The sequence below is a fragment of the Melospiza georgiana genome, chromosome 23 (assembly GCF_028018845.1).
Source record: "Melospiza georgiana isolate bMelGeo1 chromosome 23, bMelGeo1.pri, whole genome shotgun sequence".
In the NCBI taxonomy this organism is placed as follows: Eukaryota; Metazoa; Chordata; class Aves; order Passeriformes; family Passerellidae; genus Melospiza; species Melospiza georgiana.
This window is the reverse complement of record NC_080452.1, coordinates 8194896-8333144: the sequence shown is the minus strand read 5'-3', so window position 1 is coordinate 8333144 and position 138249 is coordinate 8194896. Positions and strand designations below refer to the sequence as shown.

Sequence of the window (138249 nt, the reverse complement as noted above, 5' to 3'; positions counted from 1 at the left end):
AGGAGATTTTTGCGAGGGGTTTGTCCCCAGCCCCTGTACCAGCTCTGCTGAGCTCCTGCACCAGCAGCTGAGGGAGGGTTCAAAAAGCGGCTTCAAAATCCGCGAAATGCTTTGGTGGAAATGGTTTTGGAGCTTTTCAGCCTTTCCTGTGGCCACACCAAAGCTGTGGGTGGGTAGAGAGTGGTTCAGCTCCCAGGGGTGCTGGTGGCATCAGCAGGAGCACTGGGACCTCACTGGGGACATCAGGGAGTGCCCAGTTTGGTGTTCCCAAATTTAAGGGGCATCCATGAGTGCACAGTTCTGTTTTCCCAAATTTCAGGGGCATCCATCTGTGCCCAATTTAGTTTCCCCATCTTGGAGGGCCATCCCCGAGTGCCCAGTTTGGTGTTTCCGTGTTAGAGGAGCATCCATTAGTGGCCAGTTCAGTTTTCCCATATTTCAGGGGCATCCCTGTGTGCCCAGTTTGTTGTTCCCAAACTTAAGGGGCATCCATCAGTGCCCAGTTCAGTGTTCCCATCTTGGAAGGGCAGCAATCAGTGCCCAGTTTGGTCTTCCAGATTTTAAGAGGCATCTGTGAGTGCCCAGTTTGATGTGTCCCTGTTGGGGACTTCTTGTCCCTGTTGGAAGGGGCAGCCATCAGTGCCCAGTTTGGTCTTCCAGATTTTAAGAGGCATCTGTGAGTGCCCAGTTTGTTGTTCCCAAATTTAAGGGGCATCCATCAGCGCCCAGTTCAGTGTTCCCATATTTCGGGGGCATCCCTGAGTGCCCAGTTTGGTGTGTCCCTGTTGGGGACTTCTTGTCCCTGTTGGAAGGGGCAGCCATCAGTGCCCAGTTTGGTCTTCCAGATTTTAAGAGGCATCTGTGAGTGCCCAGTTTGTTGTTCCCAAATTTAAGGGGCATCCATCAGCGCCCAGTTCAGTGTTCCCATATTTCAGGGGCATCCCTGAGTGCCCAGTTTGGTGTTCCCTGTTTAAGGCGCATCCATCAGTGCCCAGTTCCATTTTCCCACGTTGAAGTGGCCTCACCTCCCTCCCAAACCATCCCAAACCCCCTCCTCCTCTTCCTCATCTGCCCCAGAGCTGAGTGTGAACTGAGCAGAGCCGGCCCAAGCTTCCCTTCATCCCACCCTGCTCCTCCTCCAGAGCCTTCATCCCACCCTGCTCTTCCTCAGGATCAGCTCTGTGCTCCCCATCCCAAACCCTGACTCTCCCTCCTCCCTCCGCGTGTGGTTTTGGGGACGAGCGTGTCCCGGGCTGTCTGTCTGTCTGTCTGTCTGTCCCTGTGACACTCAGGAGCAGAGCCCTGGTGGCTTTGGACCAGAGCCAGCAGCTCTGTCACGCAGCTCAGAGCCTGGGAATTCTCCCTGCATTCCCTTTCCCAAGTTTTAGAAACCAGCCCGGCTCACTGGGACCCTCCCTCTAGGATGGGGAAACTGAGGCACGATGGGGGGGGTGTGTGGGGGTGTGGCCCCGCTCAGGTCCCCAGCTGGACGTGGAGATTTTATCCCCCAAAATTTCATTCCCTGGCATCTCCAGAGATGGGCTGGGTGCCACCACAGCTCCTCCCACCCAGCAGGGACGGGGGCACAGCCTGAAATAGCCACAGGTAGTTTGGGAGAGAAGAGTCTGTCTGTTCGTCCTGGTGATTATTTTTTTAGAGGAATCAGCAGAAAACAGGAGAAAAAACAAGAGTTTTTTGCTTGGTGAGATGATTCTTCCTTCAGGGAGGAGGAGTAGGGAAAGTGGGAAGCAAGAGAGGTTCTGTCCTCTTCTTCCTCCTCCTCTTCTTCCTTCTGCTCCTCTTCCTTTCTCCTCCTTCTCCTCCTTCTTTTCCATCTCCTCCTCCATCTCCTTCTTCCTCCTCCTCCTTCTCCTCTTTCTCCTTTTTTCTCCTTCTCCTCCTCCTTGTTCTGCATGTGAAGATGGACATAAATCCACCTCCAGAAGCAAAACCTGGGTTTGAAATGAGCAAAATTTGCTCATTCCCACCTCCCTTTTCCCATTCCCAGAGAGGACATTTGCCACCCTCGTGTCCCCATCCATGTCCCCAATCCCTGCCTGTGTCCCAGCTGTCCCAGCTCAGGCTTTGGCACACACACTTTTCCTTTAATTTCCTTAATTTTTTCTGTCTGTTCCCAAGGATTTTGCCCTGAGGTATAAGAGGAGGAGTGCCCAGCCCCAAACACGAAATATTCGGCCCCAAACATGAAAAATTTGGCCCCAAACATGAAAAATTCGGCCCCAAACATGCAAAATTTGGCCCCAAACCTGAAATATTCAGCCCCAAACACCAAATATTCAGCCCCAAACACGAAACTTTCAGCCCCAAATACGAAACATTCAGCCCCAAACATGAAAAATTCAGCCCCAAACAGGAAATATTCAGTCCCAAACACAAAACATTCGGCCCCAAACACAAAACATTCGGCCCCAAACACGAAATATTCAGCCCAAACCTGAAATATTCAGCCCCAAACACGAAACTTTCAGCCCCAAAACAGCCCTGGGCTGCCCCAAGCAGGGAATTCTCAGCAGAAATCGAGGCCACCTCACTCAGGAACCAAGAAAAAAACCCATCCAAAATCAAAATAAATGGGTTTTTTTCCTTGTCTCAGCACTGATTTAAATGCAGGGTTGCAGAGTTGCACACAGAGTGCAAAGAGCCCCTCCCGAAAAAAAGCCCTGAAAGCAACAAAAATGTATTTTTTTTACCCCACAGAAAGAAGTTTTTGCAACATTTCTGGTTTCTCTTTCCAAGTTTTTTTTCTTGTCAGCTCCCGAAAACGCTTCGCTGGTGTTTGTTCTTTGAGCAATGCAAAACTTACCAAGAAAAAGAAAAGAAACATGAGGAGAAAAAAAAAAAAAGAAGAAAAAGCAGATTTCTGGCTTATTTCAAAGTTTCTGGGTTTGAGCAAAACAAAGCTGGGCCTTGGGGCTGTGCTGCCCCTGCTGCTGCTCCAAATCCTGATTGAATTTCCTTGGAAAGCTCCAGCCTGGGAGCTGCAGAAACCCAAACCCTCCTCGGGCTGTTTGCTGCAGTTCTGGTGATTTTTCCCAGATTTTTCCATGCCTGGAGTTCCCCCCTCTGTGGGATGGGCACCAGGAAAGTCCCAAAATCCCTTCCCGTGCCCCAAAAATTGGAGAATTTTTGGGCATCTGTGCATGGGAGAAACCCCAATCTACAGAGAGTTCTGTGCTCCATCTCCACAGGTTTTTTTGGGGGGGGAAATCCCATTTTCCTGCCTCAGTTTCCCCATAATTAAAGCAGTTTTTTAAGGAAAATCCCTGGAGCTCAGGGAAGGTGTGCTGGGCCCTGGTTTTTCAATCTGTGCTGGGATGAAAGGAGCTGGAGAAATTCAGATTATTGAGCAGCTCCCCTTCATCCCCTCGTCAATCAACTTTTATTTTTTAAAGGACTTAAATTGGGCAAGACACAATTTTTATTCCCCTGGCAGGACCTGTGCTGGCTTAACCCCCAATTTCCAGCCTGGCCTGGGCATTAATTACTCCCTCCATCATTTCTCCCTGCTCTGTAATTCCCAGAATCTCCCTGGATCTGATAAGGCCTCACCTCAGCTGCTTTCCAGGCATAATTGCTTTTCCTTAGGGACACCCAGGATTTCCTTCCTTGATTTCACAGATTTTCCATTTTTTGGGGGGAGTTTTCCTGCCCCAGTTGCTGCTTAAACTTGAGTTCAATCCCAGTCGTTGTTTTCCCATTGTTTTCCCCCATTCCCTGTGTGTTTGGGATGGTTTCTGTTGGTTTTGGGATGGTTTCTGTTGGTTTTGGGGTGGTTTCTGTTGGTTTTGGGGTGAGGATTGGTGCTGGGACATGAGGAAAGGAACCTGCTCCTTCCCAGCTTTGGGAAGTTTCGTTCTCCCTGTTTTCCAGTCCAGGCTTAAAGATTCCTCCTTCCCTTGCAGCCCCACACTGGAATGGTGCCTCAACACCTATAAAATATAAATATATTTACATTAAATTGATTTTTGCTGCATAAGGAATAATTCCTCCCAAATTGCTGCCCAAGATCCAGCCCAGCTTTGCTTCCCACCTGGAAACCCTCTGGCCTCACCTGGGCAAAGCTTTGGATAAACAGCAAAAATGAGGAATGCAGTCAAAAAACAAAGTGGTTTCTGTGAGAAGTGACTTCCTAAATGCACAAAAAGCAAAACAAAGCACAAAAAAAAAATACCCACAAAAACCCCAAATAGCTCAGCAAGGCTGGGAGTTGTTGTTATTTGTTATTTATAGGATTTGGGTGGGAAGGGAGGGAGGGATTTTGGGGCCAGACAGGCCAGGACCAGCCAGGTCCATCCAGTCCATCCCTGCTGGAGTTTGACCTGGGTGACAAAACCCCCGTTCCAGGTTGGTGTCCCCACAAACCCCATCCCCGCAAGGTCCTCGTGGCTCCAACCAGCTCCTGCCAAACCAAATTAATGCGAGAAATGTTCCTACAAGGGGTTTCAGGAAAGACAAAACATCAATTCCCTGCAAGAAGCACCTCTGGCACTGCAGCAATTTGGGAGGAATTATTCCTTATGCAGCAAAAATCAATTTAATGTAAATATATTTACATTTTACAGGTATTAAAGCACCATTCCAATGTGGAGCTGCAAGGGAAGGAGGAATCTTTAAGCCTGGACTGGAAAACGGGGAGAACAAAAATTCCCAAAGCTGGGAAGGAGCAGGTTCCTTTCCTCATGTCCCAGCACCAATCCTCACCCCAAATCCAACAGAAACCATCCCAAAACCAACAGAAACCATCCCAAACACGCTGTGGGGACAGAGGATGGGGGGAAACAATGGGAAAACAACAGGAAAAAGACCCAGACTGGGACTGAATTTGAGTTTGGACCCCAAAGCACAGCTCCAGCTTTGCCTCTTCCCCCACTGCGGCAATTTGGGAGGAAATATTCCTTATGCACAAAAATCAATTTAATGTAAATATATTTACATTTTGTTGGTATTAAGGCACCATTCCAGTGTGGAGCTGCAAGGGAAAGAGGAATTTTTAAGAGACAGCAAAACTTGCCAGGACACAAAGCTGGGAAGGAGCAGGTTCCTTTCCTCATCCTCAGCATGAATCCCCATCCCAAAACCTACAGAAACCATCCCAAACCAACAGAAACCATCCCAAACACACTGTGGGGACAGAGAGTGGGGGAAAACAAAGGGAAAACAGCAGGGAAAAGACCCAGACTGGGACTGAATTTGAGTTTGGACCCCAAAGCCCAGCTCCAGCTTTGCCTCTGGGGGTCTGGGCAGCGCAGGGAGGGAGAAGGGAGCCCACAGATTTTTGGGAGCTGTGGCTCCCGTTTGTGGCTCCTGCCTTTTGTTTGTCCAGCTCTTTGGGAATGCTGAGCTCAGCCCATCAGGAATTCCCACTGGGAGCACAAGGATCTTTTCCACAGAAGCTCCTGCGTCCCCCAGAGGGATGTTGGAACTTGGGAATTTGCAGGAATTTTGCAGCTCCAGCCATGAACTTCCATTTTTTTGCATCTCTCCTCTCTCCTGTCCTGTTTTCCCACCCCCCCTGATGGATTTTGGGGCTCCCTGATGTCTCAGGACTCCCATGACCGATGGATTTGGACTTTGGGATCGGGGAGAATAATCAGAAAATCGGCTCCATGTGCATGTCCCGGGCTTGGCAGGAGAAATCAGCCCCACATTTATCACTTTGCTGATCTCTGGTACCTTGGGGCAGTGCTGTGATTTATTGAAGTTATTGTTTTTGGAATGCCTCGTTACCTCTGCTCCCAAGATCCAGAGCTCTGAGCTGCTGTCCCACATCTCCCTTGTGCTGCTCACCCCAGGCTCTGAGGAGGATTTGCCCTGCCCAGGAAGGGTTTGAGGTGCAGGAATTTTGGGGGAAAGTGAGATGTCCCATCCCAAGGGCTGGCTGGCCTCAGGGTTTGGCCCAGGCTCACAATTGGGTTTAAATCTGATGGATTTGGGTCAAAGCTGGTCCTGTTCTGGGGGCAGCGGGGAGGAGGGGTCCAGGGGGGATCAGCAGGGCAGGGATTGGGGAATTTAAAGGAGAGGGAGCTGTGGGATGAGCTGTGCCAGTGATGGAAGGGTCTGCTCAGCTCCTCCTGTGCCTGCAGAGCTGCTGCCCCTGCTTGGGGGCATTGGGGAGCTGCTGCTGCAGCATTTCCCAGGGCATTGCCTCTGCATTTCCCAGGGAATTGCTTCTGCATTTCCCTGGGCATTCTCTGTATTTCCCTGGGCATTCTCTGCATTTCCCAGGGCATTGCTTCTGCATTTCCCTGGGCATTCTCTGCATTTCCCTGGGCATTCTCTGCATTTCCCAGGGCATTGCCTCGGCATTTCCCTGGGCATTCTCTGCATTTCCCTGGGCATTCTCTGCATTTCCCTGGGCATTGCCTCTGCATTTCCCAGGACATTCCTTGTGCCCTTCCCAGGGCATCCTCTCTGCATTTCCCTGGGCATTCTCTGCATTTCCCAGGGCATTGCCTCGGCATTTCCCTGGGCATTCTCTGCATTTCCCTGGGCATTCTCTGCATTTCCCTGGGCATTCTCTGCATTTCCCTGGGCATTCTCTGCATTTCCCTGGGCATTGCCTCTGCATTTTCCTGGGCATTCTCTGCATTTCCCAGAGCATTCCCAAGGCATTTCCCTGGGCATTCTCTGCACTTCCCAGGACATTCCTTGTGCCCTTCCCAGGGCATTCTCTCTGCATTTCCCTGGGCATTGCCTCTGCATTTCCCTGGGCATTGCCTCTGCATTTCCCAGAACATTCCCAGGGCATTTCCCAAGGCATTCCCTGTGCCCTTCCCAGGGCATTCACTCTTCATTTCCCTGAACATTCCCTCTGCCCTTCCCACAGCATTCCCTCTGCCTTTCCCTGATCATTCCCTCTGCCTTTCCCTGAACATTCCCCCTGCATTTCCCATTCCCTCTGCCTTTCCCTGATCATTCCCCCTGCATTTCCCACTCCCTCTGCCTTTCCCTGATCATTCCCTCTGCCTTTCCCTGAACATTCCTCCTGCATTTCCCATTCCCTCTCCTTTTCCCTGAACATTCCCCCTGCATTCCCCCGTGGATCCCAGTGGACAGGGAGCTGTGGGCTCCGTTCTGACCCCACACATTCCCACCTTCTCCCACCCCTCCCTGGGTCCTTCCCCAACCCTATTCCAGGGGCGGCTGGGGCTCAGCCCCATCCCCACATCCAGCCTGTGGGATGTGAGGCTGTGTGAAGGATCAGCTCACCCAAACTTCATTCCTGGCTATTTCTGTCCCTCTCCTGGCCAGCTTGTTCCCGGGGGAGTTAATTTAATTGCCACCTTCCTCCCTGCCTGCCTGTGGTTGTGTGTGAGGCTTGTGCAGGGTAATTACAAGTGTGAAGTGGGCACAGCAGGGACGAGCCTGGGCTGCATCCCAGCTGGAGCACAGCCTGGATATCGCTGTGGATCCACCCGGCCTGTCCTTGTCCCCAGGGATGGGCACAGAGGGGTGGCAGTGCCCACAGGGGTTTTCGGGTTGAGGGAAGAGACGAGGATCTGACTCCGTGTTTCAGAAGGCTTGAGTTATTATTTTATGATATATATTACATTAAAACTGTACTAAAAGAATAGAAGAAAGGATTTCATCAGAAGGTTAGCTAAGAATAGAATGGCAAAGAACGATAACAAAGGTTTGTGGCTCGGACTCTCTGTCCGAGCCATTAATTGATTTGCCATTAATTAGAAACAGCCACATGAGACCAATCACAGATGCACCTGTTGCATTCCACAGCAGTAGATAATCAGTGTTTACATTTTGTTCCTGAGGCCTCTCAGCTTCTCAGGAGGAAAAATCCTAAGGAAAGGATTTTCCATAGAAGATGTCTGTGACACAGAGGGTGCAGGGGATGCTCTGGAGGCAGCACAGATGGGCAGGGACAGGGATCTGCTGAGCTCTCCCTGTGCCAGCCCCTTCTGCTGCTGCTGCTCCTGATTTTCCAGCCCTTTTTCCCTCAGGAAAGGGGATCTGGGGGTGATAGGGCTGTTTCCTGAGGGGTTTTAAGCCCTGAACACACTCAGGACATCCCACAGCAGGAACCAGAGCTCGGGGAGCTCTGTGGGAGCTTCAGCTGTGGCTCCACTCAGAGCTCCTCATCTCTGGCATCCTTGGAATGAGACACCTCTTGCTTTTCCCCAAAACTCCTGCACCCCCAGCCCCTTCCTGGCCAGGGCAATGATCCACTTCCCACACTCCATTGATCCATTTCCCACATGATCCATTTCCCTCATGATCCATTTCCCACATGATCCATTTCCCACACTCCATTGATCCATTTCCCACATGATCCATTTCCCACACTCCATTGATCCATTTCCCTCATGATCCATTTCCCTCATGATCAATTTCCCTCTTGATCCATTTCCCTCATGATCCATTTCCCTCATGATCCATTTCCTTCATGATCCATTTCCCACATGATCCATTTCCCTCATGATCCATTTCCCTCATGATCCATTTCCCTCATGATCCATTTCCCTCACGATCCATTTCCCTCATGATCCATTTCCCACACTCCATTGATCCATTTCCTTCATGATCCATTTCCCACACTCCATTGATCCATTTCCCACATGATCCATTTCCCTCATGATCCATTTCCCACATGATCTGTTTCCCTCATGATCCATTTCCTGCATGATCCATTTCCCACATGATCCATTTCCCACATGATCCATTTCCCACATGATCCATTTCCCACACGATCCATTTCCCACATGATCCATTTCCCTCACGATCCATGTCCCTCACGATCCAGTTCCCACATGATCCATTTCCCTCATGATCCATTTCCCTCTTGATCCATTTCCCTCACGATCCATTTCCCTCATGATCTATTTCCCACACTCCATTGATCCATTTCCTTCATGATCCATTTCCCACATGATCCATTTCCCACATGATCCATTTCCCTCTTGATCCATTTCCCACATGATCCATTTCCTTCATGATCCATTTCCCTCATGATCCATTTCCCACATGATCCATTTCCCTCATGATCCATTTCCCACATGATCCATTTCCCACATGATCCATTTCCCACATGATCCATTTCCCACATGATCCATTTCTCACATGATCCATTTCCCACACTCCATTGATCCATTTCCCTCATGATCCGTTTCCCACATGATCCATTTCCCACCCTCATCCATCAGGATTCCACCTCTGCCTTTGGATCAGGGCTGGGCCGTGCCAGAGGCTGTGGATGTCACTCACTCACCCCCACAGCCCTGGGGAGGTGACGGCCTGCCCTCCTCACCTCTCCGTTCTGCTCTGGGCTTTGCAGAGCCATGGCAATGCCTTTTCTCCCATCTGGGGCTCGCGCTCCGTCGGGATTTGGAGCCAATGCTGTCGTGCAAGATTCAGCAGGAGCTGCTGGGTTTCCCTTGGTTGAGCCCCAAAATCTCCTCACCGGTGAGAGCTCTGTGTGAGCAGGGCTCTGTGCTGGCATGAGTTTTAATTCCCCCCCAAAAAAACCCAACCCTGTCTCAGGAGCTCCAGGCTGGATCTGCACCCTGGGGAGGGCAGAGAGGGGAAACTGAGGCACGTGGATGATTTTGGAGGGTGTTGTGGAGCAGAGCAGCACCACCCCAGACTGGCTGCAGCATTTCCAGGCTCCTGCTGATGCCGGGGTGCAGCTGGAACCCCCCAGTTTCCCTCGTTTTCTCCTTTTAATAACACTAATATTTAATTATCCCTAATTGCCCTCCTTTCCCCCTCAGCTCTGGTGTGTGGGACCCTGGTTTTAGGGAGGATCATGAACCATCCCAGGCCTCTTTCCCCCCTCCCCTGCCCTCCCTGGCTGCTTGCAGGGCTCCTGTTCCAGCCAGGGCAATTATGGCTCTGTGCTCTGCCTCCCTCTGCCCAGCCTATAATTTAGTTTTATATAAAGTGTGTTCCAGCCCCTGTTGTGCAAGACTTTGCTATTCTGAGGGATGGGCAGAGGGCTGGGGGGGCAGGGGGGGGCTGGGGCAGTGTGGCACAGCCCCGGGCACCCCTGGCACCCCAAATTCCCCGTGGGAATTCAGCAGCACTGAAGGTGGTCCTGCCCCCTCCTGCCTTTCTGCCAGGGGGTGTTTGGCACAGGGATTTCTCCCATGGGGATGACTCAGCTCCTGGCAGGGTTTTCGTGCCCCACGGAGGGCTCCTGCAGGGCTTGGTGCTGCCCCAGAGTGCAGAGGATGAGGGAGGTGGCGGCCAGCCCCGGCAGGGCAGACAGTGGCTCTTTCATGGGAAGGGGGATGAAAAACCCAGCGCTGGCTGCCGAGTGTAACCAGATCCCTTGGCTTTCTGGAGCAGGAATGTGAGAGCTCGGGGAGGCGTTTTGGGATGGTGCTGCAGCGGGGGGAGCAGCTGGGGGGTGGTGCAGCCCCGGTGCCCGTCCTGGGCTGCCCAAGCCCTGGGTGGCATCCCTCAGGTGGCATCCTGGCATCCCTTGGGTGCATCCTTGGGTTCATCCCTTGGTGGCATCCCTCGGGTGGCATCCCTTGGTGGTATTCCTGGGGTTCATCCCTTGGGTTCATCCTTGGGTTCATCCCTTGGGTTTATCCTTGTGTTCATCCCTTGGTGGCATCCCTTGGGTCCATCCCTTGGGTTCATCCCTCGGGTTCATCCCTCGTTTTCATCCCTCTGGTTCATCCCTTGGGTTCATCCTCTGGGTTCCTCTCTTGGGTTCATCCTTGGGTGCATCCCTTGGGTTTATTCTTGTGTTCATCCCTCAGGTGGCATTCCCTGGGTTCATCCCATGGGTTCATCCTCTGGGTTCCTCTCTTGGGTTCATCCCCTGGGTTCATCCCTTGGCTGGCATCCCTTTGGTTCATCCCTCAGGTTCATCCCTTGGGTTCATCCTTGGATGCATCCCTCGGGTTCATCCCTCGGGTTCATCCCTTGGGTTCATCCCTTGGGTTTATCCTTGTGTTCATCCCTTGGGTGGCATCCGTTGGCTTCCTCCCTTGGGTTCATCCCTTGGGTTCATCCCTGGATTCATCCTTGGATGCATTCTTTGGTGGCATCCCTTGGCTGGCATCCCTTGGTGACATCCTTGTGTGCTGTGTGACACAGGGGAGCCCAAACCTCCTGTCCCAGTCTGTGGGCAGTGTTTGGGAGTTTGTCTGACCCAGGGGCTCGGCTCTAACCCCATTTTCACCTCTAACCCCGTTTCCAGCTCTAACCCCGTTTTCAGCTCTAACCCCATTTTCAGCTCTAACCCCGTTTCTTTTGCAGAGGTGCCTGAGCCCTCCCTCCCTGCCCTGAGGGGTCCCCGGTCCCCTGCCCGCCCCGCGGTTCCAAAGAAGGAGAAAACCCTGGAAGGAGACAAATCCCTGAAGAAGGAGAAAGCCCTGGAAGGTGACAAACCCCCAAAGGAGAAGACCCAGGAAGGTGACAAACCCCCAAAAGCCTTGGAAGGTGACAAACCCCCAAAGGAGAAAACCCAGGAAGGTGACAAACCCCCGAAAGCCTTGGAAGGTGACAAACCCCCAAAGGAGAAAGCCCTGGAAGGTGACAAACCCTCAAAAGCCCTGGAAGGTGACAAACCCTCGAAGGAGAAAGCCCTGGAAGGTGACAAACCCCCGAAAGCCCTGGAAGGTGACAAACCCCCGGCAGTGCTGACAAAAAGCCCCCGGGCCGAGCTCTGCGGCGCTCCCGAAGCTGTGACATGTGAGTGTTGCCCTCGGGACTCATCACAGAGCAGGGCTGAGGTGGGAACCCGGCTCCTCCCCGCTTTGTTCCTCCCCACATCAAAGCCTGAAGCGAGGCTGAGTCACCTGGAGAGGTGGAAGGGAAGGGCGGCACCTGGAGCTGCTTGGGAAGGGTTGGGGTTCTCTGGGGTGCTGTGGTGGGAAGGGGGATCAGCCTGCCTGGGAAAGGAGCATCCCCCCAAAACCCCAAATGGATGGAAGCTCCCCAGTCCCTTTGCAAGGGGCAGGAATTGGATGGAAGCTCAATTTCCAAAGGGTGTAAACTGGATGGAAGCTCCCCAGTCCCTTTCCAAGGGGTGTAAAGTGATGGAAGCTCCCCAGTCCCTTTGCAAGAGGCAGAAAGTGGATGGAAGCTCCCCAGGTCCCTTCCAAGGGGTGTAAACTGGATGGAGGGTCCCTAGGGGGGGATGAGGGAGGCTGGGAATGGGGCTGCCCCTCCAGGGAGCAGGCAGGGAAGGGGAGAGGATGGGAAATGCAGGCACTGCAGGAGGAGAGCAGAGCTCAGTGAGGAGAGCAGAGCTCAGGAAAGGAGAGCAGAGCTCAGTGAGGAGAGCAGAGCTCACAAGGAGAGCAGAGCTCAGGAAAGGAGAGCAGAGCTCAGCGAGGAGAGCAGAGCTCACAGGGAGAGCAGAGCTCACAGTGAGGGGAGAGCAGAGCTCACAAGGAGAGCAGAGCTCAGTGAGGAGAGCAGAGCTCACAGGGAGAGCAGAGCTCAGTGAGGAGAGCAGAGCTCACAAGGAGAGCAGAGCTCAGTGAGGAGAGCAGAGCTCAGGAAAGGAGAGCAGAGCTCACAAGGAGAGCACAGCAGAGCTCCCGGTTCCCGCGGCCGAGCCCTCGCGCAGCATCTGCGAGCTGGGCCGGCTGCCCACAGACATTCTGCACGCCTGAGTCACAGCTCAGCCCTGCACGGCCCCCTCCCCAGCCCAGCCCCCCAAGGCTGGGGGGGATTGGGGCACCCTCCTCCTCCTCATGTCACCCTCCTCCTGGTGAGCAGCGTCACCTCTGCTGTCCCCACTGCTCTTGGGGGATCACCATTGGTTTTTGGGGTTGTTCCCATTTTGGCACGCCCTGAGGGGCACATTTAGGCTCTCCCATGGGATGGGGCATTCCTGTGCCAGCCTGGCTCGTGCAGGCTCAGGAGGAACCAGGCAGAAAAGGCTGGAGGGTGCAGGGTGATGTCCTTGCCCACCAGTGCCAGGATTGGCCCCTCTGAGGCTCAGCTCTCTGCTCAAATCCAGTTTTGCAGCATTTTGGGACACAGGGATTGCAGGTTTGGCATGCTGTGTGTTCAGCTTCAGGCAGGAGCAGCAGACCCAGGTGGCCACAATGATCCAGGCCCTGGCCGTGGCTCAGGGACCCTGGTGATGCTGCCCTGGGACAGCCTGAGGGCATCCAGAGCATCACCTCCATGGGAAACCCAAAGTTTTGGGTTTCAGGTTACAAACATCCCGGAGGTTTTTGTTATTGAAGAGCTGTAGACAGGCAGTTTCCCCCCAAAATCCTGTTTTCCAGGCTGCTCCCCCACTCCTGCATTACAGGGGAGCTGAAGGTGCCTCTTTTAGCAGAGTTTTGTCCTCGTTTCTTAAAGGCTGGCCTTAAAAAATTGGGAGCTGTTTTCCCTAACTTTGAGGGGGGATTCCTGGCTGCCTTTGGCTGCCCCTGGCCGGAGCCAGAGCGTGATTTTGATTTACAAACAGTTTAATCTGAGGAATGCAGCGAAATGGGGAGCGCCAAGTGCACGCCGCTGCAGTCGCAGACAATCCAGCTGCTGTCCCAGCCTGCTGAGCTGCTGCTGCTGCTGCTGCTGCTGCTGCTGGGTCCCTGCAGGCTCAGCCCCTTCCTGGCACAGCCCTGGGCACCTCGGTGCCACACATGGGGCAGGAGAGGGCACTGGGTGAGGGCACATAATGAGCGAACCCTCCGTGAATGTCGCAGACATCTTTTATGGAAAATCCTTCCCTTAGGATTTTTCCTCCTGAGAAGCTGAGAGGCCTCAGGAACAAAATGCAAACAATGGTTATCTGCTGCTGTGGAATGCAACAGGTGCATCTGGGATTGGTCTCATGGGGTTGTTTCTAATTAATGGCCAATCACAAATCACAGCCAGCTGGCTCAGACACAGAGCCCAAGCCACAAACCTTTGTGATCATTCCTTTCTATTCTTAGCCAGCCTTCTGATGAAACCTTTCCTTCTATTCTTTTAGTATAGTTTTAATGTGATGTATATCATAAAATAATAAATCAGCCTTCTGAAACATGGCATCAGATCCTCGTCTCTTCCCTCAACATAAGGCACCTGTGAACACGGTCACACGTGAGGTTTTTAGCAAGGGGAGACAATCCCAGTTTTATCCAGGACCTGGTTTGTGTCTCCCCACTCTCTGCTCTCAGCCCACTCTTCCCGCTCACCTCTGGCTATTTTAAATTCCTTTCCCAGCGTGTTTCAAAGACCAAATTCCCACTTTAACCTCCCTGTGCAGCCCAAGCCCAGCTCAGCCTGGTCAAACCAAGCACTGGGACCATCCCCTCGTGTCTTTCACCTTCCATCTATTTTATTTTCACCTTCCGCCCACTTTATTTTCACCTTCCGCCCACTTTATTTTCACCTTCCATCTGTTTTATTTTGGCGGCTGCAGGACAGGGGCCGCCTGTGCCCTGCACAGAAAGCAGCTCCTGTTCCCTGGTGCCAGGAGGTGCCTTTGCCCTCGAGCCTCTGCCCTGAATCATCCCTTGTTTACTGCCCTGGGAGAGGAAAAGCAAAGTTTGGCTGGAGCACCACCAGACAGGGTTTTATTTTATTTATGTATATTTTATATTTTATATTTTATGTTTTATTTTTTTTTTATTTTTTATTTTTATTTTAAAATTTTATTATTTTATATTTTATATTTTATTTTATTTTATTTTATTTTATTTTATTTTATTTTATTTTATTTTATTTTATTTTATTTTATTTTATTTTATTTTATTTGTGGCCTTACTGAGGAGGATGATGGCTGCTGGAACCTTGTGCTGGTTCCCAGTGCTCCCCCAGGTGAGGATGAGGAGGCAGCGCGGGCAGGAGCAAGGGCCGAGCCACCCCTCTGGCTCTGGCAGGACACAGGGCTGCAGCAGGAGAGGCTGGAGGGAGGCACGGCCACAGAAATGAGTTATTTTCCTCCTCCTGCAGAGAAGTTCAGCCAGAGGTTGCAGAGACCTCAAGGAAGTGGCCGGTTCCTTCAGGGCTGGGGAGAGGAGCAGGCTGGCTCTGCAGTGGTTCCACACCTCCTGTGGCTCTGCAGTGGTGCCTCAGCTCCTGTGGCTCTGCAGTGGTGCCTCATCTCCTGTGGCTCTGCAGTGGTTCCACATCTCCTCTGGCTCTGCAGTGGTTCCTCAGCTCCTGTGGCTCTGCAGTGGTTCCACATCTCCTCTGGCTCTGCAGTGGTTCCTCATCTCCTGTGGCTCTGCAGTGGTGCCTCATCTCCTGTGGCTCTGCAGTGGTGCCTCATCTCCTGTGGCTCTGCAGTGGTTCCACATCTCCTGTGGCTCTGCAGTGGTTCCACATCTCCTGTGGCTCTGCAGTGGTTCCACATCTCCTGTGGCTCTGCAGTGGTTCCTCATCTCCTGTGGCTCTGCAGTGGTTCCACATCTCCTCTGGCTCTGCAGTGGTGCCTCATCTCCTGTGGCTCTCCTGTGGCTCTGCAGTGGTTCCTCAGCTCCTCTGGCTCTGCAGTTCCTCATCTCCTGGGGCTCTGCAGTGGTGCCTCATCTCCTGGGGCTCTGCAGTGGTTCCACATCTCCTGGGGCTCTGCAGTGGTTCCTCATCTCCTGGGGCTCTGGGGACACTCAGGAGCTCTTGGTGGTTTCATCCCTCCTGGCCCTGCAGGGACATCTCCTCCTTCAGGTCCTCTGAAGAGTTTCAGCCCATCTTTCATGACAAATCTGCATTTTTTGGTGTCTTTCCATCCCTTCCTCTCTCAGCAGCCTTTGTCTCCTTCCCTCCAGCCGCCTTTTCCACATCTCCTGTTCCATCTCCCTCGCGGAATCACAGAATAATGAGGTTGGAAGAGATCTCTCAGATCATTGAGTCCAACCTATGCCCCAACACCTCAACCAGACACAGCACCAAGTGCCATGTCCAGTCTTTTTTTAAGCACACCCAGAGATGGTGATTCCACCACCTCCCTGGGAAGAGCATTCCAATATTTTATTATTCTTTTGATGAAAATCTTTTTCCTAATATCCAACCTGTACCTTCCCTGACGTAGCTTGAGACCGTCTGTGGTGGTGTTCACAGGGGTCCCAGGACAAGGGAAGTGATGAGAATCTTGACTCCATGTTTCAGATGTATTATTTTATTATATATATTAAAAATAGTTTTATTTTATTTATTATTTTATGATATATATTATATTAAAAGAATTTATTATTTTATTATATATATTATATTAAAAATTATATACTAAAACTATACTAAAAGAATAGAAGAAAGGATTCCATCAGAAGGCTTGCAAGGAATAAAAAGGAAGGAATGATAATAAAATCTTGTGATCGACCAGAGTCTGAGACAACTGGGCTGTGATTGGCCATTAATTAAAAACAACCACATGAGATTAATCAAAGATGGACCTGTTGCATTCCACAGCAGCAGATAACCATTGTTTACATTTTGTTCCTGAGGCCTCTCAGCTTCTCAGGAGAAAAAATCCTAATGAAAGTATTCTTCATAAAATATGTCTGTGCCACCCATCCCCCTGGACCACCCACCCTCCAGCTCACCCTGTGTCCAGCTGGGGACCAGATTCCCGTTTTTCCCCAGGGTCTGGGCGCACACTTCTCCCTGTGGAGAGGGCAGGGCTGGTAACATTCTGCTTTTCCCTTCCAGGCCAGCCCCAGGTGGGGCCACCCCTGCAGTCCCCTGGTCCCTGCACGCAGCTGCTGCCCAACGGGGACGCGGGGAACGGGATCTGCCGAGCTGTGCCCGGCACACAGAAACCTCCCCGAAAGCTGCAGCCCCACCACTCCATCAACAGCCAGGGCAGCAAGAAGAGCAAGGGCAGCTCCAAGTCACCCTCCTCCCACATCCCCATTGAGGCGCAGGAAGGTACTGCTGAACCCTGAGGGCGCTTTCCAGATCTTCTCCTTGGGTTCCTCATCCCTTGGGATCTCTTGGTGGCACCCTCTGAGTCCTGGGCCCCTCATCCCTGTGGATCTCTTGGGTGGCATCGTCCAAGCCCTGGGTTCCTCATCCCTTGGGATCTCTTGGTGGCACCCTCTGAGTCCTGGGCCCCTCATCCCTGTGGATCTCTCGGGTGGGATCTTCCAACTCTTCAGGCCTCTCATCCCTTGGGATCTCTTGGGTGGCATCGTCCTAGCCCTGGGCTCATCATCCTTTGGGATCTCTTGGTGGCACCTTCCAACTCCTTGGGCCCTCATCCCTTGAGATCTCTGGGTGGAATCCTCCAAGCCCCTCATCCCTTGGGATCTCTTGGTGGCACCCTCCAAGTCCTCAAGCTCCTCATCCCTTGGGATCTCTTGGTGGCACCCTCCAAGCCCTGGACTCATCATCTCTATGGATCTCTTGGGTGGCATCTTCCAATTCCTCAGGCCCCTCATCCCTTGGGATCTCTTGGTGGCATCCTCTGAGCTCAGCAGGACCCCTGGACCCTCCTGGCCATCTCCTGTCCTCCAGAATTGGTCTCTGATGAGGGCTGGGTGTTGAGGGAGACTCACTCCTGACCCCTTTTTCCCTCCCTTCCATGAATTCCTGAGGGAGCATTTCCACCCTCAGGTGCTCCCCCAGCCCGGCCTTGTCTCACCCCGCGTTCCTCCCCAGATTGCTGCGTGCACTGCATCCTCTCCTGCCTCTTCTGCGAGTTCCTGACCCTGTGCAACATCGTGCTGGACTGTGCCACGTGCGGCTCCTGCACCTCGGAGGACTCCTGCATCTGCTGCTGCTGCTGCAACTCGGGCGAGTGCGCGGACTGCGACCTGCCCTGCGACATGGACTGCGGCATCATCGACGCCTGCTGCGAGTCTGCCGACTGCCTGGAGATCTGCATGGAGTGCTGCGGGCTCTGCTTCTCCTCCTGAGGGCCCCTCTGGGCGGGGGGAGCTGCGCCAGGACCCCCCCAGATCTCCCATGGTGGGTCAGGCTCCGGCGGGGCCCTCAGGAGGCCTTGCTGAGGAAGAGGAGGAAGAGGAGGAGGAGGAGAGTGGATCCCCCGCTGGAATCCTCGTCCTTGGAGCGTGTCCTGCCCAGGGAAGGCTGAGCCGAAGGGGCCACGGGAACTCTGGGGGTGTCTGGGCCTGCTCTACCTCTGCCAGCACCGGGGGACTGTGGGAGCCTCCTGCCACCTGAGCCGAGAGCAGGAGTGACTGTCACACAGAGCCAGCCCAGCACTGGGGACAGCCACCCTGCAGAGCCATCCCAGGATTGGGGACAGTCACCCTGCAGAGCCATCCCAGCACTGGGGACAGCCACCCTGCAGAGCCATCCCAGGATTGGGGACAGTCACCCTGCAGAGCCATCCCAGCACTGGGGACAGTCACCCTGCAGAGCCACCCCAGCACTGGGGACAGTCACCCTGCAGAGCCATCCCAGGATTGGGGACAGTCACCCTGCAGAGCCACCCTGGGGCCCCGCACTGGGGACAGCCGTCCTGTAGAGCCACCCCAGGTTCTGGCCTTGGGGACAGCCTGTCCTGCAGAGTCACCTCAGCATTGGGGACAGACCATCCCGCAGAGTCACCCCAGCACTGGGGACAGTCCATCCTGCAGAGCCACCCTGGGGACAGCCCGTCCTGCAGAACCACCCCGGCCTTGGGGACAGCCCATCCCAGTCATCCCAGGGCCCAGCCTTGGGGACACACAGTCCTGCAGAGCCACCCTGGGGCCCGGCCTTGGGGACACCCATCCTGCAGAGCCTGACACTGGGGACAGCCCATCCCACTGCCACCACGCCAGGACAGTGCTCCAGGGGGGTTACAGGGGGTGGCACAGAGCAGGGACACCACCAGGGCTGGGTGACCTCTGGGCACCGGGGACATGCTGGAGCCTCCAGCCCACTGTGGTGTCCCAAACTGGGGGACACGTCCTGCCAGCCCCCTGCCCTCCGTGCCCAGCCTGGCTGCCAAGTGCAATACCCACAGCCTGAGCCCTCCTGGAAGAAGCTTTTCCTCTCATTGAGCTCCGTGTGTCCCCCTTGTGTCCCCCATGTGTCCCCAGTGTGTCCCAGGCATGGTGGCTCAATTGGTGCCAAATGACCCCAGCATTGCTGTCCCCATGGCACCATCCCAGGGACAGGTGGTGGCTGGGTGAGGGTGGCAGACACCCCCTGACAGGCTGGGGAGACGGGAAGGGAAGTGTCACGGTATTTTATAGATTTTTTTTGGTTCCTTTTTACTGTAAATAAAAATCTTTCTTCATTTCTGGCTGGCAGCTGGCCCAGCACGTGCTCTGCAGGGCACTCCCTGGAGACAGAGGCTCCGTGTCCCCTGTCCCTGCAGCCCATCCTGCTCCCAGCTGGCTTTGGGGACATGGGACAGGTCAGTGAAAGCCCCCAAGGGTGCTCCTGTTGGCTCCTTGTGCTGGGAAGGAAAATGCAAGAGGACTTTGTGTCCTTGGCTCCAGAGAACAGCAGGTTGAGGTCCTGGAGTGCCTTGGGCTCCACTGGGACAATCCCAGGGGTCCCCTGGGACAAACCCTGGCTCTTGTCCCACCATCCCTGGGATGTCACCTGCTTCACCAGCCCCAGAGCACGAATTACTCGAAGGAGAAAATAAATTGTGCAAATTCCTATGGAAGGGCTGGGGCTGGTGAGATTGCTGCCCTTGGAATTGGGGTGGTTTTGGCCACCCCCACCCATGCCAGGCCATGCCACCAGGGCCAGGGACCACGACCCCACTCTGGGGTCTGGCTGCCCTTGGAAAGGCTCAGCTGGCCCAGCTCGGCTGCTGCCTGGGCTGAAGCTGAGTGAGGAGGGAAAATCACTTAAAAACCGGGGCCAAATGGGTCAGTTGGTCACAGTGACAGTGGCTGCCTGGGGATCTGGGCTCGCTGCCCTCCAGCACTGTAGCTCAGCCGGGAATCCTATTTTTAGTGGTGAGCAAGAGCCCGGCGTGGTGCAAGTGCACAGAGGAGGCACAGAGGATGGTGTGGGCAGCCTTCCTCCACCCCACACCCCGCAGGGAGGGCTGGGGGTGCTGGCTTTGGGGTGAAGCAGTGAGGGGTGGGATGCACATCCCTGCCCAGCCTGGCACAAACGGCATCAGGGCCCCATGTGGCACTGGCAGAGCTGTTCCACGGGCTCTGCTCCAAACCCTTTGCATCCTTGGCACGGAGGTTCTGGCCTTCCCCAGCCTGGCCTCGTGTCTGCTGCTAATTAGGGAGCGTGGAGCTGCCAGGGCTGCTCCCACCAGCCGCAGCCGCTTAATGGGGAACAGATTCCCCCAGTGTAGGGGGGCCCTGAGGGCTGGCTGGGTGGGGTGGGGGTCACACACACACCCTGAGCCCCCCTTCTGCTCCTCCTCAGCCCTTTAGAGCTGCTCCCAAAGGAGCAGGTCCCCATCCAGAGCGGGGATGGGATCCTGGTGTGTTTTCCTCCATGGGTGTGATGTTCATGCTTCCGCGACGGCTGCCTTGGAGAAAACGCAAATAAAAGAGCAATAATCAGCACAGGGCTGCCCAGATCTCTGCCCTCTGCAAACCCCACCTCAGAGAGTTGTTCCCACCTTGCTCCTCAGGGCTGGAGGTTGGAAGGGGCAAAGACAAATTTATTTCAGCCCCCACCCCAAAGCTGAGGTGCGTTCCCTGCCCTGGGCAGTGCTGGCTGCTCTGCTCACACCCCAGGAGCTCCTGGAATTCCCAGGGGTGGTTCTGGCATGTGAGAATGATGGATCAGAGCAGGGATTGGTGACCCAGAGCAGGGAATGACGAACCAGAGCAAACTTGAAAAATTTAAACCCTGATTTAAACCCTTCCCCTGGACGCAAGTTGGCACTGGCCGTGCAGGTTGCAAAACGCTGGGCAGGGCAAGAGTTAAACCCTCCTGCCTGGGAATTAATTAACAACAGATGTGCTTGGTTTTAACTAATTATTCTCCTGCCAGCACTTGGTTTTTATGGTTTTCTCAGAGTTGGAGCACCGTGCCCACACTGTGTTGATCCTGCTGGGCTTTCCTGGGCACCCTGGGTTTCCCTGCCCACCTTCCCCAGCCTGGCTGGCCCTGAGTTTGATGTTTTAAGTGAAACGATTCAATAAAATTGGCTAAAATCCATTAAAATTCATGATTTTTAAGTCACCTAAACCAGTATTTTGGCTAGGGGTGCCCCCAGTGCTCCCTGGGGTGGGCAGTGCCTGATGCCAGCTGGGCACAGGGGTTTCCTTTTCCTGCAATCCCTGCTGGGGACTGATCATTCCTGGGACATTGGAGGGGATGGGAATGGGAATATTAATGATGGGAGCTCGTTGTTTAATTGCTGATGGGTTCCAGGGGCTGCTCAGCCCCTGGAAAAGGGACAAGGGGAGGTTTGGAAATTCTGCAGGAGCCCCTGGGATCCAAACCTGCCCTGAGCTCCCCAGACTCCTCCTGGTTTTTCCATGGATGAGCCCCACGTTTGGCTGCTGCCTCGGTGGGGAGGGCTGTCAGCAGCCTGGGCTATTTCTGTCCTCAATCACGATCAATAAAGCAGGAGAGCGTTTTTATTTTCCACTCCAAATACTTTCTCCATCCTGTTTCCTCCCCGTTCACACGGCGGGGCTGGGGAGCGCTCCAGCAAGGAGGCCCAGGGAGCCTTTTCCTCCTCATCCTCCTCTTCACCCTCCTCCTCCTCCTCCTCATTCCAACCCCCACTCCTGCTCCGTGCCACCCCAAAATCCCCCCAAAATCCCTGCAATCCAAGGGGCAGCTCCAGCTGGGAGGCAGCACACGTGCGTGCGCGCACACTCACACAGAAAAGAAAACACTCCCAGAGCCAAAGTGGGGGGGGGGGGGGAAATAATAAAAATAAAATAAAATAAACCTGGGTTTTTTTGGAAGGCAGAGCAGCTCATGTAATCCCAGATTCTGGCAGGATGGGGGGACGGGGCCGAGGGGAGACGACTGCAGTCTATTAAACTTCCTTTGAGAACCTGCCAGCCTGACAGCAGCTGGAAGGAATTAACGTTTCGGGGCCACCGGCTCCTCTGCTGCTCTCAGCCCTCCCCAGCCCCAGCAGCGTCACTTTTCCCACTGCCCGTGTCCCACAGCCCCTCCTGGAGCTGCCAGAAACGTGAGCATCCTCTGCATGAAAAACCCGGCGCTTCTCCAGAGCCTTTTCCAGCTTTATCAAACCATTCTCCAGCTTTTCCTGAGCCTTTTCTACCTTTTCCAGAGCCTTTCCTGAGCCTTTCCAGAACCTGCCAGAAATGTGAGCATCCTCTGGATGCAAAACCCAGGGCTTTTCCAGACATTCCAGCTTCCCCAGAGCCTTTCCAGCTTCTCCAAAGCCTTTTCCACCTTCTCCAAAGCCTTTTCCACCTTCTCCAGAACCTTTTCCAGCTTTTCCAGAGCCCTTCTGGCTTCTCCAGAGCCTTTTCCAGCTTTTCCAAAGCCTTTCCATCTTTTCCAGAACCTTTTCTGCCTTTTCCTGAGCCTTTCCCAGCATTTCCAGAACCTGCCAGAAATGTGAGCATCCTCTGGATGGAAAACCCAGTGCTTTTCCAGACATTCCAGCTTCTCCAGAGCCTTTTCCAGCTTTTCCAGAACCTTCCCAGCTTCTCCAAAGCCTCTCCATCTTTTCCAGAGGCTTTCCACCTTTTCCAAAGCCTTTTCCAGAGACTTTCCAGCTTTTCCTGAGCCTTTCCAGAACCTGCCAGAAACGTGAGCATCCTCTGGACGAGAAATCCGGTGCTTTTCCAGAGCCTTCCCAGCTTTTCCAGAGCCTTTCCCACCTATTTCAGAGCCATTTCCACCTTCTCCAGAGCCTTTCCACCTTTTCCAAAGTATTTTCCAACTTTTCCAGAGGTTTCCCACCTTCTCCAGAGCTTTGTCCAGTTTTTTCCAGAGGTTTTCCCACCTATTCCAAATGTTTTCCACCTTTTCCAGAGGCTTCCCCACCTTTTCCACAGGTTTCCCACCTTTTCCAGCATTTCCAAACCCTTTCCCACATTTTCCAGAGCCTTTCCACCTTTTCCAAAGCCTTTTCCACATTTTCCATCTTTTCCAGAGGCTTTTCCATCTTTTCCAGCTTTTCCAGTGATTTTTCCAGGCAGCCCCTCAGGAAGAGGAGCCTCCCAAACCCAAATAATGATTTCCTGCCCGGTTGTTTTCTTTTGGAAACCAGAGAGGGGCTGGAATTCAGGAATATCTGAGAGCTGGAGGTGCCAATGTTTGAAAGGAATTCAGGGGAATTTTTTGAGGAGAGGAAAATTCGGTGCTGGATTTAGCCCTGCGTGGGTTAAACTGATTTATGGGGTGAAAAAAGATATGGTAAAAAATATATATTCTATTTTTTAAAAATATTATATTTAAATATCATGTTTAAATAAAATATTAAAACATTACACCAGAATATGATATTGAAATATCACAAATTTCAAAGCAAAATATATTTTAATGTATTTATATTTAATATTTTAATAATTTATATCTAGAATGTATTTTAATTAAAATAAAAATGGTAAGGTAAAGTAGATTCTATAAAACATTATATTGAAATATATTCTCTAAAATATATTATATAAAAAGATATAAAAATAAATATATCAAAATATATTATAGAATTATATTAAAATATAATATGATCTATAAATATATTATCATTATTAAATATGTACATGTATAATAGATTAAAAATTAAATATGTATTTACATTTATATATAGATAGGCTCATATATATATATTGCACAAATATAGATTTTTCTATATTCACCCAGTGGCATTATATATACACACATTATACACATATATATATATTTTATATATATTTTATATATATGTTAAATATATTTTAGATATACACATACCAATATATACACATATTTTTATATATTATATATGTATATTTATAGATTTGTGTATATATTATACATATATATTATATGTATGATACATATATGTATATATTAGATGGACATTTCGTATTTATATTTATATTTATATTTGTATTTGTATTTATATTTATATATTTTTATATTTATATTTATATTTATATTTATATTTATATTTATATTTATATTTATATTTATATTTATATTTATATTTATATTTATATTTATATTTATATTTATATTTATATTTATAACAAGCGGCTCCTGCAGGACCCCAAATTCCTGCAGGAACCCAAATTTCTGCAGGAACCCAAATTCTCCAAATCTCTCCCAAAACCCACCCAGATTTTGGGAACCCAAATTCCTGCAGGAACCCAAATTTCCCAAATCCCACCCCGATTTTGGGATCAAGTGTCTCTGCAGGAACCCAAATCTCCCCAAATCCCAAACCCGATGCTCTCGGTGGATCCGCGGGTCTCAGCCCTGGGGGTGCGGAGTGCTGGGGATGCTCCCGGGGCGGATCCCGAATAATTCCCGAATAATTCCCGAATAGTTCCCGAATTTCCCCGTTCATTCCCGGTCCATTCCAGGCTGGATGCTGCCCTCTAGTGAGGCCGGGACCAGTCCCACCAGTGCCACCCAGAGCCCGCGGACTGGGAGCAGGTGATGGAAGGGTCCTCGGGAAAATCAGGGGAAAATCAAGAAAAAAAAAAATCGAAGGAAAATCAAGGAAAAAAAAAAACGAGGGAAAATGAAGGGGAAAATGGAGGGAAAATCGAGGGGAAATCAAGGGGAAAATCAAGGGGAATATCAAAGGGAAATCGAGGGGAAATCAAGGAAAAATTGAGGGGAAATCGAGGGAAAATCGAGGGAAAAGTCAAGGGGAACATCAAGGGCAAATCAAGGGGAAATCAAGAGAATATCAAGGGGGAAATCAAGAGGAAATTGAGGGGAAATCCGAGGGGAAATCCAGAAAAAAAATCAAGGGGAAAATCAAAGGGAAATCGAGGAAAAATCGAGGAAAATTTGAGGGGAAATCGAAGGGAAATCGAGGGGAAAATCGAGGAAAAAGTCAAGGGGAAATCGAGGGGAAAATCAAGGGGAAATCGAGGGGGAAATCAAGGGGAAAAAATAAAGGGAACATCAAGGGGAAATCCAAGGGGAAAATCAAGGGAATATCAAGGGGAGATTGAGGGGAAAATTGAGGGGAAATCAAGGAAAAAATCAAGGGAAACGTCAAGGGGAAAATCAAGGAAAAATCGAGGAAAAATTGAGGGGAAATCGAGGGGAAATCAAGGGACAATCTGGGGGGAAATCAAGGGGAAATGAAGGGGAAATTGAGGAAAAATCGGGGGGAAATCTAGGCAAAAGTTGAGAGAAAATTCGAGGGGAAAACTGAGGGGAAATCAGGGGAAAATCAAAGGGAAAAATCAAGGGAAAATCGAGGGGAAATCAAGAAAAAACATCAAGGAAAATGAAGACACGAGGGTCACATTTTCATTCCAGAAGAGCCAAATGGCTGCACCTCGTCTGGAGACACCCCTGGCACCAGCAAGGATTTCACCCAGCTTGATTTAAAGCATTTTTTAGCTTATAATAAAATAAATGATTTTAAGAGAGTTTAAAGAGGCTGAAATTGGGGCAGAGAGACCCCCCAAACTGAGGTTCCCTGGGGTTTGAAGTGGGTTGAGCAGCCTTGCAGCTCTAAAACAGTTTAAAAGTTATTTTTAAGTGCTTCATTTTTAATTAAATGAGTTAAATTTTAATTATCTGAACACTCCGTGCCAGCTGGGGAGGATGAAGGATATGGGGGGCTGAGTTTGTGGTGCCCACATTGTCCAGGTGGGTAAGGGACAGAAAAACTCCTCAGAAACCCTCAAAATTCCTAATCCAGGGTGGGAAAATAATCCCTGCACTTGAATTTTGGCTGATTCCTTCTGTTTTTAACCCAAACGAGGTGCTGGGGGTGGCAGGTTCACAGAGCTGAGCTGGCACCTCAAATATTCCAAAAAACCCTGAGGTTTTTAGGGGAAAGAATCAATAAAAGTTGCCTGTTAATTGGTACCAGCCTGGAGAACTCCCTGCAGTGGAATGTGGAGGAATGAATAAAAGTAGTGAGAAATGGAGGGGAGAAAAAAATAAAATTAAAAAAAGAAAAACCTATCAGGTTCTTCTTTTGCCATCATAAAAAGTATAAAAGAAAAAAATTCCCATCCCTTTGTCCCCTCCCTTGCCCTCTACAGATGCAAAAAAAAAAAAAAAAAAAAAAATCTAATTAAAATTTAGCAGAAGAGACGGGGGGAAAATAAAAAAAGACACGGGGTTTTTAGCTTTAAAAAAAAGCAAGAAGATCCTTAACAAAGGCCATAATATTACCAGGGCTGATTCGTCAGCTGCTACCTGATAATCTCGACTTGAGCGAGCTTTATTAACGCTGGAAGCCTCGGCTCTTTGTTAATTACGGGCTTTGCTAATGATTTGGAATATTGGCCAGTTCTGGGGGATGTTGATGAATAGAGACCTCGCCAAGATTTATTCCTAATTATCTCATTTGTCTCCCTCCATTACTTTTTATGGCTGAAATTTATGGAGCTATTACCGGGGACCTCGCCGCGGCTCCGAGATGATCTGGGAGAAGAGAGATGTTTAATAATAATAACAATAATAATAATAATAAAAAGCTGGATTAATAGGAGAGAGATTACAGAGAGGCAGGAGGTGGGGGCTGCTCCTGGGGCGACCCCAGGGATGGGCCCTGGGAGGGAGAAATGTCCTTGCCCAGCAGCCAAGGGGTGTCTGGGGTGCTGGGAAAGTTGGGAAATTCCTCCTGGCACCTGTAAGAGTTGGGGAATTCCTTCAGGAGGAGAAATCCAGCAGGGTTTTCCCAGTGGTTTTCCCCATCCTGGTCTCTTTGCTCCCCTCTAAACGATGCTCTTGAGCCTCTGGGATGCTCTGGCTCCTGATCCGCCCCAAAGCTGGAATTTGTGACCCCAAAAGCATCCCAGGATCATTCCTTTATCCCCAGTGCTGCCATTTCCACTCTCATCCCAATAAAATGATCCAGTGGTTGCATATCTGACACCTCTGGATCAGAGAATTTCCTGTGTGGACGTGGCAGTGGCCAGTCCCATCCATCCCCAAAAATCCAAGGGGCTCCCAGCGGTTTTCCGCATCCAGATCTTCTCCCTCCCCTCCAAATGATGCTCCTGAGCCTCCGGGATGCTCTGGCTTCTGATCCACCCCAAAGCTGAAATTTGTGACATCCCAAGAGCTGAAATTTGTGACACTCCATGAACTGAAATTTGTGACAAAAGCACCCCAGGGTCACTCCTTTAACCCCAGTGCTGCCATTTCCACTCTCATCCCAATAAAACGATCCAGTGGTTGAATATCTGACACATCTGGATCAGGGAATTTCCCCACGAGGGGTCCTGGCAGTCCCATCCAACCCCAGAAATCCAAGAGGTTTCCCAGCAAACCAACCCTTTGCTCCCACCCCATCACGGGGCTGAGCCCCCACTCTTTAATTACCCTGCGAAAAGCAATTATTATTATTAATATTAAATATATATATATATTAATAATAAATATTAATTTAATATTAAATTTAAATTTATTATTTTCCTCTCAGCTGAGCTGGGGACTCCTTCTCTGCCAGGCTCTCCCAGTAAACATTTTTCCAGTCCTATCGAATTTGCCACACAAAGGAGAGCTGGGGCTGCAGCTTATCTCTGTATTATCCCTGTATCTTCCAGTGTAAACCTACTCTGCTCCTGATAAGAGGCTTCACACAAAAGATCAAAGGCAGCCAGACTCTCATGGAGAGAAGGGTTTTGCTCCTTTTTTTTATATATTTTTTTAATTCTTTCCCTTTTTTTTTTTGAATTCTAAATTTGCGGATCCAGAAGGGGAAGCTGCATTCCCGCCCAGGAATGCAGATTAAAATAATTACCCACAGCTGGTTTCATTAGCCAAGAGTTGGGGAACAAAAATGAAAATGAGGTTTAGGGATTTGGGGAACCCCGAATTGTAGATATGCTCGTGGGGGGAATGGGGACAGGAGTGTCCCAACCCATCCAGGGATGGCACAAGCACAGGTGACAAGGCAAACCTGAGGAAGATGAGGGAGCTGTTTCTTCCCTCCTTTTAAATTCACTGTTGGATATTCCCGGCTGGAAACACCACAGGACTGGGGTTGGAGTTGGGATTGATGGGGCAGGGATGGACCTGGGGGTGTCCAACCCTGCAGGATCCTGGGAATCTCCACCTGGATCCAGGGTCCCAGCACGCTGGGGACACAACAGATCTGGGACCAGGCTCAGGTCCCCCGTCCCCGTTTTCCCCTCTGCCCGTGGTGATGCCAACGGCACTGGCTGAGGAGTGGGATCAGGATCAGGATCAGGATTGGGATCAGGATTGGGATGAGGATCAGGATGGAATGAGGATGAGGAGCAGGAAGGGATGAAGATCAGGATGGGATGAGGATCAGGATCAGGATGGGATGAGGATCAGGATGGGATGAGGATCAGGATTGGGATGAAGATCAGGATGGGATGAGGATGAGGATGAGGATCAGGGTGGGATGAGGATCAGGATGGGATGAGGATGAGGATCAGGATGAAATGAGGATGAGGATCAGGATTGGGATGAGGATCAGGATCAGGATGGGATGATGATCAGGATGGGATGAGGATCAGGATCAGGATCAGGATGGGATGAGGATCAGGATCAGGATCAGGATCAGGATCAGGATCAGGATCAGGATCAGGATCAGGATCAGGATCAGGATCAGGGTGGGATGAGGATCAGGATGGGATGAGGATGAGGATCAGGATTGGGATGAGGATGAGGATCAGGATCAGGATGGGATGATGATCAGGATGGGATGAGGATCAGGATCAGGATGGGATGAGGATCAGGATGGGATGAGGATCAGGATCAGGATCAGGATCAGGGTGGGATGAGGATCAGGATGGAACGAGGATGAGGATCAGGATTGGGATCAGGATCAGGATCAGGATGGGATGAGGATCAGGATGAAATGAGGATGAGGATCAGCATTGGGATGAGGATCAGGATCAGGATTAAATGAGGATGAGGCTTGGAATTGGAATGAGGATCAGGATGAGGATCAGGACAAGGATCTGGATGAGAATCAGGACCAGGATGAGGATTAGGATCAGGATGAGGATGAAGATCACTATGAGGATCAGGATGAAGATTGGGATGAGGACTGGGACCAGGTTGAGGATTGGGATGAGGATCAGAATGAGGACCAGGATCAGAATGAAGATCATGTTGAGGATGAGGACAAGGATCGGCACAAGGATGAGGATGAGGATCAAGACCAGGATGAGGATCAGGACAAGGATCTTGATGAGGATCATGACATGGATCAGGACCAGGACAAGGATCAGGATCAGGATGAAGATCATGATGAGGATCAGGACATGGATCAGGACCAGGAGCAGGATCAGGATCAGGCTCACCCTGGCAGTGAAGCAGCCCCTTCCCACCCGAGCTGCAGCCCCGTCAACACAGATGGCAAAATCTAAATGTTATGATAAGGTATTTCTCCCAAATTTCCATCTTAATAGAATTACGAGCCTGTAATTACCCTACAAGCCTGAAAACCTGCCGGAATCCCAATTAGGAATCTGAGGACATAATTGGCCCCTAATTAGAAAGATTTGTCAAATGAGCACAATTTTCTCACCTCTTCTTTTTTTTTTTTTTTCCCTCTCCCCTTTCCTTTCCCTCCCCTTTTCCCCCCGATGAAAATACAGATATTTTCTTTATTTTCTTTCCCCCTCCACCTCCTTCCCCATAAACACGGGGCTGCAATCCCAGCTGCGCATCCCATTCCTCCAGGCTCTCGGGAGAGTCAGGCTCTGCAGCAGGTGTTGGGCCACTTTTATTTTTTTTAATTCCTGGAAAAACTGCACAATTTAAAAAATGATAAAAAAAAATACATTAAAAAGAAACATAGAGGGAGAGAGCTGGAAAAGTCCAGGCTTGTTCCCCTGTGAGGATGGGCACGGTGGGGTGGGGAGGGAGATGCTGGAGCAGATTTTGGGGTTTTTCATCACCGAGGAGAGCTCCCATCCCTCTCACAGGTGTGCCTGCGCCCCATCCCCACCCCAAACCCCACCTGGAGCCCAAAACCACCCCCGTGCCACGTGCTGGCAGCACAAACCCCTCCTCATCCTCCTCCTCCTCCTCCCACCAGAGCCTCTTTAGTTAAAAACGACAACAGGAGGGGAGGGATGGGGGGGGGGGAAAGCCTGGTTTTCCTAATTAACAATTAGCGCAGAGTGTGCTGCTAATTATGTGGTTCCATGTAATTAAGAAGCTAATTAGTGCAGTGTCAATTAAGATTTAATTAGTACCCTTGTCAAAAATACTTGAAAGCGCCGTTTATATGCGAGTACTTCAATATTTCAATGGTCACGATCCCGGCGGGCCTGGGAACAGAAATCCCGAACTTTGTTGATTTTGTCCCTTCAAAGGTGCCACGTGTGTCCTGTCACACACCTGGGCTGGCTCTGCGAGCACCTGGGATGGAGGTGTTGGTGTCCCCAGGTGATGGAAGGGTCCTCGGGAAAAAACAAGGGGGGAAAATCGAGGGGAAAATCGAGGGAAAATTGAGGGAAAACTGAAGGGATATCGAGGGGAAAATCAAGGAAAAAAATCAAGGGGAAATCGTGGGAAAATTGAGGGAAAACTGAAGGGATGTCGAGGGGAAAATCAAGGGAATATCAAGGGGAAATCAAGAGGAAATCGAGGGGAAAATCAAGGGAATATCAAGGGGAAAATCAAGGGGAAATTCAAGTGGAAATCGAGGGGAAAATTGAGGGGAGAATTGAGGGAAATTTGAAGGGATATAGAGGGGGAAATCGAGGAAAAAATCAAAGGAAAATCAAGGAAAAATCAAGGGGAAATCAAGGGGAAAATCAAGGGAATATCAAGGGGAAATCGTGGGAAAATTGAGGGAAAACTGAAGGGATGTCGAGGGAAAAATCAAGCGAAAATCAAGGGAATATCAAGGGGAAATCAAGAGGAAATCGAGGGGAAAATCAAGGGGAAATTCAAGTGGAAATCGAGGGGAAAATTGAGGGGAGAATTGAGGGGAATTTGAAGGGATATAGAGGGGGAAATCAAGGAAAAAATCAAGGGGAAATCAGGGGAATATCAAGGGGAAATCGTGGGAAAATTGAGGGAAAACTGAAGGGATGTCGAGGGGGAAATCAAGCGAAAATCAAGGGAATATCAAGGGGAAATCAAGAGGAAATCGAGGGGAAAATCAAGGGAATATCAAGGGGAAAATCAAGGGGAAATTCAAGTGGAAATCGAGGGGGAAATTGAGGGGAGAATTGAGGGAAATTTGAAGGGATATAGAGGGGGAAATCAAGGAAAAAATCAAGGGGAAATCAAGGAAAAAAATCAAGGGGAAATCAACGGGAAAATCAAGGAAAAAATCAAGGCGAAATCGTGGGAAAATTGAGGGGAAATCGAGGGGGAAATTGAGGGAAATTAGAAGGGATATAGAGGGGAAAATCAAGGAAAAAATCAAGGGGAAATAGAGGGGAAAATCAAGGGGAAATAGAGGGAAAAATTGAGGGAAAACTAAGCAAAAATCAAGGGAATATCAAGGGGAAATCGAAGGGAAGAAATCAAGGGAATATCAAGGGGAAAATCAAGGGTACAATCAAGGGAAATTCCATGGGAAATCGAGGGGAAAATTGAGGGAAAATCAAGGGGAAAATTGAGGGAAATTTGAAGGGATATAGAGGGGAAAATCAAAGAAAAAAATCAAGGGAAAATAAAGGAAAAATCAAGGGGAAATCAAGGGAAAATCGAGGGGAAAATCAAGGGGAAAATTGAGGGAAAATTCAAGGGGAAAACCAAGGGGGAAATTGAGGGGAAATCAAGGGGAAAATTGAGGGAAAATTCAAGGGGAAATCAAGGGATGTGCCAGGGGTTGTGGAGCATCCTGTGGGAATGGAGAGGCAGAAATCTTCACAGGCTCGGGAGGGTTTGATTTGCAAGAAGCTGGAAGAAGTTTGCATTGGCGTGAAAGCAAGGTACACAGACATTGAAACCACACAGACATGACAGAGAAATCATTGAAATTATTTCATTGAAACCACACGGACATGACAGAGAAATCATAAACTTATCTTTCTATAGTTGTAAGTAAGAATATGCCTGAAGTGAGTAAGAAACTGCAGTGGATAAGACGATAAAGGGATTTATGGTGCAGTAATGTGATTGTAGAGAATAAACTGAGAGTTTAGATGTTGTAATAGAGACAGACGTGTGTCCATGTGATCAGACATTACTGGGCAAAAGGATCCATGCTGCAGTAGAAGGAAGTGAAGGTGACAGGTCAGAAAAGCAAAATAAACTCCGTGTTTGCATCAGCCTGTTGGGTCAGAAAGTAAATTTATATATTTCCTTGTAATGAAGGCAATATATCCAGTGTCCTACTGGAGCAAACCTGGCAAAGCCACTGCTCCAAAGTCCCGCAGGAGGGGATGAGGAGTCTGGGGAGCACAGAGGACACCCATGAGGAACCAGGATTTCTTTTCCTCATTTCCCCTTTTCCCTCCTGCCCTGGATGGAGCAGCTCACCCTCAGCCATCACCCATCCTGCAGGAGCCAAACCTGGCCAGGCCAGGAGGGGCTTTGGAGGGGATGATGAGCCTGGGTGGCGCAGAGAGCGCCCGTGAGGAACCAGGATTTTCTCTCCCCGTTTTCCCTTTCTCCCTCCCCCCTGCCTCGGCCGCGGCTGAGGCGCTGCTCTCCCACCACGGCTGCCAAAATAGAGCGAGACAGGGTGTAATTACAGCCACTTACCGCGGCCATTACACCACCAGCACGAGTGACACACGACCCGTCAACTCCTTATTCACGCCATTAAGGGGACTCATTAGCATCTTCGCTCAGAAGCAAAATTACCCTCACTGCTCATTTCAAGATGTCATAAATTTTAATTTAGGACCCAAAGATAGCACAATGGGAGCGGGGCTGGCGCTCTGCCGGCAGTCTGAGCGAGGTGGAGGGGCTGCAGGGGGAGGGAAGGGGGATGGAAGGGTTGGTTTGGTGGAAAACGGGGGGGGGTTTGAGGAGAAATTCAGAGGGAAGTTCTCAAATCCTCCTGGAGGAGGAGGAGGGATGAAGGCTGAGGGATGAAGGGTGGAGAGTGAGGGATGAAGGGTGAGGGTTGGAGGGGGAGGGAAGGGGGATGGAAGGGTTGGTTCGGTGGAAAATGGAGGGGGGGGGTTTGAGGAGAAATGGGGAAGGAGGGGAGAGGAGATGCGGCCAAAGGGCTGGGAAGTTCTCTGTGCTCTTGGAGGAGGAGGAGGAGGAGGGATGAAGGCTCAGGGATGAAGGCTCAGGGATGAAGAGTGAGGAATGAAGAGTGAGGGATGAAGGCTCAGGGATGAAGAGTGAGGGATGAAGGCTGAGGGATGAAGGCTGAGGGATGAAGGTTGAGGGATGAAGGCTCAGGGATGAAGGTTCAGGGATGAAGAGTGAGGGATGAAGGCTTAGGGATGAAGGCTGAGGATGAAGGCTCAGGGATGAAGGCTCAGGGATGAAGAGTGAGGGATGAAGGCTCAGGGATGAAGGCTGAGGGATGAAGGCTCAGGGGTGAAGAGTGAGGGATACAGACTGAGTGATGAAGGCTCAGGGATGAACATCCCCAGGGATGAAGGCTCAGGGACGAAGACTGAGGGATGAAGGCTCAGGGATGAAGGCTCAGGGATGAAGGCTCAGGGATGAAGTCTGAGGGATGAAGGCTCAGGGATGAAGGCTCAGGGATGAAAACTGAGTGATGAAGGCTCAGGGATGAAGACTGAGTGATGAAGACTGAGTGATGAAGGCTCAGCAATGAACACCCCCTGGCAGCCCAGAACCCTGTTTTGAGCCCCCAGCCCAGCACCCCAACCTGGCCCTTCTAAACCCCGTCCTGGAGCGGCTCCATCCCTGGGAGTGTCCAAACCCACTCTGGGGTTGTGGAACGAGGGTGGGACACGATGGAATCCCTTAAAATCCAAATAATCCAATCATTCCACCGCCCAGCAGCGTCAGCCAGGCCGGGCACGGGATGGATTTTTTTGGGAAAATGCCCAAAATTGCTCGGAGGGAGCTGAGGAAGGGTCCCAGAGGGCCAGGGCAGGGTGTGGAGATGCTGCACCCCAAAGCCTCCAGCCCCCTTTCTGCACTGGGGTCCCTGCAGCTCAGCAAGAGGGTGGCAATGGGCTGGAATTCCCACATTGAAATAAAATAAAATAAAATAAAATAAAATAAAATAAAATAAAATAAAATAAAATAAAATAAAATAAAATAAAATAAAATAAAAATAAAGTAAAACAAAATAAAATAAAATATAGTAAAATAAAATAAAATAAAATAAAATAAAATAAAATAAAATAAAATAAAATAAAGTAAAATAAAGCAAAATAAAATAAAATAAAATTAAAATAAAATAAAATAAAATAAAGCAAAATAAAATAAAATAAAAATAAAGTAAAATAAAGTAAAATAAAATAGAATATTCTTTTAATAAATTATTTTAATATTTAATTTAATAAAGTATTTTGATGCATATTAAAAGTATAAAAAGCATACATTTCATAAAAGTATACTGTATAAAAGTATATGGTATAAAAGTATATATTTTCTATAATTTAGCATATATTAAAGTAATTTAATAATTAATTTAAGAAAGCATTTAAATAAAATTTTATTTAAATAAAATAAAATAAAATAAAATAAAATAAAAATAAAATAAAAGAAAGGAAAAGAAAAGAAAGGAAAAGAAAAGAAAAGAAAAGAAAAGAAAAGAAAAGAAAAGAAAAGAAAAGAAAAGTAAAATAAAGTAAAATAAAATAGAATAGAATAGAATAAAAAATAAAATAAAAATAAAGCAAAATAAAAAAATAAAATTAAAAAAATAAAATAAAATAAAGTAAAATAAAAATAAAGCAAAATAAAATAAAATAAAGCAAAATAAAATAAAATAAAATAAAACAAAACAAAATAAAATAAAATAAAATAAAATAAAACAAAATTAAATGAAATAAAATAAAATCGCTTTTATTTTAGTGTAAATGTAGCTCCTGGAACAGCAGAACAACTCCTGCAAGAGCTTTTTCCCCAGCCCATCTCTCCTCCAGCCAAAGCTCCCGGGTGAGTTTGGGGGTCCCAGCCCAGCCCAGCCCGTGGGTGCTGCTTTAACCCCCCAAGGGCGGCCAGAGGGGACCCCCCCAACCTCCCCCTTCCCTGCGAGCTCTGCCAGCAGCAGAGACACCCCCAAACCCTGGAAGCAGAGACACCCCAAACCCCGGAAGCAGAGACACCCCCGAACCCTGGAAGCAGAGACACCCCCGAACCCCCAAAAGCAGAGACACCCCCGAACCCCCAAACCCCCGAACTCTCCCAGCTCCCAGGCTGGCGATGAACGAGTTCAACCCTGCACATCCTAAAAAACAGGGCAGGGGAAGGGTGAGCGGCAAAGCAGCTCCGATTGCGGCAGCTCTGGGGGGACTCCGGCCCTCTCCCGTGCCACGGGAACAGGGATCCAGAAAGGTTATGTTCATTTTTAATGCACAGGGCTGTAATTAATTTCTGAGGCTGGCTGGATTAGCAGGGAGTGTAAATTCCAGCCTCAGCCTGGGCTGCAGATGAACCAACAGCGCTGAGGGCTGGGGGCTGCCCAGGCTGGAGCAAAGCCAAGCCGCGGATTCTGGCGGCTCTTGGGGACTCTGTGCCCTCCCAGATGGCCACAACCCCTCTGGGCACCGTGCTGGTGGCACCAGGGCTGGGATTGCCTCGGAGCTTGGCACCACATCCAGCCTTGGAGGTGCTGAAGCATCCAGAGGAGCTTTGGGAAGGTGAAAACTCAGAATAATCCCTCCAGAAAAGAGGAGAGGAAAACTCAGAATAATCCCTCCAGAAGGGAGGTGAAAACTCAGAATAATCCCTCCAGGAGGGAGGTGAAAATTCAGAATTATCTCTCCAAAAGGAAGAGAAAAACTCAGAATAATCGCTCCAGAAGGGAGGTGAAAACCCTGAATGATCCCTCCAGAAAGGAGGAAAGGAAAACTCAGAATAATCCCTCCAGAAAAGAGGAGAGGAAAACTCAGAATAATCTCTCCAGGGGGGAGGTGAAAACTCACAATAATCACTCCAGAAGGGAGGTGAAAATTCAGAATTATCTCTCCAAAAGGGAGGTAAAAATTCAGAATAATCCGTCCAGAATCTCTGTGCCCTCCCAGCTGGCCACAACCCTGTGCTGATGGCACCAGGGATGGAGATGCTTTGGAGGTTGGCACCATGTCCAGCCTTGGAGGTGCTGAAGCATCCAGAGGAGCTTTGGGAAGGTGAAAACTCAGAATAATCCCTCCAGAAAAGAGGAGAGGAAAACTCAGAATAATCCCTCCAGAAGGGAGGTGAAAACTCAGAATAATCCCTCCAGGAGGGAGGTAAAAATTCAGAATTATCTCTCCAAAAGGAAGATAAAAACTCAGAATAATCGCTCCAGAAGGGAGGTGAAAACTCTGAATGATCCCTCCAGAAGGGAGTTGAAAACTCAGAAGAATTCCTCCAGAAAGGAGGAGAGGAAAACTCAGAATAATCCGTCCAGAAGGGAGGTGAAAACTCTGAATTTTCCCTCCAGAAAGGAGGAGAGGAAAACTCAGAATAATCCATCCAGAAGGGAGGTGAAAACTCAGAATTTTCCCTCCAGAAAGGAGGTGAAAACTCAGAAGAATTCCTCCAGAAGGGAGAGGAAAACTCAGAATAATCCCTGCAGGAGCCCTTGGAGAGGCTGGAAAGGAGGGATATGCACCCAGCAGGCCGGGATCGTGCGTCCTGCAAACCCAGGAAGTTTGGAAAGGGAAGAAAAGGCTCCATTATTCTCCCATCAAAGCCTCCCCCCTCTCCCTGCCAGTCTCTCCTTCTCTCCCTGACTTCCCCCCAGCCTCTCCTAAGACAGATCGTTCCCTTAATCATTCTGGAAAAGAACCCCAAGCTGATATAATATTATAATTAATTAATTCACTAAAAAGGTATTAAATTTCTTTTCCCCCCTGTGGATATTATCTGAATTCATTGACCTTTAGAAAAATCACCCTCTAATTGTAACCAGGTTCAAGTGCATTTCCAGCCTGTCCCTTTTACATTAATAATATCTTCCAGGACTCCACTATGCTGCTTAAATATTGTATAAATTTCACTGCCCCCTCACAAAAAAAAAAAAAAAAAGAAAAAAGAAAAAAAGAAAAAAAAGGAGAGAGAGAGAGAAAGGCACAAAATGAAAACTGGGAGCTGATTAAAGCAGCTCCAGAGCATTGGGGGGGAAAAGAGCTCCGGGGTGGTGTGGGAGGTGGACAAACAGAGCAGGGCCCTGGAGGGGCTGGGGTGGGAATTCCACATTCCCAGATGGCAGGAAAATGCCAGAACTGGGATTCAGGCAGAGGGAGCTGATGGCCAGGATTTGGGGTGCAGTGGGATGAGGAATTCCATGTTCCAAAATGGCAGGAAAATCCCAGAACTGGGATTCTGGCAGAGGGAGCTGATAGCCAGGATTTGGGGTGCAGCCTGAAGAGTTTAGGGTGAGGAATTCCAGATTTCCAGACGGGAGGAAAATCCTGGATTGGGATTCAGAGTGGCTCCGAGGCAGCAGGAGCTGATGGCCAGGATTTGGGGTGCAGTGGGACGAGGAATCCCAGATTTTCAGGTGGAGGAAAATCCCAAGATGGGGATGCAGGGTGGCTCATGGATCAGCAGGAGCAGATTGCCAGGATTTGGGGTGCAACCTAAAGGGGGTTAGGGTGAGGAATTCCACATTTCCAGGTGGGAGAAAAATCCCAGGACTGGGATTCAGGCAGAGGGAGCTGATGGCCAGGATTTGGGGTGCGGCCTGAAGAGTTTAGGGTGAGGAATTCCACATTCCCAAATGGCAGGAAAATCCCAGGACTGGGATTCAGGCAGAGGGAGCTGATGGCCAGGATTTGGGGCGCAGCCTGAAGGGGTCTAGGGTGAGGAATTCCACATTTCCAAGTGGCAAGAAAACCCCAGGATGGGGATTCAGACAGATGAAGCTGATAGCCAGACTTTGGGGTGCAGCCTGAAGGGGTTTAGGGTGAGGAATCCCACGTTCTGAACTGGGAGGAAAATCCCGGGATGGGGATTCAGGCAGAGGGAGTTGAGGTCACAGATTTGCGGTGCAGTGAGATGAGGAATTCCCTGTTCTGAACTGGCAGGAAAATCCCAGGGTTGGGATTCAGGCAGAGGGAGCCAATTGCCAGGATTTGGGGTGCAGTGTGATGAGGAATCCCCCATTTCCAGGGTCACCCAGCCGGGAGGAAAATCCCAGAACTGGGATTCAGGGCTGCCCAAAAAAATCCCAAGGGCTCCCCAGTCCCTCAAAAGCTGCCGATGGGAAAGCAGCAAGGCCAAACAGATCCTCCCTAGCCAGACTCACCCACAGAGCTCTTTGGAATCAGTTTCTGGACAGGCATCAGAGGTTTTGCAGCCTCTCCCTCTTTATTGCAAAAATAAGTAAATAAATTTTTATTGCAGAGATTTCCTTGCTCTGCTTTCTGGGAGCCAAGGCAGCTGTGGGGCTGCTCCCCACCTGCAAAATCCATCCCCTTCTCCCGGGTTTGGTGTCGCTGAAATGGCTCCCGAGGTGTTAAAAAGTCTCTTTATTTTCCCAGCCCCACGGGAAAATTCCCAGCAAATTCCAGCATCAGCTCCCAGGGACAGCTGGGGTTTGCAGGGTGCACTTCCCACGCAGAATCCCAAAAGGGTTTGGGTTGGAAGTGAAAACTTAAAACTCATCCAGTGCCACCCCAGGTGTTCCTGGATCCTTCTCCCATCCAGGTGAGCATCCCCAGGTGTTCCTGGATCATTCCCATGTCCAGGTGAGCATCCCCAGCTGTCCCTGGATCCCTCTCCTGTCCAGGTGAGCCCCCCCAGGTGTCCCTGGATCCTCGTCATGTCCAGGTGAGCATCCCCAGCTGTCCCTGGATCCCTCTCCCATCCAGGTGAGCATCCCCAGGTGTCCCTGGATCCCTCTCCTGTCCAGGTGAGCATCCCCAGGTGTCCCTGGATCCCTCTCCCATCCAGGTGAGCATCCCAGGTGTCCCTGGATCATTCCCATGTCCAGATGAGCATCCCCAGGTGTCCCTGGATCCCTCTCCCATCCAGGTGAGCATCCCCAGGTGTCCCCCCTGGCTCCAGAGGGGCTCCAGCCCTGGAGCACCCCCGGTTCCTCCTCTGGGTGAGCTCCAGGTGGGAGCCCGGGCTGGGGCAGCTCTGCAGGTGAGGTCTCACCTGCGGATGGATGGGTTTGGGGGCTGAGATCCCAAATTCCCCGGGTCCAGGTGCCGGGGATCCCCTTTCCCGTTCCCGTTGCCGTTCCCGAGCCCGGCCCCGGCTGCTCCGCAACCTTCGGGCTCTCTCTTGTGGCTGCTCAGCCCCGCTGCAGCCTCGCCGGGCATCCCGAGCCCCCCGGCCCCGCTGCCGCTCCCGGGTCCCCCCAGCCCCTCCCGGGTCCCCATCCCCGCTCCTTCCCGAGGGAGCCGCCCCGAAATTGGGAAAATGCCAGGGGCAGGGTGGGAGCAGGACCCTGCAGTGCTGTGCCCATCCCGCGGCTCTGTCCGCCTGTCGCAGTCCCTCCCAGTCCGTCCCAATCCATCCCAGTCCCTCCCAGTCTATCCCAGTCCCTCCCAGTCCGTCCCAGTCTGGCCCAGTGCCTCCCAGTCCGTCCCAATCCATCCCAATCCATCCCAGTCCCTCCCAGTCTATCCCAGTCCCTCCCAGTCCGTCCCAATCCATCCCAGTCCATCCCAGTCTATCCCAGTCCATCCCAATCCCTCCCAGTCTGGCCCAGTGCCTCCCAGTCCATCCCAGTCCATCCCAGTCTGGCCCAGTGCCTCCCAGTCCATCCCAGTCCATCCCAATCCATCCCAATCCCTCCCAGTTCATCCCAGTTCGTCCCAGTCCATCCCAATCCCTCCCAGTTCATCCCAGTCCCTTCCAGTCCATCCCAATCCCTCCCAGTCCCTCCCAGTCCACCCCAATCCCTCCCAGTCCATCCCAGTTCATCCCACTCCATCCCAATCCCTTCCAGTCTGTCCCAGTCCCTCCCAGTCCATCCCAATGCCTCCCAGTCCATCCCAATGCCTCCCAGTCCATCCCAATCCGTCCCAATCGCTCCCAGTTCATCCCAGTTCCTTCCAGTCCATCCCAGTGCCTCCCAATCCCTCAAAGTCCGTCCCAGTCCATCCCAGTCCCTCCCAATCCATCCCAGTGCCTCCCAGTCTGTCCCAGTCCACCCCATTCCTTCCCAGTCTGTCCCAGTGCCTCCCAATCCCTCAAAGTCCACCCCAGCCCCTCCCACTCCATCATAGTCTCATTCCCAGTCCATCCCAGTCCCTCCCAGTTGGTCCCAGTCCATCCCAACACGCAGCCCCCAGCCCCTCCAGCTCTCCCCCTCTCCCTTTTCTCTGTTTTTTCCTGTTTTTTCACGATTTTTCCCTGGATTTTTCCTGATTTTTCCTGATTTTTCCTGATTTTTCTGTGGCTGTCTCACGGGCTGTAATTAAGAGCCTCCTCTGGTCCATGGAACCCAAGGAAAGCCCCTCTCATCCTCCCTCTCCCCCTTTATAATTTTATTTTTGCAGCACATAAAGGGATGACAGCGCTCCGAGCCGGGCTCTTTTGCATTTCTGAGTTGGTTCTGTTAATTGGAAGGAGGGTAAAGAACCTGCAAGGTGATTTCAATCTCTGGATTTTTCTCTGGATTTTTCCCGATTTTTCCCAATTTTCCCATGACTGTAATTAAGAGCCTCCTCTAGGCCGTGGAACCCAAGGAAAGCCCCTCTCATCCTTCCTCTCCCCTTTATAATTTTATTTTTCCCCCCTCCCTGCAGCACATAAAGGGATGGCAGCGCTCTGAGCCGGGCTCTTTTGCATTTCTGAGTTGGTTCTGTTAATTGGAAGGAGGGTTAAGAACCTGCAAGGTCGTTTCAATCTCTGGATTTTTCTCTGGATTTTTCTCAATTTTTCCCGATTTTTCCTGATTTTTCTGTGGCTGCCTCACAGGCTGTAATTAAGAGCCTCCCCTCCATCTCCTCTGGTCCATGGAACCCAAGGAAAGCCCCTCTCATCCTCCCTCTCCCCCTTCATAATTTTATTTTTGCAGCACATAAAGGGATGACAGCGCTCCGAGCCGGGCTCTTTTGCATTTCTGAGTTGGTTCTGTTAATTGGAAGGAGGGTTAAGAACCTGCAAGGTCGTTTCAATCTCCATCTGACCTTCAGAGTAATCCTCTATGCCAACACCAGAGCATGTCATTAAAATGAGGCCCCTCTTCCACATCCCGCCGTCCCTTTATTCTCTCCTTGTGCACATTAATTGCTCATAAGTTGATTTGATCTCCCCATTCTGCAAGAAGTAAATTGCCCTCTTATTTCGCCATTTTCATCCTGTTTTCTTAATTAGGCCCTTAAAAATCTCTGAGGGCCTCAGCCGGGCCCGCAGGCCTCATCCTGGGAATAAATTTTGATCTCAGGCTGATAAAGAGTGAGCAGAGCCCGGGCTGGAACAATGTCACGGGCTGCCCTCCCTCCCCACGTGCTATTCTCCTGACATGAAAAGGCTATCAGTTTTTTCTCTGTGTTAATATAGGAAATAATTCACACTTCAGGCGTTGTTCTCTATTTAGCGCTCGCGCTCCCCTGATAAATCAAATCAGGGTGTTTTTTTTTTTTAATTTTTTTTTCTCTCTAAAGTGTCTGGAGCCACTCGTTCTTTCTCCCTCCCTCACCACCTTCAGCCTCTTCTCGCTCTTTTTTTCCCTCCTTCTCTTTTTAATAAAATTTCCAAGATAAACCCCTGTGATTTTCCAATTTAAGGTGGATTTTCTTGCTTTTTTCCCCCTCCTGTGTGTGTTTAACACCAGCACTGAGGGGAATGGGAACCTGGCACGTGCCTTGGGATAAGTTTTACCAGGCACAGGCTTTTAAATTCTACTTTAAAAGTAGATTTTTTTACCTTTGCAGAAGAATCCCCAAACCCTGCCCGGCCCAGGGGTCCCAGCACCTTCAGCCTCTTCTTGTTCTTTTTCCCCTCCTTCACCTTTTAATAAAGTTTCCAATACAAAGCCCTGTGATTTTCCAATTTAAGGTGGATTTTCTTGCTTTTTCCCCCCTCCTGTGTGTGTTTAACACCAGCACTGAGGGGAGTGGGAACCTGACATGTGGCTGAGGGCCTGCAGATGTGGGATAAGTTTTACCAGGCACAAACTTTTAAATTCTACTTTAAAAGTAAATTTTTTCCCTCTGCACTCAGTAGGAGAGCCCCCAAAACCTGCCTGGCCCAGCACCCAGAGGGGTTCTGCAAAACCCTGAGACAAAGAAGCAGCTTCCACGCTCCAGGGATGTTGTAAATAAATATATTTTTAATGATTCTTCTTCCATTCCAGTTCATTCTTTTATACATTTATTTATAAAACAGTAGTAAAATTTTTTAATCAGAGCACAGTGCATTAAAAAAAAAAAAAAAGAAAAAAACAAACAAAACTCCCAAAAAGATTAAAAAAAAAAATAGTAATTATAATCCACGACTGTGTACTCACTGCCAGGGGAGACATCTCGTGCTGAGCAGTGGCCAGGGCACCCTAAAGCCACAAAAATCTGAATTTCCTGTGGGATTTCGTGCCCTGGAGGGCACAGACTGTCCCACAGCCAGGTCCCCAGCATGGCCAGGGGTGACCCTGGTGGGGACAATTCTCTTTGCAGGCACTGATGGCAGCACACAAAGGGTGCCAAGGCCTCCTGTGAACACCCCCGGAGCTCTGAGCTCTCCTGGATCCTCCTCTTCCTCACCTGGAGCCCCTCCCAGGCCACCCAGTGTCCCCTCAGGTCCCTGCCCTGCTCCAGCTCCTCCTCACTCTGCACTTCCCCACACCCTCACATCCCACACACCCCTCTGTGGGGCTGTTCCCACCTCCAACCCCAGATCCTGTCACCAGGGGCCACCTGTGTCCCCCCAGGACATCCCTGTGACCCCCCAGGACATCCCTGTGACCCCGTAGGACATCCCTGTGACCCCCCAGGACATCCCTGTGACCCCCCAGGACATCCCTGTGTCCCGCCAGGACATCCAGCTCCAGGATGGGGACACACAGTGACCCCACAGCCCAGCACAGACCCCTCCTGTGGGGCTGGCCCCTACCTCCAAACCCAAATCCTGTCACCAGGGGCCACCTGTGTCCCCCAGGACATCCCTCTGTCCCTCCAGGTCACCTCTATGTCCCCCCAGGTCACCCAGCCCCATGATGGGGACACACAGTGACCTGGGGGGACCATTCCCAAGGGGTCTCCTCTCCTCTCCAGCTTCTCTCCCTCAATAAACCCTGGAGGGTTTTCCATCCTTCCCCTGCCCTTCCCAGCTCATTCCCAGCTGGATTTTGGAAGTCAGGACCTGAGGCAGAGCCCAGAGCAGCTCCCCAGTCCAGAGCTGTGGAACAAACTGGTGGTGACACTGGGAGGAGGAACAAGCCCTGAATTCCACCTGGGAGCAGCAGCTCAGCTTTGGCAGCTGGCACCAACCATTCCCTGCTGACAGCCTGGAGCTTCCTACCCACGTGCGGCAGGACTTGCAAGGAGTATCCCCAAAAAAAGAAGTGGAAAACCCTTTTTATCCTCCCAGGAAAACCCTTTTAACCCTTTTATCCTCCAGGACAGAGCTGGGGGTGTCGCAGGGCACAAACACTGGTTGGGGACACCTCCAGGACACTCAGGGTCACCTGGCAGCCTTGCCCCGAGGTTTTGGGGTGCTGGGGGTGACAACGAGGGGGTTGGTGGAGCATCAAACCCCCCCATTCCAGGTGTTCTGGAACCTTCAACACCCCCCAGTGGTGCTGTATTAATGAATGCACTCTAATTAACCCTGCTGGGACCCCAGAGGCAGTGAGTGCTCCCAGCAAGGAGGGACTGGGTGCACTGGGAAGCATCCAGGGGCTGAGGAGGACTCGGTGGGGATGAAGGATCCCAGAGCAAGGCGAGGAGACACCAAACAGGACACAAAGCTCACGGGGGCTCCAGGCTCCCAGGCACCACCCCAGGGAAGGGGGTGAGGCCAGGAGGCTTCAGCTGAAAGGCAAAGCAGCCCAGATGTCACTGCCAGGCTGCGCAATCTGCGGTCAGGCCGAGCCAGGAAGGTCCATCCTCCTCCTCCTCCTCCTCCTGGCCAAAAGAAGCTGTGACAGACTCGGTGGCACCCGAGCCCTCCTTGCATAGACAAAAGAACTCCTGGGGAGATCCAGGTGTGTGGTGGGACGGGCTCCTCCTGCCAGGAGGCTCCTGGGCCGTGCCCACCCAAAGCTGAGCCGCAAGCCCTGCCCTGGCAGCTGCCCCATCACAGCATGTCCGTGTCCTCCATGCTGAAGCTGCTGCGGCGGCTGCTGGCCTTGGAGGCCTCGGGGGACATGGCTGAGAACAGGGGGTCAGAGGCCAACGGCAGCATCGTGTCCTGCATCAGCATCAAGTCCAGCTCCTTCTTGGATAGGGATGGGAAGGAGGAGCTGGGCTCCAGGCTGTCCGGGAAGGAGCCGTCATCGAAGCTCAGGCTGTGGGTGAAGTCCAGCTGGTGATAGGGGGACTGAGGGGGCACGGGCAGCGCTGGCTGAGGCTGTGACTCGGCCTCTGCGGGTGGCAGCAGCGGCTCCAGGGTGCCCTCGTCCCCGCTGGCTTCTTGCTTGACCACTTGCTGAGCCAGCTCGGCCACGTTGACGCCCGAGGGTGAGGAGGTGGGCAGCCCATGGACACGGGCCTGCATCTCCAGCTCCTGCCAAGGGGACACACAGGGGGTGTCACACTCAGGGACATGGCACAGGGATGTTTACAGAGGTGGGCAGCCCATGGACACGGGCCTGCATCGGACACAGAGGGGTTTTGAGGGGATGTCACACTCAGGGACATGGCACAGGGACATTTACAGAGGAGGTGGGCAGCCCATGGACACGGGCCTGCATCTCCAGCTCCTGCCAAGGGGACACACAGGGGGTGTCACACTCAGGGACATGGCACAGGGATGTTTAGGGAGGTGAGAAGCCACCAGGGAAGGATCTGGAAGATCCACACAAAGCTCAGCATGCTGCAGTGAGCCTCAGTCATCACGTTTGAATCAAGACCTTGCTCCTGGTGACTTCCCAGCCAAAAAAAAGGCAGGAGACTGTCACAGACATCTTTTATGGAAAATCCTTTCCTTAGGATTTTTCCTCCTGAGAAGCTGAGAGGCCTCAGGAACAAAATGCAAACAATGGTTATCTGCTGCTGTGGGATGCAACAGGTGCATCTGTGATTGGTCTCATGTGGTTGTTTCTGATTAAAAGCCAATCACAGCCCAGCTGGCTCACACTGTGTGTCCGAGCCACAAACCTTTGTTATCATTCCTTCTTTTTCTATTCTTAGCCAACCTTGTGATGAAATCCTTTCTTCTACTCTTTTAGTACGGTTTTAATATTATATATATAATGAAATATAAATAAAATAATAAATATAATAAGATATGGATATGGATATAGATATGGATATAGATATAGATATAGATATAGATATAGATATGGATATAGATATATAGATGTAGATATAGATACCGATATAGATATAGATATAGAGATATAGATATAGATATAGATACAGATATAGATATAGATACAGATATATAGATGTAGATGTAGATATAGATATAGACATAGATATAGATATAGATATAGATATGGATATGGATATAGATATAGATATAGATATAGATATAGATATAGATATAGATATAGATATAGATATGGATATAGATATGGATATAGATATAGATATAGATATAGATACAGATATATAGATGTAGATATAGATATAGATATAGATATAGATATAGATATAGATATAGATATAGATATAGATATAGATATAGATATGGATATAGATATGGATATATAGATATAGATATAGATATAGATATAGATATAGATATAGATATAGATACAGATATATAGATGTAGATATAGATATAGATATAGATACAGATATATATATAATAAAGTAATAAATCAGCCTTCTGTAACATGGAGTTACAGAAGTAACATGGACAGATCCTGTCCATGGAGTAACATGGAGTCAGATCCTCGTCTCTTCCCTCATCCTCAGACCCCTGTGAGCACGGTCACAGGAGACACCCTGGCCATGCCCTCAGCAGGGCAGGAGTGAGGGTTTGGTGGGCTGAGGACAGGGCAGAGCCAGGGGAGCTCACCTGGATGCGGAGCAGCAGCTGCTTGTTGGCCATCTCCAGGCGCCGCGAGTGGTTCTCCAGGTCCCGGGACCTCTGCAGGTCCTTCTGCATCCTCTTGATGTAGTCCACGGATGCCTTCAGGATTGTCCCTTTGTTCCAGCGCACGTCCCTGTCACCCAGCATGGAAAAAGGGATGGACCTGGCTGCCAGCAGTGTGGCCACTCCACCCAAAAAGCCCTCGGTGACCCCAATCCTGTGTAGCCAGGATGTTTTCTAAAAAAATCTTTGCTTTAGGATTTTTTCTCCTGAGAAGCCTCAGGAACAAAATGTAAACGTTGATTTACAATGAGGCCTGTTGCTGCTGTGGAATGCAACAGGTGGATCTGTGATTGGTCTCATGTGGTTGTTTTTAATTAATGGCCAATCACAGTCCAGCTGTCCAGACTGTCTCAGTGAGTCACAAAATTTTGTTATCATTCTTTTTCTACTCTTAGCCAGCCTTCTGATGAAATCCTTTCTTCTATTCTTTAAGTATAGTTTTAATATAATATATATAATGAAATAATAAATCAAGCCTTCTGAAACATGGAGTCAACAATCTCATCTCTTCCCTCCTCCTGAGCCCCCTGTGAGCACCACCCCAATCCTGCAGGAGCCATGGATACCCACAGGTCGTTGGCTTTGGGGATCAGCATTCCCAGCTCCTTGATGCGGTCGTTGATGTTGAACCTTCGCCTCCTCTCGACTGTGGGTGACAGGAGAGGGATGGAAGTGAGCAGGCAGCAGGCAGGGAAGGTTCTGTGTCCCTCCCACGTGTCCTTCCTGTCCCTCATGTCCCACATCCCTCTGTTGTGCCCCAAAGGAACCGGGGAGCCCAGCATGAGGAAGCTCAGGAGCCAGCCCTGCTCCACGCCTGGCCCAGCAGCTCTGATCCTCCCTTTGGGTTTGTCGCATATTTTATGAAATATCTTTCCCTTAAGATTTTTCCCCCTGAAAAGCTGAGAGGCCTCAGGAACAAAATGTAAACACTGATTATCTGCTGCTGTGGGATGCAACAGGTGCATCTGTGATTGGTCTCATGTGGCTGTTTCTAATTAATGGCCAATGAAAGTCAGCTGGCTGGGACAGAGAGTCCGAGCCACAAACCTTTGTTATCATTCCTTCTTATTCCATTCTTAGCTAGCCGTGTGATGAAATCCTTTCTTCTATTCTTTTAGCACAGTTTTAATATAATATACATCATAAAATAATAAATCAGCCTTCTGAAACATGGAGTCAGACCCTCATCTCTTCCCTCATGCTGAGACCCCTGTGAGCGCCCCCACAGGGTTCCCATCTGAGAAGGGCTGGGCAGGATGAATCCCACTGGGAGGCACCAGCTGCCCCATGGATCTGCCCCTGGTGCTCCTCTGGGGAAGCTCCTGGCAGGGAAACCTCTCCTGGCTCTCCCATCTCCCCAGCCTTGCTCCCTCACCATCCCTCTCTCCCACCTCTCCAGCTTTCCCAAAGGGTTCCCAACCAACCTGATCCCCCCGGGTGTCCCCTGCACCCCACTGTGCACAGCCAGCAAGGAGGGGCTCAGGGGGCTCCCCCGAGGGTCAGCTGGGATGGGAAGGGGGCCCAGCTCAGAGGAATGAGGATGAAGAGCGATGGGGAAAGCAGAGCTGAACTCACTCAGGTTGTGATTGTCTTTCTTCTGCCGCTCCTTGGCCAGGGCTCGGCTCTCAGCATCTGCAAGAGACCCAGGGTGTCACCCAGAGGGGACAAAGCTGCCCCAGGGCTGGCACTGGGGTCCCTGTACCCCCCTTTGTGCCCCTTGCTCTGGGGCCAGGACGTACCTGTGAGCTCTCTCTTCTGGGTGAGCTCGGCGGGGCAGGAGCTGCTGGTGACGCCAACGAGCGACGCTGTCACCTGAGGGTCCCCGCTGTAGACATTCATGTGGCTGCTGGACATGGGCAGCTGGAAAGCAGAGGGACAGCTGGGTTAGCTCCATGCAGGGCTGGGCACCGGGATTACACCCAGCTGGGCAGCTGGAATTGTCCTCCCAGGTCCTCAAAGCAGCTTTCACCAGAGCAGGAAAGAAAATAGGACTTGAAAGGGCACAGCTGATCCCCTCCCGTGGCCAACATCCACAACAGGGCAGGTGAATCACACCTGAAGAAGGGCTGGGCAGGATGAATCCCACTGGGAGGCACCAGCTGCCCCATGGATCTGCCCCTGGTGCTGCTCTGGGGAAGCTCCTGGCAGGGAAACCTCTCCTGGCTCTATTCCCCACCCTCTCTCCCACCTCTCCAGCTTTTTCAAAGGGTTCAAACTGTGCTCAAGGGGGACAAAAGCTGGAAAATTGATTCTTGTGGGTGTCACTGCCTCCAAGGACAAGGCTGGCTTAGGGACCACTGTGGGGATGTGGCAGAGGGTCCCCTCTGTGCCACCTCTGTACCTGCCAGGACAGGGCTGTGACACCCCCAGGCCCTCCCTGTCACCCCCCACTCACCGTGTTGGGCATGTGGACTTCAGGGTTCATGTAGCCCAAAACATCATCCAGGCGCATGATGTCATCGATGACCTCATCAAACTGAAAGGGAAAGGGACAAGTGACCGTGGGCTCCTCTGCCACTCCCAACACCCTGAGTTCCCCCAGCAGCCTGGGGAAAGCAAACAAATTCTACAATTTTGTGAAAGCTGTAAAGCTGTAAATGTTTATTACAGTGCTGGAGCATGTGGAGATCACTCTCTTTAACAGACATGCACACCTCTGGGAGCTCCAGATCCTTTTTTATCCCTCTCTCAAATACACATGCCTGCCATTTCACAACAGGTTCATACATATTTTTACAGATTTCGCATGACATTTGCCACTAATTCTTCTTTATCAGGAAGAATTCTTGGGTCAGGTTGTCCTGCTCTCGTAGCAGTCTCTCTGTCCCTGTCTGGCCACCACTTTTGGCTGAAGCAGCTTCTCTGAGCACAGGCTTTTACGAGAACAGGCAGCCAGAAGTTGCCTGAGCTTCCTCATGCTGGGCTCCCCGGTTCCTTTGGAGCATGACAGAGGGATGTGGGACATGAGGGACAGGAAGGACACGTGGGAGGGACGCAGAGCCTTCCCTGCTTGTTGCCTGCTCACTTCCATCCCTCTCCTCTCACCCACAGTCGAGAGGAGGCGAAGGTTCAACATCAACTTTCAAACCGCACACTCAAAGACGCACATTTCACCCAAACCAAAATGGATTTCTACTCTGGAGAATTTCCAGAGCAGGGAACAATGCTCACCTCCCTCTCGGGGTTGGAGCCGATGTTGAGCATGGCCATGGGGCTGTTGGGAGCGCTGTTGCCCGCAGAGGAGGACAGGACGTGGCCGGGCCGGACGCCGGGGGACGCGGCCGGGGGTGGCTTCGGGGAGTGGCTGGCGGGGCTGACGTGGGCAGCAAACTTGTTCCCGTAGGTCTCCGAGAGATAAGCCTGCACCTTCTTGTCCCGGGACTTCTGCAGGTGGTAGGAGGTGGGGTTCTCCAGGTAGGACTGGACCTGCACGGACAGAACCCATCAGGGACCCGGGTGGAGTTGCCACGGACATATTTTATGAAAAATCTTTTTGCTAGGATCTTTTCTCCTGAGAAGCTGAGAGGCCTCAGAAAGGAAATGTAAACAATGGTTATCTGCGGCTGTGGAATGCAACAGGTGATTGCTCTCATGTGGTTGTTCCTAATTAATGGCCAATCACAGTCAGCTGTCTCGGATGCTGGTCAGTCACGAGATTTTATTATCATCCCATTCCTTTTTATTCCTTGCTGGCCTTCTGATGAAATCCTTTCTTCTATTCTTTTGGTATAGTTTTAGTATATCATTATAATATAATATCATATGATATAATATAATATTATAATATAATATAATATAATATAATATAATATAATATAATATAATATAATATAATATAATATAATATAATATAATATAATATAATATAATATAATATAATATAATATAATGTAATATGTATATATAGTAATGTGTAATATATTGCAATATGTATATAATGTAATATGATATATTATATCATACCATATTACAATGTTGTATAATATAATATATATTATACATTATATTATATAATATAGAATATATAATTATATATAATATATATAATATATAATATATAATTATATATATAATATATAATATATCATATATAATATATCATATATAATATATAATATATTATAGAATATAGAATATAGAATATATTATATATAATATATTATAATAATATAATATAATATAATATAATATAATATAATATAATATAATATAATATAATATAATATAATATAATATAATATAATATAATAATGTAATGTAATGTAATGTAAATAATATATATAATAAAATAATAAATCAGTCTTCTGAAACACGGAGCCAAGTCATCTCTCCCCTCACCCTGGGACCCCCACCATCACCACCTGGAGGGGACACCAGGGTACCTTGAGCACCTCCCCGGGCACGGGCGGAGGGGACTGGAAGTGGACGGGGGTGTTGATGGCGGGGCTGGAGGCCACGGGCATGCGCTGCTGCTGCATGTAGCTCATCATCATCTGCTGCTGCACCCGCTCCCGCTCGGCTTCCTGCTGCGCCTGCTGCTTCATCAGCTCCATCCGCAGCCCGATGCGCGACGCCATGGCGGCACACGGGGACGGAGGCCACCAGCCCGCCTGGCACTGAGGTCACCCTGCTGGGAGGACACGGCACGTTACCCACAGACCGGCAGGAGGACACCGACAGCCTGGCACCATGGGGAAACTGAGGCACGGAGAGATCCCAGAGCACCCACTCTGGCACTGAGGTCACACTGCTGGGAGGACACAGCACGTCACCCACAGCCTGCCAGGACGACATGGCACATCACCCACAGACTGCCAGGACACAGCACGTCACCCACAGCCTGCCAGGAGGACACCGACAGCCTGGCACAGCGGGGAAACTGAGGCACGGAGAGACATCCCGGAGCACCCACTCTGGCACTGAGGTCACACTGCCAGGAGGACACAGCATGTCACCCACAGCCTGCCAGGAGTACACGGCACATCACCCACAGACTGGCACAGCGGGGAAACTGAGGCACGGAGAGACATCCCAGAGCGCCCACCCTGGCACAGAGGTCACCCTGCCAGGAGGACATGGCACATCATCCACAGCCTGGCACAGAGAGAAACTGAGAGGAAACTGAGCCACGGAGAGACATCCCGGAGCACCCACCCTGGCACAGAGGTCACCCTGCTAGGAGGACATGGCACGTCACCCACAGCCTGCTAGGACACGGCACAGCACTGACAGTCTGGCACCGTGGGGAAACTGGGGCACGGAGATATCCCACAGCACCCACTCTGGCTCGGAGGTCACCCTGCCAGGAGGACATGGCACATCACCCACAGCCCAGCACAGCAGGGAAACTGAGGCACGGACAGACATCCACTCTGGCTCGTGATTAAACCAGGAGGAGAATCCCAGGGCTGGCTGAGGACCTGCTGCCACCACCCAGCCTGGCTGTGACACCCCCCCACAGCTGTGCCCGTACAGAAAACCAGGCTGAGGAAGCCAAAAGCACCCCCAGGAAGCTCTAGAGAAGGGAAATTATCGAGGATGAGGATGGGGAAGGGTGGCCAGACATGGGATTGGCGAGGGGAGGGGAGAATTTAGGGTTTGGCAGGAAGGGAACCCCGATGGAGCAGCCAGGACCCCGCGCTGTGCACTCACCCCGGAGCCAGCAGAGCCCGGCAGCCAAAGGGAAACAGAAAGTGAGGGCAGAGCAGCAAGAAAAGGCCCGAGGGTGCCAGGAGCCGGGGGCAGGAGCTGGCAAAGCCCGGGGGCAGGAGCGGGCAAAGCTGGCTCGGGACAAGGCCGGCTCTGTGCTCTGCGCCGGAGCCGCACGCGAGCGCGGGGACGGGGGCACCACAGCGGCCCCAGCCCAGCACAGAGCGGCCCTTGTTCCTTGGGACAAAGGGGACGGCGGCTCCGGAGGGTGGGGGACGCCTGCCGGGGCTCCAGGAGCCACCCCCGGCCACCCCGGCAGGGCTGGGATGCAGGAGATGCTGCAGCGGCACCGCTGGGATGCAGGAGATGCTGCAGCAGCGTGGCAGGGAAGCGGAGCACACGGGAGGCAGAGGGAAAGCAGAGAAATTTAAACAGGGTTTTGCTGTTTAAATGCAAGTTCAGAGGTGGAAGGGCCCCGGTGGTGAGAGCCACGCTGAGCTGTGCCACGAGTTACCCGGAGGGGAAATGAAATCAAGGCAATGTGGAGGATGACAGAGCTGGAGAGCAGCTATTGAGTGGCCAGGGGAGGGGAATTAAGGATGACACAGCTCAAGAGCAGTTATTTAGCAGCCAGGGGAAGGGAATTCATCAGCCAGGGTGGCCTGGCCCCAGGGGGATGGCAGCCCAGAGCTGGGGGCAGCGATCCACTGGAGCTTCATGAAGGGAAATGTGGGAACAGACCTGGAGGAGGGCACGGGAGGGGATTTGGGGTGAGAAACAGAACCCTGGAAAAGGCCCCAGAGAGGATGGAACAAGGCTGAGTTAAGGGGAGAACCCACAGGGGATGTACAATCCCAAACCAAGGCTGAGTTAAGGGGGAAACCCACAGGGGATGTACAACCCCAAACCAAGGCTGGATTAAGGGAGAAATCCATGGGGGATGGACAATCCCAAACGAGGAATTAAGAGGGAAACCCATGGAGATGGACAACACCAAACCAAGAATTAAGGGAGAAATCCACAGGGATGTACAACCCCAAACCAAGGCTGGATTAAGAGGGAAACCCATGGGGATGTACAACCCCAAACCAAGGCTGAATTAAGGGGGGAACCCCACAGGGGATGCCCACGGGGGATGTAAAACCCCAAACATGGAGGGAAGGGAGGGAGGCTTTTCTCAGGAAGGGCTGGCACTCGTGGGTGTCACGGGAAGCCACCCACAGCACACTGAGCCCCGCTGGCCCTGGTGCCACCACCCAGCCTGGCTGCAGGAACCCCCAAGTGCCTCCTTACACAAAACAGGGCTGGGAGAGCCAAAAAACTGCCAGGAAGAGCTGCAGGAGATGAGGATGAGGATGGGGAAGGGTGGCCAGGGCTTGGCTTGGTGAGGAGAAGGGGGAAATTGGGTCAGGTTTAAAATAACCCCTTTGGTTCTGCTTGGCTTCCCCACCCCCCCAGCCCCCAAAATGCTGAGCAGCTTCTGCTTTCACTCTGAGTCAGGAGGGACAGGATGGGGACACGGGGCCCACCCTGGGGACACATCCCACCCTCCCCTGGCCCACAGGAGCCCATGGCATGGCAGCTCCACCCTGTTATTGCTGGGAGGGCACCCAGTGCTTCTCCCACCGAGCCAGAGTCACCAGTGGGAGCCCCAGACTGGTCCTTACTGGGAGAGCCCCAGCCAGCCTTGTCCCTGGAGGCAGCAACACCCACAGGAATCCATTTTCCAGTTATTTTCCCTCTTTGAGGGCAGTTGGGAACCCTTTGAAAATGCTGGAGAGGCTGGAGAGAGAGCAAGGGTGGGGAGATGGAAAAATCAGGAGAGGCATCCCCGATTTTTGCACAGGGAGGCACCACTGGAGTGGGAGATGGAATTCCTTCCCAAAATCCCATCTATCCCTGCCCTCTGAAGCCATTCTCCCTTGTCCTGGCACTCCAGGCCCTTCTCTCTCTCCATCTTTCCTGTCAGCTCCCCAAACTTTGCCTTTTCCAGCCCCTTTTCCCCCCATAATCACAGGGGGTGAGGGATCCCTGTGTGCCACATCCCTGCAGTGACAAGGGACAGCTTTGTGCAGCGGTGTCCCTGGCACACACCCAGCCCTGTCCCCTGTCCCCTGGGGCAGTGGCTGCATCAATTTTTCCACGCTTTTTCTCACTCCTGGGCTGCAGGGACACAAAACAAACGAGCGGGTTTGGAGGAGGATTTTTTTGTAACTTCCCCTCCCTGCACCCCTCGTGGCTGCTGAAAATGAGGAACTGGGGCTGGCCTGGGGTGAGGGGGAGCTGGGACCTGCAGGGCCTGGCAATGGGAGGGTCCCCAAACCCCCCTGTGACCTGCTGGGTCCCCAAATCCCCTCTGTGACCGGCTGGCACCTTCAGGGTCCCCAAATCCCCTCAGTGACCTGCAGGGCCTGGCAATGGGAGGGTCCCCAAACCCCTCTGTGGCCTGCAGGGTCCCCAAATCCCCTCAGTGACCTGCTGGGCCTGGGCTGGGAGGGTCCCCAGTCCTCTCACTGACCTGCTGGCACCTTCATGGTCCCCAAATCACCTCAGTGTCCTCCTGGCACCTTCAGGGTCCCCAAATCCCCTCAGTGACCTGCTGGCACCTTCAGGGTCCCCAAATCCCCTCAGTGACCTGCAGGGCCTGGCAATGGGAGGGTCCCCAGGCCCCTCAGTGACCTGCAGGGTCCCCAAATCCCCTCAGTGACCTGCAGGGTCCCCAAATCCCCTCAGTGACCTGCTGGCACCTTCAGGGTCCCCAAATCCCCTCAGTGACCTGCTGGGCCTGGCACTGGAAGGGTCCCCACGCCCCTCAGTGACCTGCAGGGTGCCCAGTCCCCTCAGTGACCTGCTGGCACCTCCAGGGTCCCCCAGCCCCTCTGTTCTGCACCCAGGTGACCCCAGCCTCGTTGTCCCCTGTCCCCTGTCCCTGCAGGGTGACAGCAGAGCCCATCCCCAGGCTGGGGCACACACGGGGTGGCTTTGTGGGTGTGTGATGAGGTGACAGCTTGGTGACATCAGAACAAACCCTGGGCTGGGGTCCCTGGTGCTCCCTCCCTGCCACCCCCAGGTTTGAAAATCAAAAACGAGGAAGGAAAGAAGGAAGGAAGGAAGGGAAGGCTGGGCCGGCCCGTGGTGAGCACAAAGCTGTTTTCACTTCTTCCTTCTCCTTTTCCCTCAGTCCCCAGCCCAGCTGGGCCTGGGTGGGTGATGCTCCCTGCCCTGTCCCCCTGCTGTCCCCTCTCCCTCCCGGAGCTGCTCATTGATTTTTCCACTCATAAACGGCCCCAATCGAGCTGGCAATAAACCCCAGCAGGGCCCTGGTGCAGTGGCTTTGGGGGTTCTCATCACTCAGAGGGTGGCAGGAGGTGTGTGGCACCCGTCAGGCACTCAGTGCCACCTCAGTGCCACCTCCCCCGCAGGGTAACACGATCCCTGGGGTTAAATCTGGAAAATGCCTCAATGCCTCAGGGCAGCTCGGGTTTCTGAGGCACACCTGAGCCTGGGGACACTGCAGGTGCTGTGCCCCTTCAGGTGGCACTGCCAGCTGGGGCAGTGGCTCTGTCACCGGCCGCGGGATTGCGGGGCAGCGTCCGATGTCCTCTCCTGCACTGAGCAGTGGTTTCTGAGCAGCCACCCCCGTGTCACCACCCCCGTGTCACCGCCCCCGTGTCACCGCAGGGCTCGGGGACAGCTCGGGGCCCTGTCACCTCCTGGAGCAGCTCTGGGGCTCCTCCATGGAGCCACCCCCCAAGTGCCAGGGGCACTGCTGGTGACAGCACAGCCCTGGAGGGAGAGCGAGGAAGGGCCGGGAATAACCAGAAATAACCAGAAAAAAAACCAGAAATAACCAGGAATAACCAGGAATAGCCAGAAATAAATAACCAGAAATAACCAGGAATAACCAGGAATAAATAACCAGAAATAAATAACCAGAAATAACCAGAACTAAATAACCAGAAATAACCAGGAATAACCAGGAATAGCCAGGAATAAATAACCAGAAATAAATAACCAGAAATAACCAGAAATAACCAGAAATAACCAGGAATAAATAACCAGAAATAAATAACCAGAAATAAATGACCAGAAATAACCAGGAATAACCAAGAATAACCAGGAATAACTGAGCTGCTGAGCAGCACAGGGAAGGGAGATGCATTCCCTGGGGGTGCAGCCTGGTCAGTCCCTGTCCTGTGCTTCCCAGGGGTGGGAAAATGGAGTTGGGCTGGAACCATCCCAGCCCCATCCAGAGGATTCTTCCACCCAGGACCTGTTTGGGCCAGGGTTCCTGAGATCCCTGGGGACAACTCCAGCCCCATCCAGAAGTTCCTTCCACCCAGGATCAGAGCTCCTGTGACCCCAGGAACCATCCCAGGAGCTGTGTAGGATCCCGGGGAACCATCCCAGCTCCACCAGAGGCTCCTTCCATCCATGATCAGAGTTCCTGTGACCCCTGGGAACCATCCCAGCTCCATCCAGAAGCTCCTTCCACTCAGGACCTGTTTGGGGCAGAGCTCCTGGGATCCCTGGGAACCATCCAAATCCCATCCAGAAGCTCCTTCCACCCAGGAGCTGCTTGGAGCAAAGCTCCTGAGATCCCTAGAAGCCATCCCAGCCCCATCCACAGACTCCTTGCCCACACCCCGAGCTCGCAGCCCTGCAGAAGGCAGGAGGAGCAGGCAGAGGAGGGGCTTGGCAGAGCCAGCCCGGGGTCAGTTGACAGCAGCACCGAGGCTCTGAGTCACCAGGGCTGTTTTTAGCCCCGGCATGTCAGCAACGTGGAGCTGGACGCTGTTAACAGGAGCTGGGGCAGAGGCCAAGTGTTTTCCCTGCCCCCTGTTCCCTGGAAAGGGCTGAGGGATCCCACAGGAAAAAAAAAAAAAAAAAAAACAAAAAAAAACCATTCCCCAAACAGCCAGGTAAGGCTGGCACACCCAGGAGGGAGCAGGGAGTTGGTGGAGGGAGAAGCATCAGGCCCTGATCTCACACAGGGGCTGTGCGTCCTTTGTGCCACTGAATTTCCATTAAAAACCCATTTCCATTTCCATTAAAAACCCCCTTGGTGGTGCCAAGGTGTGGGCAGCATCACCCAGCTGGGCTCGGCGGTCATCAAGGGGTTAATAACACACACACACAGCCTTGCTCTGGCGTCTCTCCACCCCAAAAATCGCCTTTTTTACCCCCAAAAAGCATAGGGATGGCTACAGAGCATCACCCAGCTGGGCATGGCAGCCATCAAGGGGTTAATAACACACACACACAGCCTTGCTCTGGTGTCTCTCCACCCCAAAAATCGCCTTTTTTACCCCCAAAAAGCATAGGGATGGCTGCACAGCATCACCCAGCTGGGCACGGCAGCCATCAAGGGGTTAATAATACACACACAGAGCCTTGCTCTGGTGTCTCTCCACCCCAAAAATCGCCTCTTTTACCCCCCAAAAAACCCACCCAGCACAAGGATGTCTGCTGAGCATCACCCAGCTGGGTATGATGGGGAGGATGGTAACTCCTGGCCAGGTTTGGGGGCACAGAGAGGCAAAGGGACCCCTCAAAAGAGGGGCCAGACCCCCCCAAACAAAGCCAGGCAGGAGCTGCAGGAGAGCCCCGATGGAAACATCACCGGGAATTCACAGCCCCGGCCCCCACCAGGGCAGCAATTAAAAATAAAAGTGTGAACAAGGCAGGAGGATGGGCAAAGCCACCACCCCGGGCACGCTGATTAACCAGGACAGAGGAAGGGACCGAGGTGACCTTGGGAGGCTCCGGGTCCTGCTGCACATCCCGGGAAAAAAGGAGATTTGGGAGCGCAGCCCCCCAAGGAAAAGCCCGGCCCGGGGTTTGGGTGTTGGCCTTTGGAAAGAAGCGCATAAATAAATGAGCAATCGGGGGAACTGGCAGGGCTGACACTGCTCCAGGGGGCTGGGACGGCGCTGCAACCCGCCCCGAAATCCTAGAAATCACCCCTGAAAGGGGAGGGAAACCATCACAGAAAATGGGGACAAATCGGCCTAAGAAGTGGGGAGAAATCATCACAGAAAATGGGGAGAAATCATCACAGAAAATGGGGAGAAATCATCACAGAAAATGGGGAGAAATCACCACAGAAAATGGGGAGAAATCATCACAGAAAATGGGGAGAAATCATCACAAAAAATGGGGAGAAATCATCACAGAAAAGGGGGAGAAATCATCACAGAAAAGGAGGAGAAATCACCCCAGAAAATGGGGAGAAATCATCACAGAAAAGGGGGAGAAATCATCACAGAAAATGGGGAGAAATCACCCCAGAAAATGGGGAGAAATCATCCCAGAAAGCAGAGAGAAACCACCCCAGAAAGTGTGGAGAAATCATCCTAAAAACTGGGGAGAAACCACCCATAAAGTGGGGAGAAATAATCCCTGAAAGGGGGCAGAAACCATCGTATAAAGTGGAGAGAAATCATCCCAGAAAATGGGGAGAAATCACCCCAGAGAGGGGGGAAAAAATCATCCTAAAAAGCGGGGATAAACCACCCCATAAAATGGGGAAAATCATCCCAGAAAGGGGGGAGAAACCATCCTAAAAAGTGGGGATAAACCACCCCATAAAGTGGGGAAAATCATCCCAGAAAGGGAGGAGAAACCACCCCATAAAGTGAGGAAAATCATCCCAGAAAGGGGGGAGAAACCACCCCATAAAGTGAGGAAAATCATCCCAGAAAGGGGGGAGAAACCACCCCATAAAATGGGGAAAATCATCCCAGAAAATTGAGAGAAACCACCCCAGAAAGTGGCGAGAAACAATCCCACAAAGTGAAGAGAAACCACCCAAAAACCGGGGACAAACCACCCCGGAAAGCGGCGATGCTCGACAAAACCATCCCAGGAGCTCCGGGCGCCCTTGGTGCCACCAGCACCAGGTGACAGCGGTGTCACCCCCCTGTCCCCTCCCATCACCGCCTCCATCCATCCCCACAAGCATGTCACATTTATAAACACCCCACGTCCAGCCCCCAGCACCCAGCCCGGAGGCTCGGAGCTCCTGGAACCAGGCCCCAGAAATAAATAAACAAATTGGGGACGGCCCCTGCCTCGCCTTCCCCAACCAGCAGCCCCCTGGCATCCCCTGCCGTGCCCACCTCACCCGCTCTGAGGGGTTCGTGCTGTGCCCTCCTCGGTGCCAGGCTCTGCCCGCAGCTTTTCCTGCTCCCTCAAGGTCAAACTGCTCCCCTGGCAGCCCCTGGTGCCAGCCCAGCCCCTGGCCTGGCACGGTGCCCCTTCTCCCGGGCACGTTGCTCTGCTTGGAGCCCTGCAGGAGCTCGGAGGGTTTTTTTTTTTTGCCCACTCAGATTTCTCCTTTGCCTGACTCGTTTTGCCCAAAATGTTCAGCCAAAACCTGCTCCCTCCTCACCTGTGCCAGGTGGGTGAAGCCCCTTCCTCGTTTCCCCCCAAAATGTTCCCACCACCCCAAAATCCCAGCTGGGATTTCTCCTTTGCCTGCCCCTTTTTGCCCAAAATGTTCAGCCAAACCTGCTGGCAGCAATCTGTGCCAGGTGGGTGAAGCCCCTTCCTCATTTCCCCCAAGATATTCCCACTCCCCAAAATCTCCCAGGCACGTTTGCTTGGAGCAGTGCAGGAGGAGCTCAGAGGGATTTTCCCCACTCAGATTTCTCCTTTTCCTGCCCTTTTTCTCCAAAATATTCAGCCAAACCTGCTCCCTCCTCACCTGGCAGCAGTCTGTGCCAGGTGGGTGAAGCCCCCTCCTCACTTCCTCCAAAATGTTCCCACTCCCCCAAAATCCCAGTTGGGATTTCTCATTTTCCTGCCTCTCTTTGCCCAAAATGCTCAGCCCAAACCAGCTCCCTCCTCACCTGGCAGCAATCTGTGCCAGGTGGGTGAAGCCCCTTCCTCATTTCATCCAAAATATTCCCAAAATCCCGAGGGCACAGCCGGGACAGGAGCCAGCTCTGCTGGTCCCCGAGGCTCCAAGAACCCCCCTGGCCATCCCCACACTGGGAATTTCAGGTTTATCCGGAATTTGCAGCCATTTAAGCAAAGGAGGCAAGAGCTCAGGGTGTGGGGAGTTTGTCTGGAGCTAAAAGGTGACAAAAACCCGGGGGCGATTCCTAGAAAAGGCTTTCAAGATAAGGTGGCACAACCTGAAGGGACACTGGGGACACCTTGAGGCCTCCCCAGGTGAGCCCGGCCAGGTGATGCCACCCAAACCAGCCCACGGTGCCCATCCCACAAAGTGGAGAGAAATCATCCCAGAAAGTGGAGAGAAATCATCCCAGAAAGTGGGGAGAAACCACCCACAAAGTGGGGAGAAAATATCCTAAAAACTGGGGAGAAATCACCCATAAAGTGGGGAGAAATCATCCTAAAAACTGGGGAGAAACCTCCCATAAAGTGGGGAGAAATTATCCTAAAAACTGGGGAGAAACCTCCCATAAAGTGGGGAGAAATTATGCTAAAAACTGGGGAGAAACCACCCACAAGTGGGGAGAAAATATCCTAAAAACTGGGGAGAAATCACCCACAAAGTGGGGAGAAATCATCCTAAACACTGGGAAATCCACAGGGAAATCCTGCCCCGAGCAGCAGCCAGGTGCCAGGAGCAGGGACAGCAATTTGGGAGGGATGAGGGCAGAGCCATGGGGGGCTCTCTAGAAAGAGGAAAATAAAGATGAGCGCAAAATCCCAGCGTGGTCAGGGAGAAATCCCCACTTTGAGACCCCCCCAAAGTGTCACAGAGCCACCAGAGTGACCCCAGCTGCCTCCACACAGCTTGGAAAAGCTCATGGAGGTGGTGAAGGCCACCTTGGGAGTTTTTTTTTTTGGGTTTTTAATATTTTTTTTTAAGGAAATTTCCCCCATCACCTGACTGCTGCTGGCCCCTGCCTGCTTCCTCTTTGCCTGGGATATGGGATAACCCCACACACACACACACACACACTGACAAAACTGCTCCCTTGAGGCAAACCCAGCTTGAGGTGCCCTCTAAAACCACCCCAAAAAAACTCCAGATTTGGGGAATTTCTGTCCCCACAGAGGGGACAGGGGTGCAGCAGCTCCATCCCTGCCATCGACACCCCAGGAAATGAGGGAGAAACATCAAATAATCCAGGGGTGGGATCCCATCACACCAGACCCAGCTCCCCATTCCAGCACCCCACAACACCAGGATGATGTTTTTACCCTCAGCACTGTAGATTTTTGGAGGGGGACACCCTCCCAAAATCCCATTTCCCTGCTTTTTTTGTGCTGCTCAGCCCTGGGAATGGTGACCCCACACATCATCCCAAGGGGCTTTTCCCATCCCCATTGCAGCGTTCCAGGAAAACAGGGCAGGGCAGACCAGGAGCACACAGACACACACACACGCGCAGAGTGGAAAAAGCAATAAAATCTGAAATCCCTGGCTGGGCTCAGGGCTCCATCCCAAACACCCGGATGGCCCCATCCAGCAGCTCCACCCCAGCACAGTTTGCAGTTTCCTACTGATAAGGGCGGGCAGATCGCTCAGAAAACACAAAACACGCGGGGCCGGCATCCCTCGGGAAGCAAACCCAGAATTCAGCAGGAAACAAACCCAGAATTCAGCAGGAAACAAACCCAGCATCCCTCGGAAAACACCTCCACGTGCTGGCCTGAACCACCACCAGCACCAAATCTGGGTATTCCTCCCAAATCTGGGTATTCACCCCAAATCTGGGTGTTCCCCCCAAATCTGGGTGTTCCCCCCAAATCCAGCCACCAAATCTGAGTGTCCCCCTCAAATCCAGCCACCCCAAATCTAGGTATTTCCCCCCAAATCCAGCCACCCCAAATCTGGGTGTTCCCCTCAAATCCAGCCACCAAATCTGGGTGTTCCTCCCAAATCCAGCCACCCCAAATCTGGGTATTCACCCCAAATCTGAGTGTCCCCCCCAAATCCAGCCACCCCAATCTGGGTGTTCCCCCCAAAACCCAGCCACCAAAATTGGGTATTCCCCCCAAATCTAGCCACCAAATCCGGGTATTTCCCCCCAAATCCAGCCACCCCAAATCTGGGTGTTCCCCCCAAACCTGGATGTTCCTCTCAAATACAGCCACCCCAATCTGGGTGTTCCCCCCAAATCCAGCCACCCCAAATCTGGGTGTTCCCCCAAATCCAGCCACCCCAATCTGGGTGTTTCCCCCAAATCTGGGTGTTCCCCCCAAATTCAGCCACACCAAATCTGGGTGTTCCCCCCAAATCCAGCCACCAAATCTGTGTGTTCCCCCCAAACCCAGCCACCCCAAATCTGGGTGTCCCCCCCAGATCTAACCACCCCGATGCCAAATTCCCACCCTTGCCCAGCTCTGGGATTTGTCCCCTGCTGCAGCAGGTGAGCCAGAGCGGGCTGGGACAAACCAGCCCCGCTCCCGGCCCGGAGCAGCCGCGCATGAAGCCGAGCAAACACGGCAGGGAAGCACAGGGAAAGAAAAAATAAAATAACCCCCCCAAAGGCTCCCTGCGCTGCCTGCCGGCCTCTGTTATATAAAAAACACCCAAGGGGGGGAACACGCCGGGATTCCTGGAAACGAGCCCTGCTTTCCCCGGACTCGCACCGGCTTATTTATTTATCTTACACCAGCACAATAACCACCAGATTTTCTTCGTGTTTCTATTCTTCTTTTTTTTTTTTTTTTTTTTTTTACTTTTTTTTTATTATTTTTTGGGGGTTTTTACTTTTTTTAAGGAAATTTCCTCCATCATCTGACTGCCCCCAAGCTCTGGGGGCTGCGTAATCCTTTCCTGCCTCGTAATTAATTCATGAATGTAATTAATCGCTCCGGGGCAGCCCCCTCTATTCCCCCCCAAATTTCCCCAGGAAGAAGGGACACGCTGTGTGTCACCTCTTGGTGACCCCCCAAAAGCTGAATGACACGAGGTATCTCAATTTTCCCATTTTTTCTAAATGGGAAAAGTCCCCACTTTGCGTCCCCCAAACCGGGGGGTGTCCCGGAGCATCCGTGCCTCAGTTTCCCCAGGCGTGTTCGGAGGGGTTCCCCATGGGAAAAGCGACCCGGGCAGGTCCCCCCGAGCTGCCGGGGGTCTCAAAACCCCTGGGACCGCCGACTTTTGGGAGAGGGCACCGGGACGAGGGGGGCCGATTATTTACAGCAAAATAAGGGGGGAAAAAAGCAACTCCGAGTTCCGGGATGGCGCAGGACAGGGGGGAGCACCCCAAAGCCGCCCCAGCACCCCACAAGGTGGGCTCCGAGCCGAGGGGGCCCCCCCTGTCCCCAGGGACCCCCGGGCCCGCACTCACCCGTGGGGAAGGGCGAGGAAACGAAGCGGTTCGGCTGCGCTCGGCTCTGCTCGGCCTCGCTCGGTTCGGGCCCTCGGCTCGGTTCAGCTCTGTTCGGCCTCGCTCGGCTGCTCTCGGTTCGGCTCGGTTCGGCTCCTCGGCTCGGTTCGGCCCCGTTCAGCTGCGCTCGGCCCGGCTCGGCTTCGTTCGGCTGCGCTCGGCCCCGCTCGGTTCGGCTCCTCGGCTCTTCCCAGCTCAGTTCGGCCCCACTCGGGTTGGTTCGGATCTGTTCGGCTCCCTCGGCTGCGCTCGGCCGGCTCGGTTCGGCACCACTCGGCTGGGTTCGGCTGCGCTCGATTCGACTCTTCGGCTCAGTTCGGCTCCACTCGGCCCGGCTCGGTTCTGTCGGGCTCCTCCGCTCGGCTCGGCCCGGCCCGGTTGGGCTCGGTTCCGTCGGGCTCCTCGGCTCGGCTCGGCTCGGCGCAGCCCGGCCCGGTTGGGCTCGGTTCTGTCGCGCTCCTCCGCTCGGCTCGGCGCAGCCCGGCCCGGCTGGGCTCGGCTCGGCCCGGCTCGGCCCCGTGCCGAGGGAGGGCAGCAGCAGCGCCCGCCCGGCCCGTTCCGCTGCCCTCGCTGCGCTGCCGGCCCCGGGCACGCCGGGAGCTGCAGTCCGCGCCTGCCGGGACTTGTAGTCCCCGCCCGGCCACGGCGGAGCTCGGGCTCGGCGCTTTCCTGCCCTGAGACGGGGCAGCGTCCTCCCCAAAAATGTGTGGTTTCTCCTCTAAAGTGGGAATTTCCACCCCAAAATCGGCTCGGGAGAGGAGGGATGGGGTGGGAGGTGAAGGCAGCGCTGTGCAGGGGTTGTGCGGTGCCGTGAACCAGGATGGTGCATCCCTTTCTGTCAGGAACACGGGGCATCGTGGAGATCCTTGGACCAGGATCCTGCATCCCTTAGCACCACAGTCCTACGTCCTTTTCACTGGGACCACAGGGAGATCCTGGAGCTCCTTGAACCATGATCCTGCATCCCTTTGGACCACGATCCTACACCTAGATCCCTTAGGATTGGGACCACACAGGGATCCTGGAGCTCCTTGGAACAGGATCCTAAATCCCTTTGGATCAGGATCCTGCATCCCTTTGGACCAGGATCCTGCATCCCTTTGGACCAGGATCCTGCATCCCTTTGGATCAGGATCCTGCATCCCTTTGAACTGGGACCACACGGGGCTCACGGAGCTCCTCGCACCAGGTTTTTACCACTCCTTGCACCATCCTCCATCCATTGTGGCCCTGGCAGGGCAGCAGTGTCCCCACATCCACCCTGATTCCCCTCCTGACCCCCAGCCCGAGCACGGGACGCCGATCAAAAGCCAAACGCCGTCGTTATCACCCAATTAAAGGAATTTTTTTTTCTCCCAGCTCCAGCTTTCCGGAAAACAAAGGCACAGCCGCACACACCCCTTCCAGCAAGTGGAAATTCCTGCTGCTGGTGTTCTGGGAATGGGCAGGAGCCGTCCAGCTCCCATCCAAGCTTTTGGCCCTGGAATGATGCTGGGAATCCTTCAGGAGCTCGCGAAATCCCCACGAGGTTCCTGACGGGTCCGGGCAGGTCCTGCAGGGAGAAAAGGGAACAGCGAAGAGCAGAGGGCCGTGGTCAGCCTTTGCTGGGCACCACCGCCCTGTTTCCAGCAGAAAATTCCCATTCCAGAGGGAGGGGGAGGAGGAAGAGGAGGAGGAGGAGGAGGATGAGGAATGCCCTTCCCTGCTGTCGGTGCCCTCCTAATCTCGGTCTCAGCGCGCTCAGCCTGTGTCAATATTTTGACTTTGTGTCCTTCCTCCGGGAGGTGACGGAGCCCCGAACGCATCTGAGAGCGAGCTCCGGTGATAAAGAACTGCTAAAAACCTAAAAAACCACTCTGGGTGCTGGGAAAGAGCGGGGTCACCCAAGCTCCCCCTGCCCGGCGTGTTCCCCATCCCCTTGGGCCACTCCCTGCCATTCCCGATAATGGGATAAAAATGCAGTTTTCCAAGGCTTTTTTTCAGGGCTCAAGGGTCATTTGGGTGTCGCGATAAAGAAGTTCTGGTGATAAAGAACTTCTCAGAAACTCTGGGAAACAGCGGGGTCACCCAACCTCACCCTGCCCGGGGTTCCCCATCCCGGTATTCCCAATTCCCGATATTCCAGTGCGGCTTTCCAGCCCCATTTCAGGGCTCAGGGGTCATTTGGGTGTCCTGACTCACCTCACGGCCTCAGGATCCCACCTTGATACACCACAGGGCTTTGGCAAAGCTCCTCCGGCTGCAGGCAGGCTCAGGGGCTTCCACTCTGAGGCTTCCCCAGGGTTGGAGGTGGGGACTGGGGATTTATCCCAGGGCTTGGAGCTCATCCCAGCACTTACCTTGCTGGAAATGGGAATTGTGAGCCAGGGAACCCCTCAGGAATTGTGAGCCAGGGAACCCCACAAACCCAGGAGCTCAGAGACCATTTGGGATGGCAGGGTTTATTTGTTACAGGATCCATGGGCACACAGACACACAAATCCTGAGGGATGGGGATGGAATCCCATCCCTTGAGCTATCCCAGCACTTACCTTGCTGAAAAAGGGAATTGTGAGCCAGGGAACCCCTCAAGCTGCTCCCCACAAACCCAGGAGCTCAGAGATCATTTTGGACGGCAGGGTTTATTTGTTACAGGATCCGTGGGCACGCAAATCCCGAGGGATGGGGATGGAAAGGAGCAGAAACGTCCCTGGGAATGCTGTGGCACCCCGTGGGCCGGGAGAGGGGCTGGAATTTGCTTCCTCTAGGCCGAGGGCGCGAAGCCCACGCGGTTGTTGGCCATGTCGAAGACGGTGTAAAATTCCTTCAGGAAAACGTTTCCCAGGATCCAGAGGGGCTGCCCGTCCTGGGAGGGCAGGTAGGTGGCCTCGATGGCCAGGGTGCAGTAGCCATTGCTCTGGAGGGGGGAATAACGGGGGGTCAGCACCGACAGCAGCACGGCGGGAGCTACGGGACCTTCCCGGGGCCTCGGGAATGCTTGGGATGTTCCTGGTGCCTCGGGAATTCTCAGGACGTTCCTGATGCCTCGGGAATGCTTGAGAAGTTCCCAGTGCCTGGGCGACTCTCGGGGTGTTCCCAGTGACTGGGGAACTCTTGGGAATTTTCAGAATGTTCCCAGTGCCTTGGGAATTCTTGGGGTGTTCCCAGTGGCTCAGGAACTCTTGGGAATTTTCAGAATGTTCCCAGTGCCTCGGGAACTCTTGGGGCGTTCCCAGTGCCTCAGGAACTCTTGGGAATGCTTGAGGTGTTCCCAATATCTGGGGAACTCTTGGGAATTTTCAGAATGTTCCCAGTGCCTCGGGAATTCTTGGGGTGTTCCCAGTGGCTCAGAAACTCTTGGGAATGCTTGGGGTGTTCCCAATATCTGGGGAACTCTTGGGAGCTCTCAGGATGTTCCCGGGGCCTCGGCAACGCCCAGGATGTTCCTGGTGCCTCAGGAAGGCTCAAGATGTTCCCGGTGCCTCAGGAACTCTTGGGAATTCTCAGGATGTTCCTGGTGCCTCAGGATGTTCCTGGTGACTTGGGAACTCTTGGGAATTCTCAGGATGTTCCTGGTGACTTGGGAACTCTTGGGAATTCTCAGGATGTTCCTGGTGCCTCAGGATGTTCCTGGTGCCTCAGGAACTCTTGGGAATTCTCAGGATGTTCCTGGTGCCTCAGGATGTTCCCGGTGCCTCAGGAACTCTTGGGAATTCTCAGGATGTTCCTGGTGCCTCAGGATGTTCCTGGTGACTTGGGAACTCTTGGGAACTCTGGGGATGTTCCTGGTGCCTGAGGAACACTCAGGAGCTCTCAGGATGTTCCTGGTACCCAGGGAACTCTCTGGAACTCTCAGGATTTTCCCAGTGCCTGGAGAACCCTTGGGATGTTCCCGGTACCTGGGGAACCCTCAGGAACTCTCAGGATCTTCCCATGCCTCGAATGTTCCTGATGACTTGGGAACCCTTGGGAACTCTCAGGATGTTCTCAGTGCCTTGGGAACTCTTGGGAACTCTCCCCAGGTACCCGGGGAACCCTCAGGAACTCTCAGGATCTTCCCGTGCCTTGGAATGTTCCTGATGACTTGGGAACCCTTGGGAACTCTCAGGATGTTCTCAGTGCCTTGGGAACTCTTGGGAACTCTCCCCAGGTACCCGGGGAGCCCTCAGGAACTCTTGGGATGTTCCTGGTGCCTCGGGATGTTCCTGGTGACTTGGGAACTCTTGGGAACTCTCAGGATGTTCCCGGTGCCTCAGGAACTCTCAGGAACTCTCGGGATATTCCTGGTGCCTGGGGAACCCTCAGGAATTCTCAGGATGTTCCCAGTGCCTCAGGAATTGTCAGGAACTCTTGGGATGTCCCCAGTGCCTGGGGATGTCCCCGGTACCTGGGGGACCCTGGGGAGCTCTCAGGATGTTCCCAGTGCCTGAGGAACTCTCAGGAACTCTCAGGATGTTCCCAGTGCCTGGAGAACACTTGGGATGTTCCCGGTACCTGGGGAACCCTCCGGAATTCTCAGGATGTTCCCTCAGGAGCTCTCAGGAACTCTTGGGATGCCCCTGGTACCCAGGGAACCCTGGGGAACTCTCAGGAACCCTCAGGATGCTCCTGGTACCCAGGGAAATTCTCAGGAACCCTCGGGACACTCCCAGTGCCTGGAGGTGTTCCCAGTACCCGCGGAACCCTGGGGAACTCTCAGGATGCTCCCAGTGCCTCAGGAACTCTCAGGAACCCCGGGGATGTTCCTGGGAACCCTGGGGATGGATCCCAGCACCCATGGAATTTTGGGAACCCTGCGGAATTTTGGGCCGGACCCCACAGACCCCACACGTACGTTGAGGACGAAGGCGCTCGGGGGGAGCGCGAGCCGAGCGCCGCCGATGCCGAAGGTGAGTTGGGGCATGCTCTGGGTGTCACTGCAGTCCACGGCGTACTGAGGGGACAGGGACAGGGCTCATGGCAGCCAGGGGACACGGCGGGGACAAACACCCCGCCCCTGGCAGCGCCACACCGCGGAATCGTGGAATGGTTTGGGTGGGAAGGGAATTTAAATCACCCGGTGCCACCCCTGCCATGGCAGGGACAGCTGCCACTGTCCCCAGGGGGCTCCAGCCTGGCCTGGGACACTGCCAGGGGTCCAGGGGCAGCCACAGCTGCTCTGGGAATTCCATCCCAGCCCCTCTCCTAAGATTTCTTCCCAAAATCTCATCTAAACCTGCCCATGGAATCCTGGAATGGTTTGGGTTGGAGGGACCTCAAAGTCCATCCAGTGCCACCATGGGTCCCACACCTCCCACTGCCCCAGGGTGCTCCAGCCTGGCCTGGGACGCTGCCAGGGATGGCACAGCCACAGCTGCTCTGGGACATCACCCCAGCCCCTCCCCACCCTCACAGGCAGGAATTCCTTCCCTGGATCAACCCTAAATTTCCTCTCTTTCACTCCGAACCCATCTCCCCTTCCCCTGTCACTCCAGACCTTTGTCCCAAGTCCCTCTCTGGCTTCCCTGTAGCCCCTTCAGATCCTGGAATGGGCTGTGAGGTTCCCACACAATGTTCTGTTCTCCAGGCTGAGCATCCCCGCCTTTCTCAGCCTGGTGTCCCCCTGCAGTCCCTTTTCCTGCAGGTGCCACCTGAGTTTTTGCAGGACCTGGTCAAACCCAGGGCTCTGACTCCCACGCAGGCTCCCCACTGCTCCAGACCCCCCAAAACCCCCACGCTCACCCCATAGCTGGTCTCCTGGGCTCCCAGGGCCTCCAGGACGCTCTCTATGTACTCCTGGGGCACGGTCAGCAGGAATGTCCCCGTGTCCACGATGGCCTGGCAGCCCTGGCTGCACCAGCCGGTCGCTGACTGCCCGATGGCAACCCTGGCAGGACAATGGGGACAAGGACGTGGCTTTGGGCACCCTTAAAGCCCAAGCATCCAGCCTGGAGCCCTGCAGAGCAGGGTGTGATGGCCAGAGGTGCAAACACCACTCACTCCTCAAGTGCCACCTGCCAGTAGAGCCTCTGTGTCACCGGCGCCCAGGTGATGTCCCCCTGGAAGAGCTGGGGGTCCACGCCCCCCAGGAGGAGCTCGCCCCCGTAGTCGTAGGTGGGCTGGCTGTGAGGAAACAGAGCCAGGAGAGCCCTGTGGTCAGCGTGGGATGGAGAGGGGGGAGTGCCCGAGGAACCCTCAGGGGGACGGGCAGGGGACAGCAGGATGTGAGGGATGGGGACACCAGGAGGTGAGGGACAGACACCAGGACGTGCAGGGGACATGATGACATGCAGTCAGGGGACACCAGGATGTGAGGGACACCAGGACGTGCAGTCAGGGGACACCAGGATGTGCAGTCAGGGGACACCAGGATGTGAGGGACACCAGGATGTGCAGATAGGGGACACCATGATGGGAGGGACACCAGGACATGCAGATAGGGGACACCAGGATGTGAGGGACACCAGGATGTGCAGTCAGGGGACACCAGGAGGTGAGGGACACCAGGATGTGCAGATAGGGGACACCAGGATGTGAGGGACACCAGGACGTGCAGTCAGGGGACACCAGGAGGTGAGGGACACCAGGATGTGAGGGACACCAGGATGTGAGGGACACCAGGATGTGCAGTCAGGGGACACCAGGAGGTGAGGGACACCAGGATGTGCAGGGCACATGATGACATGAGGGCATGGGACACCAGGATGTGCAAGCAGGGGACACCTGGACATGAGGGCAGGGGACAGCAGGATGTGCACATAGGGGACATCATGGCATGAGGGCAGGGGACACCACAACACGCAGGGGACACCGGGACATGAGGATGTGAAAGTAGGGGACACCACAACATGCGAGCAGGGGACACCAAGATGTGCAGACAGAGGACAGCAGGACATGAGGGATGGGGACACCAGGACATGCAGGGCACACCAGGACATGAGATCAGGGGACACCATGACATGCAGGGCACACCAGGACATGAGATCAGGGGACACCACGACATGCAGATAGGGGGCACCAGGACATGAGATAAGGGGACACCAGGACATGCAGACAGGGGACACCAGGACATGAGATCAGGGGACACCAGGACATGAGGGAAGGGGACACCACGACACACAGACGGGGGACACCAGGACATGCAGGGGACCAGGACATGAGATCAGGGGACACCACGACATGCAGACAGGGGACACCAGGACATGAGATCAGGGGACACCAGGACACGCAGACAGGGGACACTGGGACATGAGATCAGGGGACACCACGACATGCAGGGCACACCAGGACACTCGCAGCGCCCTGCAGGGCTCTCACCGTGAGAAGTAGAAGCTGAAGACGGGCTCGGCCAGCTGGTTCTGCTCCAGCATGCCGCCCAGCGCCGTGGCCATGCCCCCCACGGCCAGCGAGGGGAAGGCCATGCCCAGGATGCCGTCGAAGGCCGCGAAGTAGAACGGCCGCGTGGGCTCCTCCTGGCTCAGCCCCAGCTCCTGCTGGGTCACCGTGATGCTCTGGATCTGCAGGGAAAGGGGATCTGAGGGGAGGCTGCTGCTCCTGCGGTGCCAACAGCACCAGGCAGAGGGGAAAATTGGGGAAAAAAAACGGGAATTGGGGTAAAACCCAGCCAAAGGCCAGCTGGTGACTGGGTTTGTCACAGGGGTTCTTGGATGAGGAAGAGACGAAGATATGAGTCCACGTTTCAGAAGGCTTGATTTATTATTTTATGATATATATTACATTGAAACTATACTAAAAGAATAGAAAAAAAGGTTTCATCAGAAGGCTGGCTAAGCTAAGAATAGAAAGGAATGATAACAAAGGTTTGTGGCTTGGGCAGAGAGCTCGAGCCAGCTGACTGTGATTGGCCATTAATTACAAACAACTCTATGAAACCAATCACAGATGCACCTGTTGCATCCCACAGCAGCACATAATCAGTGTTTACATTTTGTTCCTGAGGCCTCCCAGCTTCTCAGGAGGAAAAATCCTAAGGAAAGGATTTTTCATGAAAAGATGTCTGTGACAGTTTACCAACCTGGTCACAAAACAACCAATAACGCCCCTAGACAAAAAAGGACACAAATGAGCCCTCATCTTAACATCCCTCATCATCTTCCTCCTGCTCATTGACCTCCCATGACTGCTGCCCAACACACCCACCCCAACCAGCCAGCTCTCCACAAACCTGGCCCTGGGCACTCACCCTGAGCGTGTCGGAGCCCAGCACGATGGTGACGGAGCCGCTGCCGTAGGACACGTTGTAGGACTGGCCCCCGGGCGTGAAGGTGGCCGAGGCACTGGGCTGGAACTTGGCGTGGTTGACTGGGGGAGGAAGAAGAGGGAAAGCCCTGGGCATGGGCAGTGAAATGCCATGAGGAGGAATTTCACTGCTGGGTGCTCCTTGGGGTGATTCCCAAGGGATCAGGTCCTGTTCTGCAGTGGGATTTCATTTCCGAGTGCCCCATCAGTGGGATTTCACTGCTGGAACCTCCCCGAGATAATCCCCAAGGAGCAGGTCCTGTTCTGCAGGGGGATTTCATTGCTGGGTGCTCCTTGGGGTGATTCCCAGGGATCAGGTCCTGTTCTGCCATGGGATTTCACTGCTGGAACCTCCCTGGGATAATTCCTGGGGATCAGGTTCTGTATTGCAGTGGGATTTCATTTCTGGGCGCTGCATCAGTGGGGATTTCACTGCTTGGTGCTCCCCGAGGTGATTCCCAAGGAGCAGGTCCTGTTCTGCCATGGGATTTTTAAACCTCCCTGGGATAATTCCTGGGGATCAGGTCCTCTTCTGCAGGGGGATTTCATTTCTGAGTGCCCCGTCAGTGGGATTTCACTGCTGGAACCTCCCTGAGATAATCCCCAAGGAGCAGGTCCTGTTCTGCAGGGGAATTTCATTGCTGAGTGCCCCATCAGTGGGATTTCACTGCTGGAACCTCCCTGAGATAATTCCTGGGGATCAGGTCCTGTTCTGCAGTGGGATTTCATTTCTGGGCGCTGCATCAGTGGGATTTCACTGCTTGGTGCTCCCCGAGGTGATTCCCAAGGAGCAGGTCCTGTTCTGCCATGGGATATTTAAACCTCCCTGGGATAATTCCTGGGGATCAGGTCCTGTTCTGCAGTGGGATTTCATTTCTGAGTGCCCCGTCAGTGGGATTTCACTGCTGGAACCTCCCTGGGATAATTCCTGGGGATCAGGTTCTGTATTGCAGTGGGATTTCATTTCTGGGCGCTGCATCAGTGGGATTTCACTGCTTGGTGCTCCCCGAGGTGATTCCCAAGGAGCAGGTCCTGTTCTGCCATGGGATTTTTAAACCTCCCTGGGATAATCCCCAAGGAGCAGGTCCTGTTCTGCAGGGGGATTTCATTTCCGAGTGCCCCATCAGTGGGATTTCACTGCTGGAACCTCCCTGGGACAATTCCCAGGAATCAGGTTCTGTTCTGCAGTGGGAATTCACTGCTTGGTGCTCCTCGGGGTGATTCTCAAGGAGCAAGTCCTGTTCTGCCATGGGATTTCACCTGGGATTTCACCTGATCCCCTGGAATTATCCTAAGGGAGCTGGATGGTGCCTTAGGATAATTCCTGGGCATCGGGTCCTGCGCTGCAGTGGGATTTCATTTCTGGGTGGTCCATCAGTGGGATTTCACTGCTAGATGCTCCTTGGGATAATTCCTGGGGATCGGGTCCTGTGCAGCAGTGGGATTTCACTGCTGGGTGCTCCATCAGTGGGATTTCATTTCTGGGTGCTCCATCAGTGGGATTTCATTTCTGGGTGGTCCATCAATGGGATTTCACTGCTTGCTGCTCCTTGGGATAATTCCTGGGGATCAGGTCCCGTTCTGCAGTGGGATTTCACTGCTGGATGTTCTATCAGTGGGATTTCACTGCTGGGTGCTCCATCAGTGGGATTGCCAGGAATGGCCAGGGAGCACCCAGAAGATGGCTGGGATGGTCAGGGAGCCCCCCTGAGGTCCCTGGGGTGGCTTGTGGGGATTTGAGGGCTCTGAGCTCCCCAAGGAAGCCACAGCAATCCCAGATCAGCATCCCAGGGTCACGTTTTTGGCATCGTGTGATGTCCCCAGGGTGACAGGGGAAGAACAGGGACAAGGATGTGGCACCTAAACCCATTTTGGGGTGCTCAGAAACGCAGTGAGCCCTGCAGTGCTGGGATAATTGGCACTGATTAGTGAGCACTAATTACTCCTAGGAGCAGGAACGTCCCTGCTCACAGCAGCCCGGGCTACTCACAGCAAGCAGGACTCTTGCAGTCCGTGGAGGGCACCCACAGGTTGGAGGAGCCGGTGTCAAACAGCACCAGGAACTTCTGGGGGGGCTCCCCAATGCTGATCTCCCCAAAGTAGGAGGACTGGGGGAAAAAAGGGAATTTTCCTTGGGCGGGGGATCAGGGACGGAGCAGGTTCCCCTCTGGCATCCCCCAGCCAGGCTGAGCTTTTATCCTGCCCCTACTCCCCCAAAAAATGAAATATTAAATCATTATTGTGGGTTTGTTTCGTACAGAAAAGCCTGGCTCTTTGTGGCTGGGGGTAAACTTCCTTGGGGTTCAAACCAGAAGTTAAAAAGCGGGGGAAAAAGCAACTTAAGGGTGGGGGGAAAAGCAATTTAAGTGGGTAAAAAATCAATTTAGGAGTGGGGGGAGAACAATTTAGGGGTGGGGAAAAAATCAGTTTAAGGGTGGGGAAAAAAATAAATTTAAGGGTGGGGAAAAAAATCAATTTAAGGGTGGGGAAAAAAGAAATTTAAGGGTGGGGGGAAAAGTAGTTTAAGGGTGGGGAAAAAGCAATTTAAGGGTGGGGATAAAGCAGTTTCTCACTGCTGGAGGTTCAGGGGTGCCCAGGTGGCTGAGGGAGGAAGGACGGGCAGGGAGGGCACTCACATCCAGGTGGTTGGCTATGGGCTCCCTCACCACGGAGCCCTGGCTGGGCTGGAATTTCTTCACCGGATCGTATTTGATGTGCCTCAGGAAATCATCCAGCACCCCAGCTGCCCTCATCTGGTCCCGGATGGACAGGCCTTTCTTCAGGCTGATCCTGCACAGGCACAGGCAGAGCACAGCAGGGCACAGCAGGAAAGAAGAAGATTTCAGCATTTTCAGAGGGCTTGGTCTCTGGGCTCCTTTGAGACACGACAGGCGCTCTCCGTGTCCAGGAGCTCTGCAGATCCCCAGGAACTGCTCTCAACATCCCAGGAGCTCTCCGTGACCCCAAAAACTGCTCTCAACATCCCAGGAGCTGCTCTCCATGTCCAGGAGCTGCTCTCCACATCCCAGGATCCCTCCATGTCCAGGATCTGCTCTCCATGCCCAGAATGTCTCCATGCTCTCCCAGGATCCCTCCATGTCCAGGATCTGCTCTCCATGCCCAGGATCTCTCGTTGTCCAGAATCTGCTCTCCACATCCCAAGATCTCTCCCTGTCCCAGGATCTCTCCATATCCCAGGATGTTCTCCCAAGATCTCTCCATGCCCAGGATGTCTCCATGCTCTCCCAGCATCTCTCCATTCCCAGGATCTGCTCCCCATGTCCAGAATCTCTCCATGCTGTCCCAGGATCTCTCCATCCCCCAGGATCTCTCCACATCCCAGGATCTCTCCATATCTCAAGTCCCTCCACCCCCCAGGATCTCTCCGTGCTGTCCCAGGATCTCTCCATCCCCCAGGATCTCTCCCTGCCCAGAATCTGCTCCCCATGTCCCATATCTCTCCATGCCCAGGATATCTCCATGTTCTCCCAGGATATCTCCATGTTCTCCCAGGATCTCTCCATGCCCCAGGATCTCTCATTGTCCAGAATCTGCTCTCCATCCCCCAGGATCTCTCCATCCCCCAGGATCTCTCCCTGCCCCAGGATCTCTCCATTCCCCAGGATCTCTCCATCCCCCAGGATCCCTCCATCCCCCAGGATCTCTCTATGCCCCAGGATCTCTCTATGCTCTCTCAGGATCCCTCCATCCCCCAGGATCCCTCCATCCCCCAGGATCTCTCCATCCCCCAGGATCTCTCCATGCCCCAGGATCTCTCATTGTCCAGAATCTGCTCTCCATCCCCCAGGATCTCTCCATCCCCCAGGACCTCTCTATGCTCTCTCAGGATCTCTCCATCCCCCAGGATCTGCCCCGCTCCGTGCCCCCTGCTCATCCTCCTCGCTCCCACCATCTCGCCATCCTCTCCGTCCCTGTCACCCACCTGACGGCGCCCTGGGCCAGCTGCAGCCACGCCAGCACCACCGGCAGCCACCTCATGGTGCCCGCAGCCCTCGGGAGGGGCAGAGCCCGCCGGGGCCGCGCTTTTATCCCGGGAGGCAGCGCCGGCTCTGATCCGGGCCGGCCTCAAGGGCGGCTTTGTGCCCCGGGACGCTGCGGGATCGGCCCCATCAAAGGGCAGCGAGAGATAAGGGGCAGCTCTTATCGGGGACCGGGGACCCGGCGTCACCGCGCTGTGTCCGGGCTGCGCTGGCCAAAATCCCCGGAGCTGCTCGCCAGCCCTGGCCGCGGGACAAAGGGACTCGGTGCTCGGGAAAGGCTTTGGTCTGCTCGCCTTCCGCCCGTGGAGAGAGGGATGGAGGCGGGGAGGGCACGGGCGAGGAGATGGAGAACAGCGGGGTCCTCCTGTGGTGTCCTCCAGGATGGTCCCCAGTTCCTGCTCTCATTCCCTCCAGGATGGTCCCCAGTTCCTGCTCTCATTCCCTCCAGGATGGTCCCAGTTCCTGCTCTCATTCCCTCCAGGATGGTCTCCAGGTTCCTTCTCTTCAGGATGGTCCCCAGTTCCTGCTCTCATTCCCTCCAGGATGGTCCCCAGTTCCTCCTCTCATTCCCTCCAGGATGGTCTCCGGGTTCCTTCTCTTCCTTTTTCAATGATGTTCTCCAGGTTCCTTCTTTCATCTCCTCCAAGGAGATCCCCATGTTCCTCCTGTAATTTCCTTCAAAGTGGTCCTCAGGTTCCTTCTCTTCCTTTTTCAATGATGTTCTCCAGTTCTTTCTCTCATTTCCTCCAAGGAGATCCCCAGGTTCCTCCTGTAATTTCCTTCAAAGTGATCCCCAGTTCCTTCTCTTGTTTCCTCCAAGATGGTCCTCAGGTTCCTTCTTTCATTTCCTCCAAGGAGATCCCCAGTTCCTTCTCTTGTTTCCTCCAGGACGATCCTCAGGTTCCTTCTCTTGCCTTTTCCATGATGTTCTCCAGGTTCCTCCTCTTGTTTCCTCCTGGGTGATTCCCAGGTTCCTCCTCTCATTCCCTTCAGGATGGTCCCCAGGTTCCTTCTGTTGCCTTTTCCAGGATGGTCCCCAGGTTCTTTTCTCGTTCCCTTCAGGATGATCATCAGGTTCCTCCTCTCATTCCCTCCAGGGTGTTCCCCAGGTTCCTTCTTTCATTTCCTCCAAGGAGATCCCCAGGTTCTTCTCCCTATTTTTCCAGGATGGTCCTCATGTTCCTCATCTCATTTCCTCCAAGGTGATCCTCAGGTTCTCCCTCATTTCTCCAAGGTTCCTTCTCTTCCTTTTTCAATGATGTTCTCCAGGTTCCTTCTTTCATTTCCTCCAAGGAGATCCCCAGGTTCTTCTCTCTGTTTTTCCAGGATGGTCCTCATGTTCCTCATCTCATTTCCTCCAAGGTGATCCTCAGGTTCCTTCTCTTCCTTTTTCAGTGATGTTCTCCAGGTTCCTCCTCTTGTTTCCTCCAAGGTGGTCCCAAGTTTTTCCTCTCATTTCCTCCAAGATGGTCCTCAGGTTCCTTCTCTCATTTCCTCCAAGGTGATCCCCAGGTTCTCCCTCATTTCTCCAAGGTTCCTTCTCTTCATTTTTCAATTATGTTCTCTAGGTTCCTTCTCTCATTTCCTTCAAGGTGGTCCCCAGGTTCCTCTCTCTGTTTTTTCAGGATGGTCCCCAGGTTCCTCCTCTCATCTCCTCCAAGGTGATCCTCAGGTTCCTTCTCTTCATTTTTCAGTGATGTTCTCCAGGTTCCTCCTCTCGTTTCCTCCAAGGTGATCCTCAGGTTCCTTCTCTTCGTTTTTCAGTGATGTTCTCCAGGTTCCTCCTCTTGTTTCCTCCAAGGTGATCCTCAGGTTCCTCCTCTCATTCCCTCCAAGGTGGTTCCCAGGTTCCTTCTCCGCTTTGCTCCGAGGTGTTCCCCAGAGCTGTCCTACCTGCTCCTGCTTTCACTATTTGGACGGAAATCCCCCAGTTGGGTTTGGTCACCATCTAAATATTTTCTAGCAAACAAACCAAAGCTTTTTTTTGGTGATAACCAAAATATTTCCCAGCAAAGGGGCTGTTACCCTGATATTTTCCACTGCTTGCATCCCAAATCCAAGCAAGACAGCCCTTGGAGAAGACACCAGAGGGATTTGCTGCAGCAGGAATTTGGGGTTTCCAGGAATTTGGGGATTCCAGCAGGATTTGGGGTTTTCAGCAGGATTTGGGGTTTCCATCAGGATTTGGGGATTCCAGCAGGGTTTGGGGTTTCCATCAGGATTTGGGGTTTTCAGCAGGATTTGGGGTTTCCATCAGGATTTGGGGATTCCAGCAGGGTTTGGGGTTTCCAGCAGGATTTGGGGTTTCCAGCAGGATTTAGGGTTTCCATCAGGATTTAGGGATTCCAGCAGGATTTGGGGTTTCCATCAGGATTTAGGGTTTCCAGCAGGATTTAGGGTTTCCAGCAGGATTTGGGGCTTCCATCAGGATTTAGGGATACCAGCAGGATTTGGGGATTCCAGCAGGATTTGGGGATTCCAGCAGGATTTGGGGTTTCCAGCAGGGTTTGGGGATTCCAGCAGCAGAGGTGTGGGGATCCCCACACAGAGCAGGGATCTCACACCCAGGATTTCCCTCGGGGCCAGGCTCTGGGCATTCCCTCTGCTTCGCTTTCAGTTTCTCTTCTGCGTTGGCTTGGTGGCCCAGCTCCAGCTCAGGGAGTTCCACCTCTCCACCAGGAGATTTCCTGGGATTCTGCAGCACCCAAACCCCTGGGAGATGGAGCAGGGGAGGTTCTGGGGATTCCTCACGGCCCCTTCCAGGACCTGGAGGGGCTGCAAGGAGCTGGAAGGGGGCTGCTCGCCAGGAACTGGAGAGAGAGACAAGGGGAAGGGGTTCAGGCTGAAAGAGAGGAAATTCAGGTTGGATATTGGAAGGAATTCTTCCCTGTGAGGGTGGAAGGGGCTGGTGGCTGCCCCCGGATCCCTGGAATTGTCCCAGGCCAGGCTGGATGGGGCTTGGAGCAATCTGGGACAGTGGGAGGTGTCCCTGCCCATGGCAGGGGTGGATTCAGACAATTTTTAATTTTCTTCCAACCCAAACCAGGCTGGCATTCTCTGCCCCCAGAGCAGCTGTGTTTATGAACCCACACAAGCACTGGGATCCTTCACAAGCTGCTGTTGGTGCTTTGTTTCCAAAACAGAGGTCACAGCACGCAGGAACAGCTTCCCTCACATCGAAATAAAGGTTCCTCTTTTTCCTGTGAGCAAAAGATGGGTAAATAAACTGTAAACACATGGTTGGGCTCCAGGTCTGGCATTTAAATTCCCAAACCAGGTGAGGATCAGCCGCTTCTTGATGATCAAAACCTAAAGGGGGCTCTAAGGGAGCTGGAGAGGGATTTTGGAGGGGAAGCAGCACCAGGAATTGTCCTGGAAAGGTCTCCCCATGGGTCACCAGCAGGGACAACCACCCCATTGCGTTCATTCTGTGCAGTTCCACACCTCAGGAGCCCTCCTCGGGTCACAGAGCTGCTCCTCAGAGAGGCTCAGCCTGGATTTCCCTGGGAATGACCCAAAGGAACAATTGCTCAGAGCAGCTTTGCTTCTCTGCCACACAGAAATGTTCAGTGGCACCAGCACAGGTGACAATGACAGCAGGAGCTTGAGGTGACGCTGAAGCACCTGGAAAAATCCCATTCACTCAGGGAAGGGAAAACAAATCAGATCCCATCTTTACAAGGAGCTTTTTCCATCTCCTGGCCTGTAATTGCCAACTTCAAAGCTGCCAGGGCTCTCAGTAATGAATCCACCTCCAGCACAGGAACCCAAACCTGTTCTGCTGCCTCTGAGCAGCACCTCCAGAGCAGCCAAGTCTGGGGAAAAGACAGAATTCCCAGGAAGACTCAATGCAGCCTTCCCGGGGGCTGCAATTAGGAAATGGGGTTCATCAGCAATCATTCATTAACGATCCTCCGCTCGAGCGGCGTCACACGGAGAGACAATGAGAAAACAGAGAGCTGGAAATGCCACCCCTGCTTTGGTTTTGCTGCCAGTGGGCGGCACAGGTGAGGTGAGAAAAACAAGAATTCCTCAGAAAAACAAGAATTCCTCAGAAACAAGAAGAATTCCTCAGAAACAACAAGAATTCCTCGGAAACAACAAGAATTCCTCAGAAACAACAAGAATTCCTCAGAAACAAGAAGAATTCCTCAGAAACAAGAAGAATTCCTCAGAAACAAGAAGAATTCCACAGAAACAAGAAGAATTCCTCAGAAACAACAAGAATTCCTCAGAAACAACAAACACATTCGAGTGTCTGTGGAAATAAAGATCCTTTAACCTCCAGCACCTCCCCTTTCCCCTCACTGTAAGGAATGCAGAGCTCACAGGGATTCCAGCACCTGAAATGGGTGAGAAGGGAAAAAAACCCTCCCAGATGAGACCGTGGAGCACTGGGAGAAGCTCTGCTCCCATCAGGAGGTTCTGGGGAAGGGGAAAAGGGGAAAATCTGTGTGCATTGACCAGGGAGGAAATACCAGGGGGGGAAATGTGATGGATTAACTCAGACTGAAACAAGAACCACTTAAAAAGGTCAAGGCAGGGATATTCCCTCTGCTCAGCCACGGCTGCTCACGAGACATCCCAAAATCCCAATTCCAGGTGCAGGAAGGAGCCCAGCAAGGCCAGGACAGTCCAAATGGGATCACACAGAACCATCCCCACCCCCAGGGCTCAGCGCCACCCAAATTCACCTCATTTTGCTGCCTAGACCCTTTTTTTTCGGGAGCCAAAATCTCAGCGAACTTTTCCCTGAAGCAGCTCGTCCCTCAGTTTTCCAGTTGCCAAAGCACCAAGCTGAACCGCGTGAGCTTGGCACAGAGGAGATCTCAGAGCATCCCCTCAGCTCCAGGGACAGATTCCAGAGCAGGTTTGGGAGGGTTTTTCCCACTCAGCTGTTGCAGGATGGACCCCTGAGAGCCAAAGGCACATTCATGGATGCATCCAAGGTGAGGATCCTGCTGAGGGCCTTCCACGGCTGGAGTGTCCCAATCCAGTTTCCCATCCGAGCCAGCAGCACCTGGGGAAAGCCCAGCAGAAGGTGCCAGGCCCAAAGGAAAATCCATAAAAATCCACACTTGCAGGCTTCACCTGGGGAAAGCCCAGCAGAAGGTGCCAGGCCCAAAGGAAAATCCATAAAAATCCACTTTTACAGGGTTCCATAAGGACACAACGCACTGGGGGAGCATCACCAAGCCGAATAAAACAACCACAGGGAAAAACAGACCCCAAATCACAGAACTGAAGGGATGAGGGGGCACGGACTGGAATTCCAGCCCGGATCCTCCTCTGGAAGCGTTTCCCCCACGGCCACTAGAGGAAGCTGCGACACTGCTCAGGGTGAGTCCCAAAAGTGTCACCCGAGCTGCGGGGACAGCCCCGAACACCCCGGCAGAATCCTGTGAAAAATGCGTATTTTATCATTGGCTTCTCGCAAATATTCAAATAAATATTATATGTGTTGTGTTAGGAAGTGATGCTGTTTTGATTCTCTTAAGTAGTGTGTTAAATATAGTTTTAGATGTGAAAAATGCATATTTTATCATTGGCTTTGCACAAATATTAAAATTAATATTCTATGTGTTGTGTTAGGAAGTGATGCTGTGTTAATTCTCTTAACTAGTGTGTTAAATATAGTTTTAGGTTATATAAAAAAAAAGTTAAAATAGAAACTATGCTATGTAAGGTACTTTTTTTTAAAGAGAGGACTCACAATGAGAATCCTAAAGTATCCCTAGAGCCACGGGACACCTGAATCTTTCAGAGAAAAGGAATTTCTTGCCCCGTTATCAGACAAAATTAACTTCTTCCCGCCTCAAAGGATTTGGAGAAAGAAGTTGGCACTGAGCAGACAGAATCCTGTGTTTGAATGGAATTTATGCATCATCTATGAGGTGTATGAATATGCAACAGGCTGCTGTTTTTAAGGGTTAATCCTTTGTTAACGTGGGTCCTTTTTCAGGCTTATTTTGCCCACAAAAAGGTATACCCAGCCTGTCCGTAACTTTTTGTTTTTATTGTCTCATATTGTCCCAATCCAAATTGTCCAAATTATTATTACTCCGACGGTATTACTATTTTTATAACCATTTTATTACTATTAAACTTTTAAAATTTTAAAAACAAGCGATTCCCCAACACAAAGCTCTGGTGGAGCCACCAAAATGGGATTTTGCCAGATTTTTTAAGGAACCCCAGTGCTGGAGTTGTGGATGCTGAAAATTTTGGATTTTCTGCGTTTGACCTGAACGCAAACCATGATCTCATGTGCCTTCAATCCTGACCTTGACAGAGGTAGAAAAAAGGTGGAAAAGGTAGAAAAAAGAAGGAAAAAGTAGAAAAAAGAAGGCAAACCCAGCACTGCAGGGGGAATTCTCTGATCCCAGAACTGGGGTGGCACAAAGAGCCACCCCAGCACCTTCCCTGGGATTTAATTTCCCTGGGAAGGGCCCTCATGGAATTGGAAAACATTCCGTCCTTTTTTCCCTTTCTGGGCAAAAAGGGATTTTGTATTTCCAGCAGGCTCCTCCTGAGGCTCCGGAGGGAGTTGTGCTGTCCCACAGGGTGACACTGACAGCTTAGAAATTCTTTATTTAAATACTTTATTTAAAGCTTAACGCAGTTAACTTTTATATTATATATATATATATATATATATATTTATATAGATAGATAGATATAAACAATTTCTTCTCTCACTTCCCTAAATGAAAGCTGGATTTGGGGGCATACATTACTTGGGGTGGGGGTTGTTTTTTGTTTTGTTTTTTTTTTTCCCTTCAAATAAAGTCATTTGCTATACATATAAAAATATATTACTTGGGTCTCCTTTCAGTTACAGGTGGCACAAGGGACAGATGAAAGAATGGAAGACGAGCACAAGGACCTCCAAAACGAAAAGAAAAACCAGTGGGTTGAAGCACGTGGCACACTTGGAATTGATAGTGCAACAGCAAGCCAAGGACTGCACGTTCTGCGACACAAACATGGCACCACTGGCACCGGGGACACCTGGCCTTGTCCCCAACAGCTCAACAGGACAGGACAGCACCAAAAAACAAAATTAAAAAAAAGGCAGAACTTGTGAATTCGCAAGGCCTGGAGCTGGAGCTGGGGGGACGGGGCTCCTTCCTCTTCCATGGGGATCAACAGCAGGAAAAGGACAAGGGGGACACGAGGGCTGGCACTGCAGCCAGCCCCTGTCCCAGGAGAAACACGGGCACAGCCAGCAGGGAGGGGGGATCCAGGGCACCCCAGAGCATCCCAGGGCATCCCAGGGCAACCCAGAGGATCCCAGAGGATCCTAAAGGATCCCAGAGCATCCTAGAGGATCCCAGAACCCCCCAGAGAATCCCAGGGCATCCCAGAGCATCCCAGAGAACCTCGGAGAATCCTAGAGCATCCCAGAGCACTCCAGAGAATTCCAGAGGATCCCAGAGCACCCCAGAGGATCCCAGAGCATCCTAAAGGATCCCAGAGCATCCCAGAGGATCCCAGAGCATCCCAGACAATCCTAAAGGATCCCAGAGCATCCCAGAGAACCTCAGAGAATCCCAGAGCACTCCAGAGCACCCCAGAGGATCCCCGAGCACTCCAGAGCACTCCAGAGCACCCCAGAGGATCCCACAAGATCCCAAAGCACCCCAGAGCACCCTAGAGCACCCCAGAGCACTGCTCTCCATCAGAACAGGCACAGAAATCCAGGGAAAGGCCGAGGTGCCGCGCGTCCCACGGGGAGGGACAAGGGGACATCCCAGGGCAGCCCAGCGCCACCCCGGCATCGAGACAGAAATCCACAGCAAAAGGCCACGAATGTACCCAGAACCTGAGCCCTCCCAGGCCCACAGCTGAGAGAACAAAGTGCACATCCCCTGCTGCCACCGAGCCGGGCTGCTCCCAGCCCCAGCCGGGCTCGTGGGTGTCGCTTTGATGCCGCTCCAAGCTCGGCTGCCCGGCGGCTCTGCTCCCACTCCCACGGCTCCCGTTCCATTTCCCACCCACCCCCCGAATACTCAGCCCCCCAGTTCACACATTCTGCATGCCCAGCCGCTCCTCTCCACAGTGTTTTTCCCCCAGCTGGTGGCTCAGCAAAGCCACCAAGCTCTTTTGGGACCCGTCCTCCCAAGCAGGAGCGAGCCCCGGCGAGCACAGGCTGCAGACTGGCACCAGTTTGGCAACGAACTGGGATGCAAAGGAGCGGCTCATAAATAAATAAGTAAACAAATAAATAAACCCACAGCACTTCTCAGTAGCTGCCAAATAGAACCCTGGTAAAAAAAAAAAAAAAAACAAAGCAGGGTATGGCACAAGTGAAGTTTTCTAGACCAAACTTCCAGTCTCCCTCATGGTTGTGGCCTTTCCCTCCTCTTCTAAAGCAGGGGAGGGAATTTAAGGATTTAGGCAATCAGGTTTCTGTGATCACAGTGTGTGCCCATGGCTCTGTGTCCTCCTGGTTTCATTGCAGCTGCCCAATTGAAATTGGATCTGAGACAGGGACAGAAGGATAAAAAGCTTCAGGAACGAACAACGAGCTGAGGGGGGAAAGGCCACGGCGTGAGCTCCTCATCTCCAGGCACCACTGGCAGCACAAGGCAAAGCCCAGCTCTGGAGTGGCCTCACCACGGAGCTCTCCTGGAGGTGTGAAATCCACGAGGAACAGGCTCCATTTGCACAGAGCTCCTGAAGCAGCTCAGTTTTGGGAGCACTGCCCCGAGGCACTGCCCAGCTGCCTCTGCCCTGCCCCAGCCCAGGCTGCGCCACCGCAATTCCACCCTCAGAGTCACCACACATCCCACAAGGCTTGAAAAACCACCACACACCCCACAAGGCTTGAAAAACCACCAAACATCCCACAAGGCTTGAAAAACGAGCAGCACACAGAGAGGGGAGGACGGACAGACAGACAGAGCCTCAACAGCAGCAGCTGCAGGAGCCACGCTGGGCCCCGGCGATGGCAATGGCGAGAGAGGGAGCCACACTCAGGGGGGACAGGACACGGAGAGGGGCAGGGACCAAAGCCACGACACGGGGCTGGCACTTGGGGCCCTCAGAGGGGCAGGTCAGTGCTGTTGTGGCGAGTTTTCCTCGAGGTGCCATCGTCCCTGGGCAGGGCCCGCTGCAGGCTGGACATGGCCGCCGTCTTCTTGAGGTCGATGACGGCGTAGGAGTCGGTGCGGCGGGCACCGGGGCTGCCAGGGGCCGCCACCCTGGGCTCCTGCTGTCCCTTGCAGGCCTCGGGCTCCAGCTCCACCTGGATGTAGTTGAGCTGCCGTGGCGGCTCCGGGCAGGGCCGGGGGAAGTCGAAGCTGAAGACGTTGGGCAGGCGGCTGCGCCGGGGCCTGGGCAGGAAAGCGCGGCGCGGCTCCGAGCCCGCGGGGTTCTGCAGGGGCTCCTCCTCTCCAGCCTCAGAGAAGCCGTTTGGGGATGGTGTGGGTGCCATGCCAGCGTCCTCATCCCCGTGCTGGGCCGGCTGCAGCTCCCACACCGGCGGCAGCGCCGGCAGGTTCTCGTAGTGCAGCAGCGCCGAGCGGCGCTGGGAGCAGCTGCCGTCCTCCCGGGACGCCTTGGGGCGGCCAGCCCGGCACAGGGACGAGCTGCTGGAGGCCACCAGCCCGTTGAGGTTCTCATAGACACACTGTGGGGACGGACAGCCCTGCTGGCACTCGTTGTTGTTGTTGTTGGGGGCGCAGAGGTGAGGCCAGCACGGCCGGGGCTGCCGGCACAGCCGGCGGTAACCCGAGGTGGGAGCCAGCACGAATTTCACCTCCCCTGGCTGCAGGAGGACCTGGGGGCTCCGGTCTTCCAGGGAGCAGCTGTGGTTCCTAGGGGGGAAAGGAGGGTGGGCTTCAGGCAGGGGGTGCAAACAGTGGCGGCCCCTCGGCTCCGGCTCGCCGGTGTTGACGTAGGTGTGGGACTGCAAGGAGAGAGAAGCAGAGGGACAGTGAAAGGAGGAGACAGCACAGGCCAGGGCAAAGCAGCTGAGAAACCACCAGGAGAGGGGGATTCCTCAGAGGAGACGGGATTTTGGACGTTGGGGAGGCTTTGGGAGGTAAAATGTAGGAGTTGGTTTGGGTTTTGTGGGCTGGGATGAGAGCGCAGCTGCACACACACGCTGTGTGTCCTCATGGATGGACAGCTGCAGGAATTTCCCTGCCACAGACATGTTTTATGAAAAATCCTTTCCTGAGAAGCTTCAGAAACAAAATGTAAACAATAATTATCTACTGCTGTAGAATGCAACAAGTGCATCTTCGATTAGTCCATATTAATTATTTCTAATTAATGGCCAGTGACAGTCCAGCTGTCCAGACTGTCTCAGTGTGTCACAAGATTTTATCATTCTTTTTCTATTCTTAGCTAACCTTCTAATAAAATCCTTTCTTCTATTCTTTTAGTATAGTTTTAATATAATATATATCATAAAATAATAAATCAAGCCTTCTAAGTCTGAATTTAGGTGTTTGTGTGACAGCTGGCAGGTCACTGCCACCCAAATACCAACGAGTTGAGGACAAAACTCAGATTTTTTTGACAGAACACCAGTTCTGGTGAAGTATCAAAGAGGAGGAGCCACCAGGAGTAAAATGAAATAAAGAGAATGAAAAGAGGGACAAGGTGTGAGGATCCCCTGAGCTTTGGGTGAGGGAAACCCAGAACTGCAGCCAGCAGAGCTGAGGATGGGTTTACCTGCTCCTCAGGCCCCAGGAGAGGGTGGGTAGAGTCTTCCCCCGCAGAGGAATGTCTCAGGCTGCTCACTGAGGGCTGCTGGGCTGTAGAGCAGGACAGGGATTCTCCAGGGAAGCTGTGAAATCCATTGGGAAGCCCAGTGTAGCCCAGACCTGTGAGGGAATCAAGGCAGAGGAGCATTACATTGGTACAAAATAGAATTATTACACTTCCAGAGGGAGCTGGGCTCTTGTGGACACCCTGGAAGGTAAAACCAGCCTGTGCAGGCGCCACCCCAGGGCCAGGCCCTCCTTTGAATCTAAAGAATTCCTCATGGAGACAGGAATTGAGCCATTCCAACGCTCCAGCAGAAGCACATCTGGCACTGCAGGAGGACTGAGCCTCATGGAATGGGACTGTGCCACCACCAAGGAATGGGACTGTGCCACCACCCTGACCTACAGAGCGTCAGGCCATATTCTGACTGTCAGGGTTGCTCTGTATTACTGCATTTTTATTTTATTTTTATTTTTTCCCTAATAAAAAAAACTGTTATTCCTCCTCCCATATCTTCCCCCGAGAACCCCTTGACTTCAATAATCAGGAGGGATTATAATTAATTTATTTTATTTTTATTTTTTTTTTCCCTAACAAAGAACTGTTATTCCTATCACACACCTTCCCTTGAGAACCTCTTAATTTCAAAATTACAATTATTAGGAGGGAAGGGGTTTAAATTCTCCATTTCAAGGCAGGTTCCTGCCTTCTTAGCAGACTTTCCAGACCACAACACAGCCCAGCCCTGTGCTGTCCCCTTGCCACCACGGAATGGGACTGTGCCACCACCCAGCTCCTGCTTTGATTCTGTCAGGGCTGCTTTGTATTACTGCATTTTTACTTAAATTTTTATTTATTTCCCTAATTAAAAAAACTGTTATTCCTCTCACACACCTTGCCTTGAGAACCCCTTAATTTCAAAATTACAATTATTAGGAGGGAAGGGGTTTAAATTCTCCATTTCAAGGCAGGTTCCTGCCTTCTTAGCAGACTTTCCAGACCACGACACAGCCCAGCCCCGTGTCCCCGTGCTGTCCCTTACTGGGGGGGCCCTGGGGGCTGTGGGCCAGCTCCCCCTCCGCGGGGTGGCTGCTCCTGGTCACCACCACGGGCTCCTCCACCACGTTGATGCTGTTGCACTGCATCAGGTCCTGCAGCAGGTTGAAGATCTCCTCTGCTCTGGAGCACTTGAAGGCAAAAATCCCTGCCAAGGGGACAGAGAGAAGGGTTAGAACAGCGAGGAAATGATCCCGCTTTAAAAAAAATATTAAAAAAAAAAAAAAAATTAAAAATTTAAAAAGATGCGTTGTTCGCATTCCTGAATGAATTCTGATTTATTCTGCTGTTGTTTAACGCCATCAAGCCACAACTAAGAACCCTGTGGATTATTCAGGAAATAACAGCAGAAATCATGGAAAACAGAATGGTTTGGGTTGGGAGAGACCTTAAAAATCATCCAGTCCCACTCCCAGCCTGCCACAAGTCCAGGCCGGCTTTGAACCCCCTCAGTGCAGTGGAATCTCACCCCACACGGGTGTGGGGGGCCAGGGGAGCCGCTGCCCTCTCCTGCTGAACCCCAGGGGAAAATCCAGGCAGTGACTCCTCAAAGATGGGCTGGGCCCCGTGCACGGGAGGGAGGGATGGAAATGTAAAATAAAATAAAAATAAATAAAATAAAATAAAATAAAAAAAAAAAAAAAAAAAAAAAATTAAATTAAATTAAATTAAATTAAATTAAATTAAAATAAAATAAAATAAAATATAAAGTAAAAGATAAAATAAAATAAAAAATTAAATTAAATTAAATTAAATATATAAAATAAAATAAAAAATAAAAATAAAATAAAATAAAATAAAATAAAGTAAAATAAAATAAAATAAAATAAAATATAAAATGAAATGAAGTGAAATGAAATTAAATTAAATTAAATTAAATTAAAAATAAAATAAAATAAAATAAAATACAATAAAATAAAAAATAAAATAAAATAAAATAAAATAAAATATAAAAATAAAAAATAAAAATGAAATAAAATAAAGTAAAATAAAATAAAATATAAAATAAAATAAAAAATAAAATAAAATAAAAAATGAAATAAAATAAAATAAAATAAAATAAAATAAAATAAAATAAAATAAAATAAAATAAAATAAAATAAAATAAAATAAAATAAAATAAAATAAAATAAAATAATTTTTTTTTTTAAAATCTCTGGGATTGAAGGAGCAGCCCAGCCCAGGAGCCAATCCCAGGCTGGCACACACACACACAGCACAGCCATGGCAACAGGAGCAGCCTGGCAACAAGGGCTGCTCCCAAACATCCTCATTTTCCACCAAAAAACCCAGCTGGATCTGCCTTGCATCAGGTGGGGAGCAGCACCAGCAAGGAGGGCTCCAGGTAAAATTAATAAGCAGGATAAAATCCTTCAAAGAAGGGAGAAAATTCAACAAAACACATCACCCCTCCCATTTCTGCCTGATAAAAACTCTGCAGGGTGTGAGAGCTCTGCTTCATCCCCTCTGCCTGGGCCTGAACAGAACCAAACCACACAGAGGGCAGAACTTTTATCCCTGGATTAAATTTTCACCGCTGCAAAAGGCAAAGCAGAAAGCAAAGGACAAATTCCCTGATGGGAGAGGAAAACCCCACTGAAATAAACATTAAAGAGCAGCAGATGCCAGTGCAGATTCACACAGACCCTGAGCGCTCACGGGAGCCCTTTTGGAGTTCACAAACACATGAACAGAACGAGGAAACAACTTTTGCTTCTCTCCCAGGGGATGCAGACGCCAAGGAAATGTTCGGCTCTTTTAAAAAGCATCAGAGCCAGACTGGTGAAGGAACCAGGAGGCACCAGTGTAAAACTGCGATTCCTCAATTCCCAGACTATTCCCAGTGCTGCTGTGACTTGGCACCAGCTCCTGGGTGAGTCACTTCCCTCTCCATGCTCTCAGCATCAGGGAAACGTGCTGGGAAACCTTCTCCTCTGTCACAGAGTTCCAAAATCAAAGCTCTGAGCAAACTGAGGAGAGCAAACTGGGAGGATGGGACTGCATGACCTGGAGCTGGAACTGGACAATTAACCCCAATATGGAAATGGAGCAAAACTTATAAAAGTGTGAAAACTCATGACTCTGAGTCCATGTTGGATGGAGCCAAGGCTCTTGTGCTGTATCCTCGAGGATTCACCTTGGGCAGGCAGGATGGGGGAACAAGGTGAGGGGACAGGGACAGCCCTTCCCCAGCAGCTCTGTCACCATATTTTAATAAACAGGGGTCACTGTCACTGTATTTTAACAAATCCCTACTTTATTCCTTTAACTCTGTCTAGGTAGCCTCTCCAGGCATCAAGGGGAGAGAAATCTCAGCATTGCTGCCCCCAGGCACCGACCCTTTATCCAGGGAACCCCTCAGGCACGGATCCAGCCCCCAGGGAGCCCCCAGGCCCTGCCCCTGTCCCAGCACTGACCCTGGCCAGGCACTGCCACTTCCCCTGTCCCAAGGCATTTCCCTGTCCCAGCACTGACCCTGGCCAGGCACTGCCACTTCCCCTGTCCCAAGGCACTGTCCCTGTCCCTGTCCCAGCACTGACCCTGTCCCTGTCCCTGTCCCTGTCCCAGCACTGACCCTGTCCAGTGCGGCAGCAGTGGCCGCTCTCAAAGGAGAACAGGTTGGAGTTGAAGCACCCCTGTTCCTGCCCTGTCCCGTCCCTGTCCCTGTCCCTGTCCCTGTCCCTGTCCCTGTCCCTGTCCCTGTCCCTGTCCCTGTCCCTGTTCCTGTCCCTTTGGGCACTGTCTCTGTCCCCAGGGAGCCCCCAGGCCCTGTCCTTGTCCCCCCTGGCACTGTCCCTGTCCCTGTCCCAGCACTGACCCTGCCCGGTGTGGCAGCGGCAGCTGCTCTCGAAGGAGAACAGGTTGGAGCCAAAGCCCTGCAGCCCCTCTGTCCCTGTCCCGTCCCTGTCCCTGCCCTGTCCCTGTCCCTTTGGGCACTGTCCCTGTCCCCAGGGTGCTCCCCTGTCCCTGTCCCTGTCCCAGCACTGACCCTGGCCGGTGTGGCAGCGGCGGCCGCTCTCGAAGGAGAACAGGTTGGAGTCGAAGCCGTAGCGCCGCAGGCTCAGGTACGGCCACCGCACGGCGTCGCGCTTGTGCGAGTGCAGGATCAGCTCCCGCCGCGTCAGCTCCATCACCCCCGAGCCCAGCTCGTGCCCCTCGTCGTCCACGTTGGTCACCTGCAGGGACACCGGTGCTCATTAACAAATTAACGTTGGTTAATTAAGAAACCGCCCTTTTGTCATCTCCGTCACGCACTCCGCGTGTTCTCCGTGACGCGCTCCGCGTGTTCACAGTAACAGGTTAACATCAGAATTGTTTTTCTGATCTTCTCAGCAGCCTTTCCCAAGAACAACGATTGGGAAAGTTGTGGGGAACTCCCTGGGCACTTCCAAGGCACGACCACCCTTTCCATGAGGAAATTCCTGCTGCTTTCCAGCCCAAACCTCCCCTTTTTGGGACACACAACACTTTGGACCTGGTTGCCATAAGAGATTTGATCATCAGGATGCCTTGGCAAGAACAACCAGCTTTGAAGATTGCAGGAAGATCAAACCAGGCTGGCTTACTGGATAAGAAAATCACACCAAGATCTCTGCAAGCGAGAGATGTTGTAAAATACTAAATTTTGTTTATGTGATGATTAACCAGTCATTGCAGCCTTCCCAAAATAGTATATGAGCATAGGTAGTCCACAATGAATTTGGATTTTTAGTTCACAATAAATTTGGATTTTTCTGACCATCTCTCAGAGTGTCCCTGTCTCTCTCATCATTGCTGACCTCCCCAGCCCAGCCTGAGGCCGTTCCCTCTCCTCCTGTCCCTGTTCCCTGGGATAAGATCCCAAATTGCCCCTAAACCTCCTTTTCTCCAGGCTCAGCCCCTTCCCAGCTCCCTCAGGGTTTTCCAGACTCTTCTCCAGGTGCTCCAGCCCCATTCCCTTCCCTCCAGCCCCTCCACATCCCCCATGCTCTGAGCACCCAGAGCTGGACAGGGCCCCCAGGCGTCCCTGAGCAGCTCCAGGCACTGCAGTTCCATGGATTTCCCCCATTTCCTGCAACTCCACAGATTTCCCCCATTTCCTGCTGCCTTTTCCCCAGCTGCCAGCAGGGATCCGTGGCTGGCAGGAGCTGGCAGCCCTTGGCAGCTCAGCTGCTCTGTCTGGAGCACAGCCCTGAGCAATAAAAGGTTTTTCTCTCCAGTCCCCCCCATTTCCTTGCACTTCCCAAGCAGAGGCAGTTTAGCAGCAAACACGAACTCGTTTTAAGCAGGAGTTCCTTAAGGAAAAAGGGGGAAAAATAAAATAAAAAACCCCCAAACTAGAAGTGATGAATTTGCAAATCCTCTGGAGGGACGTTGGTGCGCAGGAGTTTGCTCTCCCCCGAGAGGTCCCAGACCCTCTGATGGGGTTGGAAGGACACAAATTTACCTTGAATTTGGTGGGATGGTTGTCTGGGATGCTGTCTGGGCACAGACAGCTGCAGCAGCTCCCCATGACGCCAGGCAGAGAGGAAATCCCTGGGGACAGCACACAAAAGGTGGCACAATCAGATCCCAAATCCCAAATCCCAAATCCCAAATCCCAAATCCCAAATCCCAAACCCACCTCTCCAGCCGTGCCCTCCCCGTCCCAGCAGGGCTGGAGCTCCAACTCTTTGCTCTGCTCCTTGATTAATGTCACAAATGTTAATTAAAACCGATTCTTACCATCAGGCAGTTGTTGGATTTGTTGTAGGGGAGTGAGAAGGAGCTCCCACTGCAGTCCCTCTATCTCCCTCGGGATTTCATGGCGAGCAGGTTTCACCTAAAACATCCCATCTTCCACCTGGCAAGGAGAACACAGTTAAACAATGATAAAAGCAGAGAAAATGAAAAAGCAGGGGGTGGGAGAGTGACTGAACTTCCCTTCAGACAACCCAGGGAAAGCAGGTGCATTTTGTGTTGAATTAATTACATTTATATCAACACAGAAAACTCCGCACAGCAATGAAAAATACACAGCTAAAAATAATTTTTTAAAAATTTAAATAGGAGATATGTTATTTCTTGGCTTTGGGATCTTAGAGAGGAGTGGGGTTTAGCAGGGTGAAGGAAATAAAAGTGAGCAGCCAGGGGTGGTGAGGCAGCTGCTGCTGCTGCTGAGGAATGTGAAGGTGCCTTCAGTGCAGGGAAGGTCCTTCAGGGTCAGAGAACAGCAGCTGCTCTGCTTTGGAGGAGGAGAAGGAAAAAAAACCAACCAGAAAACACAAAAACTCTGATATCTGACCCAGAAAACACAAAAATTCTGATATCTGACCCGGTCAGTGTGCAAGGATCAGGCAGGGAGGAGGCACTGAGGAACACTCCTGTGTTCAGCACTCACAGTGAGAAATGCTCCTAGGTTTTTCTGTTGATTTTTTTTTTTTTAAGTGTAGTGAGAAATGAGAAACTCTGTCATCCCTGATGGGAACTTGGGCAGGTGACAGGGGATGATGCCAGGTGTGCCCTGAGAGCAGCTCAGTGTCTCCACCTGATCCACCAGGATCCCCAGCCTGGCACCAGGGCCGGAAATGGCAATTTGGGACCTCCTTCCATTGGGAACCTCCTTCCATTGGAAACCTCCTTCCATTGGAAATCTCTTTCCGTTGGAAACCTCTTTCCATTGGGAATATCTTTCTATTGGAAACCTTTCTCCATTAGGAACCTCTTTCCTTTTGGGAACCTCCTTCCACTGGGAGCCTCTTTCTACTGGAAACCTCTTTCATCAGAAACTTTTTTTCATTGGAAACCTCTTCCCATTGGAAATATCCTTCCAGCTGGGAACCTCTTTCCATTTGGAACCTCCTTCTACTGGAAACCTCCTTCCATTGTAAATGTCTTTCCATTGGGAACCTCTTTCTGCTGGAAACCTCTTTCATTGGAAACTTTTTTCCATTGGGACCCTCTTTCCATTTGAAACCCTCTTTCCCTTGGAACCTCTTTTTATTGCAAACTTTTTTCCTTTGGAAACATCTTCCATTGGGAGCCTCTTCCCATTGGGACCCTCTTCCCATTGGAAACCCCTTTCCATTGGGAGCCTCTTTCCATTTCGAGTCCCTCCCTCTGCCAGGCTCTGCCTCCCCCTCCTCCCAATGAACCCACAGCTCGCAGAGTGGCAGAGCTGCCCAAGGGTCCCACTCCATTTCTACATACCAAAAACAGCTCCATAAATCACCTCCCACTGCACCCCTCGGCCCTTGCAGAATTCCCCACCGTGCCCCACGCCCTGCCAAGCGCCCAGGAGAGAGGAAAAGTTTCTTTCTGTGCGAGCTGAGAACAAACAAAGGCGGTGCCAGGTGCCCTCCTGCACACACCTGCCAGCCCTAGAGCAGCACCAGCCCTTCTTCCCCTGTGCCACCCCACACCCTGCCCCAGACAGCCGAGGGATTTATTTATTTATTCCCTCACAGGAATTTAGCACAGATCCTGCTCCAGCTCATCTGGGCGCTGGGGGCTGGCTCCTCTCTGCCTGGGCTCTCCCACTCCCACCCCAGCAACTCCCTCAGGAATAACAGCAAGGAGAAAATATTCTGCCTCTTCTTTCTTCACTCCTCTCCCTCCACGCCATCTGTGAGGGGCCAGCCTGAAGTGCTGTAGCTTACCAAGGGCAGTTTTCACACCGAAAACAGAACAAATAAACTAAAAACCCACCAGGAGCTCCCTGAGCACTCCCCGGGTGCTTCCCCCTGCTCCTCACAGGTGAATTTTCCAGCAGCATCCCTTCCACACAGCCACAGAGATTCCCAACTCCCCGGGCTCCTGCTCTGCACTCCCAGCTCTCCTCCCCAGCCCTGTTTGCCAGTTCAGAGCCCAGCCAGGCCCTAAAACCTCCCCAAGAGCCCAGCACGGCCCCACAGCAGGGCCGGGTCCCTCCTAAGGCCACCAGCCCCATCCAGACTGCCACATGCCAACCCAAACCCTCCTCAGCCCTGCCTGGAGCAGCCTCTCCCAAATTCCCAGCTCGTTCCCATCCTCCCAAAACCCCCTCGTGCCTTCACCCTCCCTAGAGCCAGAGCTGGAGAAGGTTCCCCGCATCCCAAAGGCTCAGGGGGACACCCTGACACAGACGGACGGGGGACAGACGGACACCAGGTGTGGAAAAGCAGCTGGACCCACACCAGCCCCTCCAGGACACGCGGGGACAGAGCCGGGAAAAGGAGGGAGCAGGGGGGCAGCTCTGGGGGCAGGAGGGGCAAAAAGGGGAAGGGGGAAAGATGAGAGGGATGGGGGATTGAGGAGGGGCTGCAGGGAGGGAGAAGGGGACGGAGAGACGGGGAAGGGGATGGAGAGATGAGGAAGGGGATGGAGGGATGGGGATGAAGGGATGAGGAAAAGGATGGAAGGATGAGGAAGGGGATGGAGGGATGAGGAAGGGGATGGAGGGATGGGGATGAAGGGATGAGGAAAAGGATGGAGGGATGAGGAAGGGGATGGAGGGATGAGGAAGGGCATGGAGGGATGGGGATGAAGGGAGAAGGAAGGGGATGGAGGGATGAGGAAGGAGATGGAGGGATGGGGAAAATGATGGAGGGAGAAGGACGGGCCTGCAGAGCCCGTGGGAACGAGGGCGCAGAGGAAGAAGGGGCGAGTCCCGGGGGGCTCCCGGGGATTTGGCTGCGAGGAGCGGCGGGGGCAGCCCGGGGAGGGCACGAGGGGAGGGGACGGGGGCGATGCCGCGGCCCCGCTCGCTCCGGGCGCTGCTCGGTACCTGAGGCGCTCCCGGCTCCTCCGTCCGGGACCTGCGGCCCGGAGCCCCCGGCCCGGCCCTTCCCGGGGCCCGGAGCGCGTCGGGGCCCCCGGCCCGGCCCTGGCCCTGCCCGGCCCGGCGGGTCCGGGGGTCCCCGGTGGGGCCCGGAGCGATCGGGGCCGGGCCGGGCCCGCCGGAGCAGCGACACCGCGACAGCGCCGCGCGGCCGCCAGGGGGCGCCAGGGGGCGCGGCCGCGCCGAGGGGGCGGGGCCTGGTGGGCGGGGCTTGGGTGGGCGGGGTCTGGTGGGCGTGGTCAGGGTGGAGGTGATGGACGGGCGGGTTTAGGGGGTCCCGGGAGGATTTTGGGGGGTCTGGGGAAGGTGGGGATCTGAGGAGGGTCAGCGGAAAGGTTTTGGGGGTCTGGGGAGGGTTTGGGGGGTTCAGTGAGAGGGTTTGGGGGCCAGTGGAGGGTTTGGGGGGTCTGGGGAAGGGGATCTGGGGGTCAGTGAGAGGGTTTGGGGGTCTGGGGAAGGGGATCTTGGAGTCAGTGAGAGGGTTTGGGGGTCTGGGGAAGGTTTGGGGGGTCACTGAGAGCGTTTGGGGGTCTGAGGAAGGGGATCTGGGAGTCAGTGAGAGGGTTTGGGGGTCTGGGGAAGGGGATCTGGGGGTCAGTGAGAGGGTTTGGGGGTCTGGGGAAGGTTTGGGGGGTCACTGAGAGCGTTTGGGGGTCGGTGGAGGGTTTGGGGGGTCTGGGGAAGGGGATTTGGAGGTCACTGAGAGCGTTTGGGGGTCAGTGGAGGGTTTAGGGGGTCGGTTGAGGGTTTGGGGCTGTCACAAAGGGTTTGGGGCGGTCAGTGGAGGGTTTGGGGGGATCACAGAGGCTTTGGGGGATCACTAAGAGAGTTTGGGGGTCTGGGAAAGGGGATTTTGGGGTCAGTGAGAGGGTTTGGGGGGTCTGGGGAAGGAGAGGGGCATCACAGGAGGATTTGGGGGGTCTGGAGTAGACAGAGACTCTAGAGGGGCGTCGGGGGGAGCTGCCAGCTCCCCATCCCAGCGCCACCGAGCGTGTCCCGCCCTCTTTGGGGACACTGCGGCCACACGGAGCCACCGAGCCGTGTCCTGCCCTTGGAGGGGACACAGGAGAGCCCCGGTGACCCCTCTGTCCCCCTCCCCGTGCCCAGCGAGGACTTTGCCCGGGAATTTTTCCGCCCTGGGGACGGATGGAGGAGCGTGGGGGCAGCAGGGGACGAGGGGGGGGCTCTGCCACCACCCGCGGGGACAAAGTCCAACGGCACCGGGGCCGAGATGAAGGGGCAGGGAGCAGAAAAACAGCGTGGGGACATTGGGGACCTCACAGGGACCCCTGCAGAGGGGGGCAGAGCAGCATGGAGGTGCTTCCTCCTCCTCCTCCTCCTCCTCCTGCTGCTCATGGGGTTGTGCAGAGGATCCTCAAATGGTTTGGGTTGGAAGGGACTTTAAAAAATCCCTTTTTAAAGCGGGCAGTTTCCACTGTCCCAGGTTGCTCCTCATCCAGGCTGCCTAAAATCAGAGATCAAATAAAATTAGGAAAATAAAAAGCAGATTTATTTATTTATTTATTTATTTATTTATTTATTTATTGAAGGGCCTTCAGGTGCATTTAGGGCTGATGGAGCCCACCCAAAAATGGAGCACGGGGTCACGGGGTTTTCACACTTTTATAAGTTTGGTTCATTTGCATATTGGGGGTTAATTTTCCAATTACAGCTTCAGGTAATGAAGTCGTTGACCCCAAGTTTGCTCCCCCTAAATAAATCAGTTTTGTTCCCATCTCTCAGGGCCTGAGGCGGTGTGGTGTTGTTGATTCCCAGGCCTGGAGAGGAATTGTTGTGTCAAAATGAGAAAGCAGCAGCCGACACTGTGCATGGAGTTCAGAGTTATGCACTTGAGAATTACAGGATTGTAAATGTACGGAAAAGATAAAAGCCAAAATCCTAAGAAGGCATCACAAACCCCATCCCAGCTGACCTTGGGATGGGCCAACCACTTCCACAAAGCAGCACCACGAGCTGTGCCCAGCACCGCCCTGCACGGCCTCGCCCAGCGGTGCCACGGGCACTGTCACGGAGCCTGGCACCTCCCGTGCCAAACCACCGCCCCTGCCAGCCCTGGCTGCGCTCCCAGCCCCGATCCCAGCACCAACCCCAGCCATCTGCGCCCCTCAGGGCTCCCAAACCAGCCCCAGCTCCCGGGACCGCGCAGGTGGCAGAGACCCAGCCTGGTCCCTGCGGGTCTGGGGGAGTTTTGGGGGATGCTGCGTCGATTCTCAGCCCCCAAAACCACATCAGCGGGCAGGAAAATCTTACGGCGCGGTGAGAAATGCACGGGAACACCAGCAGGACGCCGTGCTCTGATCAGTTTTTTCCCCTGGCTCCTGCCTGGGTGGAATTGCAGCAGTCTGGAGGAGCCTCGTCAGGTGTGCAGGGCTTGTGGAAACTGGGGCATCCTGACTTGCCGCTGGCTAACTCCTTTGTGAGAGCCCAGCCAAGGTTTCTCCACCTCTCAATTGGGGTGTAATGACACTTCCCCCTCTTTCATGAAGCTTCAACTCTTTGTGATCTCGGCGGGGAAATAAATCACCGCGCGGGATCATAAAAAGCCATCAAACGGCGACCCGGGGTGAACCGAGCCGCAGATGGAGGGAAGGGCGCGGGCGCTCGGAAAATGAGAGGCAGGAGCGAGCCAGATGTCATCGGCAGCTCCTTCCCCTGTAGGGTTAATGTCCCCCCCCCTTTTCCCCTCCCTGCCTGCCCTGGAATTCCAGCCATTGGCTGCCTCCCGAGGTTTAGGCTAAAAAGCCTCTAATTAGGACCCCGGCAGCCGCGGCGGCAGCGCCTGGGCAGGCAGGGGGGGGAAAAATAGAGAGGAAAGAAAGGGGAAAAAAAAAAAAAAGAAAAAAAAAAACAGAAAAAAAAGTGTTTCCCTGGCTGAGCTTGGATGTTTTCCTTTCGCTTTGCGGAGTTTTCGCAGCCCAGGCTCCATTCCCTGGCGTGCTCCGGAGCAGGGCGGGACGGCGGGGCTGGAGCGGGCGGCCGAGCCCGGAGCGGCGGCGAGCGGGGCCCGGAGCGCCGGGACAGGGCAGGTACGTGGGGATGGGAGAGAATCCCGAAATCCCGGGACAGGGCAGGTTCGTGGGGCTGGGAGGGAATCCCGGGACAGGGCAGGTACGTGGGGATGGGAGAGAATCCCGGGACAGGGCAGGTTCGTGGGGATGGGAGAGAATCCCGAAATCCCGGGACAGGGCAGGTACACGGGGATGGAAGGGAATCACAGAATCCCGGGACAAGGCAGGTTTGTGAGGCTGGGAGGGAATCAAGGGACAGGGCAGGTTCGTGGGGATGGAAAGGAATCCCGGGACAGGGCAGGTACACGGGGATGGAAGGGACAGCCGGGCTCGGCTCTGCCCGCTCCCAGGGGAGATGGAGCTGGGGGAGAGGGGGATTGAGAGCGGGGGGCAGCGGGAGGGTCCTGCGAGGGGAAGGGGATGGGGCAGCGAGGGGGGATTTGGGCTGTTCCGAGATTTTCTGGGAGGAGATAACACCGCTGTCTTTGTTTTCGGGAATTGTCCCCTGAGAGCAGGAGGCGACGCGCGTCCCGTCGTGCCAGGCTGTGCCAGGTGCGCGGGCAGCGCTGGTGCCACCATCCCTGCTGGGATCGGCCGGGAATGGGATCGGTGGGGATTGGGGATGGAGCTGGAACCCTTGGACCTGCGGGGGTGAAGTGTGGCGGGCCAGGGAGGGGCGGGGGGCTCCGTTCTGGTGGTCACAGGGAGAGGAGGGGCGGGGGTCTCGGTCCGTACCTGCGGGTGCACGAATGGGTTAATGGGTTAATGGGTTACTGCTCCTGCCGAGCCTGCGGGAAAACACAGGAAAAGCCTTTGGCAGCGCTGGCACATCCCTGGCGAGCCAACAGGCCACGGTCCCCTCTGGTGACACGGTGCTGCGCGGCAGAGCAGATGCTGAGACCCTCCCTCGTCATTTGGGGGGCTGCAAAGGCGTTTTTAAAGCGAGGGCCACGACTCTGCTGTGCCCAGCAGTGGCACCAAGGGCTGCTCCAGCTGGTGCCACCCCAGCTCCAAAAAGGAACCGTGGGCTCCTCGGTGGGACCGGCTCCAGGTCGGGCAGGACTGGCTGCTCCTGCTCTCCCTGCCAGACCTCAGCTTATCTCACCCCAAAAGATGCATCTTTATTGCTCTGCATCCTTGTTGTTATGCATCTTTATTTCTCTGCATCTTTTTGCTCTGCATCTTTGTTGTTATGCATCTTTATTTCTCTGCATCTTTTTGCTCTACATCTTTTTGCTCTGCATCCTTGTCGTTATGAATCTTTGTTGCTCTGCACCTTTATTGCTCTGCACCTTTATTTCTCTGCACTTTTATTTCTCTGCATCTTTATTCTCTGCATCTTTATTCCTCTGCATCTTTATTCTCTGCATCTTTATTCTCTGCATCTTCATTCTCTGCGTCTTCATTCTCTGCACCTTTATTCCTCTGCACCTTTATTCCTCTGCATTTTATTTCTCTGCATTTTATTTCTCTGCATCTCTGTTCCTGCTCCTGCAGCTGTGTTGACGGCAGCTCAAGCACAAACAGCTTACCCCGTGGGTGAGGCCAGCGTGGATCCGTGCCCCTGGGAGCTGCCAGCGCTGCTTTGAGGGGCTTTTTGGAGTTGTTGTGTCTCCCTGGGGACCCTGCAGGGATGGGATGGGATGGGATGCGGCTCCCTGTGCGGGCTGGGAGCGCGGAGCCCGTGCTGAATTCCGAGCTCCGGGTTAATGTGTGACCTTGGCAGCAGAGCCCGCACGGGCTCCCACAGCCAGCTGGAGGCGGGGGCCGCTCCCGCCGAGCCAAAGCCGATTAACATTCCCAGGAATTTCAGCCTCTTGCGCCCAGGGAGCCGCGACGGCTTCCGATGCTTTGGGGAGAGCGAGAGAGGAGCTCGGGCAAACGCATCCGGAGCGGCTCCCGCGGGCAGCAGGGAGGGTTTGCAGCCAGGGCAAACGACAGCCAGGTGCCACCCGGCCTGCCCGACGGGTCTGCCGCACGTCCCTTCTCGGGGACTCGCTGGCAGGGACAGGCCACCCCACAGTGCCACCGCGGTGCCACCTCCGGCAGGCTGGGAGCATCCCCGCATCCCTGGGCAGGGCAGGGCAGGGCAGAGCCCGCGGGCAGCGAAGGGAGGGCAGGAAGGAAGAGGGGACAGGGCTGGGCAGCGGAGGAGCCGGACCTGTTGGGGCTGCCTGGCTCTTTAGCATGCGAGGCGCGTACCTCTGTCACCGTCTGGGGCTAATTACAGGGACTTGTTTACAGCCCAGACGGCTGCCAGCCGGGCTAATCACATCAAACCGGGCTGGGCCGCGCTCTCCGGCGCATCCCCGCCCTGCCCAAGCCGCCCTCCCCACGCCGGTGTCGCCCCACCGTGCTGGTGGCCCTGCCACGGGGTCCCTGTGGCTCTCGGGGATGGGGCCAGGCTGGCAGTGCCACCCTCGGGAATGGGGCCAGGCTGGCGCTGCCACCCCTCGGGAATGGGGCCAGGCTGGCGCTGCCACCCTCGGGAATGGGGCCAGGCTGGCGCTGCCACCCCTCCCGAGTCCCCCGGGCATTGCAGGGGTCCAATTAACAGCGAAGTTCCAAGAGATTACACAAATGCAGCTTGGAGGCTTAATGAGCCCAGCAGAGCCGGGAATGCCCCCGCATCCCACGGGAGGGAGAAATGGGGACATTTTCCCAAACCAGGCAGCAGCAGAGCTGGGCTGGACACGAGGGTCCCCACTCGGCACCCCTGGCCCAGCCCTGGTCCCTCACCACGCCAGCAAGGCCAGGGCTCTTTTTGGGCAGCAAACACCCAGATTATTTCATCCCTATCCCAAAGCACAGCTTTGAACAGCACCCCACAACCAGCCCTGCGTCCCCCCAGGCTTCCAGACCCCAAACGGCAGGAAGAAGCCAGCAGCCCTTTTGTCTTATCTCGCTGATTAGCCGATGCGTTAATCATTGAGCCGGCAGCAGGGCAGGGAAACCTGAGCTGATCCCACCTGCTGCCGGCCCCAGAGCTGCCCCCGCCACAGCCCAGCAGCCCCAGGCGCTGTTTGTGGGAGCACTGGGGACACTGGGGTGTCCCTGGCAGGGGGGACACACCAGCACCATGCCAGTGCGGAGCAGGGAATGGATCCTGGCGGTGGCAGAGGTGGAGAAAGACCAAGATTTCATGGTCTGGGGGTTCTCACCCCTCATGCCTGAGGCTGTTTTGTGCGTGGAACATTTTCCAGAGGGGTTGATCCATGCGTGGCGGGCGTTTCAGGGGTGAACCCCTGGCTGTGTTTGGTCACGGCCCCGTGATTTTCCCTCCATCCCACCCTGGCTCCCCATGGCACGGCAGGAAATGTGGGCTGAGGGCGTCAGGCTCTGGGCTGGCATCCAGGGAGCCCCAGGAGCCACCACATCAGCATCTGGCCTTTGTTTTGGGAAGCCGGGGCAGGAAGGAAGCGCCGTGCTGGAGAGAGCCCACGTGGGGAGGAGGGGAGGGCTCCGGATGGGTTTCGCTGCCTGACCCCGAGCCAGGCTGTGCTGTGGGCTGGGACAGCCCTGGGCAGAACAATGGCAGCCCGAGGGGAGGGAATTATTTTCCACTGAGCTGGGCTCAACCTCGGTCTGCTCCCACTCAGGGATGGGCCACTAGACCCGGGATTAGCCGTGGCAGCTGGGGGAAAGCTCCTGCTGTGGGTGTTGTTGTTTTCCAAAACCCGTTCCAGCTTGAGCTTGGGCGTTTGGGGTCTCCCCTGCCTGGCTTCATCCTCATCCCCATCCCATCCCATCCCATCCCATCCCATCCCATCCCATCCCATCCCATCCCATCCCATCCCATCCCATCCCATCCCCATCCCATGGATCCCATCCCATCCCTTCGTGCTCAGCAAGTGCCTGCCTGTATCCTCAGTGTGGGTTTGCTGTAACCCCCAAAGAGAAAGGAGCCCCCCAAAAATCCCTTGGATTCCTGCAGTGGTTCAGCTGAAGGTCTCACGGTCGTGGTGCCTCGGAGCATCGTCCCAGCTGGATGTGCCCCAGGTCCCTGTAAGGGATGAGGAGCTGCTTGTCCTGCTGCCACAGGGACACAGGATCTGTGTCCAGGGACGGATCCCTGCCCCGTGTCTGACATCTCTGACTCCCTTTCTGTCCCCAGCTGATGTCCCTGCCGAGCCCTGCATGGCCCAGGGGTCCCTCTGAGGGATGAAGAGCTGGCACAGGGACACAGGATCTGTGTCCAGGGATGGATCCCTGCTCCCTGCCCTGTGTCTGACACCTGTGGCTCTCTCTGTGTCCCCAGCTGATGTCCCTGCCGAGCCCTGCATGGCCCGGGGTCCCTCTGAGGGATGAAGAGCTGGCACAGGGACACAGGATCTGTGTCCAGGGACGGATCCCTGCTCCCTGCCCCGTGTCTGACACCTGTGTCTCTCTGTGTCCCCAGCTGATGTCCCTGCCGAGCCCTGCATGGCCCCAGCAGGACGAGCCCTCTCCCTGCGGCACCACCGGGGGCCTCCCCCCGGCCTCGTCCGACAGCGACTCCGGCTGTGCCCTGGAGGAGTACCTGGAGCCCCCCGAGGTGGGTGTTTCCAGGGCTAGACACACACATTTCAGCCCCTTAAACACATTTGAACCCCTCTCTGAACTCGGTGTGTCCCCCAAGGTGCCGCCGTGCTCGCCCCAGCCGGGCTCTGACCGTGACCGGACGCGGCTCCGCGCCAGAGCGCTCCTGCAGCAGCTGCCGCCCCAGGACTGCGATGTGAGACCCCCTCCTCTGGCTGCTGCTCCCCTCCCCGGGCCCACCTGGGGCTGACATTACCCAAAAGCAGAGGCCGGGCCGAATTAAGGGAGTAAAAAGCAGTTTCATTCATTATTCGGCTGCCCTAAATGCAGCTGAAGCCCACCCAAAAATGGACCACGGTTCACGGGGTTTTCACACTTCTATAAGTTTGGTTCATTTGCATATTGGGGGTTAATTTTCCAATTACAGCTTCAAGTAATGAAATAATTGACCCCAAGTTTGCTGCCCCAACTCCCTTTTGTTCCCATCTCTCAGGGCCTGACCAGTGAGGTGTTGTTGATTCCCAGGCCTGGAGAGGAATTGTGTAAAAATGGGAAAGCAGCAGCTCACACTGCTTGTGGAGTTTAGAGTCTACCACTAAAGTTTAGAGTTTATCTCCCTGGCCTCATCTGGTCTTGAGATCACCCAAAAACAGAGGCCAGGCCAAATTAAGGGAATAAAAAGCAATTTTATTTATTGAAGGGCCTTCAGGTGCATTTAGGGCAGATGAAGCCCACCTAAAAATGGACCACGGGACACAGGGTTTTCACACTTTTGTATATTGGGGGTTAATTTTCCAATTACAGCTTCAGGTAATGAAGTCATTGACCCCAAGTTTGCTCCCTTTTGTTCCCATCTCTCAGAGCCTGAGGTGGTGAGGTGATTGATTCCCAGGCCTGGAGAGGAATTGTCTAAAAATGGGAAAGCAGCAGCCAACACTGCGTGTGGAGTTTAGAGTTACACACTAAAGTTTAGAGTTATACACTAAAGTTTTAGAGTCTACCACTAAAGTTTAGAGTTATACACTAAAGAATTACAGGACTATAAATGTCTGGAAAAGATAAAAGCTAAACTCCTAAGGAAGGATGAGATTGCGACTCCTTCTCAGCCAGTGGACAGGACAAATAGGTTGTTGGTGATGATGAGGATGAGTATGGCGATTAGGAAGAATAGTAGATAGGTGAAAAATTGTGTAATGTAGGGGTCTGAGGCCACATGTAGGATAGATCATGATACAAATAGTGCAGTGAGGAAGAAGGTAAGGGAGTAGAAGTCTGTTTTCAGGCTGATGGGGATTTTGAAGTTTATAATGGACTTTCATTCCCAGAAGGAGGTGAGGCTTTCTGCCCCGGAGTGGATACAGGTTGCTATTGGGATCAGGCTGATTAAGAAGGAGGCTTTGGCTGTGTTTGTAACCGTGCTGGGAGGTTGCTGGATAGGAGAGGCGATAGGACGGGGGTGCCCCAGCAGAGCCCGTGCCCTGACCCCCGTGCCCCACAGGAGCGCTACTGCCCCGGCCTCGCCGAGGAGGAGCGGCGCCAGCTCCGCGCCTTCAGCGCCCGCCGCCGACAGGAGGCTCTGGGACAGGGCCTGGCGTGCCCCGTGCCAGGGCCCTGCCACGGCCGTCCCTGCAGGAAGGTGAGCCGCCCCTCCAGCTGCCACCCCCTGGCAGGGAGCCGTCCCCAAAAGCCAGCCCTGCCCCTCACCTCGTGTCCTTGTGCCTTGCAGTGCGGCCGGAGGCTCAACAAAGGCGACCCGGGGGTTTCGGCGTCGCGCCTGGGCGACCAGTTCTGGCACCCGTCCTGCTTCTCCTGCCACTTCTGCCACCAGCAGCTGGTGGATCTCATCTACTTCCAGCAGGATGGGAGGATCTACTGCGGCCGGCACCACGCCGAGCTCTTCCGGCCCCGCTGCGCCTCCTGCGACCAGGTGGGCGCCTGTTGGGGAGGATGGAACGGGAAAGCCTTGTCAATAGGAGTGCCTGGCAAAAGATTATGAGAATATGGGAGCCATAAGCGAGACTGAAGTGAAAGCAAGCTTTAAGGTCCGTTAGTTACTGAACAACCGGAAAACAATTGTCAATATTAAAAATAAGGGATAATTTGGTTCCAATAATAGCGCATGAGCAAAAGATAACCGCGGGGTACGGGGTGCAGGGCTCTGGACCCTTTCCATCTCACGTACGAGCTTGCCAAGTGAAGATTCCCCCCTACATGCCACGTGTCAATGCCATCCCCTCCCATTTTCGGTTTGTCACACTTCTACCTCCGCCCTCATCACCACCTTTGCCGTGCATGCTCCGCCACTCGGTTCGGTGGTCGCATAACTCTTTGGGGGTCGTTTTTGATGAAGGCCTCTCCTCTTCCTCGATGTCCTTCAACTCACCCTTGGGTTACACATGTGCACCAAGCCAGTATAATGCAAGCCAAAACGAACATAATATTATATTTAAGCACCAAAGCAATAAATCTCATATAATTAACGTTTTCCTGGGACCCAACCAGATTTTCCCTTCTCTCTGTTCATTTTTAGCAACTGTTATCTCTTGCTTTTTCCTCTCCTTGAACATCTGCAGGAAAGGGGGGGGACGGAACCTCTCCCTTTCTTTCTTTCTTGGCATTACACCTTCTAACTCTTTTACCAATTACCGTATCAATATTGATTACCGTTCCGATTTTCTCAGTGCGAATCACACCTGTTCACCACGTTCCCGTTCCAGCTGATCTTCATGGAGGAGTGCATCGAGGCTGAGGGCCTTGAACATCTGCAGGAAAGGAGGGGGGATGGAACCTCTCCCTTTCTTTCTTGGCATTACACCTTCTAACTGTTTTATTAATTACCCTATCAATACCGATTACCGTTTCAATTTTGTCACCGCGAGTCCTACCTGTTCACCATTCAGCTGATCCCCTACCTGTTCCCGTTCCAGCTGATCTTCATGGAGGAGTGCATCGAGGCCGAGGGCCGGCGCTGGCACCTGGAGCATTTCTGCTGCCTGGAGTGCGACGAGCCCCTGCGCGGGCAGCGCTACGTGATGCGCAGCGGGCGGCCCTGCTGCCGGGGCTGCTTCGAGAGCCTCTTCGCCGAGCCGTGCCAGGCGTGCGGGGACCCCATCGGTGCGGCCGCCACCCCCGGGGGGCTCCCCCAGATTTCGGGGCATGGAATTTTGGGGTTTTTTGGGTTTTTTGGGGGAGGGTCGTTTTTGGTTTTTTGGTTTGGTTTTGGGGGGTTTTTTTGGTTTTTTATTTTGAAGACCCTTCCCCTCACCCGTGTTTTGCCCCACAGGCGCGGACACCGAGCAGGTCACCCACCAAGGGCTGCACTGGCACGCCCGCTCCTCCTGCTTGTGCTGCAGCCTGTGCCGGGTCCCGCTGCGGGGACAGCCCCTCAGCTGCCACCGCGGCCGCCTCTTCTGCTCCGGCTCCTGCGGCCGCGGCCAGGACGGCTCCTCCGGCGCCTCCGACTCCTCGGACTCCGCCATCGCCTCCGCTCCGTCCCCCGAGTGCGCGCCCGCGGCCCGGAGCGGCAGGGACGGGGGGCAAGGGGATGGTAGGAGCCTCCGGCATGGGGTGGGAGCAAATCCAGGGATTTTGGGCACTTTGGGGATGGTAGGAGCCTCCAACATGGAGTGGGAGCAAATCCAGGGGATTTTGGGGATGGTAGGAGCCTCCAGCATGGGGTGGGAGAAATCCAGAGGACTTTGGAGAATTTGAGGATGGTGGAATCCTACTGCCATGGGATGGGAGCAAATCCAGGGATTTGGGGATGGTAGGAGGCTCTGCCGTGGGGTGGGAGCAAATCCAGGGATTTGGGGATGGTAGGAGCCTCTGCTATGGGGTGGGAGCAAATCCAGGGATTTTGGGGACTTGGGGGCTGGTAGGACCCCATTGCCACAGGGTGGGAGGGCAACAGGAGCAAATCCAGGCTCTGGGGACTTTGGGGATTTTGGGGCTGGTGGGATCCTGCTGCCATGGGGTGGGAGGGGGAGCAGGAGCAAATCCAGGCTCTGGGGACTTTCCTGGGAATGTCACCCCGTGGGAATCGGTGATAAACTCCCCAGTCTGGCTGGGTGGGTGGGTGCCAGCCCGCCGTGTCCCGAGACGCCCCTTGCTGTGGGAGGGCTGTGGGAGGACAGGCTCAGCCTCTCCTTGCTCCTTTCCCCTCTGGCAGAGGCGTTCTCGGAGCAGCCCCCCGTGCACCCCGCCTTCAGGAGCCCCGGGGGTGTCGGCGCAGCCCCACGGGAGCGGAGCGGCGACGCTGCCAAGGAGCACCCAGGGGCGCTGGGACCCCCAGCTGGCCACCCCTCAGCCCCCCAGCTGAACCCAGAGCCCCCCAAGGAGCCCAGAGCCCTTTTGGGGTCCCCTGAAGCCCGAAGAGCCGCAGAGCTGCAGGCGGGCACCCCCCGTCCCCGACACGGCGCCCGGGCAGGGCACGGCACAGAGGAGGAGGAGGAGGAGGAGGAGGACTCCTGGTGCCCCACCTGCTCCTCATCTTCGGACTCAGACTCGGAGGAGGAGGGTTTCTTTTTCGGGAAGCCCATCCCCAAGCCCGGCATGACCTCCCTGGGCAGGGAGCCCATGCAGAGGGGCAGGGGCAGGACTGCCAAGCACTGCAGCGTGTGCTGACAGCGGGCTGGGCGTCCCGAGGGGCACTGCCAGCTCCTGCCAGGGCATCAACGCGTTCCAATCGCATCCTGGAGGTGCCCAGGGCTGGCGGGAGAAGCTGCTGGGGTCGCTGCCCCCCGGCGGAGCAGAGCAGAGCAGATCCTGCCATTCCTGCCCGGCTCTCCCGCAATTAGGAACAGGTAAAGCAGGAAGGGAGCGGGGCAGGGCCGGCCCCAGCAGCTCCCACGAGGCGGCAGGTGGGGACAGGGACAGCTGCCGGCGTCCCCCCGGTGCTGGGGAACGCGGGGTGTCCTGCCCTGGGCTGCTCTGTGCCCCACTGCCACCCCTCGCCATCCCTGGTGGCATCAGGTCCCCATGGGGAGGGGACCAGAGACGGAGCTCCAATAAAATCTGGCTGAAATCTGAACTCAGGGTCTGCCCTGTTCCTTCCCAGCCCATTGTGACACTGACACTGTCACCAGGGCCCCATCTCCATCCCTGGTGGCACTGTGGCCTACTGCCACCACAGGGAGGGAACCAGGGGTGCGGCTCTGCTGCTGCTGGTGACAAATCTGCAATAAAATCTGGCTGAAATCTGAAAGCAGGGTCTGCCCTGTTCCTTCCCAGCCCATTGTGACACTGCCAATGTCACCAGGGCCCCACTGCCACCTCAATCCATCCCTGGTGGCACTGTGTCCCCATGGGGAGGGGACCAGGGCACAGCTCTGGTCTCAGGTGACAAACTCCAATAAAACCTGGCTGAAATCTGAACTCAGGCTCTGCCCTGTTCCTTCCCACCCCACCGTGACACTGACACTGTCACCAGGGCTGGGAGGTCCCCAGGGGTGATCTGTGCCCTCTGCCACAGCCGGGCTTCACCGTGGGACCCCTCCCTTGCAGGAACACAACAAGGGCTGCAAAAAGGACACGGTTTATTTGCAGATTTCAACCCAAAAACACTCGCTGGGGTTTGGGGGCGCACTCCCGGCCGTCAGGAAAGGAGGGCAGGCACTGCCGCCCTCCCTCCAGTCAAACCAGCGACGCTTTGGCTGCCCTCAGGGCTTTGGGCAGGGCCAAAAAACCAAACACATCCCGCTCGCCCTCCTTCTCCGCGGGGGCTGCCAACACCTCCCACCTCACCCTGCAGGCTCCCGAGCACCCCAGGGCACTGTCACAGCGCCGTCACAGCCCTGTCGCAGGGCAGGAGGGCCCAAAGCCCTCAGAGGCCGCTGGAGCCCACGGAGTCGAGGCTGTCGATGAACTCCTCCAGCTGCTGCAGGTGGTGCAGGCGGCCCTGGCGCAGGTTGGCCCTGAGCGCCACCCCCAGCGCCGCCTCCATCGAGGGCTCCTCGTGCAGCAGCATCGTGGCCACCACGGCGACGCTCAGGCTGAACTGCTGGTACGACTGCAGGGCCGCGGGCTCAGCGCCCCAGAACCAGCACCAAAACACCCCCGATTTCAGCCCAAACACCCACAAATACCATCCCAACCCGTGCAGTGCAGGGCTGCGGGCTCAGCGCCCCAAAACCAGCACCAAACCACCCCTATTTCAGCCCAAACACCCACAAATACCATCCCAACCCCTGCAGGGCACAGCCACGGGGTCAGCACCCCAAAAGCAGCACCAAAACACCCCCTATTTCAGCCCAAACACCCACAAATATCATTCAAACCCCTGCAGGGCACAGCCACGGGGTCAGCACCCCAGAACCAGCACCAAAACACCCCCTATTTCAGCCCAAACACCCACAAATACCATCCCAACCCCTGCAAACCCCTGCAGTGCAGGGCTGTGGGCTCAGCACCCCAAAACCAGCACCAAGCCACCCCTATTTTAGCCCACAAACCCACAAATATCATCCCAACACCTGTAAACCCCTGCAGTGCAGGGTCACGGGCTCAGCGCCCCAAAAGCAGCACCAAACCACCCCTATTTTAGCCCAAACACCCCCAAATATCATCCAAACCCCTGCAGGGCAGGGCACAGCATCAGCACCCCAGAACCAGCACCAAACCACCCCTGATTTTAGCCCACAAACCCACAAATATCATCCAAACCCCTGCAGGGCAGGGCCATGGGGTCAGCACCCCAAAACCAGCACCAAACCATCCCTATTTTAGCCCAAACACCCCCAATATCATCCAAACCCCTGCAAGCCCCCCAAAACACCAAATTCACACCCTCACCCCCCAGCATGGCTCCCAAAGCTCCTCAGGTGAGATCCCCCCCCATCCTGGAGCTGCTCCCAGACCCACAGGGCACGGCCACAGGGTCAGCACCCCAAAACCAGCACCAACCCCTGCAAACCCCACAGCACGCTCCCCCCAAGCACCAAATTCACCACCCAGCATTGTCCCCAAGGCTCCTCGGGTGACGTTCCCCGCCCTGGAGCTGCCCCCGGCCCCTCAGGTGCCCCCCCAGGACTCACCAGCTCGATCTTTGCCTTCCTCCTGAGCACAGCAGCGGAGCGGGAGTCGATTCCAGCTGGGAATGGTGTGGGGGGCTCTGAGCAGGGCTGCTGCTGGCCACACACAGCCTGGCATGAGGGAAAGGCCAAGGGTGAGTGAGTCCCCCTTTGTGCAGGAGGATGAAATCAGCTCAGATTTCACCTGGCTGTGGAAATCAGCAGTGGAGGGGTGGGGGGATCAGGCTGTCAGCAGCGCTGGAGAGCCCTGAGAGCAGCAGGGACTCCAAAACCCCACAGGAAGCTCAGAGGGGAAAGGGACTGAGCCACGCTGGTCAGTCACCAGCCCAGGAATGGTCACCCCACGGAAGGAGCCACTGGTTTGCTGTAGAGAGCTTTGCAGACAGCTAGCTAGCTGAGAAACGTCACATAAAGAGACAAGTGTAAGAGTCAGCACCCCAAAAGCAGCACCAAACCACCCGTGATTTTAGCCCACAAACCCCCAAACATTGTCCAAACCCCTGCAAACCCCTGCAGAGCACGGCCACGGGGTCAGCACCCCAAAACCAGCAACAAACCAACCCTATTTTAACCCACAAACCCACAAATATCATCCAAACCCCTGCGGAGCATGGCCACGGGGTCAGCACCCCAAAACCAGCACCAAACCACCCCTGATTTTAGCCCACAAACCCCCAAACATCATCCAAACCCCCGCAAACCCCTGCAGAGCACGGCCACAGCGTCAGCACCCCAAAAACAGCAACAAACAACCCCTATTTTAACCCACAAATATCATCCAAACCCCTGCAAGCCCCCCAAAACGCCAAATTCACACCCTCACCCCCCAGCATGGCTCCCAAAGCTCCTCAGGTGAGATCCCCCCCCATCCTGGAGCTGCTCCCAGACCCACAGGGCACGGCCACAGGGTCAGCACCCCAAAACCAGCACCAAACCACCCCTCTTTTAACCCACAAATATCATCCAAACCCCTTAAACCCGCAGCACAAATCCAGTGACAGCAGAGTGTGAGCAGGCCTGGAATGGAGCTCTGAGGAAACCAAGGAGAACCCTCCAGAGCAGATTAATTACTATTAATTACTGCTAATGAGGGAGAGAAGCTGGGGCAAAGAGGGGGAGTGGGGTGGCACCCGAGGGAGGGGTGACAAAGCAGTGACAAACTGTTGGGAGTACTAATACGAGCGATTAGTAAATTTTGAACTTTGTTGGTAGGTATGTATCTTTGTATTAGTGTTAATGAATTTTGTGCATATTGTAAAGGCGAGCTCACTGTTGGCTAGTTATTTATTAGGTAACCACGCTTACTTTTGTGCTTTTGTGGATATTTTATTGAGATTTTTTTTCGTGTTCTTGCTAAAGATGTTCTTTCCTGTCTTACTGTTGCACTAAGGGCACAATGTGTCCAGTAACACGAAAAAAACATTGTGCCCTTAGTGCAGCAGTAAGATGGGAACAATGCTGGGTGTGAATTTGGTGTTTTGGGGTGCTCTGCAGGGGTTTGGATGATATTTGTGGGTCTGTGGGCTAGGAGCAGGGGTTGTTTGGTGCTGCTTTTGGGGTGCCAACTCCGTGGCCATGCTCTGCAGGGGTTTGGATGATATTTTGATATTTGTGAGTTAAAATAGGGGTTGTTTGTTGCTGGTTTTGGGGTGCTGACCCCGTGGCCGTGCTCTGCAGGGGTTTGGATGATGTTTGGGGGTTTGTGGGTTAAAATAGGGATGGTTTGGTGCTGGTTTTGGGGCGCTGACCCCGTGGCCACGCTCTGCAGGGGTTTGCAGGGGTTTGGATGATGTTTAGGGGTTTGTGGGTTAAAACAGGGGTGGTTTGGTGCTGCTTTTGGGGTGCTGACCCCGTGGCCCTGCCCTGAGGCTCTGGCAGCAGCTCCCCACGCTGTTGTGACGCTGTGTGGTCACACCCCTGAGCCTCGGCTTCCTGCCCTGGCTGCTCTCCCAGGGCCGACACGGGCTGTGCCTCCAGACAAAGGCACCCTTAAACCCCACATCCCGCAGCCACAGGGACCCCCCTGGGTTCTGGCAGCGCCCCCAAGCCCGGGGGGACACTGGGGACACCCAGAGCCCGTACCTGAATGGTGGCACCAGCCCCAGGTGGGCTCTGGGGCGCTGTGGAGGTCTCTGGTGGGGTGCAGGTGCCCGGGGCAGCTCGGCTGGGCTGGGCTTTGGGCTCTGCTGCAGGTCCTGGAGGAAGCTGAGGGTTCTCAGGAGGATGAAGGCTCTGCAGAGGCTGAGGGACAGAGAGTGGCTGTGCTGGACATGGGGACAGCGCTGTCCCCCATTGGGGTGGGGACACGGAGCTGCCCCACGCCCCAAACTCACCCCAGCCTGGGCAGCTCGTGCCTCAGTTTCCCCAGCCCCACAGGAACGAGGGCTGAGCTCTGCCTCCCCAGAGCTGCTGCACTCCAGGATTTCCCTCCCGGCAGGGTCTGGAGGGGCTGCTGGGCTCTGGGGAGGTGACCCGTGACCGCCGCCAGCCCTGGGGACACCGCACGGCTCCGCCTGCGCGGCACAGACAGCCAAAGTTGGGAAATTGTTGTTGCTACAAACGGGAATTGCCGGTGAATTGCAATAGCTTTCAGACAGAAGGCGAATTTGTAACGGCTTCTGCGGGCTGAGGAACTGAAAATGTGCACAAAGCAAGGCTGGCGCAGCAGATAACAAAACGCAGAACCAAGATAGCACAGGCGGAGAACAAAACAGCACAAAAAGAGAATGCCAGGGGTCAAGAGGCATCAGGAGAAAACCAGGGGAGGGTCCTGGATGGACCCCCAGACCCTGCAGCAACCCAGGGTGGAGCTGTGGCAAACTCGGCCCTGAGAATGTGCCAAGAAATTTGAGGAAGTTGCGCAATTGCAGCAGCACAAAGGACTGAAAATTGCGTGTGTGTGTGCCTCCGGCTGCAGCCAGGCACCCAGCACTGCCACTTCTGCTTTACTTAACTAATAAATAAATACTTATTTATTTATTTATTTATTTATTTATTTATTTATTTATTTACTTACTTACTTATATAAATAAATAAATAAATAAATAAATAAATAAATAAATAAATAAATATTAATAAATAATATTAAATACTTATTTAATAACTAACTAAATAATAATAAATACCCCAATAATAAATACTTATTTATTAATAAATACATAAATAAATAATATCAATAATAAATAAATACTTATTTCTTACCGCTAATTGAACTCTTAAATTTCAGAGTGGGATTGGTCCCTCCCCACACTGTGCGGGGGCATTGTGGAGTCCACAGTGAGGGGATTAGAGGGTTTGGGAAAGGGGGCTGTGCCTCCCTGCAGGCTCTGCTTTAGGGTGGGAATAGAAAATAGGAAAAATAGAAAAATAATAGAAAAAAATATAGAAAAAATATAGAAAAAAATATGGAAAAAATATAGAAAAAATATAGAAAAAATAATAGAAAAAATAATAGTGAAAACCAGGAAAAATAATACAAAATATAGAAAAAACAGAAAAAAAGAGAAAAAAAAATAGAATAATAGGAAAAAATAGAAACAATCCCCAGGGGAAGCTGTGTGCGCTGGTGGGGAGGGTTTGGGGAGCCTGGAGCTGGTCCTGTGTCCCTCCCCAGCAGCCCCATACCTCAAGGTGCTCCTGGATCTCAGGATTCCTGGAGGTCTCCTCAGGAGGGGCTGGATCTGTTCCTGGAGCACAGGGAGCCTGATCCTGGCTGCCCACGGGGCTGTGCCCAGCTCCCAGCTCCACCTGGGGACGGGAAATGGGCTGGGATGGGGTGGGATGGGATCCATGGGGTGGGATGAGATGAAATGGGATGGGATCCATGGGATGGGATGGGATGAGATGAAATGGGATGGGATGGGATTGGATCAATGGGATGGGATCTGTGGGATGGGATGAGATGAAATGGGATGAGATCCATGGGATGGGATGAGATGAGATGGGATCCATGGGATGGGATGAGATGAAATGGGATGGGATCTATGGGATGGGATCTATGGGATGGGATCTATGGGATGAAACGGGATGGGATCTATGGGATGGGATCCATGGGATGAAATGGGATGGGATGGACAGGACACTTAAAACCCACAGGAAACACTGAGAAAAGCCTGGAAAAACTCCACACCTGGCAAAAAAAGCAAGGTGGAGAGGGGGAAGGGCTGGAGCAGAGAGGAGGGAGATGCCCCAGCACCCCTGAGCCAGGCAGCTCCAGGGCTGGGAGCACCCCTGGCATGGGGGAATCTCCTACCTGCAGCTCTGCAGCACCAGGATCAGCACCACCATCAGCAGCTGGGCTCTCCAGAGGGCTCCTGGCCGGGTTGGGGGGCTCCAGAACACCCCCAGTGCCCGCTGGCACATCCTGCAGGGAACCAGCACAGCGTGCGGGGCTCGGGGTGAGCACAGCCCTGCTGCGGGACGGGCTGGGACGGGTAAAACCCCTCACCTGCGGCTGCTCCTGCCTCTCTGCAGCCCCCGGGGGCGGCTCCGGGCGCTGGGGAGGCTCCGGGGGATGCGGCTCCTTCCTGGCCCCGGGCTGGCTCCTCCTGGAGCGCGGCTTGTGCCCTGCGGGGTGGGAAACAGCGGCAGAAGCTCCTCAGGCTGGCCCGGGAGGGGATGGAGAGCAGCGAGGAGCCGGCCTGGGGGCAGCACAGACCTCGGGAGGGTCGGGGACACCACACCCGGGGCACCGGGAGCAGCTGCCGGGGGCGGCTCCGTCGTGTCCCAGCCGGGGGGTGGCTCCAGGGCGGGCGGTGCTGGTGGAAATTCCCTGGATTCCTGCAGGAATTTCGGGAACTTCCTTGGATTTCTTCAGGAATGCCTCCAGCCAGCCCCAGCATGGCGGGGTTGGCTCGGGAGGGGTCTCTGTGCGATGCCAACGGGCAGGGACAGCCGTGCTGGTGTCACTCGTTGTCACCCACCCTGCAGGGCCGGACGGGGGCCAGGGCTGGGGCTGGGGCTGGGGCTGCTCCTCCTCGGGGTACTCAGGCCAGGGGTCAGGCGGCGGATCCTGCAGGGAAAAACTGGATTTAGGGAACGGGACAGGGTGCCCACACACTGTCCTTGTCACCAGGGCAGTGACTGTCCCCTGCCCCACGTCACCACTGTGGTGCCACCGCGGCCAGGTGCCACCAGCCCTCACCTGGTACCAGCACTCTCCAAAGTCACCCTCAGCCCCTGGCACGGCTGCTCTGTCAGGCCAGGGCGGTGGCAGGGGACACTCGGGGGGTGCCCACCTCCTGTCCTGCTCCTCCTCGTTCCAGGGCACGTCCCCAGGGCCAGGGAAGGCTCTGGGGCTGGGCTGCAAAGGGAACGGCCGTGGTGAGGACACTCAGCATGGGAATTTTGGGATTTTTTTTCCCCATGAGCCCACTGGAATTTTTGGGATTTTTTTTTTCCCCCCCACAAACCCACTGGGATTTTCGGGATTTCTTGCTGCTCCCCCTCCCCGTTGTGACCCTCGGCTCTTTGTGCCTCTCCTGCTCGCTGCTTTGGGGGCTGTGGGTAAATCCCTCCCTGCAGCAGCAGCAGGACGCAATTAGGGTGAACCAGCTCAGATTTCACCTGGCTGTGGAAATCAGCAGCAGTGGAGGGGGAGGATCAGGCTGCCAGCAGCGCTGGAGAGCCCTGAGAGCAGCAGTGACTCCAAAATCCCAAAATGAAACCCCACGAGGATGTGAAACCCCGAGAGCAAACAGCACTGGCAGGGAACAGGGGCAGATGTTTCTTGGGAGGAACCAGAGGGCAGCAATTTTATTATTTTATTTTTTTTAAGGAAAAATGCTCCCCAAACCCCCCCAACATCTGTCAGTTCATGCTGTAAAAGCTGAACCCCACTTTTGAACAGGGGAATTTCCCTGGAGTGAGTGTGGGTTCATTTCTGGAGCCCTTCAAGGTCACTCCCGGAGTGAGCCAAAGAGATTTGTGTGGGTCTGGGTGAGCAGCACAATCTGAACTGTAATTGCTAATTAATTTTGAAACTATTGATTTAATTAGCAGCGCCCTGGTGTAACCATTGTGATAAATGAATGTGATTCGGGCTAACAATTGTAAATATATTGTATTTGTAAATATATATATAATATAGTATATAGTATATAGTATATAGTATATAGTATATACTATATAGTATATACTATATACTATATACTATATATATTATGTACCATATACTATAGTATAGTAATATAAATATATAATATATAATATATAATATATAATATATAATATATAATATATAATATATAATATATAATATAATATATATAATATATAATATATAATATATTGTATTATATAACATATAACATATAACATATATAACATATAACATATAACATATAACATACAACATACAACATACAACATACAACATATAATATTATATATTACATAATAAATAATATACATATATTGTAATTGTAAATATCTTGATATTTTAGAAAATATTTGTTAAAAAGTAACGGAGGAAAAAGACATGTTATTAGTGCCACAAAACAGATGTTTTCAGATGTTCATGAGAAAATAGAATACAGGATGTAGTTTGAGATAAGTAACATCCCAAAATAGAATAGACCTTGAGATAATTAAGGAATCAGCCTTGAAATCACTGCCAAATTTACTCTGTACATGCTTACTTGGTTGTATTAATTTTATATAAAATTGCTGCTCAATTAAAACTGCTGCTAAGTTCTGATTTTGTGGTTTAATAAATTAGACACACAGGACCTCATTCATAACACCATCCCCACTGCACTGCAGATTAGTGATAATAAATAAAAATATATAAATTAAAAATAATTTTTTATAATAAAATATTATCTAATATTTTTACAATAAAATATATTTTATAATAAAATTAATTTTTTATAAATAATAAATAAATTATTTATTTTTATATATAGGTATATATATATTTTATATATATATATATATGCACCTTTTTATATATATACCTATATATATATGCACATTTTTATATATATACCTATATATATATGCACATTTTTATATATATACCTATATATAAATGCCTTTTTATATTTAGGCATATATATAAAAATTCATATATATATAAATACATTTACATAGGTATATTACATATTTATTTTGCCATTCTTAATCCTGGGGTTGGGGGTGAACCTTTAGATTTCTGCTGGATCCCGACATTTCCAGACTCCTTTTGGGAATTTAGAAAGCCACCAACTCCTGTCTGTGCCTGGGAATTTAGAAAGCCACCAACTCCTGTCTGGGCACGAGTGGATCCAGACGTGTCCAGAATGGTTTTGGGGACGGGGTTTGGTGACTTGGGAGGGTCTCCCTGACAAAGTGTGACCATCCTTGGGACGCGTCCCCCAGCCCTGTCCCTTACCGGGCCCCTCCTGCGCCGGCGTCTCCTGGGCTGCTGCTCCCACGGTGGCCCATCCCATGGTGCTTCATCCCAAGGTGGTTCATCCCATGGTGGCCCATCCCATGGTGGTTCATCCCATGGTGGCCCATCCCAAGGTGGTTCATCCCATGGTGGCCCATCCCAAGGTGGCCCGTCCCAAGGTGGCCCGTCCCAAGGTGGCCCGTCCCAGGTGTCCCCAGGGCCATCAGGGGGACATGGCCACGGCCCATCCCACCACGGAGCAGGCTGTGGAGAGACCAGAGCCGTGAGAGCCCCAGGAGCAGGCAGGGATGGGGAGCCCCAGGAGCCCACCCGGCTGCCCTGGGAGAGCCCACATCACCCAGGGTTCCTCCCCACCCTGGTGTTCTCCTGGCTCCTCAGCATCCCCAGGGGTGGAGATGGGGCAGGGGGAACCCAGGGTGGCCCCGGGGCGATGCTGGGCTCCCATCCCAACGCAGGGGAGCCCCAGGAGAGCCTCAACCCAGGAGAGCCCCAGGAGGGCCTCAGAAGAGCTTCAGGAGAGCCCCAACCCAGGAGAACCCCAGGAGAGCCCAAAGAGATCCCCAAGAGAGCTTTCCCTGGAGGGCTCCAGGAGAGCTCCAGGAAAGCTTCAGGAGAGCCCCAGCCCAGGAGAACCCCAGGAGAACTCCAGGAGAGCCCAAAGAGATCCCCAAGAGAGCTTTCCCAGGAGGGCTCCAGGAGAGCTCCAGGAAAGCTCCAGGAGAGCCCCAGCCCAGAAGAACTCCAGGAAAGCTTCAGGAGAGCTCCAACCCAGGGGAGCCCAAACCCAGAAGAGTTTCAGGAAAGCTCCAGGAGAGCCCCAACCCAGGGGAGCTTCAGGAAAGCTTCAGGAGAGCTCCAACCCAGGGGAGCCCAAACCCAGGAGAGCTCCAGGAGAGCCCAAACCCAGGAGAGCTTCAGGAAAGCTCCAGGAGAGCTCCAACCCAGGGGAAACTCCAGGAAAGCTCCAGGAGAGCTCCAGGAGAACCCCAGCCCAGGAGAGCCTCAACCCAGGAGAGCCCCAGCCCAGGAGAGCCCCAGGAGATCCCTGGCAGCCCCTCGTACCTCCCTGGGGAAGCTCCTCCTGCAGCCCGGCGGGTGGAACATGCTGGCCGAGGGCGCCTCCGGGAGCTGCGGGATCCGCTGCGAGGCAGGGAGAGGCCGGCTCAGCACGGCCCCCGGGGACGTCACTGCCGCCCTGGGGACACTGCCAGCCAGCCAGGTGCCACCCGTGCTGCTGCTGCTGCCGCCAGCCCCGCGACACCTCCGGGGACACCGCTATGGACGCCGAGACCCTGGGGGTGACACGGGGCTGGCAGCGCCCTGGCACCCCCGCTGCCCGCCCCAGGCTCTGTTTGTCCCTGCCCACGTGTCCCTGCCAACCCCACGCGTCACCCCGTGATGTCCCCAAGGGACGCGGGGGCTTGGGTGAGCCCCCTGCCAGCATGAAACCCCATTTTTGTCCTTAAATTGAGGGGTGGCAGCACTGGAGCATGGAGGGGTTGGAGAGCCCTGCACCCCAATCCTGAATCCCAATCCTTCCCTGCACCCCAATCCTGAATCCCAGTCCTTCCCTGCACCCCAATCCTGAATCCCAATCCTTTATCTCTGCACCCCAATCCTGAATCCCAATCCTTCCCTGCACCCCAATCCTGAATCCCAATCCTGCACCCCACTCCTGAATCCCAACCCGCACCTCTGCACCCCAATGCTGAACCCCGATCCTGCACCTCTGCACCCCACTCCTGTGTCCCTGGATCCCAATCCTTCCCTGCACCCCAATCCTGCGTCCCTGGATCCCAATCCTTCACCTCTGCACCTCAATCCTGAATCCTAATCCTTCCCTGCACCCCAATCTTGCACCCCTGAATCTCAACCCTTCCCTACACCCCAATCCTCCCGGCCCGCACCCCGCTCTCGTTCCACACCAATGTCCAGCGGGATCCCTCCTGAGGAGCCCTCCCCGAGCTCTCGGTGCCTCCCCCAGGAGTTTCCCTTCCTCTTCCCGCCCCGCTCCCGGCGCTGATTCCGCCCCCGAGCACGGCCCGGGCAGCGCCGCTTCCCTGATCCCTCCCCGAGGATCTGAATATCCCCGGGAATCTCGGGGTGGGAGCAAAGAGCCGCAAACTGCACCCCCAGGGCGTGGAATATCCATGGAAGAGGGGTCCTGCACCCCCAGGGTGTGGAATATCCATGGACAAAGGGATCCTGCACCCCCAGGGTGTGGAATATCCATGGAAGAGGGGTCCATGGACAAGGGGATCCTGCACCCCCATGGTGTGGAATATCCATGGACAAAGGGATCCTGCACCCCAGGGTGTGGAATATCCATGGAAGAGGGGTCCTGCACCCCTAGGGTGTGGAATATCCATGGAGTGGGGATCCTGCACCTCCAGGGTGTGGAATATCCATGGAAGAGGGGTCCTGCACCCCCAGGGCGTGGAATATCCATGGAAGAGGGGTGCTGCACTCCCAGGGTGTGGAATATCCATGGAAGAGGGGTCCTGCACCCCCAGGGTGTGGAATATCCATGGACAAAGGGATCCTGTACCCCCAGAGTGTGGAATATCCATGGAAGAGGGGTCCTGCACCCCCAGGGTGTGGAATATCCATGGACAAGGGGATCCTGGGGTATGGAATATCCATGGAAGAGGGGTCCTGCACCCCCGGGCTGTGGAATATCCATGGAAGAGGGGTCCTGCACCCCCAGGGTGTGGAATATCCATGGACAAGGGGATCCTGCACCCCCAGGGTGTGGAATATCCATGGACAAGGGGTCCTGCACCCCCAGGGCGTGGAATATCCATGGACAAGGGGATCCTGCACCCCCAGAGTGTGGAATATCCATGGACAAGGGGATCCTGCACCCCCAGGGTGTGGAATATCCATGGAAGAGGGGTCCTGCACCCCCAGAGTGTGGAATATCCATGGAAGAGGGGTCCTGCACCCCCAGGGCGTGGAATATCCATGGACAAGGGGATCCTGCACCCCCAGGGTGTGGAATATCCATGGGCAAGGGGATCCTGCACCCCCAGGGTGTGGAATATCCATGGACAAGGGGATCCTGCACCCCCAGGGTGTGGAATATCCATGGACAAGAGGATCCTGGGGTGTGGAATATCCATGGAAGAGGGGTCCCTGCACCCCCAGGGTGTGGAATATCCATGGACAAGGGGATCCTGCACCCCCAGGGTGTGGAATATCCATGGACAAGAGGATCCTGGGGTGTGGAATATCCATGGAAGAGGGGTCCCTGCACCCCCAGGGTGTGGAATATCCATGGACAAGGGGATCCTGCACCCCCAGGGTGTGGAATATCCATGGACAAGGGGATCCTGGGGTATGGAATATCCATGGAAGAGGGGTCCTGCACCCCCAGGGTGTGGAATATCCATGGACAAGAGGATCCTGGGGTATGGAATATCCACGGAAAAGGAGATTCTGGGTTATGGAATATCCATGGAAAAGGGGATCCCGGGGTCCCTCGGGGCACGAACTCCCCAGCTCCAGCACCAACCGCTCGGTGCCCGCGCTGCTCCCAGGCTTGTCCCGGGGCATTTCGGGGAGCGGGACCCCCCCCCCCCCCGCATTCCCGGGGAGCTGGAGCAGAACCGAGGAGGGAACAAAGCAGGGCTGGGGAGTTCGGAGAGCCCTGGCAGGACGGGGCTCCACGGCACCCACCTTTGCTGCCACGCCGGCGCCGCTGCTGTCCCCTCCCGGCGGGTCCGTCTGTCCGTCCGTCACCTCGTGGCCCTGCGGGAGGGTCTCCCAAAGCCGCTGCCCACCCAGATCATCCCCTCCCGAGGCAGCCCGGCGCCTCCCGGCTCTCCTCCCCCCTATCCCCCGGCATTCCCGCCGGGAAAGGCGCTCCGGGGGCTGCGGGGCTGGTTCCAGGCGCGGCCATCCCGCCCTGCCCCGAGGATTTCTGCGTTTATCACCTTGTCGCGGCCCGGAACGGCCCCGGCAGCCGCGGGGGCTTGGGCTGGGACGCGCTGATAAGGAACTGGTCGGAACTGGTGGGAACTGGTCGGGCCGGCCATGCGGATTGCTGCATGCACATGGCCTGACCTTCCAGGAACGTGGGAGGTGTTATAAATTAGAAGGTTGGCTAGGCAAATATTCAAGCAGGAATCAATTTATTCATTAATAAATCAGCAATTTATTAATTAATAAAAGTATGAGCAATACAGCGCTGGGTACAGTGGGGGAAGTTTTCCCTCCACACTGATAGCTGAGGCTCACAGGTATTTATAGGGGTACTCATCAGCTTTCTCAGCAGTTTTTATATAATATATGTATTATACAGAATATATATATAAAATATATTCTATATATGATACATTATATATAGAATATATATAATATATTCTATATAATATATATTATAGAATATGTAATATATGCTCTATATTATACATAATATATAGAATACATATAATATATTCTATATAATATATATAGAATATATATTCTAGAATATATAATATATACTCTATATTATATATAAAATATAGAATATATATTATATAGAATATACTACATAGAATATTCTATATATATTATATAGAATATTTAATATAATATATATATTCTAAAGCTATAGTTTCAAAGTTTCTATTCCTATTCTTTACTCATCAGCAGTTTATATTCTCAATTTTTACTCATCAGCAGTTTCTATTCCAAATCTCTACGTCACAATTCTATACACTATTGTGATTTAGTTTTTTTCAGGATGTATCCCAGAAAAGGAGTATGCCCAGATGGTGGGAGTCTGCTTTCTGAAAGAAGGATGAAGAATCCCATCTGGTGAGGTCCAGATTCCAGATGTGGGTCCACCTTTTGATTGCAAGGACTATAAATCTCATAGCAGTGATGTCCAGCTTCCCTTGGTCAAAACCACAAATCCTTGAGGTGATGTTCATCTTCCTTTCTCAAGCTGCTTATCACTGCTTTATCAAGGTGTGAGATAAGCACGTTTCCTTTTTATATATTCTAAAGCTATAGTTTCAAGGATACAAGCAGTATTCTAAAATTATGCTTCAAAAAGTTATTATTGCAGAACTCAGCCACAAGCAGAAAGTTCCTGTCAAAAAGCAACATCTTTAAAGCTGAAGCCATTCCTTATAATGAACAATAGTTTCTGAGAAATAAAAGAATTAAAAGACACTTAAAAATATATCAAGGGAATCGCAGAAGTTAATAAATAACCTAAAATACACTATTAGGAAGAACTTTGATCAGATATCTAGATAAATTAATGAATAACCTAAAATACACTCACAGAAGAAACTTTGGAATTAGAATATTTGAAGAAGCAGAAGTGGAAACCAATAAATTAAAGTGACCTGCCAAGCCGTTAGAATCAAGCCAAGTACAACAGTGCCGCTCCTGATCCTGATCCCAGTGCCAATCCCAATCCCGGTCCTGGTGCTGGTCCCGATCCCAGCCCCAATTCTGATCCTAGCCCGATCCCAATCCCTATCCCGGTCCCGTTCCCTCTCTTGTTTCCGATCCCAATCCCGCTCCCAGTCCCAATCACGATCCCGCTCCCAATCCCTGATCCTGCTCCCGTTCCCAATCCCGATCCTGCTCCCAATCCGTGATCCCAGTCCCGCTCTCAATCCTTGATCCCGCTCCCGTTCCCAATCTCGATCCCCGATCCCATTCCCAATCCCCGATCCCAATCCGTGATCCCAGTCCCGCTCCCAATCCTTGATCCCGCTCCCGTTCCCAATCTCGATCCCCGATCCCACTCCCAATCCCGCTCCCGATCCCAATCCCAGATCCCGCTCCCGCTCCCTGATCCCGTTCTCCATCCCAATCCCGCTCCCAATCCCTGATCCCGATCCCGCTCCCGTTCCCGCCGCTGCCCTCACGCAGCGCCCCGCGCGCCGGCGGTGACGTTTCACGCCGCGCCGGTGACGCCGCGCACGGGGCGCGCGCACGGCAGCAATGGCGGCGGTGGCGGCGGCCGGAGCGGGAGCCGCGGGAGCGGCCGGGGCGGTGGCGGCCCCGCCGCGGGGCATCCGCACCTGGCTGCGCAGCGCCTTCCGCTTCGCCACCGACCGCAACGACTTCCGCAGGTCGGCACCGGCAGCGGGACCGGGGCACGGATGGGGCCGGGATGGAGGCCGGGCCCGGAGCAGGGCTCCGTCCGGGTCGGGATCGGGAGCCCGGTGTCCGTCCCCGGGTCCCCTGGATCAGGAGCAGGGCAGGGATTGTCCCTCCGTCCAGTTCGGGCTCCTCGCCTCAGGGAGGACATTTTGGGGCCGGAGCGGGTCCGGGGAAGGGAGCGGAGCTGGAGGGGCCCGGAGAGCCCTGAGGGAGCTGGGAAGGGAATGGAGAGTCCTGAGGGAGCTGGGGAGGGTTTGCAGAGTCCTGAGGGAACTGGGAAAGGTTTGGAGAGCCCTGAGGGAACTGGGAAAGGTTTGGAGAGCCCTGAGGGAGCTGGGCAGGGGCTCAGCCTGGAGCAAAGGAGGCTCGGGGGGAATTTCTGGCTCTGCACAACTCCTGCCAGGAGGGCACAGCCGGGGGGGATTTGGGATCTTATCCCAGGGAACAGGACAGGAGGAGAGGGAACGGCCTCAGGCTGGGCTGGGGAGGCTCAGGTTGGACATGAGCAGGAATTTCCTCATGGAAAGGGCTGGAAGGGGCTGCCCAGGGGGGTTTGGAGCGCCCATCCCTGGAGGTGGCACTGAGTGCTCAGGGTGGGGATCGGGCACAGCCTGGGTTCGGGTGAACTTTCCCAAAATCTTTCCCGAGCTCAGCGTTTCTGGGGTTTCTGTGATTGCAGGAACCTGCTGCTGAACCTGGGGCTCTTTGCCGCCGGGGTCTGGGTGGCCCGGAACCTCACCGACATCGACCTGATGGCGCCGCAGCCCGTGCCGTAGCTCCGGTCAGCGCGGGGCAGGCACCGAGGGGCGGGAGCGGGAACATCCTGAGCTGGGAGGGACCCGCAGGGATCGAATCCAACCCCTGCCCTGCTCAGGCACCCCAGGATCCCACCTGGGTGTCCCCAAGATGCCAAAATCCCACCTGGGCACCCCTGAGAGCCCAAAATCCCGCCCTGGGGAGCGCTGGCAGCCTCAGGGTTGTTCCCATTCCCTGGGGAGCCTGGGCAGTGCCCCAAACCCTCTGGGGGGGAGGAACCTTTCCCAAAATCCACCCTCAAATATCCCAAATCCAGCCCTGCCCTGGCTGCTGTCCCTGCTCACCAGGCTTTGGAGCTGCAGCCCCCCAAGGCTGAACAAACCCCCCAAACTCATCCTGCCCCCCCCAGGACAGCACTGTCACCACTGAGGTGACACAAACCAGGGGTGAGCCCACCCCAAACCCCACAGAACCCTTTTTTACCAGATTTTAGAGCAGAATCAGCTCCCCTGACGGTGCTGACTCCTGTCCCAGGAAGGAGCTGGAGCTGCTGCGAGCAGAGCTCACCATCCCACCAGGACTGGAGCTGTGGAGATGCTCAGATGCCACCTGGAGCTGCTCAAATCCCTTTGGAGTTGTTCTCATCCCACCTGGAGCTTCTGAGATTGCCTTGGAGCTGCTAAAATCCCTTTGGAGCTTCTCTGGTCCCACCTAGAGCTGCTCTGGTCCCACCTGGAGCTGCTCTGGTCCCCCCCTGTCCTGCCTGGAGCAGTGACAAGGACAAAAGGTTCAATGCTGAGAGGAAGATTTGGTTTCCCATTCATTCCTCGAGGATGTTCATGGAATTTCCTCCTGTACCCCCCAGAGGTTTATTAAATTTTATGGAATAACAACACAACCCACTGGAATTTCTTTCTCTTTTTTTTTCTCTCTTTGTTTTTTCTTTCTTTTTTTTTTTTTTTCTTAATAAGAAATTTCAGCTTACAAAAAAAACCAAGGTGTAAAAAGAGTAAAGATTTACAAAATAACAACAACAACAAAAAAAAATCATAAAAACATGATTTCTGTTTCACACCCGAGAGAGAGACAGGGACGAGCCCAGCCCTGGGAACCAGCAGCTGCTGCTGCTGCCAGGAAATCCAGCCTGGGATGGGAATCAGGGAAAATCCAGCCTGGGATGGGAATCAGGGAAAATCCAGCCTGGGATGGAAATCAGGGAAATCCAGCCTGGGATGGAAATCAGGCAAATCCAGCCTGGGATGGAAATTCAGGGAAAATCCAGCCTGGGATGGAACTGAAATCCAGCCTGGGATGGAAATCAGGGAAATCCAGCCTGGGATGGAAATCCAGGGAAAATCCAGCCTGGGATGGAACTGAAATCCAGCCTGGGATGGAAATCAGGGAAAATCCAGCCTGGGAAGGAGCTGAAATCCAGCCTGGGATGGAAATCAGGGAAATCCAGCCTGGGATGGAAATACAGGGAAAATCCAGCCTGGGATAAAAATCCAGCCTGGGATGGAGCTGAAATCCAGCCTGGGATGGAACTCCAGGCTGTGCTCTGATCCCATCCCTGCTCTCCCATTCCTGCTCTCATCTCTGATCCCATTCCTGCTCTGATCCCACTCCTGCCCTGACCCCATTCCTGCTTGATCCCATTCCTGCCCTGATTCCTGATCCCATTCCTGCCCTGATCCCGGATCCCACTCCTGTCCTGACCCCATTCCAGCTCTGATCCCATTCCTGATTGATCCCATCCCTGCCCCAATCCCATTCCTGCCCCATCCCATCCCTGCCCTGATCCCATTCCTGCCCTGATCCCTGATCCCACTCCTGTCCTGACCCCATTCCAGCTGTGATCCCACTCCTGCCCCATCCCATCCCATCCCAGTTCTAATCCCTGATCCCACTCCTGCCCTGATCCTGTCCCTGCCCTGACCCCATTCCAGCTGTGATCCCATTCCTGATTGATCCCATCCCTGCCCTGATCCCATTCCTGCCCCATCCCATTCCTGCCCTGATTCCTGATCCCATTCCTGATTATCCCATCCCTGCCCCAATCCCATCCCTGCCCTGACCTCAATTCCTGCCATGATCCCATTCCTGCCCTGTGCTCTGATCCCATTCCTATCCTGATCCCATCCCTGCCCCGTTCCTGCCCTGATCCCATCCCTGCCCCAATCCCATTCCTGCCCTGATCCCAATTCTGCCCTGATTCCTGATCCCATTCCTGACTGATCCCATCCCTGCCCCATCCCATTCCTGCCCTGATTCCTGATCCCATTCCTGATTAACCCATCCCTGCCCCAATCCCATCCCTGCCCCGTTCCCATCCCTGCCCCATTCCCATCCCTGCCCCATTCCCATCCCTGCCCCAATCCCATCCCTGCCCCAATCCCATCCCTGCTCTGACCCCATCCCTGCCCTGACCCCAATTCCTGCCCTGACCCCATCCCTGCCCCAATCCCATCCCTGCCCTGATCCCATTCCTGATTAACCCATCCCTGCCCCGTTCCCATCCCTGCCCCAATCCCATCCCCGATCCCATTCCTGCCCCAATCCCATCCCTGCCCTGACCCCATTTCCTGCAGCTCCCCCCAAATCAGAGCAAGTTGAACCCCCGAAGTCCCCAAAGCAGCCGGGAGCGTTTCCCCTGGTGGCAGTGTCACTGGTGTGTCCTTGTCACTGGCTCTGGGTGGCAAACACCTGAGTTTGGAGTGGTTTCTGTGGCATTCCTGCTCTGTCCTGCAGCGTTCTCTGAGTGTAGAAGAGGATGTAGGCCTGGGTCTGGCACACCTCCTCCACACTGCATACATTCAGCCTGGAGTCATTGCAGTGCACCCAAAACCCTGCAAAAAAGGGAAAAAATCAGGGAAAAAATCCTTTTGAGCTGAGGCTGGATCCCTTTGAAACCTGGAGTTGCTCACAGGAAACATCCACAGGAGAAAAGGCACCTCTGGCTTTTCCTGTGAGCTGGAAAATGGCTTTAATTTCATTTTAAATACAATTTTAATATAATTTTAATATAATTTTAATTATATTTTAATAAGCATTATTTTAATATAAATATAAATTTAATACAATTGCTTAAATACATTAATATACATTATTAATGTATATTACACTATATATATATAGTGTAATATACATTATATATATATACACTATAATACATTACAATATATATAATATATTACAATATATATATATTACAATATATATATACACTATAATACATTACATAGTATTATAGTATTATATAAATATAATATATTATAAATGTTATATTTTTTAATATTTAAATATAAATTAAACAAAGTTTTTAATATAAAGTATAGTTTTGAATATAATTTTAAAATGTAGTTTTTAATATAATATAAAAATATATAATTTAAAATATATAATTTTTGGGGTTCTTTACAAATATCAAATCATGATTTCATCAGCCCAAAAGCTGAATTTTTAAATAGAATTTTAAAATAGAATTTTTAATGTGATTTAAAAATACATAATTTTAAATACAATTTTTAAAATATAACTTTACAAATATCAAATCACGATTTCATCAGCCCAAAAGCTGAATTAGGCAGCCATAAATTCCCAAGTTGTGGCCCGGGGAGGCAGAGCCTGTCCTGGTGCAGCTGCGGATGTTGCTCATGAATAGTTCCTGTTTTTTCCACCCTCAAAACCCGTTCTGTTCATCTCCTGAGCCCCCAGGATCCTGAGCAAACCCAGCTGCAGCAGCTTGGGCAGAATGAAGAATTCCCACCATTCCCAGGGGGAGAAAACAAAACAAAACAAAAAATTAAAATAAAAAAAAGCAAAAATAAATGCTTAAAAAATAAGAATACACAGGGAAAAACAAACTACTGAAGGGCAAGGAGTGGATCCCAAGGAAGTGGAATTTTGGGGGGAGGATTCCAAGGGAGGGAAAACCCAAGGAAAGGGAGGAGGGGAGAGGTTTGGGGGGGATTTGCCCGGGCCAGCTCACGCACCTCCCTCCGTGTTGTAGCAATAGGCTGTGTAGTGTCCTGAGCCAAAGCCCTTGCCGTGATGCATCACCACAGCTGCCAGGTCATAGACACAGCCAGCTGTGCCCGGGGAGGCCGGGGAGTCCCTGCAGCAGTAAGGTTCCATGTTTAATACCTGCTCAAAGAGCACGTGGACCCCGATCTTCTCGCGGTGATTGCGCTCAGACCACCTGCAAACACAAAGCCCGGGCTCAGGGGGCTTGGCAGAGCCAAATCTGGGGGGGTTGAACCAAAATTCCCTGCAAAAACCCACCAAACACAAGTTCTGTGCTCAGGGGGCTCAGCAGAGCCAAATCTGGGGGGGTCGAACCAAAATCCTCTGCAAAAATTCACCAAACGCACAAAGCCTGAACTCAGGGTGCTCAGCAGAACCAAATCTGGGGATTTGAATCAAAACTCCCAAAAAAACCCCACCAAACACACAAATCCAACACTCAGGGTGCTCAGCAGAACTAAATCTGGGGGATTTGGACCAAAATTCCCTGCAAGAATGCCCCAAACACACAAATCCTATACTCAGGGTGCTCAGCAGAACCAAATCTGGGGGATTTGGACCAAAATTCCCTGCAGGAACCCCTCCACACACAAATCCCACACTCAGGGCTGCTCAGTTCTGAGTTTCACCCCAAAATCCCCCTCATACACAAATCTCACACTCAGGCTGCTCAGCAGAACCAAATCTGGGGGTTTTACCCCAAAATCCTCTGCAAAAACTCACCAAACACACAAATCCCATGCTCAGGCTGGTCAGCAGAAACAAATCTGGGAATTTCACCCCAAAATCCCCTGCAGGAATGCCCCAAACACACAAATCCCACATTCACGGTGCTCAGTGCCACCAAATCCAGAGGTTTCACCCCAAAATCCCCTGCAGGAATGCCCCAAACACACAAATCCCACATTCACGGTGCTCAGTGTCACCAAATCCAGGGGTTTCACCCCAAAACCTCCCTTTGCCATTGATAATTTTTATTTTAGGTGAGGTCTCCCCCTGCCACTGATAGTTTTTATTTTAGGTCGGGTATTTTTGAGCCAGATTTCTCCTCTGACCACCTTTAAAACCCTCAGTGCTACCCATAAAACCCTCCTACACCCACCCTGACCACTGCAGAGACTTTTCCTCATATTTTCAGCTTTTCCTGCTTTCTGCTCCCCAGGTAAACACCAATATTGGCACTGAATTCTCTCAGTCTCCCACCTTCCACTCAGCTTACTGACCTCTCCTTCCAAGCTGCCTGCAAACTCCATTAAAACCCGGAAAAAATTAAGAATTAAATGCACAAAATATTAACTTGTGACAGAAAAAAAAAAAAAAAACCCTGCAAAGAGGCAACACAAGGGGGTTTCACAAACGTGACAGCTCAGAAGTTACACAGCTGATTTTAGCAGGAACTGAGGGTATTTAAAGGCAAATTTTTGGTCATTTTTCCCCCCAAAATTTCCTCACCTGAAGCGTTTAAGGTGCAGCCGGAGGACCTGAGGTAGTCTGTAGATCAGCAACTGCTTCTTAGCTTCACTCAGAACAAGAGGTTTGGGAGAAGATTTTCGCCGTTTGCCTGCCAAAAAACAAACCCCCAAACCCCCCCAAAAGCAAAGATTGTCAGGATGAATTAATTCCCCAAAGAGAAAATTCCTCAGCCATTCAGAATTCCTTAAAAGCCAATCAGAATTCCTTACAAATCATTCAGAATTCCCAAAAAATCATTAAGAATTCCTTAAAAATAATTCAGAAATCCTTAAAGTCATTCAGAATTCCTTTAAAATAATTCAGAATTCCTTAAAAGCAATTTAAAATCTTAGTGAGCTAGAATTCCTCAGCCATTCAGAATTCCTTAAAAGCCACTCAGAATTCCTTAAAAATCATTTAGAATTCCTTAAAAGTAATTCAGAATTCCTTAAAAGTCATTTAAAATCTCTTAGTGAGCTAGAATTCCTGAGCCATTTAGAATCCTTCAAAAGCCATTCAGAATTCCTTAAAAATCATTTGGAATACCTTAAAAGTTATTAAGAATTCCTTAAAAATAATTTAGAGTTCCTTAAAGTAGTTCAGAATTCCTTAAGCCATTTAAAATCTCTTAGTGAGCTAGAATTCCTGACCCATTTATAATTCCTTAAAGTCATTCGGAATTCCTTAAAAATCATTCAAAATTCCTTAAAAGCCACTCAGAATTCCTTAAAAATAATTTAGAATTCCTTAAAAATAGTTTAGAATTCCTTAAAAGCCACTCAGAACCCCTCAGCCGTTTTAATTCCAAAGTATAAATTAACAATAAACAAATAAATTAATAAATTTAATTTCTTTTTCCTCCCAAAGAATCAAAGCAAACCCGAGTTACCCTCCTGATCTGTGGCTCAGGATTTATCCCAGGCTCTGTTTGCCAGCACAGCCATGCTCTGCCAGCCCACAGTGCCAGCCTGGTGGCACTCACTGTTGCAGTGGGCACAGTGCCAGGCTGGTGGCACCGGTGGCACTCACTGTTGCAGTGGGCACAGTGCCAGGCTGGTGGCACTGGTGGCACTCACTGGGCACAGCGCCAGGCTGGTGGCACTGGTGGCACTCACTGTTGCACTGGGCACTGTGCCAGGCTGGTGGCACCGGTGGCACTCACCGTTGCACTGGGCACAGTGCCAGGCTGGTGGCACTCACTGGGCACTGTGCCAGGCTGGTGGCACTCACTGTTGCACTGCCAGGCCTGGTGGCACTCACTGTTGCACTGGGCACAGCGCCAGGCTGGTGGCACTGGTGGCACTCACTGGGCACAGTGCCAGGTTGGCGGCACTGGTGGCACTCACTGTTGCATTGGTCACAGTGCCAGGCCTGGTGGCACTCACTGCTGCACTGGGCACAGTGCCAGGCTGGTGGCACTCACTGGGCACAGCGCCAGGCTGGTGACACCGGTGGCACTCACTGTTGTACAGTGCCAGGCTGGTGGCACTCACTGTTGCCCTGGGCACAGTGCCAGGCCTGGTGGCACTCACTGGGCACAGTGCCAGGCTGGTGGCACCGGTGGCACTCACTGTTGCACTGGGCACAGCGCCAGGCTGGTGGCACTCACTGGGCACAGCGCCAGGCTGGTGGCAATGGTGGCACTCACTGGGCACAGCACCAGGCTGGTGGCACTGGTGGCACTCACTGTTGCCCTGGGCACAGTGCCAGGCTGGTGGCACTCACTGGGCACAGTGCCAGGCTGGTGGCACCGGTGGCACTCACTGTTGCACTGGGCACAGTGCCAGGCCTGGTGGCACTCACTGCTGCACTGGGCACAGTGCCAGGCTGGTGGCACTGTTGCATTGGTCACAGCGCCAGGCTGGTGGCACTGGTGGCACTCACTGTTGCATTGGTCACAGTGCCAGCCTGGTGGCACTCACTGCTGTCCTGGGCACAGTGCCAGGCTGGTGGCACCGGTGGCACTCACTGTTGCACTGGGCACAGCGCCAGGCTGGTGGCACTGCTGGCACTCACTGTTGCACTGGTCACAGGCGTAGATCCTCCCCTCCAGGGCCTCGGTCTCGGTGAACTTGGCCAGCATCTCGGTGAGCAGGCACTCGGCCGGGGGCTCGGGCAGGATCCCCTTCTCCAGGGCGTGGTAGCGCTCGGGGAACTCCAGGGACAGGTCCCAGAAGGGCTCCACCGTGTTGGATTTGTAGTTGCACGTCCTGCAGGTGACCTGGGACAGGGACACACGGACACACGGACACAGGGCTGGCTGTGGGGTGGAACTGAAACGCGGGGAACGCTCACAGCTTTGGGACTTTGGGTTTGCATCAACTGGAAGGACAAAAGGGTCATCAAATGTGGCTCCTGGCCATGCACAGGACACCCCAAATCCCCCACATTTGCATCCACCCATGGCTCACAGGGTGAGCTTCGACCATGGGAGGCAAAAAACAAAGGAAAAGGATTTTAGTGCTGTAACATGGATTTGAAATCTCCTTATAGGGTCATTGGAAGGGTTAAAATCATCAAATCAGCACATCCCAAATTCCCCACATTTGCATCCACCCATGGCTCACAGGTGTCACTGCTCTGACCTTGGGAAGTAAAAAAAAAAACACAACGAGAAGGGTTTTAGTGCTGTAACATGGATTTGAAATCTCCTTGTAGGGTCATTGGAGGGGTTAGGATCATCAAATCTGACTCCTGGCCCTGCAGAGGATATCACAAATTCCTCACATTTGCATCCACCCATGGCTCACAGGTGTCACTGCTTCCACCATGGGAGGCAAAAAACAAAGGAAAAGGATTTTAGTGCTGTAATATGGATTTGAAATCTCTTTGTAGGGTCATTGGAAGGGTTAAAATCATCAAATCTGACTCCTGGCCCTGCACAGGACATCCCAAATTCCCCACACTTGCATTCAGCCATGTCTCACAGGACGTGTCACTGCTCCAACTTTGGGAGGCAAAAAACCACAAGGAAAAGGGGCATAAAAAATGCAAAGGTACCTTAAAAACACATTCAAAGCCTAAAACTTCAGGACTAAACACATTCAAAGCCTAAAACCTCAGGACTAAACACACTCCAACCCTAAAAGCAGGGGCAGGACTTCTGTGCTTGAGCAGGTCTCATCCAGAAGTGGCACAACTGAAATGAATTTGTGCTAAATTTCTGCAATTCCAAGGGTGGAAATGGTTGCAATTCAAGGGATTTTTTCCTCAGGAATTGGGAAATCCTAAGAGACTCCTAAACGGGATCCTCAACGTGCAGAGCCTTTGCCTAAAACCTCAGGACTAAACACACTCCAACCCTAAAAGGAGGGGCAGGACTTCTGTGCTTGCGCAGGTCTCATCCAGTAGTGGCACAACTGAAGTGAATTTGTGCTAAATTTGTGCATGTCCAAGGATGGAAATGGAATTTGTGCATTTCCAAGGATGGAAATGGTGGCAATCCAAGGGATTTTTTCCCTCAGGAATCGGGAACTCCTAAGAGACTCCTCAACGGGATCCTCAACGTGCAGAGCTCCTTGGTGCGAACAGCTCCGAGCGATCCCGGCGGAAAAGCAACTCCATACCTGGCTGAGCAACTGCCCGTGGAAGATGGTGTTGACCACCTTGAGGACCTGCTTGGTGAGCTTCCTCTGCGAGAAGGGGATGAGGATCCTGCGCCTGCTGCCCTCGGACTCGAGCTCCTGCTGCACCTTGTCCAGGAGCTCGCACAGGAACTCCTGCGCGTCCTGCTGGTCGTAGCCGCGGAAGGCGGGGATCAGGCTCCACACGGAGTGCAGCATGGCAAAGGGCGACACCAGGGCCCACTTGCCAGACCACATCACCCTGAACAGGGTGTGCAGCTCGTGGCACAGGGAGATGTGCTTGGAGCTGGGCTCCTTGGGCTGGATCAGCTCCAGGCTGCGGCTGATGGAGGAGCCCCCGTTCAAGGCGCCCGGGGAGCTCTGAACCTTGTCAGGCTTCCCCGGCTCGCTGGCAGCAGCTCCGTTTGCCAGCCTGCCTGGCATCCTGGCCCTCCCGTTCACAGTTTTAGCTAAAAGTTCTTCTGTTTCACAGAGATCAAGAGTCAAGAAACATTCTCTGAACTTCTGGAGGTGGCTGAGCACCTGCAGGATGGAGTTCATGTAGCAAGTGTTGCCCAGGTTCCTCAGCCCCGTCACCCCGGGCGTCATCAGGGGCTGCCTGCGGATGGAGTAGAACTGCTTCAATCTCTGCCTTGAGGTAGGGGAAGCTGTGGCCACCTCCCTGAATTTCCTTGGGATCAAGCTCTCCCTGTGCACGTGGGACAGCAGCCTGGCGCTCTTCCTGGGGGGAGTGCTGGCCAGCTCCTCCAGGAGCTGCCTCTTCATCTCGCGCCGCCGCTGCCGAGCCGCCTCCTTCTTCCTCTCCAGCTCCTCCATCTGCTTCTTCTCCTTCAGTTTCAGCTGTCCCCGGGAGCTCCTGTGGAACCAGGTGCGCAGAGCCCTCGCCAGCAGGGCCTGGCGCCGGTGCCACAGCGCCGTCAGCATCTGGGACTGGCCCTGAGGGCTCCTCCTCCTCCAGGCATCCTCGGCCAGCGCCATGGAGCGCAGCGTCCTCCCGCTCCTCTGGCCCTTGATGGCCGACAGCGAGCTCCTCAGCAGCTTCAGGTCACCCTCGGGGTTGTCGTTGAGGACATAATCCTGGCAGAGGTAACAGAAGACGTAGAGCTCGTGCACCTCCATGGCCAAGGGGTGCCGGCTCTCCTGGAAGTGCCTCAGGGCGTGCTCCTCGATGTAGCGCCCGCACGCCACGTGGGAGCACTTGAGGCAGGCCCAGAGGGACTCGGTGGTGTGGCAGTCCACGCACTGCCACTTCTGGGGGTTCAGGATCGAGTGGTCCTGGGCGAGTCGTAGCCGCCCCACATGTTTGCATCGATCCATGTCTCACAGGAGGAGTCGCTGCTCCGACCTTGGGGGGGATAAAACACAAGGGAAAGGGTTTTAGAGCTGTTGACATGCATTGGAAATCTCCTTGTAGGGTCATTGGAAGGGTTGGGATCATCAAATTTGACTCCTAGTACGGCACAGGACATTCCAAATTCTCCCTGTTTGTACCTATCCATGTCTCACAGGAGGAGTCACTGCTCCGACACAGGAAAGGGTTTTAGAGTTGTGACACACATTTGAGATTTCCTTGTAGGGTCATTGGAAGGGTTAGGATCATCAAATCTGGCTCCTAGCCCTGCACAGCACACCCCAAATTCTTTCTGTTTGCATCTACCCACGTCTCACAGGAGGTGTTGCTGCCCCAACCTTGGGGGCAAAAAACACAAGGAATGGCCATCAGTTTGACAGAAGCTCCCCAGTGAATTGTGGATCCTTTCCCAGCCCCTCCAGGCTCTGGGGGCTCAGCACTCACGGGGTGCAGCTCACACATCCTCTCCTCAACCACGGAGTTTAGAGTTATACACTAAAGAATTACAGGATTATAAATGTATAAAAAGCTAAAATCCCAAGGCTTGATGAAAGATTGGTTGGAGAGAAGCTCCCCAGTGAACTGTGGATCCTTTCCCAGCCCCTCCAAGGCTCTGGGGCAGAAGGAGGGGTCACATCCCCAGGTTACTCATGGGGTGCAGCTCACACATCCTCTCCTCAACCACGGAGTTTAGAGTTGTACACTAAAGAATTACAGGATTACAAATGTATAAAAAGCTAAAATCCTAAATCTTGATAAAAGATTGGTTTGACAGAAGCTCCCCAGTGAATTGTGGATCCTTTCCCCAGTCCCTCCAAGGCTCTGGGGCAGAAGGAGGGGTCACATCCCCAGGTTACTCATGGGGTGCAGCTCACACATCCTCTCCTCAGCCACGTATTTATACAGGATTACAAATGTATAAAAAGCTAAAATCTGAAGGCATTGGTTTGACAGAAGCTCCCCAGTGAATTGTGGATCCTTTCCCCAGTCCCTCCAGGCTCTGAGGGCTCAGCTCAGAGCCTGTAGGGCTCACGGGGTGCAGCTCACACATCCTCTCACTCACAGGGTGCAGCTCACACATCCTCTCCTCAACCACGGAGTTTAGAGTTATACACTAAAGAATTACAGGATTATAAATGTATAAAAAGCTAAAATCTGAAGGCATTGGTTTGACAGAGGCTCCCCAGTGAACTGTGGCTCCTTTCCCAGCCCCTCCAGGCTCTGGGGGCTCAGCACTCACTGGGTGCAGCTCACACATCCTCTCCTCGGCCCCGCCGCGTCCCGGCCGTGCAGCAGCCCCATCGTCCTCCTACGATCCCAGAGAATTCAATTCTTGGGAATTCCTCACTGCCAGGCAGCTCCAAAGCCCTGGAGAGAGACAGAGAGAGGGGAAAAAATATCCTGGTGATCACAGAAACCAAGCCTGGAACGCTGGCAGGAGCATCCTTAACCCCTCAGTGCAGAACTCATTTATCCCAGAAATAATTCTCTGGAATTACCCCCAGCATCCCAAATTCTCACACACAAAATCCCATTTCATTCCCTGCTTTCATTTTTTTTTTTTTTTTGTAATTTGTAAAAAAAATCTGCTGATCACATGGAGCCTCTCTTCATGGTGAGGCTTTTTGTAGTGGGTGACCCAACATATGGCAGAGGGAAAAAATGGGAGTCAAAAAAAGGAAAAAAATAAAACAAACAGGAGGAAAAATTCCTGTGATCACTTTGGATTTTTGGCTGCTTGGATTGCCTGGTGAGAGACACGGGGAGGAGAAGGGGGAAAGATCAGAAAAAGAAAAGCTGTGCTCAGGTAAATTTCAGTTCTAGGTGGTTTCTCAAACAATAAAAAGGAAGCAATGAGGAGCTGGCAGGTGCAAAGTGCAACAAAATAACCGGAGAGGAGAGAAAAATGGGGACAAAACAGAGAATGGAAAAGCAGATCTGAATGAAGTTAGTGACACAAGGGCCTGGCACACAGAAAATGTGGTAAAAACATCATTTTAGGAGGTGTAAAATTGAACATTTGCCAAAGTTTTGGGGCAGGGATTGAGCCCTCACCTGCACGGGAGGGCAGGTGAAGGAAATGCATTTCAGTGACAGAAATTTGCTTTAATTGTCACCTTTAGCAGCGCTATTGCTGCGGAGGGTGGGATCTCAGAGAAATCCCAAAGCTCTTCAGTTCTTTCTCCTGGACTGCACTGAAAGCTCAAGTGGCCACTTGAGCACCCACAGAACCCCTGAGGATTTGATTGAAATCAGGAATTCCCACATTTCCCTCGGGCTGGGCTCACTCCCTCCCAAACCCCAACATGTGGAAAGGATTTTGGAAATCCTCACTTAAACAAAGGATTGATTTGGTCTCTTTTTTTTCCAAACTGGAAAAATCCCTTTTTCCTCACCTTTTCCCCTCCCTGAGCTTTTTTTTCCTCTTAATTTTCCTCCTCAAGGTGTGGATATAAAAACAAAAATGAAATTTTATTTCAAATCTTTAACCTCGGTGAGAGCAAGTGGCAGAAATTCCAGCGTGCAGGAGTGCAGACACTGTGGTACCACTGACAGCCTTCATTTACATAAAAGAATACTAATTATGTTGTATCATCAACATCTGTGATTCTGCTCACTGCCATATGCGACAGTGGGGGGGATTTAACCCTTCAGCCTCCCCAGCACAGCAAATTTCTACTTTGGAACAAAAAACAGGCCTGAAAAATAAAATTTTTTAGGGATTCATCAAACAGCTGGTTGCTGTTGTTTCTGTGAAGTGTAATTTTCAAAAATATTGAATTTCTCCTCAATTCCCAAAGGGGAAGAGCTGCTGCGTTCTCCCAGGAAATCATTCCCACAGAGAAGGGAAAAGAAAGAAAAGGGAAAAAGAAAAAGGGAGGAAAAAGTGGGAGAAGGGAAAAGGAGGGAGAAGGGAAAAGAAAAAGGGGGGGGGGGAAGAGGGAGAAGGAGAAAAAAAGGAAAAAGGAGGGAGAAGGGGAAAAGAGGGAAAAAGGAGAAGAAAGTGGGAGAAGGGGAAAAGAGGAAGAATGGAAAATAAAAAGGGAGGAAAAAGGAGGGAGAAGGGGAAAAGAGAGAGAAAGGAAAAAACAGGGAAAAAGAGGGAGAAGGGAAAAGACAGAGGGAGGAAAAAGAGGGAGAAGGAAAAAAACGGGAAAAGGAAAAAGAAAAAGGGAGGAAAAAGTGGGAGAAGGGAAAAGGAGGGAGAAGGGACAAGAAAAAGGGAGGAAAAAGAGGGAGAAGGTTAAAAGAGAGAAGGGAAAAAGAGAGAAAGGAAAAAACAGGGAGAAGGGAAAACGAGGGAGAAGGGAAAAAGAGGGGAAAAGGAGAAGAAAGAGGGAGAAGGGAAAAGAAAAAGGGAGAAGGGGAAAAGACAGAAAGGAAAAAGAGGGAGAAGGGAAAAAGAGAGAGAGGAAAGAACAGGGAGAAAGGAAAAGGAGGGAGAGGGAAGCACTTGGCTCCTCTGCACGGAGATGGGGAAGCAGAAGAGGGAGAAGGAACCACTTGGAGCCCTGCAATCCATTCAGGATGAGTAAAACCGAATAAAACCCCCAGGGAATAAAATCAAAACAGGGGCACTAGTTCAGCTAATAACTTTTGAGAGTTATTTGAGAGAAGATTTGAAAACTTCTCACCTTGTAAATCACTCCAACCCCGGGGCAAACCCCGCTCTGCTGCCTCGCAGGCTCAGAACCCCGGGGAAACCTCACAGGGAGCTCCTCTAAAACCCCCAGAGCCAAATGCAGCAAAACCGATTTGGCCGCTGCCCCTAAAGGAGAGTTACAAGAAACCAGCCGCGCTCATTCTGCTCCTTTGTGCACGTTTGGAACCCGATTAAAGCCATCTGGTGACAGCAGCCACTTTCTTTTCCTAAAGAAATCTGCAAAAAGTGAAATAAAACCCAATCCAGGGGCCGGGAGAGGTGCTGGGGGCTCAGCCCTGCAATGATGCTGTTTTATTTGTCCAAAAGGTGATTCCAGAATAAATGAAAGAGCACAAATCCCTGAAAATCATCTGCCAGGACAGGTGGGAAGCTCAGATTTTTTCACTCATTCCTCCAGGGAATGGCAGAAGTGAAGCACAGAACCATTAGCACATTAAACAAAGCACATTTGGGTTTTTTT

At 53.0% G+C, this 138249-nt stretch overlaps 8 protein-coding genes across 10 annotated transcripts in view; 3 read left to right on the top strand and 5 right to left on the bottom strand.

Annotated features, from left to right (window-relative positions):
• Positions 1 to 17795, top strand: part of MDFI (MyoD family inhibitor) — a 19978-nt gene extending 2183 nt beyond the window's left edge. The window contains exons 2-6 of the mRNA XM_058040033.1: positions 10010 to 10126; positions 11248 to 11321; positions 11589 to 11682; positions 16588 to 16806; positions 17539 to 17795. Of these exons, the coding sequence (XP_057896016.1) occupies positions 10010 to 10126; positions 11248 to 11321; positions 11589 to 11682; positions 16588 to 16806; positions 17539 to 17795 (761 nt within the window). The remainder of the gene's footprint in view (positions 1 to 10009; positions 10127 to 11247; positions 11322 to 11588; positions 11683 to 16587; positions 16807 to 17538) is intronic.
• Positions 17796 to 42226: 24431 nt separating this feature from the next.
• TFEB (transcription factor EB) lies at positions 42227 to 63187 on the bottom strand. 3 transcript variants are annotated; one of them, XM_058039659.1, is made up of 9 exons: positions 63069 to 63187; positions 50523 to 50770; positions 49312 to 49566; positions 48536 to 48616; positions 47880 to 48000; positions 47716 to 47772; positions 46711 to 46786; positions 46063 to 46210; positions 42227 to 44601 (listed from the first exon to the last, which is right to left on the bottom strand). In XM_058039659.1, the coding sequence occupies exons 2-9, from the start codon at positions 50715 to 50717 to the stop codon at positions 44173 to 44175; spliced, it is 1362 nt and encodes a 453-aa protein (XP_057895642.1). In that variant the 5' UTR covers positions 50718 to 50770; positions 63069 to 63187; the 3' UTR covers positions 42227 to 44172. The 3 variants fall into 3 exon arrangements, with proteins under 3 accessions (XP_057895642.1, XP_057895643.1, XP_057895644.1); XM_058039660.1 differs by having other exon boundaries at positions 50523 to 50767; XM_058039661.1 differs by lacking the exon at positions 42227 to 44601 and adding an exon at positions 44611 to 44797.
• A 2663-nt stretch (positions 63188 to 65850) lies between these two features.
• Positions 65851 to 75323, bottom strand: PGC (progastricsin). The gene is made up of 9 exons (XM_058040031.1): positions 75268 to 75323; positions 73961 to 74114; positions 73315 to 73432; positions 71269 to 71387; positions 70383 to 70582; positions 69066 to 69188; positions 68808 to 68952; positions 67921 to 68019; positions 65851 to 66003 (listed from the first exon to the last, which is right to left on the bottom strand). The coding sequence occupies exons 1-9, from the start codon at positions 75321 to 75323 to the stop codon at positions 65851 to 65853; spliced, it is 1167 nt and encodes a 388-aa protein (XP_057896014.1).
• A 6601-nt stretch (positions 75324 to 81924) lies between these two features.
• On the bottom strand, positions 81925 to 94911 carry FRS3 (fibroblast growth factor receptor substrate 3). Its single transcript, XM_058039693.1, has 7 exons — positions 94827 to 94911; positions 91808 to 91925; positions 91530 to 91618; positions 90093 to 90279; positions 87090 to 87251; positions 86012 to 86163; positions 81925 to 85238 (listed from the first exon to the last, which is right to left on the bottom strand). The coding sequence occupies exons 3-7, from the start codon at positions 91593 to 91595 to the stop codon at positions 84372 to 84374; spliced, it is 1434 nt and encodes a 477-aa protein (XP_057895676.1). The 5' UTR covers positions 91596 to 91618; positions 91808 to 91925; positions 94827 to 94911; the 3' UTR covers positions 81925 to 84371.
• A 2895-nt stretch (positions 94912 to 97806) lies between these two features.
• On the top strand, positions 97807 to 107639 carry PRICKLE4 (prickle planar cell polarity protein 4). Its single transcript, XM_058039878.1, has 8 exons — positions 97807 to 97927; positions 102309 to 102443; positions 102528 to 102623; positions 103926 to 104063; positions 104154 to 104354; positions 105355 to 105541; positions 105711 to 105974; positions 106596 to 107639. The coding sequence occupies exons 2-8, from the start codon at positions 102312 to 102314 to the stop codon at positions 107048 to 107050; spliced, it is 1473 nt and encodes a 490-aa protein (XP_057895861.1). The 5' UTR covers positions 97807 to 97927; positions 102309 to 102311; the 3' UTR covers positions 107051 to 107639.
• Positions 107640 to 107971: 332 nt separating this feature from the next.
• Positions 107972 to 117952, bottom strand: LOC131093030 (basic proline-rich protein-like). The gene is made up of 12 exons (XM_058040030.1): positions 117911 to 117952; positions 116828 to 117091; positions 114599 to 114757; positions 114378 to 114466; positions 114113 to 114234; positions 113903 to 114021; positions 113708 to 113818; positions 113080 to 113202; positions 111789 to 111968; positions 111538 to 111696; positions 109459 to 109566; positions 107972 to 108434 (listed from the first exon to the last, which is right to left on the bottom strand). The coding sequence occupies exons 1-12, from the start codon at positions 117950 to 117952 to the stop codon at positions 108249 to 108251; spliced, it is 1662 nt and encodes a 553-aa protein (XP_057896013.1). The 3' UTR covers positions 107972 to 108248.
• Positions 117953 to 122797: 4845 nt separating this feature from the next.
• On the top strand, positions 122798 to 124617 carry TOMM6 (translocase of outer mitochondrial membrane 6). Its single transcript, XM_058040029.1, has 3 exons — positions 122798 to 122928; positions 123639 to 123740; positions 124250 to 124617. The coding sequence occupies exons 1-2, from the start codon at positions 122798 to 122800 to the stop codon at positions 123733 to 123735; spliced, it is 228 nt and encodes a 75-aa protein (XP_057896012.1). The 3' UTR covers positions 123736 to 123740; positions 124250 to 124617.
• Positions 124618 to 126306: 1689 nt separating this feature from the next.
• USP49 (ubiquitin specific peptidase 49) overlaps positions 126307 to 138249 on the bottom strand; it is a 15376-nt gene continuing 3433 nt past the window's right edge. Inside the window, exons 2-7 of the mRNA XM_058039783.1 lie at positions 135366 to 135493; positions 132757 to 134119; positions 131207 to 131411; positions 129191 to 129299; positions 127708 to 127913; positions 126307 to 126561 (exon numbers count right to left, since the gene is read on the bottom strand). Of these exons, the coding sequence (XP_057895766.1) occupies positions 126395 to 126561; positions 127708 to 127913; positions 129191 to 129299; positions 131207 to 131411; positions 132757 to 134091 (2022 nt within the window). The 5' untranslated portion in view covers positions 134092 to 134119; positions 135366 to 135493 and the 3' untranslated portion in view covers positions 126307 to 126394. The remainder of the gene's footprint in view (positions 126562 to 127707; positions 127914 to 129190; positions 129300 to 131206; positions 131412 to 132756; positions 134120 to 135365; positions 135494 to 138249) is intronic.

What these genes read in the sequence shown, in the direction of transcription:
- FRS3 (XM_058039693.1), bottom strand. Translation starts at nt 91,595, where the DNA reads ATGGGGAGCTGCTGCAGCTGTCTGTGCCCAGACAGCATCCCAGACAAC. An exon ending in CCGCTGCCACACCGGCCAGG is followed by an intron (nt 87,252 to 90,092) that starts GTCAGTGCTGGG and finishes TCCCCTTGGCAG; the next exon opens with GGATTTTTGCCTTCAAGTGC. An exon ending in CAGCCCCCAGGGCCCCCCCA is followed by an intron (nt 86,164 to 87,089) that starts GTAAGGGACAGC and finishes ATTCCCTCACAG; the next exon opens with GTCTGGGCTACACTGGGCTT.
- PGC (XM_058040031.1), bottom strand. Translation starts at nt 75,323, where the DNA reads ATGAGGTGGCTGCCGGTGGTGCTGGCGTGGCTGCAGCTGGCCCAGGGC. An exon ending in CTGGCCCAGGGCGCCGTCAG is followed by an intron (nt 74,115 to 75,267) that starts GTGGGTGACAGG and finishes GTGCCTGTGCAG; the next exon opens with GATCAGCCTGAAGAAAGGCC. An exon ending in CCCAGGAGACCAGCTATGGG is followed by an intron (nt 68,020 to 68,807) that starts GTGAGCGTGGGG and finishes CTGTCCCCTCAG; the next exon opens with TACGCCGTGGACTGCAGTGA.
- TOMM6 (XM_058040029.1), top strand. Translation starts at nt 122,798, where the DNA reads ATGGCGGCGGTGGCGGCGGCCGGAGCGGGAGCCGCGGGAGCGGCCGGG. An exon ending in GACCGCAACGACTTCCGCAG is followed by an intron (nt 122,929 to 123,638) that starts GTCGGCACCGGC and finishes CTGTGATTGCAG; the next exon opens with GAACCTGCTGCTGAACCTGG.
- LOC131093030 (XM_058040030.1), bottom strand. Translation starts at nt 117,952, where the DNA reads ATGTTCCACCCGCCGGGCTGCAGGAGGAGCTTCCCCAGGGAG. An exon ending in CTGGTGCTGCAGAGCTGCAG is followed by an intron (nt 113,203 to 113,707) that starts GTAGGAGATTCC and finishes TCCCGTCCCCAG; the next exon opens with GTGGAGCTGGGAGCTGGGCA. An exon ending in CACGAGCTGCCCAGGCTGGG is followed by an intron (nt 111,697 to 111,788) that starts GTGAGTTTGGGG and finishes TCTGTCCCTCAG; the next exon opens with CCTCTGCAGAGCCTTCATCC.
- TFEB (XM_058039659.1), bottom strand. Translation starts at nt 50,717, where the DNA reads ATGGCGTCGCGCATCGGGCTGCGGATGGAGCTGATGAAGCAGCAGGCG. An exon ending in TGCCCGGGGAGGTGCTCAAG is followed by an intron (nt 49,567 to 50,522) that starts GTACCCTGGTGT and finishes CTGTCCGTGCAG; the next exon opens with GTCCAGTCCTACCTGGAGAA. An exon ending in GAAAGACAATCACAACCTGA is followed by an intron (nt 46,787 to 47,715) that starts GTGAGTTCAGCT and finishes TGTCACCCACAG; the next exon opens with TCGAGAGGAGGCGAAGGTTC.
- PRICKLE4 (XM_058039878.1), top strand. Translation starts at nt 102,312, where the DNA reads ATGTCCCTGCCGAGCCCTGCATGGCCCCAGCAGGACGAGCCCTCTCCC. An exon ending in GCTGCGCCTCCTGCGACCAG is followed by an intron (nt 104,355 to 105,354) that starts GTGGGCGCCTGT and finishes TTCCCGTTCCAG; the next exon opens with CTGATCTTCATGGAGGAGTG. An exon ending in GGCGTGCGGGGACCCCATCG is followed by an intron (nt 105,542 to 105,710) that starts GTGCGGCCGCCA and finishes TTTGCCCCACAG; the next exon opens with GCGCGGACACCGAGCAGGTC.